The 125,008-nt window shown below is 34.7% G+C and overlaps 4 protein-coding genes and 1 long non-coding RNA gene across 11 annotated transcripts in view; 3 read left to right on the top strand and 2 right to left on the bottom strand.

Annotated features, from left to right (window-relative positions):
• Window positions 1-3,355: 3,355 nt before the first annotated feature.
• On the bottom strand, window positions 3,356-115,165 carry LanB1 (laminin subunit beta-1). 2 transcript variants are annotated; one of them, XM_076538226.1, is made up of 14 exons: window positions 114,871-115,159; window positions 112,704-112,829; window positions 102,775-102,819; window positions 85,539-85,764; window positions 48,129-48,428; window positions 46,785-47,347; window positions 45,101-45,280; window positions 41,222-41,547; window positions 39,302-39,712; window positions 26,728-26,923; window positions 18,435-18,881; window positions 17,657-18,164; window positions 6,841-7,924; window positions 3,356-5,603 (listed from the first exon to the last, which is right to left on the bottom strand). In XM_076538226.1, the coding sequence occupies exons 2-14, from the start codon at window positions 112,768-112,770 to the stop codon at window positions 4,632-4,634; spliced, it is 5,325 nt and encodes a 1,774-aa protein (XP_076394341.1). In that variant the 5' UTR covers window positions 112,771-112,829; window positions 114,871-115,159; the 3' UTR covers window positions 3,356-4,631. The 2 variants fall into 2 exon arrangements, with proteins under 2 accessions (XP_076394341.1, XP_076394342.1); XM_076538227.1 differs by lacking the exon at window positions 3,356-5,603 and adding an exon at window positions 6,379-6,754 and having other exon boundaries at window positions 114,871-115,165.
• On the top strand, window positions 74,252-75,763 carry LOC143265529 (uncharacterized). The gene is made up of 2 exons (XM_076538228.1): window positions 74,252-74,450; window positions 74,700-75,763. Exons 1-2 carry the CDS (start codon window positions 74,252-74,254, stop codon window positions 75,761-75,763), a joined length of 1,263 nt encoding a protein of 420 aa, XP_076394343.1.
• Window positions 81,590-85,519, top strand: LOC143265530 (uncharacterized). Its single transcript, XR_013040150.1, has 2 exons — window positions 81,590-83,086; window positions 85,248-85,519. It is a non-coding gene; the product is annotated as an uncharacterized LOC143265530 (long non-coding RNA).
• A 3,515-nt stretch (window positions 115,166-118,680) lies between the features above and the next one.
• Window positions 118,681-120,291, bottom strand: LOC100875650 (uncharacterized). Of its 5 annotated transcripts, none has more exons than XR_013040148.1 (4): window positions 120,139-120,291; window positions 119,612-119,845; window positions 118,993-119,143; window positions 118,681-118,844 (listed from the first exon to the last, which is right to left on the bottom strand). XR_013040148.1 is itself a non-coding variant. In XM_012293228.2 (4 exons), exons 1-3 carry the CDS (start codon window positions 120,289-120,291, stop codon window positions 118,993-118,995), a joined length of 528 nt encoding a protein of 175 aa, XP_012148618.1. In that variant the 3' UTR covers window positions 118,681-118,844. The 5 variants fall into 5 exon arrangements, 3 of the variants coding, with proteins under 3 accessions (XP_012148618.1, XP_012148619.1, XP_003706749.1); XR_013040149.1 differs by having other exon boundaries at window positions 118,681-118,840; XM_012293228.2 differs by having other exon boundaries at window positions 118,993-119,133.
• Window positions 120,292-121,288: 997 nt separating this feature from the next.
• Window positions 121,289-125,008, top strand: part of LOC100875763 (uncharacterized) — a 9,231-nt gene continuing 5,511 nt past the window's right edge. Inside the window, exons 1-9 of one of the 2 annotated variants that reach the window (XR_013040147.1) lie at window positions 121,289-121,373; window positions 121,737-121,798; window positions 121,903-122,003; window positions 122,137-122,435; window positions 122,546-122,755; window positions 122,846-123,149; window positions 123,252-123,568; window positions 123,699-124,001; window positions 124,079-125,008. The exon at window positions 124,079-125,008 is cut by the window's right edge and continues 550 nt beyond it. The gene's annotated coding sequence lies outside the window, so the exon portion shown is untranslated. Of the gene's footprint in view, window positions 121,374-121,736; window positions 121,799-121,902; window positions 122,436-122,545; window positions 122,756-122,845; window positions 123,150-123,251; window positions 123,569-123,698; window positions 124,002-124,078 lie in introns of both variants that reach the window. The other variant, XR_013040146.1, reaches the window with a different exon arrangement.

Here is a 125,008-nt window from a genome sequence, read left to right as displayed (position 1 = left end):
ATATTTCTTTATTTGTTGTTATTGTTATTTGTTAGTTTTATTTCTTTTTATCGAATAAATTTAATTGTTGAAAGATATTGATCTTTGGATTTCAATCCTTAACCGCGCACCACATGAATCCCACAATCTTAATTAGTAGAAATCGAGTCGTTTAGGGGTAAAAGCCGCTCTTTACCTTTCAGCGCTTGTAATAAACTGAACTTAGGTTCCAGGGTTGTTACACCTGCACATTCAGCAGTAATTTCTTTGTAATAAATATTTTGTCATATCTCTGTATTACATTCATCTGTAACTTTTTGTGATATACAGGGTGTTCGGCTACTGGTGGGCATAATTTTAGGGGGTGGTAGCTGGAGTGATTCTGAACAACTTTTTCCTTTACCAAAATGCTGGTTAAAGCTTAGTTTTTGAATTATTAATGAAAAACACTGACCAATGAGAGCGCGTATAGACCAGTCGCGCGACAGCGTGAGCGACAGCTTCGAATATGACGGCCGATCGTCGTCGTGAACAAATGTATCGATACTGTCGGTATAACGTCGGTATAACAGGAAGCTATTAGGCAAAAGTTAAATCGAATAATGAATTAACATGTTAAGAATAATATTAAATTCTTCGTAATTCGTGAATGAGAAATAAACCAATTAGTTGTTGTTTACAACAACCACACGAAATATATTGTATTTATTTTATGCCTTCAAAAAGGGAAAAGAATAAATTCACGAAAATTAATTTTGTCAACTATACTAATGAAGCAAACGAATAAATTCACGTTTCAAAACGAATGAGTACCTTGCCTATGAAATGAGATCGAACTGGAATAGAATATCTAATGCAGTACTTCATTGAAGTGAAATAAATCTATTGCTGCGTACGTTTAATTTTAAAAATACAGAAGTAACTTAAATAACACTTACTCATTGATTCATGGAAAAACTAGCTTCGATAAAAAATATTTGTGTCACCGGGTAGATCCACCGATCAGAGCATCAACAGCTGATGCCCTGGCAGGGTCAATGAACTCTCAATTTATTTCACTGTCTTTTTCTAATAATAATTGCACAACATAAGCACGACCGGTAAACGGACCGAATGAAAACGCGTGAACGATTATTCATAGATATGTATGTTTAACGATACACTATTCTAATTATAAGATATCCGAATTGAGGAATCGAAATTATATTATATTTTATAAGAAGACATTGTTAGACTGGCTACGGATCGCGGTTTTGTTCTCGATCGCGAGGCATACGTCGCTAACGGTTGCCATGCAACGATGATCTGTTGAACGACTGCGGCGTCGATCGACAGTCATCGTTTATTGTCGAAAGAAACGTGTCGAAATAAAATGTATCGTTGTTTTTAATCGAGAATTCCGTTTTCTTGCTTTCAAGATACTATAGTTTAAATCATTTATGAATTTTCGTTCACGTGTTTTCATTCGTCCTATTTACGTGTCGGACTGACAGTGAAAATTAGTGCAAATTAGTGAAAAATGAGAAAGAAAAGTGATAATGAAAACTCATAATGAAAGATGAAAGTGATAGGTGACAATGAAGTTTCTTGAGAGTTTTTTGAGAGTTTCTGTATGGTGATTGATTTATATTAACAGTAAGGACCGGTGGATCGGACCGGTGACAGAGACGCATTTTTATTGTGATTATTTGCGGTTTAATGGGTGAGCTACATTTAAATTTATTAATTACTGAATTCACATTTTTATTTGTTGAATAGAAAAGTTATTCAATTTTTTAAAAATGAGAATTTGTTCTTTTTCATCATTACAATATCTAACGAAAATAATTTTCCATATTTTAGCTATTATTTCTTTGCGATAACGAATAAACGTATTGAATAAATTCGATTTACTTTGATTACGTGAGTAGAGACTAATTTTGTTATTTCTTGTTCATGAATGAATGATAATTCAACAATAATCCAGATTTTTTTATTTATTATTCAATGTAACTTTCATCTAACAGCTTTCTATTATACCGACGTTATTCGGACGTTATACCGACGTTATACCGACGTTATACCGACAGTATCGATACATTTGTTCACGACGACGATCGGCCGTCATATTCGAAGCTGTCGCTCACGCTGTCGCGCGACCGGTCTATACGCGTTCTCATTGGTCGGTGTTTTTCATTAATAATTCAAAAACTAAGCTTTAACCAGCATTTTGGTAAAGGAAAAAGTTGTTCACAATCACTCCAGCTACCACCCCCTAAAATTATGCCCACCAGTAGCCGAACACCCTGTATAGTTTTTCATTCTTTTACGAGTTATGTATAATAACCATTTCCAAAATACGTATTCTTCAAATATATTTTGTAGAGTAATCATTTAGGTATATTTTTCTCTTTTTCAACTTTTCACCGTCTCAGAATTGATGCAAATATTTCAAAAGACAATATTAGTAATATACAGAAAAATTATTACAAGTACATTCCAAATTACTAGAGTTTTACGTGAAAGTAGATTTGCTTGATTTAAATTTCTTGCTCGTCTGCACAACCAATTTAAAGGCACAGCGTTTCGAATAAAGGTGCCAACAGAGATTGTCGTCTCTGGTTTACTCTGTGCACACAATACGTAAATTGACTGTGTTTGTGCACCAGGAAATTTGAAATAAATAATAATGTGTACTGTGTAAAAAGTACTTGTAATATTAAATAAAAATTATGAAATTGAAAAATACAAATAAGTATATGGGAATTACTACTTATTACTTGTGTAATAAGAAATTTTCGAAAAAAAAACACTCGCTTTAACAACTTCGTTGGAGGACTGCCGATGGGGGTGACTTCCCTGATTCGATTATTTCTTGCGTTCTTGACGAACAAGAAGGCCATTAAAGCCATTTAGTTTTTAAACGCTGTTTTTTTGCCAAACTGTAATAAATTATTTGTCATTAAGTCCTGGTTCCTGTGCTGCACGTGTAAATTTACAATACAACGATTTTCTAATTGTAAGATATACGAGCCCAAACAGACTGTTAGGCATTATTTTGATTATTTTCGGATTTTCGTTTATTTATCTTTCGTTAATACTAGAAAGGATTATGTAGATTCTTACTCCGTCAGAATCGAAATTAATTAAGTTCAATATAAAGTTTTGTTAATTCTCAATTAGAATCAGTCCTTAACCGACAATTATTATATTATATTCAAATATCGTTTTATTTAATTATAATTATAGTAAAAAATTTTATTATAATTTAATTATAATTATACTAAAAATCCATCTGTCGGATTGTGGAAATTTATGAATTCGAAATGTAGGAAATTGAGAATCTGAAAATTTGGAAATTCGAATGTTTAGGAATTTAGAAATGTAGTAACTTGAATATTTGGACATTTGTTTATTGTTCATACTAAAATGTTAACATTACTGGGTTAACAATTTTCATAACATGATTACAAAAATGTTTGTAAAATATTTTAAAATATTGGGAAGAGTATTATATTACAATAGTATATTATATTATTTTAATTGTCTCTTTCTCTCTCTTGTTATAAAATATATGTGTAGATAATTTATGTTTATTTCTTTAAAGAAATGTATTTAACAATTATCCAGTATCTTTCAAATTTTGTCCATTTATTATCTGTGATTAAGATAAATAAAAAAGGAAATAATAAATCAACAAATAGAAAGCTATAATTTGATGAATATGTCACTGAGAATATTATTTGGATACATAGGATTAAATGCATATTTTTATGGTATGTCGAATATAATATGTACAGCTTAAGAAAACATTTATCGCTCCATTTGTAATGTTTGTAAGCATAACATTTGGATACAAATTGTATTCTAACGTTTAAACGTGCTTTTCCTAGTATTATTAATCATTACATACTTAAATATCTACTAATCAATATACATTTAACTGATTGGTATTGAATATCTTTTTATCTTTTGAAAATTACTACTTCTTTGTTTTTATTAATTATTGATTGTTATTATTCAATTAAACAAAAAGTTTCCTTCTTATATTAACTTTCATACCTATTACAAATCATTTCTATTTTTGATTTTTACCGAGACTAGCTAACGTTATAGTAAAAATGTTGTAAATGATTAGTACTCTATGATTTTCTCTTATAGAATTAGCAAATGGTCCCTCTTCTTGCAAATATGGCACTAGAAAACTTATATTTTCTCGGAATTTTACAAGATGTATTTTTTAAATATCCAAAAATTTGAAATGTTCCATTTGATTTCTATTTGAAGTATTATATCATTTTAATTCTTGTGTTTTATATTACAACTCACCAATATATAGCATGGATAATAAACTCTTATTGGCTAAAAAATTATTAATTTTTTATTTTCAGTAAATGAATTCTTTTAAATTTCGACATTTTTAGTGAGCTTACGTATGAAATGAACATTTTATCAAACAATTATTTAGCATTTTAAACAAAGAAAATAAAAAATAACACAATTAAGGAAGACAAACTGGTTTAGCCTGATTATTTTATGCAGAAATACAAAACATCTAAGGAATTTTCTTTTGTCGAAATAAATAAAAAAAATATCATTAAATTTTCTTTTATCAAAATGATGCTTTTTAAAGATAAACAAAAAGAGGTTTTATTGACAGTTTTTTTAGACATTTAAGAAATACATTGCCTATATTGTTGCGCCTTCTGTTCAATCTCTGCTAAATGTTTTTCCATTTCTCCTGTCAATGAATCAACTTCAGACTTTAGATCAAATAGCATCCTCTCATTATCTGTGTAAACAATCTCCATACCATCAAGATCTTTAAATTTAGTCGATGTGTCCGCAGTCAATTCTGAAGCTCTCTGCAGGAGCTTCTTTGCTCTCTGAATGTTATCCTTGCTTTTATTCACTCTAAGACCTAGTGATTCGGCAGCTCGCTTGTATTCCTCAGAGAGCTTCCTCGTCTTTGTATCGACTTTCTGCGCTTCATCGGCCACTTTTCTTGCCTCAATACCGATCTCTTGATTCAGAACAAAATCGTTCCTCACAGACTGGGTCTGTAAGACCTTTAGACGGCCATCTAGAGCGTTCACAGTTTGCGTGGTACTGTTTGCCTGCATCTGAGCTCCTCTGGTCACTTCTGCGATTTCCTCTAGGTCCATTTCGGACCTCTTCACGTCCCGTTCAGCTTGATTGATTGCGACTTGTGCTAAATCTTGAGCTTTTTGAGCATCATTCAGCAAAACAACTACTTTATTGGCCAGTTCCTGTTTTTCTATCGCATCTTCCTCAGCTCTATTAGCATGATGCTTTAGCTGTTCTGCTCGATAAAGATCATCCTTCGTATCTGCAAGGATCTTCTCAGAATCGGTTAGTGAACCAACGATACTTTTTATGCGATCAGCCAATCTTTTGATCTCATCAGGTTTTAATTGGATGTTCTTAGCTAACACCTCATTAGCTAAGTCCCTGACCATAGCAGGCGTAGGCTGCTCTTCATCCAGCGTGCTACGTATTCTTTTGTTTATGTCAGAAAGATCTCTTGTTACGTTGTCAGATAAGTTGCGAGCTTTCCACGCAAAATTGAAAGCATCTTGAGCATTCGATCTAGCCGTGGTAGCGTCACGTTTCACTTGGATCATCTAGGAAAACGAACAGAAAAGTAATAGAATATTTTGATAATGAATTATTATGGTATAGCAGGTTTAAATGGAATAATACTATTTAATAATAATTGGTATAATTTAATGATAAGCATCAAATAATAAAAATTTAAATAATATGCGGTCGAAACAACGTCCAATACAGTGAAGATTCGACATAAGTGAAAATGATTTATATAATATAAACAGAAATGTTATTCCCACCAATAGAGGGAAGACCCCTTGAGAAAAGCTCGCTTGCTGAGAATGCTACATGATCCAAGTTGGAATACATGTATCTGTGAGACAATACGTACGCAAATATAAAACATTTTAATTTATTTTTTTTTTTTTTCATTTTCAAACTTTCAGCAATAAATTTATCAAATTTTTCTGATTGAAACACGACAAAACATGAAACATTTAAGCCACACAAAATGTAGAACTTATATATAAATATATAAAACATATAAAATATATAAAATATGTAAAGTATATATGAAATATATATATATTTAATAATATATAAACTATATATATTTCATATATTAAGAAGTTTTTTAAATTAATAAAAACTAAAAGGCATGTAATGTTTCAAGCTCTAGACTCTACGACTTGAAGTCAGTTTTCATCAATTTAAAAAGACTTTCAATATGAAGTAATTATCATTTCTATAACAAAGGTAACTATGAAAATATGAATAAATAGTACCGGAATTCTATTATTATTTTGAACCGCTCGAAATTTGCAGAAGACTTACGATTGAAAGATAAAATCAAATTAAACCGATATTTGTTGTAGTCTCAGAGAAAGCGATCAGTAGTATTTCATGCGATACACACTTTGCATAAACTATGATGAACAATACAATCTAGTTCCTGAGATCTTACAACATGAATTTGTTCTCTATTTTCCTCATTCCTTACTTTCGTAAATTCTACGATCACTATTTTTTATTTGTATCATTTTCGATTTTCTCCGTTTCTTATTTTTACTATTCCCAATTTTTCCCGTTTTCTAGTTTTCCTCAGACCTTATTTTTGCTATTCTTTATTTTTCGATCATATACTTTCTTCAATCTCTATTTGCACTATTCTTTACTTTATGTATTTTTCTATTAAACACTGCTTGCACCTAAAGCTGTTTATAAACTATAAACAGTGGAAAACTCTATTATATCAGATCTTAGCGCAGATATATTGATATTACTATAATATAAAAAAATACGAAAACATACATTACGAAGTAATTGTTCAGCCTCGTCCTTGTAACTCTTGATTTTAGCAGCCTGCTTCTTAGCTACATCCAAAGCTTGATTGGCTTTTGTCACCGCGCCTACATCACAAGATAAACCACCACAGAAGCCGCAGCCAGCGCCTCCGCATATGCTGCTACAATCTGTTACGTTATCTCCACACATTGCTAGATTCAATTCCGGCATGACTCTATTGAACGTCTTCAATTTATCGTTTATCTTGTTCAGAGATTCCTTGTTCCTTTCCTCTGCATCCTCGACAAAGGCACTATTTTTAATCAGCAAACTCTCCGTGTGTTTACGAAATCTTTCCGCGTCAGCTAAAACGTTGTTAGTATCGTTCGCCATTTTTTCTGCTTGTTTGGATTGTTCAGCCATTTGCTGCGTAACGTTCAAAGCGCCTTGCACATTTTCCTCTTGTAGCCTAGTTGCGTTCTCTTTTAGTTCCGCTGCAGCCTCGTGCAAATTGTTCGTTCTGTTCTTAAGGTTTTTGAGAGCAGCATCTCCTAGATTGACCCTATGACTGACATTCTCTAACAGATTGTTTACCTTCTCCAATTGCTTGCTTGACATAGATACATTATTATTTATGTCAATAGCGAGATCGTTCAGTTCATCTAAATCTTGGCTTCTGATGGAAGCGTTACTAATTAACGACTTTACTTGATTCAAAGTATCAACCATGTCATCGAATTCCTGGCTATAAACACCAGTCGTTCCAACCTTTTGAATTCTTGACGCTTCTTCGATAACGAGATTTGTCTTGTTTCTTAGGCCAGTTAAAGTAAGGTCCCAATTGTCGAAACATTCCCCGCATGGATTACATTGTGGTGCGGTTCCATAATAACCACGATAACACTGGTCACATTTCTCGCCACCAATTCCTTTATGACAAATGCACATCCCTGTTTCTCTGTCACATTGTTGACTAGCTGACCCAGTTAAATCGCAATTGCAAGGATAGCATTTGATACTTGGATTGCCCCAATGGTTAGTTTGACATTCATTGCAACGTCTTCCACCGAAACCGGGCACACATTCACAGGTGCCGTCAAATGGATTACATCTATGAAAAGAAACAATTCTTTATTAATATATATTATTGTGGTATCGTGTACTCTTTTATTAAAAATTCAATTGCTCCTGGTACTACTACTAACTACGTTAATTACTAACACCTAGTGGAATTTGCTAACATTTATGTTGTTAAAGTATAAAATTTATATGCCATATAGCTTCAGTTTTGAAGTAGAGCTATATGTATAACATCGAAAATTATGAATGCTACGTATCGAGTGAAACATTTTAAATGTTTGACATTAGAGACATCTGAATAACTTCTCTATATTTTAACATATCAAATGAATAACAAGTCAATTGTGTTTGACTTTAAGGAGAACAAAATTTAGTGTTAATAAGTTTTTGTAGCCAAAGATGTAAATGAAATGAGAAAATCAACTTCATGTATTCCAATAAAATAATATGTTTTTTCATTTACTATCCAACCAATCTCCTCAGATGTGTACAATTGATTAATGATGAAACTTTTCTAAAATCATGAGTGGACAATTACAATAATCTGTAGCACACCTAATGATGAACTATAAAATGCTTCTGATCGTTCTGAATGCAAATACAACGTAATATTGTTTGTTCACTTAATTACTCAGTTATGAATATAATGTATTCGTTTTCTTTTGCCGAATTAATTTTCTCAGAACTGATCAAATACGAAGAAAACTAAATTAGGTCAGACAAATCGCCACATATTATAATTAAATGAAAAAGCTGAGAAATAAACAGGACTTTTATAAAAATTTTAGAATATAACACATAAATTTAGGATTCAATAAAGAAATGTAGAAAGGAACCGTTTGCATACACATACATGAATACAACTTCTGAACAGAAGCCCAACGTGTACACTAGATAAATTTAACTGAAGCTTGAAATTACTGAAAAATACATCTCAAAAGCTATACGTCATGATAATAAAGATACAAAAGAAACTAGAAGCTAGAAGCAGACAGCGCTATATGGTAGAATATGTACCAAATGATTATAAATATATATTACAATTTATTATATTATATTACTATAATTATATTATAGTAATATTATAGTAATATAATTATATTATATTATATTATATTACTATAATTTGTAACGAGGCATATTTATATGCCTCGTTACGAGTGGCCACTAGGCCCGCCGGCCTCTCTCCTCCGCCCTGCCAACCCCTCGCGGCGGGGCGTATGCAAGGAGTGCGTGTTTTGTTGTAGTTCTCGTTTTTTTTTGTTATTCGCGCGCCCCTTTTCCCCCCGGCACCGGCACGAAGACCAGCGGCCCAGCGAAGAGGCATCCGCGGCCCCGGGCGCGGGGAAAACCCCAACCTGAGAGATGGAGGCGCGGGACGGGGTCCAAAGATCACCGCCGCCTGCTGACCGGTCGCCGAGCCACCCGTCCACCTCCGCGGGGGCGACCGGCAGCCAACACCGAGGGACGCCAGGCCTGGGGACGAGCCACCCCAGCTGCCACCCGAAGGGGCCCCAGGACCTGGCCGAAACACCACGTGGCCCATCCCTGGCGCCGAAATCCTCGGAGAGGGGGAACTCCGCGCACCTAGGACCCGAGCCGCGGATACGGAAGAGAGAAGCCAGCGAGCCATGGCGCGAACGTGATATCCTCCGTTTTCCGGATATATATTTTTTTTGAGTTCTTTTTATTGTGTGTGAGAGAGTGTGAGTCCGCTGACAGCCACGTACGCCGCCCAGGACAGGCTGAGAAAAGGTAGGATCTTTGCTTTTCTCTTTTTTTGTTTGTGAGATCCAGAAGCGTGTGTGCGAGCGTGTGTGCGTGTGGGTGGTTCCTGGCGATAGGACCACCAGCCCCGGCGACGAGGACCCTAGGGACCGTATTCGCGGAATATCTTTGTATTGAATTGTGTTTTCCGGTTCCGCGATTCTGGGCCGCTGACCCCAGTTCGGGTCACCATTTTCCCTTTTTCTTGTATTTTGCTTTTAGGTCCAGCGTTCCCTTTGTTGTCCACGACCCCCAAGAGGGCGTACTCCCTAAGGCGTACCACACTTTTCTTTTCTTTTTTTTTCGATTTTGTATCACTTGCGTGTACTGTGAGCCCTCGTGTCGCGATATCCTCACCACAATTAGCGAACGCGACCCTGTTCCTTTTCCGAACCACGAAGGGCTCATTCTCGTTGTTCTCGAAGGGCTAGCTTCGTCCCACAATAAAGCCAAATTTATAGTAGCTACTCGCGGATTCTCTACTTCTTTTCTGTCCCCCCGTGAGTACCGCTCCCGGAAGAGCTGCCGGAAGGGCGATTCCCCCGGACGCGTGCATTGCACTGGCGCCCCTTTAAAGAAATCGTCCGTGGGTGTGCGTATCGGGACGTGGAGGACCGCTTTCCCTGGCCGCCCTCCACCTCAGGGACTTTTCCTTTCGTCCCTCCCACCGATCCGTCACAAATTATATTATAGTAATATAATTATATTATATTATATTAATTATATTATATTATATTACTATAATATAATTACTATAATATATTATATATATTATATTACTATAATATAATTACTATAATATATTATATATATTATATTACTATAATATAATTATATACAGCATACTGATTGTCATAATTTGTTAAGTATTCCACTTGTTGGGTACAAAAGTGTTGATAACGAAAATTTGCCTGCGCAGTTCCAAAACAAATTCCAAACGTGAAGCTTGCAGAAAAAAGTTTTTCTACAAAATGTCAAAGTCATTCTGAGTATTTTAAATAACACCGTATCATTTTCCCATACTTTACAAAATTAACTCCCAACCAAGGTTTGAGAACGCGTACCAATTATTTCTCATCAGCTCGAACAAGAAGAGCAATAAAGTAAAAGCACTTTGACAAGAACAAGCCTTCCTGCATAACGTGCTTACGTTCCATTCAGTGTGACAAAATAGTGTATACAACTATTAAATAATGAATTATGAAATAAAAATATTTTGTAAAAATAAACAAAAGAAAAAAATAGATTGAGCGCAAAAATGGGGGGACCGAAAAATATTCAAACTTTCTTCAAAGAGCTCATTCACAGTTAGTTTGTGTCGTAGAAATAAAAGTTGTAAATTTTATTTTTCGGTCAAAAACTTTTTGTTGTACCAACGAGGAGACGTGTCAAGGCCAACAAAAAAAGAAACACACTTACTATAACGCAAGGCCTCACGCTGGAGAAATAACGCAGGAAATAATAAGGGAGCTTGGGTTTGAACTTTTACCTCATTCACCCTATTCACCAGATCTCGCATCGTCGGATTATCGCCTTTTTAGATCGTTAGAGCATACATTAAGAGGTAAAAAATTTACCTCCGTTGGAGACGAACGTTGGAGAAGTGAAAACGCACTAGTGTAACGTCCCTGGGGAAACCTTTTTTCTTTCTACCGGCATCATCGCGACAATCTTCTATCCATCGATTAGAATAGTCAATTATCGACCGTAGTTGCCAATTATCGACAGTACATTAGGTATCTATTACCATATCTATCAAATTCGACAGTCGGTAATCAATATATATATAAATGTATTATCATTTATATTAATTATCTTATAATTTTGATTTAGAGTAGGTAATATCTTCCATAAAAGTAATTGAATATTGAGTTAGAATAATTAAAACAAGATAATATATTATTTTATTTTATTTTTCTAATAAATAGTTTTGTATACGAAATTTCCGCTACGCTATGATGTGCCTACGTGCCGCGATACTCGCCCGAAATCCTTGAGATCAGCGCTAATCCTAGAGAAGGATAGCGATACTATTTCTATTTACGGCATTATCAAACAGTAAATTAATTAATTAAAATCAGTCATTACTAAACTATTCATGGCCGGAACCACAATTATTTTCTTCAATTAAAAAAGCTGTAAATCGGAAGAGATTCGACTCTCATAGAATTCGTACGCAGTTAATTAGAAAAGGATAGAAAATATATTTTTCGCTAAAACACCGTTATACTACTATTTTAATATCAAATTGTTAGCCAGAAATTAAAGAGCGACATTTAAATTATAACTAAACCGTTCGATTTTATAATTAATGTATAATAACGAAGTTATATGAAAATTTAGATATTCTGACGTCACAGAAATTCCAGGAATTCGGCGAACTTGCGAGTACAAAAGGGCGAGCGAAACCCGTCTAAAATCAGAACAGTTTTCGCAGTCGAGCACGATAGAAGTATTATTGATAAGAATAAGAACTCAGAACAATTTCCGCTGTTAAGAACCGCAACGAATCTTGATACTTGATTGGTCAAGCGAGTATACGCCATTTGGATACTTGGTCGTGGGTCGTTTTAGAAGCTGGCTAACGTAGAGCTCCCCATTCAAACGATCTCGTATCTGAAACTCCGTCAGGAGAGAGCTATACTTAGCACCCAGAAAGGCTAAGATATCGAAACGATAGCTCTCAGCTACTCATATTTGATTTTTGGTCGAATTGTCAACGCGCCATCAGATTCTCGGAGCTCGCTCTGGGTAGTTTAGCAGCCAGCGAATAGCAGGCTCCCCATTTGAGCGGCTTGGTCTCTGAAACCCGTGTCTTTTGGGTGGCAGTTCAGCAATTACGATTTTACAATTAGAGTCAATTGATTTGCTACCCTGTCGAACTTATATTGTTCACCTGATTCTGGTATCGTTGGGTCGTTTTAGTAGCTGGCTAACGCAGAGCTCCCCAATTAAGCGATCTGGTTTTGGGTGTCAGTGTGCGCTTTGACAAAAAGGGTCATGAACCATTTAGTTGTCGAGTCAAATCATAAGAGTAATTGTTCCGAATAAAAATTCAATTAGATTCAGATAAATTTTGGTCATTTGAATTAATAAAAGAATACTGTTCTCACTTAGCGTCATTTCCGTAATCGATTACACCGCGTTAGATAGTAGATAAATCTGTCTAATTTTTGCGAAAGCGTATTTAGGTGCGTTTAGAGAATCTCACTTAGGTCGAATTCCTCGCAGCGGTAGATTATAAAGCGCTAATATTAATTAATATCGTCAAAGAACATTTATACAAATTAATCGTACAAATTGAGATAAACTTTGTCATTGCGATACCTTCGAACACGAAAATCAAATATATATAAGGAATATCAAATTTAGTTAATATTACAAATGCGAAGTTAAATTAGATACGGTCCAACATAAAGTACTGACCAGCGAGTCTCATATTACATACTGTTTAATTTATCAATTTCTATTATAGTTTGTTAGTTTCATTTCTTATCGTTTATTGAATAAATCTAATTGTTGAAAGATTTTGACCTGTGGATTTCACTCCTTAACCGCACACCACACGAATCCCACAATCTTTACTTGCAAAATCGAGTCGTTAAGGGGTAAAAGCCGCTCTTTACCTTTTAGCGCTTGTAACTAACTAAACTTAGGTTCTAGGGACGTTACACTAGGACAAGTTTTTTGGTGAAAAATCGAAGAACATTTTTGAAAAGGGAATCGAACGATTGCCTTTACGCTGGCACAAAGCATTAGAAAGTGATGGAAATTATTTTGTTGATTAGCATTTAACACTTCTTTAATAGACAAATGTTTTTCACCAGCAAACAAAATTTTGATTACTTTTCGGTCCCCCTAATATTTAGGAACGACTTCACTTTTAGATCACACTGAACTTTCCATCATATATATCCTGAAACATATTGAGTATTCTCATCATAAAACAATTCTTGCAAGCAAGATGATGATATCTACCAGCATTTTAAATATGGAAGAAACCGATGAAATAAATTTTTTTATACTGTTTTGTAACGAGGCATATTTTCATTTAGTTGATTAGCCTATTTTTTGGTTATGCCTCCGCCGAAGCGGACCCCCTCGCCGCTGGGGCAAGTATGAGTGAGAGCGTGCCGTGTGAGTGTGTCTTTTTTTTTTCCTTTCTTTTCTTTCTTCGAGCGTTTTTCTTCTCGGTATTTCGGACCCCCCCCCCCCCCCCCCCCCCCCCCCGGATCCAGCCACCGTTATCCCCGGTCGCGGAGGAACCTCTCCCTGAGCGACGGAGGCGCGGAATGGGTCCACCGAAGAAGATACCGGCTGTCCGGTCGCGGCGCCACCCCGTCATCCTCCGCGGGGGCGACCGGCAGCCGACCACCAGGAAACGCCAGGCCTGGGGAAAAGCCACCTCAACTGCCACCTCGAGAGAGCCCCAGGACCTGGCCACCAAATGCCACCGTGGGATGGCCCATCCTCGACGCCGAAATCCTCGGGGTGGGGGAATACCGCGAACCGGGGAAGAAGATCACGGATCAAGAGAATCTAGTGAGCCGCCGCGAGACATAGAATCGGTTTTTCGCCAAAGCCACGCTAGATTTAAAGTCCGAATTGTCTTTCTTTTTGTTCTGTGCATTTTGCGTCTCAGTTTTTTTTTTCTACTAGTAGTGCGTTCCTTTTCTTCTGTACTGTGTGTGAGTGTGCCTGTGGATTTGTCGCCGCCGCCCCAGCGTGGAGTATTTTTGGAATACCACTGCGCAAAAGGTAGGAGTCATCTCCTTACCCATCTTTTTTTTTTGTTGTTCATTTGCGCGTGGGCGAGTGCGATAGGACCCCTGGCCCCAGTGACGAGGACCCTAGAGGCCGCGAACGGTCTACGACGATACCATTCCCCCCTAATTTTTTTTCCGTTCTGTATTTGGTATTTAGGACTAACGTCCCCTTGTTGTCCACGACCCCTAAGAGGGCGTGATCCCTGCGGACGAATCATTCGGCTTTTTTTTTTTGTACCTTCTATCTTTCTTTTGTACTCGCGCGTACCGTGTGCCCCCGCGCCGCGAAAGCCTCCCTCACAATTGGCGAGTCGATCCTTTTTCCTCGACCTTGCTTGTAACGCGTGGGGCCCACTATAGTTTTTCCGTTCTGTTCTGTTTACGTGGCCCACTTGGGGCCCGAATGAAAGCTCTTTTTTTGGTTGGATACGAACTCGCGGGTCTTTTACTCATTTTTTTTCTGACCCCCTCTGATTCCCGCTCCCGACAGAGCAGCTGGAAGGGCGATTACCGCGGACGTGTGCATTGGCACTGGCGCCCCGTGAAATAAATCGGCCGTGGGTGTGAGCATCGGCACGGGAAGGGCCGTTTTCCCGAACTGCCCCCATCCTAGGGAACCCCCTTCGGGCTTTCCCCCAACGATACGTCACAGTTTTTATTGGGAACTATGTCATACATTTATTATTACGTAAAAAATTATCAGGGAATATTATCCCAACGAATGTTCGACAACGAAAATACTTTTACTTTTTCCAATATTTTTTGAGTTTATGAATTATTCGACAATTTTCTGTTTTCGGTCCTTCTTTTGTTTTCAAAATAAAAACTTTCGTTACAATTTTGCGAAAAAGAACTATTCTTGGACGTCTAAATATTAACTGTTTAACTTGATATTTGAACATAAATAAAGTATGCTGCATTTGCAAAATTTTTACGTAATAACAAATCTGTAAACATAATTTTGTTCCTAATGTAAATGCTACACATTGAATCATCATAGTCGCATGTAGAGGCGAAGAGGTTAAAGAGTAGTGCATGTTTTCTTATCTCACTATACATATACAGGGTGTCCCAGTTTTTCCAGCCAACCTTGCTAGCGTGTTTTACTTGTAAAAGTAAGAAAAAATTTTTATATGAACATATGCTCTTAAATATTTTATTAAGGAGTTATAACTAATAATACAAAATTATAATGAACTGGCATTTTGTCGACACAACCTATGAACGTATTATGAATATCTCTATTTCTGTTTATATAAACTCTTATGTCTACTTGCTGTGGTAGTTGATATCCACATTTTTTATTAACGTTGTATTAATGAATTAACATTTCAAAATGACGTCCGTTATTACAAACACATACGCTGTGTGGACGAAATGCCAATTCATTATAATTTTGTATTATTAGTTATAACTCCTTAATAAAACATTTAAGAGCATATGTTCATATAACAATTTTTTCTTACTTTTGCGTGTAGAACACGCTGGCAAAGTTTGACCGGAAAAAACTGGGACACCCTGTATGTAACTACAATATGTACACTGCTCAAAAGAAATATGGCATAGAAAAATTTTAGGCAAAAATTAGCCAAATTTGACTGATGATAACTCCGTGAAAAATCATCGCAAAGTTATGCTCTTTTTTTTTAAATTAAAGCTTGAGATCTCTACTTTAAGACCCTGTAGTTTGATTTTAGATTTGATGCATCACTACCACAATAACACCGTAAATGTGAGGTCATGTTTGCTATATTGAAAATTACAAAGTTTGACGAAATGCATGGACTTGCCACATTTTTTTTTGGTGATACTGTTTACAGCAGCATAAAGTACAAACCTTCATCTTTAATTTCCAGTATGTGAAAAACCGCTACCATTTTTTCCCGCAAAGATACAGAACTTTAAAGAAACCCTTGCATTTATGGCATATATCGCCGGCATTAGCATTACCCGATATGCACCTCGGAGAGGTTGCTAGACAAATTTTGCACATCATATGGCTCTGACAAGAGCCTTTTTTTGTGTGTATTTATGTGTGAGTGTCTGTGTGTGTGTATGAATTATCGTCGAGAAACCTCGTTGAGAATCATTCTCGAATTTTGTAGTCCCAATTCAATTCGATTGTTTCCACATCCTGCAGTAAGTCCAGATTTGAACCCTACAGAAATTTAACAAGACAACCTACCAATCTATAAGACTTGTCGCAAGTCTTAACTCAATTTTGGAATGACATTCCACAAAAAGAAATTAGGGCTTGCATTAACATGAATAATAGGCTGCAAGGGATAATTCAACAACGCGGAGGAAACACGCGTTATTAGAATTCAAACATACACACACACAGATACTCACACACAAATATATGAAAAAATAGGTTCTTGTTAGAGTCATATGATGTGCAAAATCTGTCCAGCAACCTCTCCGAGATGCATATCGGGTAATGCTAATGCCGGTGGTATATGCCATAAATGCAAGGGTTTCTTTAAAGTTCTGTATCTTTGCGGGAAAAAATGGTAGCGGTTTTTCATATGCTGGAAATTAAAGATGAAGGTTTGTACTTTATGCTGCTGTAAACAGTATCACCAAAAAAAAATGTGGCAAGTCCATGCATTTCGTCAAACTTCGTAATTTTCAATATAGCAAACATGACCTCACATTTACGGTGTTATTGTGGTAGTGATGCATCAAATCTAAAATCAAACTACAGGGTCTTAAAGTAGAGATTTCAAGCTTTAATTTGAAAAAAAGAGCATAACTTTGCGATGATTTTTCACGGAGTTATCATCAGTCAAATTTGACCAATTTTTACCTAAAATTTTTCTATGCCATATTTCTTTTGAGCAGTGTATACAGGAATGATTAGAATGAAAATTTGATAATTTGTCATACTCTGTAAAACTGTGCAATGAAATTGTTAAAAATTTGTTATATAACATACATCTGCCATCGCAATACTTTTATTGTAAAAAAACTTCATCATTCAATTAAGACAAAAAATTCAAAATTTTGTTTTTGGTATTATTTTCAGTACACGATATTATTTTAAAATAATAATTTTTGCGAAAATTCCATTGTACAGTGTTATAGGATAAAAGGTGTTAAATATACATTCTAAAAATGTAATTTTTCATAAATTTTTCAAGATTTAGAGTCGTATATACCTGTATGATCTTAGATATAAGTATAAGATATTATAAAATTTGTGTTAAAGAAAAAATTCATATACAAACCCATCAGAGACACTTCCAACTGCATCGCATTCGCAAGGATCACATCCTTGTCCACTAGCAATCCTCCAGTGATTCTCTTCACATGAATCACAGTGCTGTCCAATAACATGAGGTAGGCAAGGACACTGTCCAGTTCGGTGATCACAAGGACCTGCATTTCTGTCGGTTCCCAGAACGTCACATTGACAATCCTGGCAATCTTGTGCAAGGGCATTGCCATAAAAGCCTGCTTTACAAATGTGACAATTAGTTCCATCGGTGTTGTAAAGACATTGCAAGCACCGTCCAGTTTGAGAATCGCAATTTCCACTTCGTTGCAAATCTGTATTATTATTGCAATTACAAAGCTCACAGCTACCACCCGGAATTTCAGGCTGGCCAAAGTAATTTTCAGTGCAACTTTCACAACGAGGACCCATGTAGCCATTGTAGCATTCGCAAATCACATCATGGGTTATTGGATCTAAGGAACAACTATCAGCGTAAGAGTGGCCAGAGTCCAAAGTTCCTGTAAATTAAGAAAATTTATAGTAAAGTGGTCATATAAAATTATTAGCTTAATTTCAATAACGAAATTGTATTCCATCTAAATTTTTGACACTAGTTTTTCTAAAAATTTGAGAATAACGTAGGACATTTATATCCCATTTATGATAAGAATTGTTTAACACAACACTTTTAGTATAATTATACCGAGCAAGATATAAAATATATTTATACAAAAAGCTGTTAAATCTCATTACTATCATTTTCCTAATCATTAATATCTTTCACCTACCTGGGCATGGACATGGTCTGCAAGAAATATCTACACCGATTCTAGGATCACCATAATACGTCTCAATACATCGGTCGCAATTGGGTCCAGTTGTATAATCACGACAATTTATGCAAGCCCCTGTTTTCAAGTCACAACTTTCCGCATGTCCGTTGCATTCGCATCGTTGACAATGTGGAAAATTCCAAAATCCAGGTTCGCACTGACCGCAAGTCCTGCCATAAGTATTCGGTCGGCATTTACAACGACCAGTCTCTACATCGCAGAAATTGTCCAAAGCACCCACGCCATCACAGTCACAAGGGATGCAACCTTCTGGACCAAATCTGTAAGTGCCAGGTGCACATCGATCGCATCGTCTTCCAACGACATTCGGTTTACAAGGACAAGTGCCTCCATAATTCTCGCAAAGCAAACTATGCGATCCTGTTGGATTACACTCGCAGGCTGAAATAGGTGATTCATAATATTGTTACGGTTACAGAAAAATTAAGAGAATGACAATATAAAAGAAAAGAATTAATGTAGTTCCCCAAAATAATATTTTTCTTGAAAAATCGTGATCGCATACTAATAATAACTTCACCTATAGTTTTCAAAAATTTCAAGGAAATTACATTTGCATGTAATATACATTTGTTTATTACATTTGCATTGACGATATTCATTTTCAAAATTTACTCTTTATATCTTCTTAGGTTTTGAGTAAAATAATATGATACAAAACTATATTAAGAACCTTGTGAAATAGGTTGAAGATATCTAGTGTTTTTAACCGACTTCGAAAAAGGAGGAGGTTACTCAATTCGATCAGTACATTTTTTTTTTTTTTTTTTTTTTTTTTTTTTCTATGTATGTTCGCCGATTACGCCTAGCTGGGTGGACCGATCGGAACGAAACCTTTTGCATCTGGTAGGTTCTGACTCCCCATTGGTACCATTATCAAAAAATTTTTCATTTTTTAATTGCAAAGTATTGTTATTGCAAAAAAACCGGCAACATTTGAAATAAAGTTTTCTCGATTTTAGTGCACTTTTAATATCTTATCGCGGACATGATTCTGAACAATTTTGTTCATATACAAATTTCGCGGAAAGGTTTAGTTTTCGAGATATTAGCGAAAAATTGTTGAAAAGTTTTGACATGAAAATTGTTGAAAAGTTATCAGGGACATGATTCTGAACAACTTTTTCCTTATCCACAATTAAGGGGAAGCTTTAGTTTTCGCGTTATTAGCGAAAAACTATTGTTACTAATATATTGAATTCTACGTATGCCTCCGTGTCTCTGGTGGTGTATGAGTCAACATGCAGTCGCCGATTTTTTACTGTTTCTACAAACACGTCTTGCCGGCCGATAAAAAGCGTGAAATAAAATAATTTTTAGAAAAAAAATACACCGACTTCGAAATGCACTGAAAAGTATAAAATAATTTCTATTTCCTAATAAAGTAATTTCTATTTCATTCAATCATACAATTACGTAACAGATATGAATGAAACCTATTTACTCGTTAGGTATTATATTAAATACATTTCAACCTTTTCGGAGGCGGCGCAAAATTAAAAGATTATTTTGAATATGTTATTTATAATTCAAATTAAGACCTGGCCCCTCAATGACCTCAAACTTTTCGAAGTAAACTATCCTCACTTCTTTGATTGAATTTCGGCTGCGCGTGAGTAATTCGAAACGGTAAATATTGACAAAAGAGGACCCAGCCCCACGTCACATTGACCTTGACATATGTTGTCAATGGGTCATTCCACGCCAAATCGATCACTTTTGGAAGTCACCATCTCCGATTTTGCTCTAATCGAAATATGTTGTAGTCCATGTGAAATTAGAGGGGGTTTAAGTCATCATTTTGCCGGTTTCGAATTTGTTAATGAATGACAAGCTGTCAAAGTTTGCAATTTTTGCCCATTTTGGGCAAATGGGGACCCCATTTGACGAAAATGGGGTCCACTTGGGAATTTTTTTCTCAGAAACCACTGAACCGATTTAGCTAAATTTTTTTTGTTTTATTCGTGAAGGTTTGGGCTATTTGAAAATATTTTTTTTAAAGTTGTCAATTTGTTATAAAATGTTGAAAAATTTAAACAAATTCTTTTTTTGCGTTTTTCTCTATGAGGGGCGTAAAGGGTTAAAATTTAAAAAAAATATGTTCATATTCTTTGAAGCTTCCCCTTTAAAATGAGCCCTTCAGAATGATGGAGCCTCGAAAATTGACGTCTCTACAAGCTGGAAAAGGACGCGGGGTACCCCGATTTCAGGTAGGTGAGTCGCGCGTTCCACTATTATGACCGGTTATTTTATATCGCTGATCCCAAAACAGTACGGGAAGACCTCATATACGACTTAATGACTCTGTTCGTACCTTGAAAAGTATATTAGCTACCACTCTTGGCCAATGACACATTTTTAGTTATGTTAGATTTGACCCTAAAGTACTATGAGTATGTTCTTTTTATTTCGTTATGGGTTTTAAAACAATAAGCTTGTAAAAGCTGTCGGATGCTAAGAAGTATGTCAGACATTTTTATGCGTTGCAAGAAACGGATAATCTGTTTATTACATAGCAACAAAAGGCCATTGGTAAGGTACCTTCTTTACAATTTTTAATGCCATTGAGAGTAGATATTCGTTCTAGGTGTCTTCTATTTTTTTGTCACTTTCCTTCTTCTGCCGACTCGATACAATCTGAACAATAAATAAGAGGTATGGTGGAATTTCCTATATATTCAGATATCTTTATGCCAAATGTTCAGTTACCGTGGCATTTTCGTACCGTACGGTTTTAAGAGCTAAAGAGTGCGTGAATTGTTTAAAATGGTGAATCGAAGGTGTTGCAATCCGTTTAAACGAACAGGGCATCAAAGCTTCACTAAAGGGCTTCGTAACATTACCGTAGGGATGCGGCAAGCATTTCCAGCTCTTCCCAGGGAAGGGCTAATTTGTAATACTTGCCGCTGTAAAATATATAAACATAGAAGAACACAAACGGAAATTTCGTTAGCTGAACCAGGGCTATCCGGATTATCGCAAGGAGAAATTCGCAATAGTAGCGATAGCTCGAATGTTTCCATGCCGATGGACCAGGAGTTCTTGTAAGTTCCACAAATATTTTAACATCCTCATTAGGTGATTCTCCCGTTACGTATAAGACCTTAAAATCAAGTAGACGCATTTCAGACAAGATAGATCGTATTTCTAATAGATTAAAGTCGCATTTAGTAAGTGAAAGTAATTCCTCTAATATCGCAGATAATGCAGAAGTAATTGAACAGTTAAAAATTAAATTTAATTCAGAATCTAGCGATAGTGAAAAAATTCGCATTTTGACAACTTTACCTAAATCGTGGAGTATACGTAGAATTTCTTTTGAATTTAAAGTAACTTATCACATGGCACGACAAGCAAAGCAATTGCAAGTCAGTCAAGGAATAATGGTGACTCCAAATCCAAAGCATGGTCGTTCATTATCAGAAAATGTGAAGTCATTAGTAGAAAATTTTTATCGTAGTGACGATGCAAGTAGAGTTATGCCGGGAAGAAAAGATGTTATTTCAGTAAAACTAAACGGACGTAGGGAACATTTACAACAAAGATTAGTTTTAGGCAATCTCAGAGAAATTTATACATTTTTTAAGGAGAAATATTCAACATATAAAGTAGGATTTAGTTCATTTGCAAATTTGCGACCAAAGGAATGTGTTTTAGCTGGTGCCAGTGGAACACATTCTGTTTGTGTGTGCGTAATACACCAAAATGTAAAATTAATGTTAATTGCTGTTAAAACGGCACTAGCTGCACGGTCCATAAATTCAAACGTTGTTTTAACCGATTATAAGTTGATTTTGAAATCTATAATGTGTGAGTTACCGACTCCATCGTGCCATTTACGAAAATGTAATTCTTGTCCGGGTTTAGTAATATCCGTTCCGAATTTGAAAATTTTTTTGACGATAATTATATTATTGAAATAACTTTTAAAATTTGGACCAACACCGACAGATCTTCCTTGGACACCCTTACATGTTCTGCTGATGACTTCATAGATCGTCTTGCAGAAAAAATTCCCATTTTGCAGACACACGATTATATTGCTAGAGCACAGAGTCTGTATTTAGAAAAAACAAAAGCATCGTTAAATCAGGGAGAATTTCTTATCATAAGTGATTTCTCCGAAAATTATAGTTTCGTCATTCAAGACGAAATACAGAATTACCACTGGAATAATAAACAAGTAACACTCCATCCGTTTGTTATATACATGAAAGATAATAACCACAATTTCGCGATACTTTCTGAAAGTTTAAAGCATAATGCAGCTGCCGTACATATTTTCCAAAAGAAGTTAATAGATTATCTCAAACATATATATCCCGAAAATATTAAAAAGATTATTTATTTTTCTGACGGGGCAGCTGCGCAGTACAAAAACAAAAAGAATTTCATTAATTTAGCGCACCATTTCAACGATTTTGGTGTATCTGCAGAATGGCATTTTTTTGCAACAGCCCATGGTAAGGGACCATGTGATGGAATTGGAGGCAGTATTAAAAGACTTGCAATGCGCACCAGCTTACAGAGGCCATTAGAAAACCAAATTCTTACACCTAAAGATTTATTCGAATGGGCAGAATCATCATTTGCAAACATAGCGTTTAATTATGTAACAGAAAACGAACAAATTCAACATGCTGACTGCTTACAAGCTCGCTTTGCAACAGCATTATCAATAACAGGCACTAGAAGTTTTCATAGCTTTATACTATTATCCAACAGAGAAATATTATGTAAGACATGTTCGTGCGATAATGATGGCTCTGTGTTCAGTATAATGAAATAGTTATCATTGTATTTTTTTTCACCATTCCTGAGTTTACCCTACACAATGATCCTCTCCAGACTTTCCACTACTACCCTCCCAAATCCCTTCCCGATGGAAGAAAACCACCACCTTCTCGCGGTTTCCATCGAGCAATGACGCCTTTAATGTAACAACAAATATTTATAAAAGAATAAAAAATGTGTCATTGGCCAAGAGTGGTAGCTAATATACTTCTCAAGGTACGAACAGAGTCATTAAGTCGTATATGAGGTCTTCCCGTACTGTTTTGGGATCAGCGATATAAAATAACCGGTCATAATAGTGGAACGCGCGACTCACCTACCTGAAATCGGGGTACCCCGCGTCCTTTTCCAGCTTGTAGAGACGTCAATTTTCGAGGCTCCATCATTCTGAAGGGCTCATTTTAAAGGGGAAGCTTCAAAGAATATGAACATATTTTTTTTAAATTTTAACCCTTTACGCCCCTCATTGAGAAAAACGCAAAAAAAGAATTTGTTTAAATTTTTCAACATTTTATAACAAATTGACAACTTTAAAAAAAATATTTTCAAGTAGCCCAAACCTTCACGAATAAAACAAAAAAAATTTAGCTAAATCGGTTCAGTGGTTTCTGAGAAAAAAATTCCCAAGTGGACCCCATTTTCGTCAAAATGGGCAAAAATTGCAAACTTTGACAGCTTGTCATTCATTAACAAATTCGAAACCGGCAAAATGATGACTTAAACCCCCTCTAATTTCACATGGCCTACAACATATTTCGATTAGAGCAAAATCGGAGATGGTGACTTCCAAAAGTGATCGATTTGGCGTGGAATGACCCCAATGACATATCTTGACAACGTATGTCAAGGTCAATATGACTTGGGGCTTTGACCCCTTTTGTCAATATTTACCTTCGAAACTAATAATTTTTACGGTTGATCGAACAGTTTAGTAAAAGAAGACAGAACATATACATTGAGTCTTTATTCAACCTTCCCTCAAATCCAATCCTACATGTGTAACATCCCTGAAGAATTTTCAAACTTTTATCCCGGTGTCATTTCTTCAATTATCGACTGTATTTCTCTCTTACCGACCACGACATTAGACAAATCGAGTATCATAAGAATTCAGTAAACTGTCGGTAATAAATGTATAGTTCTATACAGAAAATTCCGTAATGCTATGTGCCTACATGCCGCGATGCTCTCCCCGAATTTCCTAGTATTCTCGCGTAATCTTAGAGAAGCATAGGAATACATTTTACAATTAGGACATTATTAGTTATTAAAATTATTAGTTAAACAAACCAGTCAATACATATCGAGCCTACTGATATTATGTTATCCGGAACTAAAGTCAAGTGAAAATTTATTGCAGTATATATTGTAAATTATAATATTATTCAATGGAATGTTCTAGAAGCATCGTATGCTTATACATTTAGATTCGATCCGTATGAAAGTCGTGCGTAGTATATAGAAGAAGATAGAAAATGCAATTTTCATTAAAACAATACTAAATTACTACTTTTATATCAGGAACATAAACTATTATGTAGAATGCGATATTAATAATGTAATTGAATCGTTCGTTTGCACAATTAATGTCTAATTACGAATTTATATAAAAATTATATATTTCGACGTTATGGGGATTTTCCAAGAAATTGCCAGGCTGGCGAGTAAAAAAGGCCGAGCGAAACCCGCCTAAATCACAGAACAGTTTTTGAAGTCGAGCAAGCTAGAAGTCTTCAAATAAGTATAACCGGAACAGTTTTCGCTGTCAAGAGCCGCAACGATTCTTAATACTTGACTGGTAAAGCGGGTATACGCCATTTGGATACTTGATCGTGGGTCATTCTAGTAGCTAGCTAACGCAGGCTCCCCATTAAAACGGTCTCGTATCTGAAACTCGGAGAGTGTCATTTAGGAGAGTGCTATACTTAGCGCCAAGAAGGGCTAAGACATCGAAACGATAGCTCTCAGCTACTCATGTTTGATTTTTCATTGGATTGCTAACGCGCCGTCAGATTCTCGGAGTTCGCTCTGGGTAGTTTCGTAGCCAGCGAATAGCAGGCTCCCCATTTGAGCGGCTTGGTCTCTGACGCCCGTGTCTTTTGGGTGGCAGTTCAGCAATTACGATTTTATATTAGAATCAATTTTTATTTGCTACCCTGTTAGACTTATACTGTTCACCCTTTTCCTGTATCGTTGGGTCGTTCTAGTAGCCAGTGAACAACAAGCTCCCCAATTAAGCGATCTGGTCTTGGCTTTCAGTGTTCGTTTTAACAAAAAGGGTCATGGACAATTAGTTGTCGAGACAAATTAAGAAAAAGTAACTAGTTACTGTTCCGAGTAAAGTTCATTAGATTCAAACAAATTTTGGAATTTTGAATAAGTAAAAGAATATTGTTCTGTCATTAGCGTAATTTTCGTAGTCGACTACACCGCGTTAGATATCAGATGAAATCACTAATCTGTCTAACTTTGCGAAAGCGTAGTTAGGTACACTTAGAGAATCACACTTAGGTCGGATTCCTCGCTGCGGTAGACTATAACGCGCTAAATTATTAATTTCGTAAAAGATTAATTCATTATAAATTACAAACGTATTAATCCAGATAAATTTTGTCATTGCGATAGCGTTCGACACGAGAATCAAATAATATAGAATATCGAATTTAGTTAATCTCATAAAAGCGAAGTTAGCCTTATCCAAGATCAGATTTAAGTACGATGCAATATAAAGCATTAGCTAGCGAGTTCCATTTAGTTAGATTCACAATTATTCGAGTTCTATTATCTCTATTATTAATATTATATCAAAATCTATATAGTTTCTTTTGATCAAACCAGTATACTTTTCACATTTTGTTGTTATTTGTTAAATTCACCATTTTCATTATTTTATTGAATAAACCTAATTGTTGAAAGATATTGACCTGTGAATTTTACTCCTTAACCGTACACCACACGAATCCCACAATCTTTAGATTAGTTATTTGCGAAAACGAGTCGTTTAGTGGGTCTATCTGAACCTAAGTTCCAGAGTCGTTACACATGCATTAAAAATTGATAGTTCAAAGGACTCTAACGTTCTTTATTAAACTCTTTCTACTCTTTCAATTTATCTCTTCATATTTTTCTTTCTGAAGGAGTTATTAAATTTTTTAAAAGTAGCACTTCCAATAGCAGCAGATATGTACTGTTACCACACTATACATTAATACTAATAAATAATATTTATTAATTTACCCTCTAAATTTTCAATAGAGTTAAATATATTTCCGTTACAAAAAAAAAAAGTATTTTCCAAACGGAATATGATATTTGGAATCTTTAATATTTACTCATTGTCAGTTGATAGCAAAATATATCAGCCTGTAATAATGCTCGTATCTATATAGCGGAAACCGAATATAAACTGTTAATAAGTAAGGATATTACTCACAGTGTGCACCATCATAAACGTAGTAACCGATGCTGTTTTGATATTTCTTGCAAACTTCCGGAACGTGCGTCCACACAGCATTGATATCATTAAAAAATTCACTGCAGTGGTATCTTTCATATTCTTGACGACGTAATTCTCCGACTCCGGGTGTTTTGAAGAACGGTATGGCATCTATTCTCGGTCTCAGAACAATCTGAATGAAATTAAGTTCTAATGAATACATCAAACTTGTAATTTATAAAGATCTAAGAATAATATTAGTAATAAAATAATTTTCAGAAAAAAAATACACCGACTTCGAAATGCACTAAAAAGTATAAAATAATTTCTATTTCCTAATGAAGTAATTTCTATTTCTTTGAATCATACAATTACGTCACAGATATGAATTAAACCTATTTACTCGTTAGGTGGTATATTAAATACATTTCAACCTTTTCGAAGGCGGCGCAAAAATAAAAGATTTTCTTGAACATGTCAATCTTTGGACAGCCGAACATAGGCAATGCTTGTATAGCTATTTCTTTTCTATACATATAACTCGACAGCACGCCGCGAAGTAGGTGTTAATGCGTATAGAATGTAACTATGGTCTATCTAGCCCTTTGCGGACGGGACGGTTCGAAGTGAACCGTACCGTGGGGCCGAACTCCTGCCGCGATGGTCATTAAAAATTGCCAGCGCATATTTCTGCTTAATCGCGGTTTTCGTTCATAGCATTCCAAGTCAAATTCTGGATATATTGTATGTACATGCACAGATTTACGTGCATGCACACATGTACGCATTTCTCGGCTCTATCAGTTGTTTTCGCGGAACGCATAGTTAAGTTTCTCGGCCATAGCCACGCATTTACGTGGGACACATATATGCGTTTCTCAGCTCAATCAATTGTTTTCGCCAAACGCATATATGAGTTCTTCGGCCAATTTGATGATTTACGCAGAACGCATACAGGGTGTCTCACAACTCGTGTAGGTCCCTGAAATGGGGGGTAGCTGACGTGATTCTAAGCAACATTTTCCTTTGCAAAAATCGGGTTTGAAGCGTCGTTTTCGAGTTATTAACGAAAAACACGGACCAATCAGAGCGCCGGGATTACGCGCGCCGAGAAGCGGGAGCAAAAGCTTCGAGCCGGTCGCCGGAGTGCGAGCGCGATCAACTGAGTTTTCCTCGGAACTGTCTTAACGTCTAATATGAAGTCTTTACATCGAAACTCAGTTAAATAACGAACAGAATAATTAAAAGTAATGTTCATTTATTCATTTCTCATGAAGGAGGATCGGAATTAGTTATGTGTAATTAACATAAAGTATGCAAATGGAATTTATTGAATACTGCAATTCGTTATCGACAAGGAAGATGACATTAAATATCGAAATTTTTTTGTTTTATTTCCGACAATAATATTGGCCAACGAATTTACGTATTTTAATAGGAAATACTTATTCTGTTTGTGATAAAATAGAGTTTCAATGCGAGATCTAACAAATGTATTAACGTCTCTACTAATTTACAGAAAATTTATTAAAATAAGACTCACCCATTCTTTGAAAATAATCCTGTTTGTTAATAATCCGAGAGTGAAAGTGATGGGGTAATTGCCACTGGGTCGTCCTGCCGATGTTGACCTGTCGCAGACATTGGCACCTTATAACACAGCTGGTGGCACTCACAGGTCACTGCACTGTCTTTATTTCAAATCACTTTTGTTTTCACTTTCACTTTCTGGAGAATCCCAGGTAAAAGGTATTGTTCCTCCCGATGCCTCCGAGGGTGTCCGAAAGGGGCCGATTATTTTAATATTGTCCTGGACTGCTCCTGTGATTAATAATAATTCCCCAAGATCCATGTTGAAAACTGCAGGTGCTGTGAAAAGTCCTCAGAATTTAGATTATGCGGCCGTATAAACTTATACGGGTGCATCTCGTACTCTTGAAGAATTCGATGTACCGCGGAGCGATGCATACTGAAATAAAATACAGAAATGTATTAATAAATGGAGAAGGATACTTTAATATTAACGTTTTAATACTATTAACGTTACTTACCCGAAACGGCGAGCGACGTCTCCTATGCTTAGCGTTCCATCTTCATGGAACTCTTCGACTACCTCGCGTTCCTTTTGCACTCGACGTGAATATAAAAAATATAAAATTCTGCGTTAGTCCTTTGCAGGGACATTTCGATGGTTACTGTCCGGCAGCTCTCACGAAAATGCTCACGGGTCAAACATAGTTTTCTTTCCAAAACACACTTAGCCTTTCCCTACCCCATGGCTAGATATTTTAACAAAAGTGTGCATATTGTTTGAACAACTTCCCCGAGTCTAAATGCCATTTTTAACGTCCCCACGGGTTTTTCGAAACAATCAATTATACGACAGCCGATAGCTGCGAGACTCGAATTCACCTGGATTGCCCATTGTCCCATTTAGGCTTGACCGTGTAATAAATTGTGCGAAGGCGAACTAACGGAAAGCTAATTACCTTAGATGACCCTTTTTACCAGACATTAAACATTTTGGTATTGCACACGGTTTTCTGTCCACTGGTCACATACCGTTCGTCAATACCTGGCCAGATAGCACGAAAATACAAAGCAGTCGATACGAGAATTGGACTGTTTTACAGCTCCGAACGTTGTTTTGTAAAACGGCTGCTGCTACGTGCTATACCAAAATGTTTAATGTCTGGTAAAAAGGGTCATCTAAGGTAATTAGCTTTCCGTTAGTTCGCCTTCGCACAATTTATTACACGGTCAAGCCTAAATGGGACAATGGGCAATCCAGGTGAATTCGAGTCTCGCAGCTATCGGCTGTCGTATAATTGATTGTTTCGAAAAACCCGTGGGGACGTTAAAAATGGCATTTAGACTCGGGGAAGTTGTTCAAACAATATGCACACTTTTGTTAAAATATCTAGCCATGGGGTAGGGAAAGGCTAAGTGTGTTTTGGAAAGAAAACTATGTTTGACCCGTGAGCATTTTCGTGAGAGCTGCCGGACAGTAACCATCGAAATGTCCCTGCAAAGGACTAACGCAGAATTTTATATTTTTTATATTCACGTCGAGTGCAAAAGGAACGCGAGGTAGTCGAAGAGTTCCATGAAGATGGAACGCTAAGCATAGGAGACGTCGCTCGCCGTTTCGGGTAAGTAACGTTAATAGTATTAAAACGTTAATATTAAAGTATCCTTCTCCATTTATTAATACATTTCTGTATTTTATTTCAGTATGCATCGCTCCGCGGTACATCGAATTCTTCAAGAGTACGAGATGCACCCGTATAAGTTTATACGGCCGCATAATCTAAATTCTGAGGACTTTTCACAGCACCTGCAGTTTTCAACATGGATCTTGGGGAATTATTATTAATCACAGGAGCAGTCCAGGACAATATTAAAATAATCGGCCCCTTTCGGACACCCTCGGAGGCATCGGGAGGAACAATACCTTTTACCTGGGATTCTCCAGAAAGTGAAAGTGAAAACAAAAGTGATTTGAAATAAAGACAGTGCAGTGACCTGTGAGTGCCACCAGCTGTGTTATAAGGTGCCAATGTCTGCGACAGGTCAACATCGGCAGGACGACCCAGTGGCAATTACCCCATCACTTTCACTCTCGGATTATTAACAAACAGGATTATTTTCAAAGAATGGGTGAGTCTTATTTTAATAAATTTTCTGTAAATTAGTAGAGACGTTAATACATTTGTTAGATCTCGCATTGAAACTCTATTTTATCACAAACAGAATAAGTATTTCCTATTAAAATACGTAAATTCGTTGGCCAATATTATTGTCGGAAATAAAACAAAAAAATTTCGATATTTAATGTCATCTTCCTTGTCGATAACGAATTGCAGTATTCAATAAATTCCATTTGCATACTTTATGTTAATTACACATAACTAATTCCGATCCTCCTTCATGAGAAATGAATAAATGAACATTACTTTTAATTATTCTGTTCGTTATTTAACTGAGTTTCGATGTAAAGACTTCATATTAGACGTTAAGACAGTTCCGAGGAAAACTCAGTTGATCGCGCTCGCACTCCGGCGACCGGCTCGAAGCTTTTGCTCCCGCTTCTCGGCGCGCGTAATCCCGGCGCTCTGATTGGTCCGTGTTTTTCGTTAATAACTCGAAAACGACGCTTCAAACCCGATTTTTGCAAAGGAAAATGTTGCTTAGAATCACGTCAGCTACCCCCCATTTCAGGGACCTACACGAGTTGTGAGACACCCTGTATATGCGGCGGTAGTCCGCAAAGGGATAGATTCATAGAGTATGCGACGGAAAGACTCGATCGCCGCATATGCTATAAAGATAGAGCCCATCTGCCGCAAATTTGGTAATTCCCGCGTCGTGGGCTCTGTTTATAGGTTCTTAGATCCCTGGCTTCCACATGCGAACGAAGTCGATTCAATTTCATTTATATCAGAAACGTTGCGAAATGAAGATGCAGTCGTTACATTTACGTATATTACCAGATATATCCATAATGGTTCGTATTCTTTCTCAGGATTTATTAATTTCCAATACGCCATACCACAATCAACTGGTTATTGGCAGCAACGCTTAGTGAGGTATTTTTAATTTTGCGCCGCCTCCGAAAAGGTTGAAATGTATTTAATATACTACCTAACGAGTAAATAGGTTTCATTCATATCTGTTACGTAATTGTATGATTGAATGAAATAGAAATTACTTCATTAGGAAATAGAAATTATTTTATACTTTTTAGTGCATTTCGAAGTCGGTGTATTTTTTTTCTGAAAATTATTTTATTTCACGCTTTTTAGTGGAATGGGGAGAATTGTACAGGATACAGTGAGACAGTTCTTCCGGGCTTTTTTTTTGTCTGCGTAAATGCCATGAACATAATTAAGTAAAAGACAACATGGATATTCGTTTTTCAACTTCCTTTGCAACAATAATCCTTTGCAACTAAAAAATAAAAAAATTTTTGATAATGGTATCAATGGGGAGTTAGACTCCACAAGATGCGAAAGACTTTGTTCCGATCGGACCACCCACCTAGGAAAAACCGCCGAACATGCATAGAAAAAATAATCCTTTGCAACTAAAAAATAAAAAAAATGTTTGTTAGAACGGTAGGGAGACTATACCAAGCAATGGGAATAATACACCAACGTCAACGTGAACTCATCTTGCTGCATAAGTTGCGTGTCAAAGCGGCAAAGCTTAGTTAGTGTTTTGGTACAGTGCATTGTAATTGCCCTTTCTTGTCTTTCCCGTGCATAGCACGGGGCATTCCACTAATAATAATAACAATAGTTATTCGCTAATATCACGAAAACTAAAGTTTTCCGTCAATTATGCATAAGGAAAAACTCGTTTAGAATCATGCTTCTAATAACGTATTAGAAGGACATAAAAATCGTTCGAAGTTGGCTTCAAAAGTTAACAACAATTTCTGTAATATCTCGAAAACAAAAGCTTTCCGTCAATTTTGCAAGAGGAAAAAGTTGTCCAGAACCACGCCCCTAACAACATATTCAAAGGACATTAAAATCGTTCGAAGTTGATTTCAAAAGTTAATAACAATTCTTTTCGCTAATATCTCGGAAACTAAACATTTCCGCGAAATTTGTATATGAACAAAATTGTACAGAATCATGTCCGCGATAAGATATTGAAAGCGCACTAAAATCGAGAAAAGTTTATATTAAAAGTTGCCGGTTTTTCTGCAATAACAGCACTTTGCAATTAAAAAATGAAAAATTTTTTGATGATGGTACCAATGGGGAGTCAGCACCTACCATATGCAAAAGGTTTCATTCCGATCGGTCCATCCAGCTAGGCGCAATGCGCGAACATACATAGAAAAAAGAAAAAAGTTGCTGGTTTTTTTGCAATAACAACACTTTGCAATTAAAAAATGAAAAATTTTTTGATAGTGGTACCAATGGGGTGTCAGCACCTTCCATATGCAAAAGGTTTCATTCCGATCGGTCCACCCACTTAGGCGTAATCGGCGAACATACATAGAAAAAAAAAAAAAAAAAAAAAAAAAAAATACTGATCGAATTGAGTAACCTCCTCCTTTTTCGAAGTCGGTTAAAAATCTCAATGAATAAAGCTAAAGACTTCAATCGAAAACATTAAATCGACTATCAAGAAAACAAGATTTATCATTTATTAACCGACTTCGAAAAAGGAGGAGGTTACTCAATTCGATCAGTATATATATATATATATTTTTTTTTTTTTTCCTTTTTCCTTTCCATGTGTGCCCGCCGATTACGCCTAGCTGGATGGACCGATCGGAACGAAACCTTTTGCATCTGGTAGGTTCTGACTCCCCATTGGTACCATTATAAAAAAATTTTTCATTTTTCAATTGCAAAGTGTTGTTACTGCAAAAAAACCGGCAACTTTTGAAATAAACTTTTCTCGATTTTAGTGCGCTTTTAATATCTTATCACGGACATGATTCTGAACAATTTTGTTCATATAAAAATTTCGCGGAAAGCTTTAGTTTTCGAGATATTAGCGAAAAATTGTTGAAAAGTTTTGAAATCAACTTTGGACGATTTTCATGTCCTTTTAATATGTTATCAGGGACACGATTCTGAACAACTTTTTCCTTATCCACAATTAAGGGGAAGCTTTAGTTTTCGAGTTATTAGCGAAAAACTATTGTTATTAATATATTGAATTCAACGTATGCCTCCGTGTCTCTGGTGGTGTATGAGTCAACATGCAGTCGCCGATTTTCTACTGTTTCTACAAACACGTCTTGCCGGCCGATAAAAAGCGTGAAATAAAATAATTTTTAGAAAAAAAATACGCCGACTTCGAAATGCACTAAAAAGTATAAAATAATTTCTATTTCCTAATGAAGTAATTTCTATTTCATTCAATCATACAATTACGTAACAGATATGAATGAAACCTATTTACTCGTTAGGTATTATATTAAATACATTTCAACCTTTTCGGAGGCGGCGCAAGATTAAATAACATATTCAAAATAATCTTTTAATTTTGCGCCGCCTCCGAAAAGGTTAAAATGTATTTAATATAATACCTAACGAGTAAATAGGTTTCATTTATATCTGTTACGTAATTGTATGATTGAATGAAATAGAAATTACTTCATTAGGAAATAGAAATTATTTTACACTTTTTAGTGCATTTCGAAGTCGGCGTATTTTTTTTCTAAAAATTATTTTATATTCATCAAACTGAATATGTTTAACTTCTCACATTAGATGTTACGTAGTAAAATGTACTGTTTTGATACCCAATTTATAATTAGTAATGAAGAAATTTTTTATGCGAATGTTTGCGGTGATTAGTTTAAAATCATAGAAATTCGTAAATCTCAACATATTGGATACGTTATTTTGATTCCGCTTATTCAGGAATCTAACAATGCGACTGTTATCGGTGATTGACAAAGTATGTGGATAACAATTTTTGCGGAAAAAAACTGCATTTTATACTACATAACTGATGATTCAAGTGTATCGTTTAGTTTTTCATCTTCAATAAATTTCGTACTGGTCAATTCGAAGGGAATAACTGCATAAATGGATGCCCAAACCAAATTCAACCAATAATGTATCATTTCATAGCTTGTAAAAAAAATAACAATTTGTGCCAAGTTCCAATTTCGTAGCTCCACGTGTATGGAAACAAATTTACACAATATACACGATTTACACAAATATACACAATTTTCTCGAATATATAAGTTAAACATTCGAAGTATTGACATTGAGAAACGCAAAAGTACTGAAACATGACGATTTTGTAATGAATGAGTTGCGGTTCTATGTTCATGATTTTTGAGTAAATACATGCGAGTATTATTGAAACTATTATTATATATTAATAACCTTTAATTATTTATTTCTGATTTTTTTGTTACGAAATTTCTACCAACATATGACATAATTCAAAAGATATTTATTTATAATTTCATGTGTTGCATTTATACCGTGGATTCTAGTAAGTTATTACAAGAAAATATGTCTTGAATTATTTTAATCATAAAAAGGTCACAAATATATTGAGGCAAGATGTATAAAAAAAGTCGGAAAGTGAAGAAATTGCACCACATTAACATTGTAAACAATATAACAGGTTTTGGATCTTTTCTAACTACCACAATCAGGGCGGTCCTTCTTTTCCACTACCTATCGTTCTCCGCGTTCGAGACTTATGGTCGATTAAACCAGTAAATATAGTTTAAATTATATCGTGTTTGGTCTTAGCTTAATTAAAAAAATGTCAACAATCTGTTGAAAAAAGTTCAAAATATTTAAAATAAAAAACTTCTGTTTGCATTGGTATAGATTCACGAATATATCCGAATCCGAGTCACGTTACATTTTTCGACAAGTTTATTGGTATCTTAACCGTTTGACTGCTACGCGGCGCAAAAGCGCTGCGATCGTTTGTCTCGAAAACCGCGACGCAGCGCTTTTGCGCTGCGAGTTTCAATGTGTTTTTGGTGCTCCGTGGGAGTGAACGTAATCTAACCTCACGCGTAATTTGTAACGAGAGTGCATTCTTATACATTTTAAAATAACTTTTTACCGTTTTTATATATTATTTTAACTGTTTGAGTGCGGAGGAGTGCGATAGCGCTCCTCTGTTTATATGCCAAAAATGCGGGGAGCGCTATCGCGCTTCTCTTGTTTGATGTTAAAATTGCTCCAATGATCCCTCAATCGATCGCATGCACCCAATTTACCCAGGCCCAAACCATCAACAGGAACGATACCGTTGGCACGGAAACAAGTTTTTCTGTGAACTGCAGGTCCAAAATTGACTTTTAACTGTGAAAAAAATGAAAAAACAGCATGGGGTTGATTTTTGACAGCGTGTAGCGACCAAGGGGTTGGTGCAAACGCGACCAAACTTTTACCAGGTATAACTGAGGTTAAGAGGAAGCTTCGGTAAAAGTTTGAACAGATTCGAAAAAAGCGCCCCTTTGGGAGGGGCGAAAAAGTAGGGAGGGAGTTGCGGGTGCCGCAGGGGGTTGAGCCGGGCATTTTCGGAAAGGCCGTAACCTAAACAACCTCATTCTAGAAAAAAATTTCGGATGTTTTCTTTTTTTTTGTCGAATTTAGAGCCTTCTTTTCGGTTTTTCGATCTCCTAGCATTCAAGGGGTCGCTGATACCGCAAGGGGGTGGCAGGCAACAATGGCACTCCTGGAGCATTGAGATAACCCATGGGCCCACCTATTCTCAAAATTTCAAAGTCCTACCTCCAACAGAACGTAAAGAAAGAAACGGCTAAAGAAAGTGGTGCGTTAATTTTGGCCAGCAGTGTATACCCACTCATCCGCATTTTTGGCATATGCTCACAAAATTTGTGCCATAGTCAAACGGTTAAAGTGTTTAGTTCGCGAAAAATTTAATTTTTTCATTTATGTTGTGTTTATTATTTTCATTTCGATTTTTTTAGTCTTTTTGTTGTATTAGAGTAATTCACGTAGTAAACTATCATGTACATTATTCACACCGTTCAATGTTTCTACATACAGGTACATCAAACCAGAATAAAAATTAGAAAACTGTAATACGCTTTTTACGAAGTGCGAATTCAGCTATCAACGTTCTGTAGATTGTAGTAATCCGGCGATAGATCGGCAATCCGTGAATCGAGATGTTCGCGCAATGACGGTAACGTTCATAAGGCGGACGGTATTATTATACAGTATTCTCTCCGTAAATGTGAAAACTTCGGGTCTGGAGATTCACATTTATGGAATAGGTACTACATTCTTTGTAGTGTGCCGAACGTAGAAAGAGATAGCGACACAAAAAACAAAGAGGGACTGAGGTTCGAACGTTCGGCAAACATGAAAGACTTGTGTGAGTTCTGTCTTTTAAATTCAAAAATCAAAATTTTTTATTTTTGGTTTTTCGTCAATGGAACTTTTACCAGCGTATTTGACTCGTTTTTCTGATTAAAATATAATAGTACCAAACACGGTATAATTAAAATCATAATTACTTATATAGCAAGCCGTTAGAAGGAATTCGTATTTCTGCCGTAAATGTAAAATTTGCCGTAAGTGTGAAAGTTCGAAACTTTTATTGATTGATTTTTGTTGTTTGGGCCTCGACTGCTATGGTCATTGGCTCAATCGAAACTTTTATGGCTTGTTACATAAGTAATTACGATCGTAATTATATCATGTTTGGTGTCATTTTAACCAGGAAAACTAAACAAATACAACAGTAAAAGTTTCATGAAAAAATAGTAAGAAATAAGAAAAATAAAAAAAAAAAAAAATACGCCGACTTCGAAATGCACTAAAAAGTATAAAATAATTTCTATTTCCTAATGAAGTAATTTCTATTTCATTCAATCATACAATTACGTAACAGATATGAATGAAACCTATTTACTCGTTAGGTAGTATATTAAATACATTTCAAACTTTTCGGAGGCGGCGCAAAATTAAAAGATTTTCTTGAACATGTCAACCTTTGGACAGCCGAACATAGGCAAAGCTTGTATAGCTATTTTTTTTTCTATACATATAACTCAACAGCACGCCGCGAAGTAGGTGTTAGTGCGTATAGAATGTAACTATGGTCTATCTAGATTCATAGAGTATGCAACGGAAAGACTCGATCGCCGCATATACTATAAAGATAGAGCCCATCTGCCGCAAATTTGGTAATTCCCGCGTTGTGGGCTCCGTTTATAGGTTCTTAGATCCATGGCTTCCACATGCGAACGAAATCGATTCAATTTCATTTATATCAGAAACGTTGCAAAATGAAGATGCAGTCGTTACATTTACGTATATTACCAGATATATCTATAATGGTTCGTATTCTTTCTCAGGATTTATTAATTTCCAATACACCATACCACAATCAACTGGTTATTGGCAGCAACGCTTAGTGAGGTATTTTTAATTTTGCGCCGCCTCCGAAAAGGTTGAAATATATTTAATATACTACCTAACGAGTAAATAGGTTTCATTCATATCTGTTACGTAATTGTATGATTGAATGAAATAGAAATTACTTCATTAGCAAATAGAAATTATTTTATACTTTTTAGTGCATTTCGAAGTCGGCGTATTTTTTTTCTTAAAATTATTTTATATAAGATACGAAAAATCTATATTATTTATGTTGTCGTCCAGAAGTTATAATCAAAACAAGTGTGACAAAATGATAAGACATGTAGAAGAATAATAATGTGTGTATATTTCCTGTACATTTTCCTTTTTTCTATGACTTCTAATAATCTTTTTGGTAGGATTTTGTATCACTTTTTTATAAACTTTTTAGAAATTGAATTTCAATGTATAGTGATTTTTAATTCTTGCAGGGAATTACATTGGCATGGTGCCATGGTATACATGTATATAACGGATCAATTCACCCCATATACTCTCAATAATATTTAAAACAGATGATCTTGCTGGTCAACATAAAAGCTGAATATTATTTGTATCAAAATATGTTACGACAGTTTCAACAGGATGTACAGCTGCATTGTTGTTTTGAAATATGTATTCATCGCCATTTATGCGTTCTGCACGTGTCATGATTTCTTAATTTATTAGAACGACGTAATCTCTACTTTTCATTTTTCCATCTATAATGTATGGATGTCTTCCCTTTGTACTCAATTGTACCCCAAGTAAGTTTATCTCCTTTCATTCGTCGTCTCGTTTGATATTGTTGATCTTTCCTGAGGTAATAAAATAATACGACTAGCAATCAGGTCTGTCAATCTTTTCTCATTTGAGAATATAACTCTTTTCAACCTTTTCTTCTGTCTTAAGTGTTTTAGAGCAAATTGCATTTTATCTTTAAATTTTTGTAAAAGACGTTGTAAATTCTGCACATTTATAGATATGTCTGCTTCCTGTGCATATTAATGTGTTGTCAACGATGTGCTGCCATTTTTTTAAATTGACCTCTCGCTTTCTTTTTGCCATAAACTTCAGGATTTTTTAACAAATTATGAATAACATTTCGATTTCTATTTACTAATTTTGAAATTTTCGAAATACTTGAGCCTTTTTTAAATTTAAAATCATTTTTATCTGTTTCGTTCAATTTTTTTTCATGTCCCATTTTTGTGATTATCAACACAAGTTTTGTTACTAACTGCTGTAATGAATTATTTAATACAATTATGACTAATGCACAGTAATTACTCACAACGTTGTTCGAAATGAATCGATCAACTTTTCGTCAAATACTGACTTAAACATAAAATGTGTCCTAACATTTTATCGCGCTTGTTTTGAAACAACCAAATATAATTCTTGGAAGACATCGTAAACAGGAGATTCTTCGTTTGTTACAAAGACAGGGAGTACTATTATAGATGTATGTACTAAATGTGTGCAAACATCATTGAATTTGAGTAACACGAAAAGTCCAATTTGTTCTTCTTTACGCTCCAAGCGACGTCGTGCCAGTGGCATCCGCTATGAGCGGCGTGGCGTCAAACAAAGGGCGGTGCTCATTAGTAGTAAACTTCAATAATACGTATTCCTTACAGTTATAAATTTTTAAAGATATAGAAAACAAATCAAATAATTCTTACCGAATCAACTAAAATGGATGCTGAAGGTGTATCCACGTGGCTATTGAATTTGCGGAATTGCAATAATAAATTATATCGTTTTCCTGCTTCCAAGCAAACGGAAGGTTGCGCAACGATGCTCCTAGATCGTAGAGGTAACTGCGCCCATAACTGATCGTACTCCGGTCTCCAGTCAGCACAGGGACCATTTGGATCTACTGACCCGTCTCTTTCAATGATTATTTGCACATTGTCCCAGACTCCTTGTTGAATAGGTTCATAACGCACAATTATATCGTACCACAATGTTTTACGAATATCGTCGATCGTGAAATTCAACACTGAACCCTCCAATGCCTTCATAAATCCAGTTCCGGTCCAAGTACTGTTTCTTCCGTCGCGATAAGGTTCTCTAATCACCACTTGACAATTCTATTCAAATAAGAAAAGAAATTTTGTTTTTACTTAATGATATAAATTACTTTATTCAAATGATTATTTTATTCTGAATTCAGATTTTAACAAACGAAGAATATAATAATGTGTTTACTGGAAACCATAGAAAAAAGTATCGGGCAACAAATTGTAATAAAAAAAGATTAGCAAAGATCTGTCCATTTAACAAAAATTCAAAATTACTTTAACCGTTTTCTGTGAAATTACACTAATTTATTTAGATATTATTGAAATTTGTATTTGGACAATACAATTATCTTCAATACAAACCCATCTGAAATGTAATAAATGTCTTTGTTACCAGATACGAAAATCTTTAACTAAATTTTCCAATAACAGTCATTTCCATTCTTCGGTGAAAAAATTTATAACGATTTCCTTTTTTCTTTTGCTGGATAGAAAAGTTAACTGTAAATTCTAACTAGATTTCTGAATTTGATCTTATTTAAAGTTCACAGTATTGGTCATTGAATTTGCCTTGACATCAGATCACATGCTATTAAATTGAAAATACACTGTCATTTAAACAAAAATTAAGATAACTTTGACTTTTTTATGGATAAAACCAATTTAGCAATTTAGAGTATTGACAATTTTTCGTATTCGTAACTGAATTTCAAATTTTATTAACTTTTGTTAGACTATCGGAAATACTTGAAAAATCAGTTAAACTACAATATGTATTTCCCTACGGCATGAATGGCTGGAGATGGAACTGAAAATCACGAAGAATCCATGTCACATGTGCATTTTTCGCAAATTGTCCGCTTTCGTTCTTTTGGGGCACATTGTATAAGGACCTTAATAAATAGTCAGCGCGTGCGTGTGTGTGAACAATGTGTAGGAATAAATGGAATTCTCCATATTTTATCTAACAGCAAAATATCAAAGCTATACTATATATATATACCTACATTAAAATGTAATAAAATACACTAACAAATTAATGATAGCAAAATTCAGTATAAAATTTTTCTACAAAATATAGAAATATATATATATATATATATATTAACTCTTAAGTAACTAATTATGAATGAAAATGATTCGATATTTAAATGTATTATTACCTGCCCGAAGATTGGAATTAAGTAAATGTTTTTAATGTAATTATACTTTATATAAATTTTTTCTAGATCGTTTATAAAATAATTTTGCGTCAAAAACAACCAAATAACCGTAACTGTTCAAACATAAATCATCTTTGAAGTTTTACATTTTGTTCTCAAAATATAATTTTCAAGAAAACAGGATCTATTAATAAAAATGAGTTACAGATCAGTATTCAACGCGTCAAAATCTACAGAAGAAATTCAATAGACTGAAACTGAAATTCAATATATCAGTAGTTGAAATTCGCGTTAAACAATATTATTTCCAGTTAAACTTTACTTAGGGCATCAAAAGTTATAGAACATCTTTATATTTGATGATCCAAAATAAAACTTAATTTCGTTTTTAGTGATAAAATGAAAAGATAATTACATCAGAAGCTCCGGCTAATTCTCCTTCATAAATTAAGAAGTCCAGTGATCCAGTGTAATAACTCTGTTCAGGTTGATTACAGGTTCTGCCACTAATATGAGGTCTGCAACGGCACTGGCCAGTTCTAACATCGCAGGAATTCTCGTATGAACCACCAGGATCACAGTCGCAAGGTTTGCAACCATCCGGATCTTCCGAAAGGCCCCAATATTCCGGAAGACATTGGTTACAATCACGAGCAGTGACGTAGCGTTTGCAAGTACATTCACCGGTAACCATGTTACAGCCTCGATTGTCGATGGTACCCAAAGTATTACATGTGCAAGCTAAACAGAAGTACAAACCCATATGTAAATACTAGTTAGATTACTAGTCATTGTTTGGTTAAGAAATCAATTATTATGCAACAATTTAGTTATAACATGGCTTAAAAAATAATTTTTTTTTCTATATAAATACAAGTATGTATAAAAATTAGTCGATCAGGAGTACTTTCACGGATTTTTATAGCCTTGAAATAACTGTACTGACTTATTTAAACTCTGGAATTTAGTCTATAAGATGAATGCAAGGAGCTTGAGTTCAATTTATATATTATAGTATATTCAATTATATATATATATATATATAAGTTCAATTATATCAGTAAATCAGTAAATTTCTAAGCATTATATCTCGAAAACTAATAAAAATCGGGTAAATACATTAAAACTTAATGAATTCGTAATTCTAACAAAAAAGGTAAAAACGGTTTTTAAAACAAAGACTGCTTTAAAACATATTCAGTTAAATATAAAACAGCTAAATATAGAAAAATGACACAAATTGTAAAACTATATATTTCTTAATAACAGATCCAGCTATAAAAATGTATTTTCAAAACTGTATTTGTTTGAATAACATATTAAAAAATAAAGTTTTATTATTATCGTGTATCTTATGTGCGAAGTAATCCAAGATATGAATGTAATACTTGATTTTTTTTAGATTTTAATGCAAGAAATATCAAAAGCTGGTTTTCTTTCACTTTTTTGTTTGTTACTATTTGGTATCATTTTAATATTACTATCATTAAACTGGAAGTTAGGTTTGTAGACTTATGCAAATACCTTGCAAAAATGTAATGGCTGCACAGATGTATCGGATCAACCAGTGAAAGTGTTGTACGACTTTTTTATTTAAAACCTCAAGAACCATTACTTATTACTTTTTTTTCTTAAATATATGAAATAGTATACTTAATGTAAAAGAGTGTTAAAATAGAAAAGAAACGTACTTCAAATTTTGTTTATTCCTTTTCACTTTGCTATGAAATGTTCTGAAGGCCGAGATAAAACTTATTTTAATTCGAATTATTTACTATTTGTCCAAACGAATTTAGCTATATTCAATTATAAACTACGATAAAAATATTCTGTATGTTGAATTCTCGTTCGTTATACCTCTTTTTAACCGACTTCGAAAAAGGAGGAGGTTACTCAAATCGATCAGTATATATTTTTTTTTTTTTTTTTCCTATGTATGTTCGCGCATTACGCCTAGCTGGATGGACCGATCGGAATGAAACCTTTTGCATATGGTAGGTGCTGACTCCCCATTGGTACCATTATGAAAAAATTTTTCATTTTTTAATTGCAAAGTGTTGTTATTGCAAAAAAAACCGGCAACTTTTTTTTTCTATGTATGTTCGCGCATTACGCCTAGCTGGATGGACCGATCGGAACGAAACCTTTTGCATATGGTAGGTGCTGACTCCCCATTGGTACCATTATGAAAAAATTTTTCAGTTTTTAATTGCGAAGTGTTGTTATTGCAAAAAAAACCGGCAACTTTTGAAATAAACTTTTCTCAATTTTGGTGCGCTTTTAATATCTTATCACGGACATGATTCTGAACAATTTTGTTCATATACAAAGTTCGCGGAAAGCTCTTGTTTTCGAGATATTAGCGAAAAATTGTTATTAACTTTTGAAATCAACTTTGAACGATTTTAATGTCCTTCGAATATGTTGTTAGGGGCGTGGTTCTGGACAACTTTTTCCTCTTGCATAATTGACGGAAAACTCTAGTTTTCGTGATATTAGCGAAAAACTATTGTTATTAATATTAGTGGAACGCCCCGCGCTATGCACGGGAAAGACAAGAAAGGGCAATTACAATGCTCTGTACCAAAACACTAAACTAAGCTTTACCGCTCTGACACGCGACTTATACAGCAAGATGAGTTCACGTTGACGTTGGTGTATTATTCCCATTGCTTGGTACAGTCTCCGTATCGTTCTAAAAATGCATCAATTTGATTTGTTAGAAAATTTGTTGCGCAGGATCTGCTATTATTTTACGGATACTTTGACCCTTGCGCAGTCCTAAACCGTCAGATACACGTGCGCAGTAAATTTTTGCAAAGAAAGTTAACAAAGAACAAATGGATGAAGAACCCTCAATCATGATGTAATTAGTTTGTACTTGTCCCTGAAAGAGTGTCCCTTATTTTTTTTTCTATGCATGTTCGCCGGTTTTTTCCTAGGTGGGTGGTCCGATCGGAACAAAGCCTTTCGCATCTTGTAGAGTCTGACTCCTCATTGGTACCATTGCCAAAAATTTTTTCATTTTTTAGTTGCAAAGGATTATTGTTGCAAAAAACATTGAAAAACGAATATCCATGTTGTCTTTTACTTAATTATGCTCATGGCATTTACGCAGACAAAAAAAAAGCCCGGAAGAACTGTCTCACAGTATCCTATACAATTCTCCCCATTTCACTAAAAAGCGTGAAATAAAATAATTTTCAGAAAAAAAAATACATCGACTTCGAAATGCACTAAAAAGTATAAAATAATTTCTATTTCCTAATGAAGTAATTTCTATTTCATTCAATCATACAATTACGTAACAGATATGAATGAAACCTATTTACTCGTTAGGTAGTATATTAAATACATTTCAAACTTTTCGGAGGCGGCGCAAAATTAAAAGATTTTCTTGAACATGTCAACCTTTGGACAGCCGAACACAGGCAACGCTTGTATAGCTATTTTTTTTTTCTATACATATAACTCGACAGCACGCCGCGAAGTAGGTGTTAGTGCGTATAGAATGTAACTATGGTCTATCTGGATTCATAGAGTATGCGACGGAAAGACTCGATCGTCCCATATACATACTATAAAGATAGAGTCCATCTGCCGCAAATTTGGTAATTCCCGCGTCGTGGGCTCCGTTTATAGGTTCTTAGATCCATGGCTCCCACATGCGAACGAAGTCGATTTAATTTCATTTATATCAGCAACGTTGCGAAATGAAGATGCAGTCGTTACATTTACGTATATTACCAGATATATCTATAATGGTTCGTATTCTTTCTCAGGATTTATTAATTTCCAATACGCCATACCACAATCAACTGGTTATTGGCAGCAACGCTTAGTGAGGTATTTTTAATTTTGCGCCGCCTCCGAAAAGGTTGAAATGTATTTAATATACTACCTAACGAGTAAATAGGTTTCATTCATATCTGTTACGTAATTGTATGATTGAATGAAATAGAAATTACTTCATTAGGAAATAGAAATTATTTTATACTTTTTAGTGCATTTCGAAGTCGGTGTATTTTTTTTTCTGAAAATTATTTTATGCTCACAACTTTCGATAAGTCGAAAGTTCTATACATTGCAGGTTCGAATTCTAGATTAAAAGTCCGAGTTATCAAGATTGGACTGTAATTACGTAACTAAACTTTCAGTGTTGTATCTTATGGTTAAATAAATAGTTAAATATTTTATAAAATCCAATTCTAGTTATTATGGTACCCACTTTTAGTGATCACAAGTCGAAATGTTAGCGAGATTATTATAACACTGATATATTTGCAGCTGTTACCTTGACATCCTTCGGGATTTGCAGGATCAAAATTCCAATATCCATTTTTGCAGCGATCGCAACGACGACCTTCCACATTTGCTTTACAGCGACAACGACCAGATTCGCCTCCACTAAGGGGGTCAGTTCTCGAATCACATATACCGTCATCCAAGGAACCATTAAGATCGCAATCACAAGCTGTAAATGACATCAAAATGCTTAATATAATTATGAACGCCTACATACAGTAACTTCATGAAACAATTATACTATTATTCTATACTTGGCAAACAACCATCATCACTACACAAGTTCCCACTTGCTTGTTCAAGTTTTTTTTTCTTCTCACCATAGAACTATCGTTGGTACTTTTTTTACTCGTACATATACGTTTTTTGTGACATGTGCTTGAATAAAACATTTAAACATTTGTAAGCTCAAGACACATACCTTTGAAGTAAACAATCAATGTTGAAAACCTGAAACAATTGGTGAAAAGAAAGGAAACGTATCTCAGTCTTTCTCTCTGTATAAATCATCTATTAATCCGAATAATATACAAAATAGGAAGGAAAACTGAGAAAATTCTTTTCCTTTCAACCCGACATTGTATACAGCACCATTTGAATGCTTACTCCAAGATATGGTCATATATATAACCGTATTCAAAAAATATACATATGCTCCAAATCTCATGGCTACTCTAATAGTTAGCATTCGAGAGGCCCGAGGCATTGGCAAATAGTAAGACTTTATTGTTATAAACACATTTGTCTTAGAAGAATCAGGAATACCATTTGGTAAATACATGAAACCTTAACAAACTAATATCAACGTTATAACTGCTTCTTGAAAATACATGTATAGCATAAAAATTTTGAACTAATATTTAAACTGATTACAAGTAACAGAACAATCAATTCTGAATTAAAAGTACCAAGCATTTGACGTGAAATCCAACACTTTTTGGAGCATATCTAATTTTTTTCGAACTTAAATATGCGCATTTGCGACAGTATGCGATATGTCGTAAATATGCGACAGTATGTTTACTGTCTATAGGCATAATTGCAGGGTATGATAGTTGGGAACATGTTTTTCTTTACCACAATGTCCATTAAAGCTTAATTTTTAAATTATTAGTCACAAACACCGACCAAGAAGAATGCGTATAACGCGCAGACTCACCAACGATTGCCTATGCACCGATGTAGATCACGAACGCGACAAATTAATTAAAAGATTTCAACTCTTGATTTTTACTTAATCTTAACCCAAATTAGCTTTATTGGTAGATTTATGTTCATTATGCAAATTTCTCGATTAGCATCTTTCATTAGTAATTCAAAAACGAAATCTTAAGGAAGATTTCTATGAAGAAAAAACTAGTTCAGCACTACCTTAGCTACTATGCCCAGTTCAAACTATGCTCATATGATCATATATGCTCATTTACTTTACACTTGGTGTTATTTGAAAAGAATTTAAACGCGGTTATAAATCGTGTGTTATTGGTGGTTACCAAATCGAACCTACTGATGCTAATAATGATGGTAATATTATTAGCGAGTACATATTTATGCTGAACTGTTGCTCTGAATGATATCAAATGTAATGGACCCAACGTGTATCTATTGAACTATAATTCCACACAAATTTAACCATGTATGGATAAAAAGATATTAATAAAACATAAACGTACGCAAACACGCTTCAGGATGAGATATATCCTTAGTCACGTCGTGATAATAGAACAGTTTACACAGTTCGCAGTTTCGTCCTTCAGTATTATGTTGACAATTATTGCAAACGCCACCAGATACGCGTCCAGATTGTTCGTAAACAAGATCATCAAAGTGACATGAGGTGGAATGATTATTACAGTTACATGGTCTACATGCGTTCGTTTGTTTTCCAACGGCTGGCTTCCATGGTAAATCATTATAAAAATCTTGACATTTTTCGCAATTCAATCCTGTGGTGTTATGTGTGCACTCGCATCTACCGTGCACCATGTTCTCCTCGTCAGCGACACCAGGAAGAGGTAAACATCTTGAAGCATGACCATAGCAAGAACAAGAACCACGGATCACCATATTTTGAATCGCATAGTAGTATTTTTCCCGAATTTCGGCGCGATCGTCCAACAAATCATCTCCTAAAGTATGTAATCTGGTCATATTTATGCGAAGGTTCGTGATTTTTAAAAGATCTTGCACTTCTTTTGAATACGGATTGTCGATCTCAAGATTTCGAGGTAGAACTCTGAAAATGATAATAGTATTTAACATATATGCGGTTTCATTTATTAGAATAAATAAAATATGATTTTATAGTCTTTAAAGTGACAATTATTGTGATTCAAATATAACAACAAAATAATATAAAATGAAAAGATAAACGTACATATACAACTCAAGCTAGATATTCATAGTTTTAAAATTCTCATTTTTCGATAAAATTAAACAAAGTATACAATTCTATTATAAAATAAATAAATAATAAAAATCATTCTTTTTATATTCTTAAATAATTACTTACGCTATATCATTTACATTAAGCGTTGTTTAATACATTTATCTTATACAAGATAAATCTTATAACTTAACAACTTCAAATAAACCATAAATACTTACTATATGAAAAAATGTTTCAAACAAAAATTGTAGAAGTCCATTTTAAAGAAAGTATTTTGTAAAGGAATCCTATATATTTTTTTACATAATCTGATTGTTTGGAATATTTTGCGTGTAAATATATAACGGTAGAATTTAAACTCAATACTTTGTGATATTTCAAATGTTACTAACGATTTAACACTAAATCAAAGTACTTTTTTACATACAACGCCCCCAAAAATTTGATTAATGTAAAAAAATATACGGTTCTGTTTGAAAAATCGAAAATAGCAATGCAGTACAACATTTTGAAAATGACGTAAATTTGAAAATTGTTTGAAACGATTTTCATTCACTCCATATACTGAAGTTATTAGACATTGCCTTACTGTGCATTGAACTATCATTTTTTATCACTGTTTATCTACCTGAAGATAACGTCACCACCCGTCGATGGCGCCACGCCAGAATATCTCGTTTCACAGATGACATCGGTTAGTGTTTGCGGTTGCTCTGTAGATACTCCCGGGAAGTATTGTTCGCAATTATGGGCAAAGTATCGATATACCTTCCAGGTTTTTCCAAAATCGTAAGATCTTTCAATCAACATAGCTGCTGGTCGGAAGGTTTTAAAACGAATGATGATGTGGGTGAAATGAAACTCTGCTTCTAAATCGAAACGTATTGTTACATTTTCTACGCCATTTTCCGCTTGCCACCAGTTTTTGCTATTAAACAAGATTTATAATGTATTTAGAAAAAGTGTTTTCCAAATGCAGTTAATTTAAATTTAAGTTAATTAAATTTGTAGAATTAAATTTGTAGAATAAATATATACATAAACACATAAAAATACATAAATAAATACAATAAAGACATAGAAGGTACCTATTTTCAATTTAATAATAGTACACCGGAAATTATGTGCCTATTGAATGCAAGATTTACAGCCGTCTTGAAGCTATCTCTTTTAGGTTTGTGTGTGAATGGTTTTATCTCCAATGCATTGAAGATAAAAGTCTGAGACATTAAACATCAATGAATATGTCCGTTCGACAGATATCTAATAATTTACAGTAACGTTCTAAACAACTAAAGTGCAACTCTGGATGAGATACAGATTTTTGGCAGCACAGATTTATAAAATATAACAAACTTCGTTATGAATGGATATAATAACATAATTTCATTTGTAGACTATGTTATACTCTTTAATCAATTAACACCTATGCGACCGTACGAATGATTAGTACTAGATATGGCCGGCCAAAATTAGACAAACGTTCAGTTTTTTCTTTTAAACTTATAAGGGAACATGTCGAACCGGGACACACCGATTTCAAAGAAACTTGTGTGAAAGATAATTCTCAAGAAATTATTTGACACATATTTTTTTATATCGGCCATCATTCACATTGAGGGGGTGATAATAATCTTCAAAGTCAAGGGCTTCGGGAATATCTCCGGAATTAAAGGAGTTAATTGGAAGATTTTTTTTTTAATCGTGGATCTTTTAACAGAGAAAAAATAATATTTTGAAAATTTATAATTTTTGTTTAAATTTTAGTACTAAATGTTGATTTATTTTTTTGCAACTTTGCGTACGTAAACTTTTGTGGCCAATATTGTGTACATTGGCTTTTATGGCCAATATTGTTAAAAAATAATTTAATTTAATTTTTTTTCTTAATTTCTTAAACATCCCAAAGTTTCCAAAAGTTATAAATATTGCATTTCGACCGAAGATTTTACGGCCGTAAAAGTACAAAATCAGTATTGGCCATAAAAGTCTATATTCCTTGTCGTGATGATTATAATCGCGTCACGCTCATACCTGCGATGCTTACAATAACTATTGAGAAATCAATTAACGTCATGCGAAGAGGTATAAAATGTCCAGAATATTGTAAAAGATTGTAAAAATAATGATATTTTTAATAAAGATGCTGTTTGCCCCTCTTCACAGGAGGTGATTTTAAATTATACATATATTTAATAAACATTACTGTAAACGACAAATTCCAAAAACACGTATCCTCTGGACTCATTTTAGTCCATAGTTTACATACACAAAGTATACAAAAAAAATAGAACAACATTTAGTACAAAAATTTAAACAAAAATGATAAATTTTTTAAATATTATTTAAACAAATAAAGTTTATTAAAATTTTGTATGCAAAAAAATTTTCCATTAAAAGTCCCACAATTCAAAGAAACAGCTTTCAATTATTTCCTTTAATTCCGGAGATATTCCAAAAAATATGATTTTAGTCCTTAACTTTGAGGGCTATCACCCCCTTTAATGTGAACGATGGTCGACATAAAAAAATACGTGTCATATATTTTCATGAGAACTACTTTCAACAGAAGTTTCATTGAAATCGATGTGTGTCGGTTCGATATATTCCTTTGTTAGTTACGCACTTTTTCGAATAAAACCTTCTATTAAAGATAAAAACAAATTTTTATATATGTTTAATGTTGCACAATATGACATAATCAAGATAAAATTTTCCAAATTAACAGACTGACTGAAAAATAAAAAATTGTTAAATTTAGACATATAACGTTTATATGTTTTTAAGTTGATGTACCTAAATTTTATATTCAATTTTCAATAATTTTAATATGGCGTATCTTAAGATTTTAATCGGGATTCTTTCCTTGATTCTTTCAAAGTTCTTTCTTGTTAATTTTTAAGTAATTCAAGCACACTCCAACTTCAAATCATTTTTAATATTATTCGAATCCTGGTGGTCTTAGGGACTCAGAAGTGGAAAACACTATAATTAATACCGTTAGCGAGATACAGGTACTCTTATCGACATCGTTAATAAATTTGAATAATATAAGAATATTATTGATAAATCCATAGATTAAGAGTACGGTAAAGCGACCAGTAAAATAACCACAGTAAAAAATTGCATATAATTTTATAATTCAAATCTATAAATTTCTCTTTAAATTTCGAACAAGAATGTAACTTTGGTTAAGTTAAGTTAGATTTAAAAACTTAAAATAAGAGTAAGTTAAAATAAGTTAAAATAAGAGTAAATAATGTTTAGTGGTAAAATTAGACATTACATTTTATTTGAGTCATTTTCATCAGTCTTAACGATGTTGTAACACGATATTATCAATATGCATATTAATAAATGCGAATAAGATACCGATAATTCCCCAGTAACCGATAGCAGCATTTCTACCAGGAATTGGGTCGTCTAACAGGAATAGTTGCTCCTACTCATTTACGTTATCACAGTTCACATGCTTTATCGCAGTGACTTTAGTTGGTTAGTCCTTTGATCTGCATAGTATACATATAACATACAGAATTTCTTCTGATGGTTATGAATATGCAACACATTTTTCGCAATGGATCACAGTTTGTGAGATTAGATTTAAAAAAATAAATGTATTTTTTTCAATTACAAACAAATATGATGATATACTTATAACCGATTATCAATTTTTGTTCACACAAAAACAAAACTACTCATTTTAAAGCATTTTTCAAGTTATTATTAAGTTTATCTTAAGAAGTAAAAGTTTAATGAAAAGCAACATTGTATTATGTGATACAGCTAATCCTTTTCTCAAGAAAATTATTACAAATGGTTATAATATAATACGCAAATGTGCTTGTCAATAAAGTAAAAAGAAAAGGTAACACGATTGGAGATGTTCACTGCACTGTTTGTCACGGCGTTGAATTTATAAACGATATTGGTTTTGACTATTTTAAGTCTAAAAAAATTTTTTTAAATCCAAGGCCAGAGCCGACTATAAGAAGCTTGTGTTACACAGTGTGTCACGAAGAGAGGCCTCGTGACAGTGATAACAAACATGGTAAGATAAGCAGAACAAGCTTTCTCTGTTTAAATATTTTGTCTGTTCAGTGAATCGCATTCAAAGGGGATTCAAAGCGATGATATAATAATAAAATAATCAAAAGAATTAAAGGAACAGAAAAATTCCAGTAATTTTTAGGTCACATTCAAATTGCTTTGCGCTCGCTAAAAATCATTGTAGGAAAAAAGTAGAATAGTTATTTTGAAATTTCAGGTGTTTATAGTGTTCGATTCTTTATCTTCCAAATTTATTAATTTTTTTTTGCTCATGAAACAAACGAAAATCCGTGATGGAAAATTTTTTTTTAATTTCTACAAACGCAGGACAATTTTTTTAATTTGCACTTCGATGGGGTTCGTTTCGAATATTGATTGCGAAGTTATGAGCTACCAAAGTTAAAATGATGTCTTTTTTTATAGTCATTATATCGTGAACCCACCATCGAACAGAAATTGTAAGGGCGATTCTGGGAAGCTAATAGTACCCTCTAAGATAGGCAAATCAATTTTCGGTTCAATATTTTTCTTTGATGTGTGGTATCGATGTAAAAAAAAAAACGTCAAAAAATAGCGTTTCTTCCTTAAATTAAAAACATTACTATATCTTTGTAAATAGCCATCGCAAAGATTATGTCTAGAATTTCTTTTTAAGTTCATAGTGTCCACAAAAAGTGTGCAAAGTTTTAAATTGCTCTGATTCTTTGTATCCCATGGCCCGAATGATCAAACTTTGAAATTTGTGGGAAAAAATTAAAGGCACGTCATTATTGTCTCGAACTATGACTCCGTTTATTGGATAAAAAAGTTTATTACGCTACATTTATCGGTACTGTTACTGAATTTGTAAAAAAAGTTTTGGTTTGAAAAAAAAAAAGAAAAAATTTAGAAACGTATTTTGCGATCCACTATCTTTTCCACTATCAACTTGTAGCATTACAATTACTTAAAGCATATTCACAAACACATAAAGAAACTTAAATCCGACCGTGCAACTTCTATGTGATCCACTTTAGGTAATTCTAATGCTGATAATGGATCGCAAACAATTTTTTTGCATTTTGTTTTTCAATCCAAAACCTTTTTTACGAGTTTAGCAATAGTACCAGTAAATATAGAAGGACAAATAAGCAATGAAGACACATGACTACTCGAGGAATTTTGACCTCCAGAGTTATTTTACTTCTACCTTGTACTTATGTAAAATCAATTAAGCACAAATCAGGGATTTGCTTCTTTTCCCAACATAATAACGTCGAAAAAGAAGAGGGACAGCAAAAATGAAGCATAAGAAAGCACACTTATGCTGCTGCTGGTTTGAAATATTACAACTTATTGTTCAAGAATGTTTGGGCTAGTACTAATTTCGGCTTAATCCTCTGCAAATAATCTGGACCAATGACGGTACAAAGAAAATTTACATTTTCTTCGAATTTTTATTTATACTGTAAAAAATTAGCTTTAATGTGCTTCTCTCCTCGTGTCTAGATATGTACTAATCCCTTGCAAAGGTACAGCACTTCAAACTTCACCAATTTTTGCAAAAAGACACTGTCCCCTTTATTCTTTTGAGAAGTATTGTATATTAAACTATTAGATTGCGTTTTATTTCGAATAACTTCTTTTGGTGTAAACTTTTTCCTGCGCATACTAATGGTTTTAGTGATATTTGTAAAAAGCTGTTAAATAATTATACATCAAGGGGATTGCCTCACTGACTTCGTTGAAACTGAAATATGTAAAACTCTACGTTCTAAACAACTTTTCTGTTTTTATAAGCACATTGTAGAGACCCAAAAATAATTCTATAACATGCAAACATTTTAAAACTACCATAAAAATATAAAAAAAGGTCTAATTGAATAAGATAGTCAAAAACATTTCGAACTACGTTTCAACTCCTTATCTCATCGGAGCGAATAGTAAAAAAGAAAAATCGAAATTGCGGTTTTTGGTCTATTTTTCCTATTTAATTTTGTAAAAAAATTCTTTTTAGAATATTTGACCATAAATTGTGATCAACCCCCTATTTCATCCGTAATGGTAATAAAAGGGAGAAAATTAAATTCCGGTCTTTAGCCCATTTTGCAAATAGGCCTATATATGTCAATGGGGTAAAACTTTACAATTACTACGTCACCTCAAAAAAAATATTCGGGACATGTTTTCGATGTATTTTTGCCTCCTGAATACGAATATGATCATAAAAATCGGCGGTCGGACATATCTGAGCTGCTATTTTGGAAAACCAGCAGAAAATCGTGATTTCTTAGAGTTTTTTGCATTTATTTTGAAAAATTCTCATCTGATGAAAAAATGTTTCCAACAAAAAATGTAGAATGGAAAATTCTCTACAAGAAAGTTCTGATACATTTTTTTTGTAATTCTAACGGTAAGGCTGCAAATGAACGACGAATGTGTCAAAAATTACCTTATTTTTGCACGCTAAAGCGCACGCTCTACCGCCTTCTCCGCTCCGAGGGGCGGGCTCCGCGATTAGGAAGTAAATACAGTAAATATTCGATATGTGCACAAATGATCTGTACGATATGTGCACCAAAGTTATCCCCACCACTGGGGGGAAGATCCCTTCAGACGCCGAGAAGCTCGATCGTCGAGAAATGTAACATGATCCGGGTTCGGGTATATCCGTGAAGCAATGCATATACAAATATAAAACTTTTTTATTTTTGACTTTTTCGAAATCCAACTTTTATCAATAGATTCTTTACATTTTTCTGATTAAAATGAGACCAAACACGATATAATTTGGGCTATATTTACTGGTTTAATTGACGATGAAAGTTTTTCACGTCGAAGAGGATAGCGAGTCAAAAAGAAAGAGACACTACGATCGTGGCTGTCGGCAAAGATCAAAAGTCTGTTCAATTGTTCACAATCCTAATACGTTGCTAACTTTTTTATTTTTTATCAAATTTTTATAAAACTTTCTCTATCATGTTCGTGACATTTTCCTGATTAAAATGAGACTAAACACGACGTAATTCGAGTTATATTTACTTGCAATATCTTATTAGAGTAAAATCATCGATGTACGCGTAACACTTGAAATTACAAGTAAATATGTCTCGAAGTATGTCGTGTTTGGTCTCATTTTAACGACAAAAATGTTACAAATATGATGGAAAAAATTTCACAAAAAAAAAATAAAAAATAAAAAAGTTTTATTCTTGCATTAGGAGTGTCCTTCTGGTAGGTCACTGTTTGTTTACGTTCAGTCTCCTTCGCTCGAAATGTAGGAACTGTACGATATCTGCACCAGTTCGGTCCCGAGAATGGTGCACATATCGAATATGTACTATACATAGTCTAAATTATTTAGTGTTTAGTCTTATTTTAATCGGAAAAGTATGAAGAATACATTAGTAAAAGTTGGATAACGAAAAAATGGAAAATAAAGAAGTTTTACTCATTAGTATTATCCCTTAGTATGTTTCCGTTTGTTTACATTAGGTATCCTTCGCTCGCTGTCCTTTTCTACGTTCGGCAAAACATCAATCAACGTAGGAACTGTTCGATATCTGCACCAGTTCAGACCCGAGAATGGTGCACATATCGAATATTTACTGTACATTACTACATACTAGATGGAGAAATTTCGCTCATATTGTAATAAAAATAGTCTGTATATGCACTTGCCCCGTTTACGAACTTACTTCACCTTAATAATAATAAAAAAAAAATCCAACTATTTCATTCAAAGTGCAACGGCGATTGCAGCACTATGCCTAGAATAATAAGATATGCATGTGTAACGTCCCTGGGGGAAACTTTTTTTCTTTCTACCGGCATCATCGCGACAATCTTCTATCCACTGACTAGAATAGTCAATTATCGACCGTAGTTGCCAATTATCGACAGTACATTAGGTATCTATTACCATATCTATCAAATTCGACAGTCGGTAATCATAATATATATATATATTATCATTTACATTAATTATCTTATAATTTTGATTTAGAGTAGGTAATATTTTCCGCGAAAATAATTGAACATTAAGTTTGAATCATTAAAACAAGATTATGTATTATTTTATTTTATTTTCTAATAAATAGTTTGTACGAGAAATTTCCGTTACGCTATGATGTGCCTACGTGTCGCGATACTCGCCCGAAATCCTTGAGATCAGCGCTAATCCTAGAGAAGGATAGCGATACTATTTCTATTTTCGGCATTTTTGGACATTAAATTAATTAATTAACTGAATCAATTTATATACGTAAAATCAACCAGTGTTAAACTACTCATGGCCGGAACCAAAATTATTTCCTTAAACTAGAAAGCTGTAAATCGAAATAGATTCGCCTCTGATAGAGAAGGACAGAAAATGTATTTTTCGTTGAAACACCATTAGAGTACCATTTTAGTATCGAAACGATAGCTCTCAGCTACTCATAGTTGATTTTTGGTCGAATTGTTAACGCGCCATCAGATTCTCGGAGCTCGCTCTGGGTAGTTTAGTAGCCAGCGAATAGCAGGCTCCCCATTTGAGCGGCTTGGTCCCTGAAACCCGTGTCTTTTGGGTGGCAGTTCAGCAATTACGATTTTACAATTAGAGTCAATTGATTTGCTACCCTGTCGAACTTATATTGTTCACCTGATTCTGGTATCGTTGGGTCGTTTTAGTAGCTGGCTAACGCAGAGCTCCCCAATTAAGCGATCTGGTTTCGGATGTCAGTATTCGTTTTGGCTAAAAGGGTCATGAACCATTTAGTTGTCGAGTCAAATCATAAGAGTAATTGTTCCGAAGAGTAGTTCTCAGATTCAGATAAATTTTGGTTATTTGAATTAATGAAAGAATACTGTTCTCACTTAGCGTCATTTCCGTAATCGATTACACCGCGTTAGATAATAGATAAATCTGTCTAATTTTTGCGAAAGCGTATTTAGGTGCGTTTAGAGAATCTCACTTAGGTCGAATTCCTCGCAGCGGTAGATTATAAAGCGCTAGTATTAATTAATTTCGTCAAAGAACATTTATACAAATCGATCGTACAAATTGAGATAAACTTTGTCACTGCGATACCTTCGAACACGAAAATCGAATATATATAAGGAATATCAAATTTAGTTAATATTACAAATGCAAAGTTAAATTAGATACGGTCCAACATAAAGTACTGACCAGCGAGTCTCATATTACATACTGTTTAATTTATCAATTTCTATTATTTCTATTGTAAGGATGGCTTAAATAAAATTTCAGAATCGATGTAAACGTGTTTATTCGGGCAACCGTTAACGACTGACGACCGGCTCCCGGTCGTCCGCTCTCTCGTCCGTTAAAACAAGCGACGATCGGCAATAATTACTACAATGTACATGTATCTCGCATAGCGCACGCTTACACTATCATTATTATTATTTCAAGATCTATTTAGTTCTTTATACTAATCAATCATTTATAATTTATATACTTTCTTTATTTTGTTGTTATTGTTGTTTGTTAGTTTCATTTCTTATCGTTTATTGAATAAATCTAATTGTTGAAAGATTTTGACCTGTGGATTTCAATCCTTAACCGCACACCACACGAATCCCACAATCTATATTCGCGAAATCGAGTCGTTTAGAGGTAAAAGCCGCTCTTTACCTTTTAGCGCTTGTAACTAACTAAACTTAGGTTCTAGGGACGTTACACATGTACGAATGGATCGGAGGGATGGTCTAATTGAGAAATGGCTCGGCTTTTAGCAAATAATTAATTTAATATAAAGAATAATGAATTTAGAATAATAAATAATGAATCAAGAAGGAATTGCGTAATACGTCCGTACGGGAACGCGTCCGAAACATGTCTAATCCTGTCGTCGATTGCCTTTTTGGCCATGCACACTTCTTTTGTTATTTTCACGCATTCTTTTGCACACGCACACGTACTCACCCGCAATCATTCGTACTCTCTCTCTCTCACACACTTCCACGTATACTCTCTCGCACTCTTTCATTCGCACGTTCATCCATGTTCGCGTTCCCTCATACATAATAGTAAGTATACACTTATATAAGGCAATGTGGTGTTAAATATTAAGCACATAATGATAAGAGAATAGGTTTAACACGTTTCTTGCCGCGTGGGGCGTATATGCCCCACACTGAACTTTTCGTTCAATCCATGCAACTCGCTTAATAGAGTAATGTTCAGACAGGTATTTGTTAAACTAATTCTTCGAAAAATAAATTTATAGGTTTGTTATGTTATGCATCTTAAACTATACACCCTTTCCTTGATCATTATGATTTTTACACTATTTTAATATTTGTAAGGCATACGCCAGAAACAAAACAATAAATTGTAAAGCGTGAGGCGCATACGCGGCCTGAACGGAAAGTCTTCGAAAAATGGTCTGGCAATGAACGTGTTAATAAGCAAAATTATAGTACAATTCAATATTATGTCAAAGACAATTGTTTTTTACCTTCTATTTTTTTTATACATGAGGGAATGCGAGTACAGTATTCACTCCGTAAATGTTACTTTTGCCGGTCTCGATTGTAACATTTACGGTAGAGGTCCTACATTCTTTGTAGTGTGCCGAACGTAGAAAGAGACAGCCATACAAAAGACAAAAAGGAATAGAGTTTCGAGCGTTCGGCAAACATAAAAGACTCGTGCGTGTTCTTTTAAATTTAAAAATTAAAATTCTTTATTTTTGGTTTTTCGTCAATGGAACTTTTACCATCGTATTTGTCTCGTTTTTCTGATTAAAATGACACCAAACACGATATGATTACAATCGTAATTACTTATGTAACAAGCCATAAAAGTTTGGGATGTAACATTTACGGTAGAGGTGCGAATTCCTTCTAAAGGCTTGCTATACAAGTAATTATGATTTTAATTATACCGTGTTTGGTACCATTTTAATCAGAAAAACGAGACGAATACGATAATCAAAGCTTCATTGATGAAACCCCAAAAATAAAGAATTTTGATTTTTGAATTTAAAAGACAGAAGACGCACGAGTGTTTCATGTTTGCCGAATGCGTCAACCTTCTGCTTCTCTTTCTTTTCCATTCGCCGTCCTCTTTTATGTTAAAAACTTTAATCACTCGTTACACACACAATTGTTAACGTAATTATATCATGTTTGGTGTCATTTTAATCAGGAAATCTAGACAAATACAACAGTAAAAGTTTCATGAAAAAATAGTAAGAAATAAGAAAGTTATAATCTTTTCCTTTGCTTGCATTAGTATGTGTCTCACCGATATTCGATCCTCGTCGTTTCGGCGACTGATCGTGTTTCATTCATGACTGATTTCGAGGGGGATCCCTCCAGTAGTGGGGATACAATTTTAACATTTACGGTAGAGATCTTTTTAACATTTACGGAGTGAATACTGTACAGTAATTCTTCTCACAGTGCAACGGAGACCGGAATCAAAAATACTCACTGTGGGAATAGTGGACACGAAATTTGAAACCCGGCGGTTGTCCTTTGCTCGCCACGACTTGCCTTTGTCGGCAGCGGCAAAAGCGAGACCTCGCTGGCTCATCAATCTAACAAGAAAAGGCACGAAAGTGTCCCCCTCCGATTTTTATGAAACTTCGTACGTTTGTTAAGCAGGCAAAAATAAGGAACACGTATTTTTTTTTATCGGCTGAGACACGGGTTTAAAGGATGAAACGACCCTTTAAAGTTTCGATCCGCTTTGGCTATTTCGAAAACCATACGAAATATATTAAAATTTCTAATAGGAAAGTTGTATGGTTTTTTACGTATGATAACAGGATGTTAACGAATTCTGCAAAATATAATTTATTTATAACAAAAAAATTTGTCATAACCTTATTTTACAATTTATTCAAATTTGCATAATGACAAAAAGTGAAGAGAATTTTATTATAAATTCATTGCCGGTAAAACTTTACAATTACTACGTCACCTCAAAAAAAATATTCGGGACATGTTTTCGATGTATTTTTGCCTCCTGAATAGGAATATGATCATAAAAATCGGCGGTAAGGTATTAGTAAAAAGTTACAAAAATTGTTAAAAATTGACATATTTTGCAAATATTTTATAAAATATTAGAAATGTCAAAAAAAAAATAACTTCCTTGGACGGTTGGACATTGGGCTACGCTACCGACCGTGCCGCCCGACCCCCCTCCGCGGGGAATTTATCCTGGTTCAACTAGTTTTAATTACAGTAAATATTCGATATGTGCACCATTCTCGGGTCTGAACTGGTGCAGATATCGAACAGTTCCTACGTTGATTGATGTTTTGCCGAACGTAGAAAAGGACAGCGAGCGAAGGATACCGAATGTAAACAAACGGAAACATACTAAGGGATAATACTAATGAGTAAAACTTCTTTATTTTCCATTTTTTCGTTATCCAACTTTTACTAATGTATTCTTCATACTTTTCCGATTAAAATAAGACTAAACACTAAATAATTTAGACTATGTATAGTACATATTCGATATGTGCACCATTCTCGGGACCGAACTGGTGCAGATATCGTACAGTTCCTACATTTCGAGCGAAGGAGACTGAACGTAAACAAACAGTGACCTACCAGAAGGACACTCCTAATGCAAGAATAAAACTTTTTTATTTTTTATTTTTTTTTTGTGAAATTTTTTCCATCATATTTGTAACATTTTTGTCGTTAAAATGAGACCAAACACGACATACTTCGAGACATATTTACTTGTAATTTCAAGTGTTACGCGTACATCGATGATTTTACTCTAATAAGATATTGCAAGTAAATATAACTCGAATTACGTCGTGTTTAGTCTCATTTTAATCAGGAAAATGTCACGAACATGATAGAGAAAGTTTTATAAAAATTTGATAAAAAATAAAAAAGTTAGCAACGTATTAGGATTGTGAACAATTGAACAGACTTTTGATCTTTGCCGACAGCCACGATCGTAGTGTCTCTTTCTTTTTGACTCGCTATCCTCTTCGACGTGAAAAACTTTCATCGTCAATTAAACCAGTAAATATAGCCCAAATTATGTCGTGTTTGGTCTCATTTTAATCAGAAAAATGTAAAGAATCTATTGATAAAAGTTGGATTTCGAAAAAGTCAAAAATAAAAAAGTTTTATATTTGTATATGCATTGCTTCACGGATATACCCGAACCCGGATCATGTTACATTTCTCGGCGATCGAGCTTCTCGGCGTCTGAAGGGATCTTCCCCCCAGTGGTGGGGATAACTTTGGTGCACATATCGTACAGATCATTTGTGCACATATCGAATATTTACTGTACTACAAGTTGATGTGAGCTGTTCGTCATAGATGGCGCACAAAAATGCACGTATTTACCTCAAATATATCTGACATTTTATAGCAGATTTGTTAATAATTCTAATCTTGCCCCATTACATATGAAATAAAGTTTCAAAATATTTTTAATTTCAAGTTACGCTCTTATCTCATTTCCGGGGAAAGTGCAGAGTAGTTGACATTTTATACAATTTCCTATCAAAATCAAAATGTACAAGGAAAATTAAAGTCCTAGTTAATATCAATTAAATAGTAGTGATTGTGCAAAGCGTTCGATATCGACAGCGTTAAGTATTTACATAGCAGACTGAAAATACGTTTAAATACCAACTTCACAAAAACCAGTCTGCATTTACCCCATTTCACCTTAGTTTAGTCTTTATTAATGCATGTGATTCTAGACTAAAGTCAGTGTATATCGGATAGTCTGTTATAACGTGATCAATTTTTTCCTATCATTTGTTGCTGTATATTTTGTGACCCATTGGTTTTTTTTGTCAAAACTGTTAAATAATCAGAATTATGGAAAATAACAAAACTAATAATACACTTTTGAACACGAACAAATTATTTAATATAAAACACAAACAACAAACATTTTAACTTAAAGATTAACCATTTAAACAGGGATTACTTTTACTTCAAATAAAACATCACGAACGCTTACATTTTCATAACGACAAGACGGAAGTACAATATTCAATTATTCTGTTTCTAATATTCAATTATTCTGTTACTAACATCGCACATCATTTCTAATACTGTAAGATGTCGCTATATGCTAAATTTATTAATAATTTAACAAAAACATTCATTTTTAAGTAGGATTTAGTGCTTATTTCGTTTAGGTCTTTTATTTCTTCATATCTTGTGTTCTATGTAAAATTTCTTACTCTCCTTACATCATTTTTCTGTGTATTCTTTATTTTATTATTTCTAGTATTTTGACTTGTTACTGATTAATTTGTCTTTTTCGACGTCTTGAAATACTTCTCGATGACAATGATGTTCTACTGTAATTAAGAGTTATTCAGCTCCATTTGCTTCTGAGTTTCTCTCTAATTTGATCAATTAATTTGTAATGACATCATTTTTAAATCTCTACTGTTTCATTTCTATGACCTTTATTCAATAGTTTATTACTCGTTAGACCATTTCTAGGTCTAATTTTGTCCTGCTGGGCACCATGTAATTAGATGTACTCTTCAATGAGTTCAATGAGTTGTTCGATGAGTTGTTTTTTTTTTTTAAATGAATCCTTTAAAAAAAACATTTTCTGTTTCATCAAAGTATCGAGTCTTTAAATACCTGTTTGATATAGAAATGTAGTTAATGTTATTGAAACGTAGCTAATGTTATTGATTTGAATGTTTTAATTGCGGCGACCCAAGTTATGCATTTAGTGACAATTAGTGGTTTCCATAGCGGTCATGGATATGAAATGTTTCACTGTTAATGAAACAGTGCTTGCTTTTGTAATTGGAATACCCACATATGTGTAGCTCTTTGTGTATTGAACTACTCTCTCATTATAATATACTGTAAAGCGCTGACCGTTGTCGCTACTGCGTTGCAATAAAAAATGTTTTGATTTAAGATCGCGTCGTGTTTTGCTTTTAAAACTCAAACTTTTGTCAACAATAGTTCGGTTGCCTCGAACGTTGTAGATGTGTTCGCTCCTCATCATTGTAAACGTTTAATGATCAAGCAATCTTTTTCGAATGAGGACTCGTTGTCGTTCTAACTTCGAAAAACAATTCGAAATGTCCAGAGAGCATGTTGATTGGTGTTTCTTCGTAATACTAATTTTCTAATCAGCATGCTCTTTGACGATCATAACCTTTCTCTCTTGTACCTTTTTTCGTAAGAAAGTGGAACGAAACCGATGCATACATGAAGACTTCGAAGGTTGGCAACGCCGGGGTTTTTTCTTCCGGGTATGATGTACGATTTCCAAGAAGTACCGCTAACACGTTCCTGAATATTCTTCGGGAAGACTCTAAGAGCTTATGCGAAAGAAGATAAATTGGTACATTGCCGGCAATATCGATAATATGTTCCTCAAAAATAACCGTATGTCCCGGACCAATCATAAACGACCTAAGAAATTACCGCGTTTACTGTTCCATGGAACGGACGGAACATACACATTTCTGATATTGTTTTGCCTCTTTATTCTATAGCATTCGAAAATTTTTGTTCTTCTTTTATGTTGACTTCTTTTTCTTCACAATATTCGTGCTAATCTCATCATTACATAGTTTATACCACAGTTTTTTGGGCTAAATTGCTACGTATAATTTGCTCTTAGGCTTATGCAATGTCTATTATTCAATATTGTGGTGATCGTAAAATATAATTATAGTTTATTTTAAAATAAAAGAACATAAGTATAATTTACAGTAATTCTCATAGTGCAACCAAACCATACGAGTGTAACGTCCCCGGAACATCACATTGAATCCTGTCGATAAATAAAGAAACATGCTAATGCGAATATCTTTTTCTATTGTATTACCGACCGCAAATTACCGACTGCACCATAAAAATTCGCGTGGTAATGGGGTGGGGTAGATCATGCGTGCAGCATTGTTTAGAGTAGATCACCGATCGATGGCGCGCGCGTTAGTTAGAAAGAGACAGTAGGGTCATTCCACGCCAAATCGATCACTTTTGGAAGTCACCATCTCCGATTTTGCTCTAATCGAAATATGTTGTAGTTCATGTGAAATTAGGGGGGATTTAAGTCATCATTTTGCCGGTTTCGAATTTGTTAATGAATGACAGGTCGTCAAAGTTTGCAATTTTTGCCCGTTTTGGCGAAAATGGGGTCCACTTGGAAATTTTTTTCTCAGAAACTACTGAACCGATTTAGCTACATTTTTTTTTGTTTTATTCGTGAAGGTTTGGGCTATTTTAAAATTTTTTTTTAACTTTGTCAATTTATTATAAAATGTCGGAAAATTTAAACAAATTCTTTTTTTGCGTTTTTCTCAATGAGGGGCGTAAAGGGTTAAAATTTAAAAAAAATATGTTCATATTCTTTGAAGCTTCCCCTTTAAAATGAGCCCTTCAGAACGATGGAGCCTCGAGAATTGACGTCTCTACAAGCTGGAAAAGGACGCAGGGTACCCCTATTTCACATAGGCGAGTCGCGCGTTCAGCTATTATGATCGGTTGTTTTGTATCACTGGCCTCAAAACTATACAAGAAGACTTCGTACGCGATTAAATGATTCTGTTGGTACCTTGAAAAGTGTATTAGTAACCACTCTTGGTCAATGACACATTTTTTAATCGTAATTTGATTTATAGATAATATTTATAGAGGCTGCGAGCGCAGAACAATCTTTGAAGTACTACATGCCGGACCTCTTAGGAAGCGACTAACTGGAGCAGTTTTAACTGGTAACAGCCTACAAGATTCTTAGTTTTGACTGAACAGCGGGTATCAGCCATTTGGATACTCGATCGTTGGGTAGTTCTAGTAGCCAACTAACGCAGGCTCCCCGTTCAAACGGTCTTGTATCTGAAACTCCGTAAGGAGAGTGCTATGCTCAGCCCCAGAAAGGACTAAGACATCAAACGAGAGCTCTCCAGTCACTCACATATATATTTCTTATTTTTCTAAGTTATTAACACCGTCGGATTCTCGGAGTTCACTCTGGGTAGTTTAGTAGCCAACTAACGCAGGCTCCCCATTATTGAGCGGCTTGGTCTCTGAAGCCCGTGTCTTTTGGGTGGCGTTTCGGAAACTTCAATAAATAATTAAAGTCGAGTCATTTTTATTTGCAACCCTGTTGGTCACACGTCAGTCACTTGATTCTTGCATCGTTGGATAGTTCTAGTAGCCAGCTGACGCAGGCTCCCCAATTAAGCGATCAGGTTTTGGGTGCCGATTTGTGCTCTGACAAAGAGGGCCATGAAACTAATTAGTGTAGAGTCAAACAAGGAGTAACTGTTCTACGTCCAGTAACTGTTCTACGTCTAATACAAATTTTAGAGTTTTTGTAATTAACCAAATATTGTTCTGTCAGTTTTGTTAGGATCTAGATCCATTTTAAAATTGCGTTATATTTTTGCGTTGTGTATATCATTATAAAACCGCGTAATTGAAGTAGTTAGCTACCGTTCTGCGATTTGCGACAACAACAAGTCTATTATACTCCAATTTGCTTATAGAATTCAGTCATATATACATTTTTATATTCGCTAAAGAAATTGTTAATTATAACTCTCTTTCTCATCATTACTTGAATAAACCTAATTAATGAAAGGTATTAACCTGTAGATTTCACTTTTTAACCGCACGCCACCACGATCCCACATTCTTTTAGAATTAGTTATAGTAAAACGAGTCGCTTAATAGGCAAAAGCCGCTCTTTGCTTCATAAGTGCTGTAAAATATCTGAGCCTAGCACCAGGGTAAAATTTTTAACCCTTTCACCACTACGGGCGACTATAGTCGCTCTCCATAAAATGCCACTGACGCACTACGGGCGAACTATAGTCACTCTACATAAAATGCCACTCACATATCACGGGCGGCTGTAGCCGCTATGCATAAAATACCGCGTATTGTACATTGTATAATACATATGATGAACGATTAGAGTTACTTCAAATCGAGCACCGTGCACATTTTTGGCGCGGCGCGGCGGCACGTTCAGCGGGAATACCACGACGGAGAAGTAGCCCGTAGCGAAAGGGTTAATAGTTGTTTGTTGTACTAAAAGAACCTTCTGGAGTATTTGGAGCTGGAATACAACACACCATGTTCAAAGCGACGAATATTTATGTTTCCGCATCGAGATAAGGAAAACTTACAAAAGAACATTTTAAAACCTGGTTAAGAGAAGTTTATTTTCCAAATACAAACGTCCAAACAGCTCTATTATTAGATTCTTGGAACGGACATTGCCATCGCAGTGTTGACGAAGCTACTCCGATAAATAAACAAATAACGTTATTTACAATTCCACCTGGAACTACAAAATATTTACAACCATTGGACGTATACGGATTATTTTGGGTATGGAAAAATTTCGTTCGTCGCTTTTCGGACATGGACAGCATTCTAAAGCTACAATCACTTGTTCATAATTAGTTTTCTTCACCATGATTTGAAAACTTCATTAAGTATTCATGATATAAAAGTGGATACATATCGTTAAGATCGTCTCATTTTCAAAATTCCGTAGAATTTTACTATGCATAAGATAATGAACTACTATACCATATGCTTGGTATCGAAAACCGTTGTGTTTGAAACATTTCTTTGAGGAATACTATTATTGCCGCGATTATGTTTCCTAACTTATTTAAACTATTCGTTACCTAATAAAATTGACATATATTTACTTACTATGAACTTTAACAATAAGTGTTTTGTAATACAAATTTAATAAAATTAACAATTATATTGTGACGTCGTGCGACGACGTTTGATCTAGTTGCTTAAGGACTATTTGTCTAAGGATATATGTATACCATATATATATTGCGTTTCTGACATAATTAGTTATAAGACACAGTCCCGCGCGCGTTATAAATAAGATAGCATAAGTTTCACATTCCTTTACTCCTAGGTCCTCAAGTTCACCCTTTATCTTAACCTAAACATCCTGCTATGTACATTCCTATCTAATTCCGCGAACCTTTATTTACATCACGCAATCTCCAGACAATAACAGATCATAACTAATCTCTCTTTATCTTCTCTTCTGACACCACCGAGCAATATAAAAAGCCCAGTTCGAGTAGCCTCGCGAGCAGTAGCAGTCCGACTAGTCATAGGTGTTCGGCCACGAACCGAAGCCTTTGTCGCGATTAAGGAATTTACAACAGGGTTCAAGTGGTTCGGCGCGCGGACCGCCGTGAGTAGTTTATACCTCGAAATACGGGTCACCGAGGACCCTTTTGTCTCTCAAATCCTGTTCGAACCAGTCGTACTGTAAACACGTGCGTGCCATAAATCAGCTAAGAGCTGTACCTCTCTTTTTAAACAGTTTTAACGAATGAAAGCATAGAGTGTTTCTTAACTGTCGCCTTCGGAAACACGAGGGTATTTAGGCGATTTTTCGTACAAAGAAGAGGCAGTCGAACGTTGAAGCTTGCACGGTTCGGATCGAGAGTCGAAAAAGTCAATCGTGAGTTAGAAGGTTCCGTGTAACGCAACGTAGCATAATCAATGCAGAGCGGTTCGGAAAGCATTCACAACACCATTCGAGCGGGACCCTGCACTCCTCAAATGGGCCACGGTAGGGTGGTTAAATCGTACACATACTGTTCGGGTGAGTCCTACACTTCTCGAATGGGCCACGGTAGGGTGGTTAAATCATACATTACATACTGTCCGGGTGAGTCCTACACTCCTCGAACAGGCCACGGTAAGGTGGTAAGATCGTACATTGCAACACTATTCGAGTGAGTCCTACACTCCTCGAATAGATCATCGTGAATAATCTCACGCAACGTGAATTATCACGCAAATCGAACAACATTGAATGAGACCCTGTTCTCCTCAAATCAAACAGCACCGAGCGAGACCCTGTTCTCCTCAAACCGAACAACATTGAGCGAGACCTTGTTCTCCTCAAATCAATCCACAAACAACTTAACCATACACATAACGTACACATACTCGTACACATTTTCACCGTAGAATCGTTAACGAATACATATTTTTGTAAGGGGTTTTTTACGCCGCAAGGCTTTTTCCCCTAATTCGAATCATTCGAGCCAATAAACTATCATGATTTTTCAGGCTCAATTATGTCTAAACAATTTTTATTTACCCTCTTCCTCAATCGAATTCATCTATTCTTTGAAACACGAAATTCCTCCATGTTGGAAAGGTTTCGACGATACAATAGGGTTCGACCCCCTCGTGCTGGATTTTGCTAGTTCCCATCCTAATTCCACCCATTTCCTACCAACTCCAAACTACGCGTTTCATTTATATTACAATTCATTTTATATTTACATACATTTTATATTTAGTTATATTCGCCTTTAATCATTTCCTATAAACCCGAGATCTCTTTAAGAGCTTTTGATTATTTAAAATACGTATACTCGATTACCCTGAATCTGGTGGTGCGAGATCCATTATATTGCGAAGTTGAGATAGGAAATCCACATCGCCACGGTGCGGTGGTGCGAGACATAGCCGCACGGTGCGCATATGATGTGTTTGATGCCTTTGCATCTTTAGTCAGCTCATGGGAAGACAAAGACGAGGAGGTCGTAGATACCAATTACGTAAGATCCTACGCACCCTATACCTACCCTGTCTAGCCCCTACTCCACGACCAGTTATCCGCGAAGTTAAGTATCAGTTATTGCCTATTGATATACCTGTGAAGAAGATCACAGCGAAGGATCTACTACCTAAGGATCCGAGATGAGAAATCTATTGTAAAGGTTAAGGAGGAAGCTTCGGGTAAGTACTGTGTCATACTTGTACACCCTGGGATCCCTGACATACGACGGGCGCACGTACCGCGTGGTCTAAAAGATTGTCAATTCAAGAGCGATTCCGGACCTTCATATTGATATCAGCAAAGGTACCATCCGGGACGTAACAATGTATAACGCAAATATAATTGTTCCATATAATTGTTCCATTTTAATTGGAAAATACCTCACGAATATGTTAAAAAAGTTTACAGTAAAAAAAAATGTAAAAATTCAAAAATTATATAACTATATTAGAAACTGAAAATCTGTTAGATCGTATCAAAGGAACCGCGATGAGTTTCGTATTACATTTGGACTGGTCCGAGCAAGAGTAACATAGGCACAGATATGACGCACGTATGGGCTCAAGAAGAGACATTTTGCACTGTGGGAGAGAAGCAAGTGTTGCACTGTGGGAGGATTTACTGCATGTGTAATGTGCAAATGAGAGAGTGCAGAAAGAGAAAAAGAGAGTACGAACGAGTGTAGATGAGTGCGTGTGCGTGCAAAAGAATTGGGGGCAAAGACGAAAGGAAACCAAATGTAGGAGAGTCAATCAAAAAGCGATCAGCAACGAGTTTAGACATGTTTCGACGCGTTCCTGCATGCTGTAATTTTCCTCATTATTACAAACTTTCCTATTATATTATATTATATTATATTATATTGAATATTTTTAAAAGCCAAAGTCTTATAAGCCTCTTATTTTTATAAATCCCTCCGATCCAATCCTACATACGTATAGTTACTCACTTTAATATTCGGACACTATAATACTTTTAAGTATAATGTTTTACATCTTCCTGAATTATTAAAATATTTATTCCCTAGTTTTTTACCATGTGAATATATTTATTATAAACAACAGAAACACAAAAAATTATTTTGTAACTGCCACATGTTATTACATACTGAAGAATAAACCAAACGATGCCTATTTTACGCGTTACAAAAATATTTGGACACAATAAACGATTATTTCTAAGAAGCGATCTAATCCGTTGTATACGCCTAAAATGTAAACATAATAGTAGCGTTACTGCCCTCCGTTAGTCTAAGTCAGTCTAGGTTAAGGAAGTTAAGGGGGGAAATACCTTTAGAATCTTAAAAAATTGAAAATTTTTTTTTTTCCATAAAATGTTAGTGCAACATCTTAAAAATATTGTCTCAAAATTTTAAAGTGAAATACGGAGCCCTTTTGAAGTTATGGCCGATTAGCACCGCGGGTATACACGCGTTCAGTGCGGAGGATCGAAACTTTAAACGCGTTTTTCTCAAAACTACATTTTTACAATTGGTGTGACTGATAACTCAAAAACTAGTTTATCAATCGCGCTCAAATTTTTTGCACATATCTGTTAGCGTCAACGTATTTTGGAGGGTCGTCGAGGGCAATTAGCCTGTGCTATTTTGCCTTTGAACGATTTATGATAGGGATGGACTATGTGAGGTCTATGCGAGAGGTTGTTTATGAGAGTCTAAGTGAGGCGACAGATGATGGCTATTGACTTGGAGTCAAGTGGTCATCAGATGTCGCAGAACTGTGTTCTTTGTCAGTTTGTTATTGCTTTACCTAAATGTATAGGAACGTTGTTCCTAAAGGATCTGGCCACGGAGTGGGGAAGGCATCCTTGCCTTTGGTAAGAGGACTGAGTTTGACCTCTCGGCACTTACCCCAGAACCTTGAGTTGAATCGGTCTTTGCCTTTGCCTTTTTGCCTAGCAGAATATTTTTATAGTTCCATCTATTTCTAACATATCCATGACAATAATATCTAACATATGAACCTAAATTATGAAATAAATTGAACATTAAAGTCCTTTTTTATTGCAAAATATTGCAAAAATTTTTAGTAAAATTCAAAGTTTTTCTTTAAAAGTGCGCCATTTCTTTAATTTTACACATTTTGCACATTTCTGAGGTTCATCTACTAACTGTGAATGTTAGTTTTCGAAACATTGTCTGCAAACTTGCTTCAGACCAATATATCTAAAGCTAGAACCCACACCGATTCACGAGACGCGCCAAACACTTCCAGGAAGGACTGTTATAATTCCGCCATTTTTAAATGTATTTAAAAACAAAAAATATTGTGTAATAGACAATAGTTATAATAAATTATACCTGAAATTTCAAAAACGCAAAACAAAGATATCCTATACAAAAAAATTCACAAAAATCAGCCTATTTTCATCGGTCTAAAGGTACATATTTCCCCCCTTAAGCAAAAAACATCACATACTCAAAATGCCACTCGTTAACTCGTGATATTTAATTACAAAAAAGGCAAAAGCTATCGTCAAATAGCAAATTTATTGGATATAAAGAGAAGTACTGTTGCAGATATTGTTACACGATACAAAAAAGAAGATCGGATTGAACTGAAATCTCAAAAGGGCGTTCACGCCTTCTCGATCCCAGAGATAGGAGAATAATTATAAGGAAAATCCACAATTAAGGGGGGATCCTGCTTTAGGAGCCCTAAAAAGAGCGTTTTGTAGGGAATTTTTTTAGGACAGAAAAAAAAAGGTGACCGTAGTGAATTTTTTAGATTATTTTACTACATGTTTGAACAAGAAAAAAACAATTTTTGTACAGAAAAATATTCAAACGCAGCCGATTTTTATGAACATCTGTGCAACGCCTTTCAATTGCAGTCTTCAATCGGCGGGAAAGATGCAGTTCGTAATTTTCGTCTAAAATTAAAAAACCAAAAAGAATTCTAATTTTTATAGTCTTTCCTTCTATTTGAACTAAGAAATTGTAAAATTTTCTCAGGTTTGAAGAAAATTTTCCTTTTTTTGAAAAAAAAAAAAAAAAAAAAAAAAAAATTGTTTCTACTTGCTAAAAAAGTTGTTTAAAAATATTTTTCGTGAATTTTTTTAGTTCAAATAGAAGAGTATATAAAACTGAAGCTAACAAGCCTTGGTTTGTTCAGATTGGTTGTCTAGTTTTTTTGCAATCACGCCCGCCAGTTTAAAAAACTCGTAAAAACAAAAACCCGGGAAAACGCGTTTAAAGTTTGCGGTCTGAAAAAATGTTAATTTTCAATTACTTACAGTAACAATACGCTAATCAGCTATTCCTGCGCCATAATTATGATCTACAATAACTTATAGTACACAGTCCTTCTACTATTATTTCGACTGACTGTTGAACCTTTGCAGGTACATAGTTCGGAGTTATTTGGCCGAGAGAAGGAGCGCGCGCTCTAGCTGCGCTCGTATACCTGTTCGAAACCCAACTCCGTTTAGTGCTGTATCTTTAAAACTATTGTGAATTAACCTCTATAACTTTGAATACATATTCTTAGATATATTAGGAACAGATTTAAGCAATAAAAAAAAAATCGATTTTTTGAGCCTTCTAAAGCAGGATCCCCCCTTAATTGCACCGTAATTAACATCGGAATTATACCAGGAAACTGGAAAGAGTGTAAACCCACAAACTGTTCGACGGGCACTTAAAGAAAGTGGTTACAATGGACGAATTGCACGAAGGAAGCCGTACATGAATAAAATAAACGAAAGAAAGCGATTAAACTTTGCAAAAGAATATCTGTCGACGGAAAAAGAATGGTGGTTGGACGTTATTTTTTGCCGAGGACAGTAAATACAATATTTTTGGTTCAGATGGAACGGCTATAGTGTGGAGGAGAATCAATGAAGAATGAAAACCAAAAAATCTAAGACCAACCGTAAAGCACGGGTCAGAGACTGTGATAGTGTGAGGCTGCATATCAAGCGTTGGAGTTGGCGAATTAGTGTTTATTGGCGAAATCCTAGATAAAAATAAATATTTAAAGACTCTAAGGAAAAATTTATTAAAAAGTGCTGAGAAAATGGGAATCCGCAATCGTTTTAAGTTTTATCAAGACAATGATCCTAGGCACAAATCGCGAATTGTGCAGGAGCACTTATTATATAATTGTCCAAAAGTGCTGCATCCACTTCCCCGGTCTCCAGACCTTAACGCCATTTGACATTTTCTCATTTTCGAGAATTTGTGGAACGAACTAGAACGACGAACTAGGAAAACTGCAATACACTCAAAAAATGAATTAAAAATTTGAGTACAAGAAGAATGGAACGATATTACTAGTGAATATTAAAAAAAAATCATTTCAAACATGGCTAAGCGTTTAAGTTATTCGTCATAAGGGATATCTAACAAAATACTGATTTTTTTTTTAATCTCAGGTAAAATGTATGTACATAATGTAGATTTTTATAGTGGCCGAATATTTTTGTAACGCGTAAAATAGACATCGTTTATCCTTCATTACGTAATGACATGTTGCAAAAACAAAATAATTTTTTATGTTTCTGTTGTCTATAATAAATAAGTTAACATGGTAAAAAAAATTGCAGATAAACAGTTTAATAACTTAGGAAGATGTAAAACATTATACTTAAAAGTATTATAGTGTCCGAATATTAAAGTGAGTAACTGTATATAAAATCTATATTCTATTTTGTAATTCATTTATTGATCAAGATTTTAATGGACGAAAACTTAACACAAGAACAACAAATAAATAAAAGATAAATAAGTATGTACGATATATCAGCAGAGATTCTAAAATCTAAAAGTTTTTTCATTTTAGCAAAAGGAATACTTTATTATCCTCGACGGACTATTTAAAAAAATACATATATTACTACTTTCAAATTTTACGTTTTCGTTACATGTATGTATTATAGTACGTTTTAAGGATGCATCATTATACTTGTATATATGTTACACTACAGATCTTATAAATGCTTATAATGAAAGACTGACATCGAACAATTGCGACAAATTCAAATTTCGTTGAGTTTAAGGAGCAATCTAATAAATACAAATGCGGATTGATCAAATTGTAAGTAATATCAATCATAGTGATACCGATTTGTATTACGCGCGCGAATTGCCGTAAGCCGAGCGAACTACCATCGGTAATAAGCCGAACGATTACCGGAAAGGGCCAGTCGCGAGAGAGCCACGAACGTGCAAGTAGTCTTTATATATATGTTCCATTGTAATAATAAAGTATTTCATCTAAATTTAGTAAGAAAGTTTATTGTGATTATAACAAAATTCAGAAGTGGAATTTATCATTCATTATCTATTATCTATTATTCGCGTGTGAAAGCAAATACGCGAAAAGGAGTAAAAAGGTGTTCAGACGGACGGAGTCGAACACGTGAACGAGCACGATCGGCAAAATTGAAAGTATAAGTACGATAGCGTACATTTTGAAGCGACTCGACTGCAAATTAAATAGACGCGGATAGAGCGATTATTTAAAATAGCGAAATAGAATGATAGAAAGTGTTCCGTTGAGAGTGTAATGAACACGAGAAGCAAGGCAACGGATACGAAATTTGAAGAGCTACCGTTACACGCACCGAAGAAAAAGTTGAAGGATAAAGGTGAGCAAGAAGAGACAACAAATAACAACGAAAGACAGATAGAGACAGCAACAACATATACACAGGAAGAACCTTGTGGTAGAAGCGAGACAGAGAGTACACAAGGCGAAGATAGTCACACTGCTAACGATAAGTGTAGCAAAACAGTCAGCGTTAAGGACATCATGGACGAAACTAATAACGCAGGTACGCACCATTTTAAAGATATTCATGAAATTTTACCGCCATTTGATCCCGTGAAGCCTGACACAGATATACAAAGGTGGTTGCACAAAATTGAGGAATATGCTATTTTGTATTCATAGTCTAGTGCCGCGAAAAAGCACTACGCATTATTAAAACTCGACGGCGTAGCTAAAAAGTGGAGAGACAGCCTCCCGCCTCAAAAACGCACGTGGGATCAGTGGAAGAGTTTGTTAATAGAGGCATTTCCCTGCGAAGTAAGTTGCGTAAGTAAACGATTAGCAGCTCAAAATTATTCAAAGAAAGCGAATCAAAACATTACGGAATATTACTACGAAAAATTAGCATTATGTAATCAGGCTAATATGGATGATAGAGAGACAAATGAATGGATAGTTCAAGGATTGCACAACATGCGGATTCGTGAATATTTAGGTCCCTTGGCAAAATACAAAAAGCCCGGTGAGTTATTAAGAGACCTGATGGGCACTGATTCACTTTTTCAAGAACGACCATCACATAGAAGTATTAAGGATACGAAAGGTCGATCGGAAGAAAAATCAGGTAAGACTTGTTTTAATTGCAAGGGAGAAGGTCATACAGCGAGGACCTGCGAAAAACCGAAACGAAATACATGTTTCTTGTGTGACGAGGTCGGTCATTATGCAAAATACTGTAAAAATAAAAAGGGAGCTCGTAAGTCTAATAAGAATGGTGTGAGTAATGTTGTTTTGCACACACAAACGGGGCGAAGTCACGACAAATATTTTAAGGAAGCATTTATTAATGGAAAACATGTGAAATGTTATATAGATCTTGGCAGTTCTTCTATCACCCTGCGCAAAGATGTGGCCGACGAGATGGGATTTACATACCTTGAAGGAAGTTTTGAACGGTTGATAGGCTACGGAAATGGCATTGTAAATCCGGTCGGAAAGATGACGGGCAATCTTCGCATAAACAACATAGAGGCCAAGGTCACGATACACATAGTACCATCTGATTGTCAAGTAATTCCACTTATAGTTGGTCATCCATTTACCGAGCAGTCACATGTGGAAATTGTTAGTCGACCGAGCCAATTGATTATCAAAGAATTAGATGATTTGCATAACGTAACACCTGACGACGTACAGAAGAAGACTGTTTTATGGGCGAAGGAAGCCGTTGTGATACCAAATAATTATTTGGGATATATTGCGGTTCACACGGAATTTCGGAAACAAGATTTGTGCATCGAGGGGGGACTGAAGGAGAGTGGACAGCTAATACCCAGATGTGTAATTTGTACCGATGACAAGGGAGAATCCATTTTACCTGTTCTCAATGTATCCGGAGGAGATGTAAAAATAAAGGAAGGAGCGACGTTGACTAGAGGGGAGGCAGTCGTTCATAACCAAGAAGATAGTAAACGTGAAGTTAACACAGAGCCAGTGACGATGGAAGAAATAAATACTGAACTTCCGGAAGACGAGGCTCAATCGATTGTGAGTATTTTAAACAATTTCACTGATCTAATAGCACGAAATATTCGACAGGTTGGATGTACAGATAAAGCCGAAATGAATATCACATTGATGGATGGTAACCCGATAGTCTATAGACCTTATCGAGTATCGCGATGCGAGCAGGATAAAATCGACGCCATCGTGGAGGAACTTAAGGAAGCGAATATAATAGAGGACAGCGATTCGCCGTTTGCAAGTCCAGTTCTACTAGTGAAGAAGAAGACGGGAGACGTAAGAATGTGCATAGATTACCGAGCTTTAAATCGTAAAACGATAAAACAACAGTATCCTATGCCGCGAATTGATGATAATTTAGACGGACTACGAAGTATGACGTATTTCACTACCTTAGATCTTAGTAGCGGGTAGTATCAAGTACCCATGGCAGAAGAGTCTAATAAATTTACGGCGTTTAGTACTACGAGCGGGCACTATCAGTTTAAGAGAATGCCATTTGGTTTATGTAACGCTCCGGTGATTTTTCAGAGGTTAATAAATAGAGTGTTAGGGTCATTGCGATATACGACAGCGTTAGCGTATTTAGATGATATTATCATTCCATCAAAAGATATAGATGAAGGAAAATGTAAACTTATATCTGTATTACAAGCCCTGCGGAATGCCAATTTAACGCTCCGATTAGTCAAATGTTATTTTATGATGAAAAAAATAGAATATTTAGGATTTGAAATTAGCCATGATGGGATAGCACCGGGAAAGAGAAAATTGGAAAGTGTATTGCAGTGTCCAATACCGACAGATGTAAGAGAAGTACGTAGATTTGTTGGCCTGTGTAGTTATTTCAGGCGTTTTGTTAGAAATTTTGCTCTGATAGCCAAACCACTCAAAGATTTACTTTCGAAAAACGCGAAATTCGAATGGAATGAAGTACATGATCGAGCATTACATAGATTGAAAATGTGTTTTGCGAGTGAGCCGGTTTTGAAAATATATAACCCCGAAGCCAGAACAGTTGTTCATACAGATGCATGCGCGAAAGGGATAGACGGTGTCTTGTTGCAGAAAAATCAGGATGGACAGCTACATCCAGTATCTTATTTTAGCCGTAAAACTTCTAAAGATGAAGCTAAATATCATTCGTACGAGCTAGAAGCTCTTGCGATTGTTTGTACATTAGAACGGTTTCGAGTATATCTTTTAGGGATTTCATTTACCATTGTAACGGATTGCAACAGCCTTAAGCTATTCGCGTCGAAAAAGGATCTAAATCCAAGGATAGGTCGATGGTTCGTTAAACTGAGTGAATTTAATTATAGTATAGAGTATCAGCAAGGTACGAGTAATATAGTCGCGGATGCGTTAAGTCGAAATCCTGTCGAGGACGCGAAGGAAGTTGAATTAACCGGATTACCCGTGTTAGGAATAAAAATTTCGACGGATTGGGTTGCGGCGATGCAACGTAGTAGTAAGGAAATTATGAATGTTCGCGATAGATTAGAAGAAGGGTGCTCCAAAACTCATGAGAAGTTTTCACTGAGGAATGCTCGAGTTTATCGAATTACGAAGGGACGGTGGCGTTTATATGTCCCAGAAGAACTGCGACACGAAATTGTATCGGAAACACATAAAAATTTGTGCCACGTAGGTATTGATAAAACGTTAGCCGCGATTAAAGAAGCATATTATTTTCCACAAATGCGGAAAGTTGTGACTGAGTACGTAAATCGATGTATTAGTTGTTTGTATCGTAAAAATCAATCAGGTAAGCCTCAAGGGTTTTTGTTTCCGATAGATAAGGGTAACGCGCCTTTTGTTGATGTTCATATGGATCACTTAGGTCCTTTTATAAAAACCGAGTGTGATAATGTCTATGTAATTCCGGTAATATGCGGATATAGTAAATATTGCGTTTTGAAAGCAGTGCCAAATACAAGCGCCCAAAATGCTGTTTTGTTTGTTCAAGAATTTATATCTCATTACGGAAAACCGAAACGTATAATTGCAGATAGAGGCACAGCGTTTACAGCGAAAGAGTTCGAATCCTTTTGTACAGAATACGATATTGAACATGTAAAGATAGCTACTGCGACACCGAGAGCAAACGGTCAGATAGAAAGACTGAACCGATTAATTTTAACTTGCTTATCTATCGTGTGTAACAGCGATGGGAATGATTGGGATATTTACGTTAATCAAGCACAGTGGTCAATTAATAATACTCAACATAGTATTACAAAGCGTACACCATACGAAATTATATTTCATAAGCGAGGAATAGGTATTCATACCGATCAATTGACACGTGAAATTCTAGAACTCAACGAAATTTTAGACATTGTTGATGAAAGAAAACCCGTTTCGGAATTATTAGCAGATAATCGTATAAAACAGAAGGAATACTTTGATAAACGGCGTAGACAGGCTGAGTCGTACGGAAAAGGCGACCTCGTGATGGTTCGCAGCGAACAATCTGCGACAGGACAGAGCAGAAAACTAGAGAGCAAATATAAAGGTCCGTACGAGATCGTTAAAGCGTTAGGGAATGACCGATATCTTGTTCAGAATATAGAAGGAGAACAACAGAGTGGTCGATTCTACAAGGCAGTAATTGCAGCCGATAAAATTAAATTAGTTGCGAAAGCACCGTAAATATTAAAATTTGAATGTTTGTTGAAATTAGAATGTAAGCTAAAATTTGAATGTAAGTTAAAATTTGAATGTAAGCTAAAATACGTGTTAAAAGACATCTGCTTGATAGCGGGGACGCTATCCGATTGTCAGGAAAGGCCGAATTGATACCGATTTGTATTACGCGCGCGAATTGCCGTAAGCCGAGCGAACTACCATCGGTAATAAGCCGAACGATTACCGGAAAGGACCAGTCGCGAGAGAGCCACGAACGTGCAAGTAGTCTTTATATATTATGTTCCATTGTAATAATAAAGTATTTCATCTAAATTTAGTAAGAAAGTTTATTGTGATTATAACAATAGCTTCACCAGCCTGTATATATCCTTAACAACACTCAAAACCGTGACTTTTATTTGAACTCTATTTTCGCTTCTCTCGTTATGCACTTTCAGCTTTCTTATCATTAAAAGTTTTTATAATTATTTCTTTATTTATTTTATTAAACCCTGTGTCATTTTATGAAGAATAATATAAAGTTATAAAATAAAGAGTTTTCGGGTATTTATGATTTTCATCGTGAATCATATGTTAATTTCTTTTTCCAGTTAAATTCTTTTCTTTGGACAAAATAATAATATGATTATTATTTATGCAAACGAAACTATAAAATTCAACACCTAGTAGTGCATAAAAGTGTAGGAAAAAATAATGGAACAATCTTCTTAAAACAAGAAATATTATCTAATAAGCCAATTTTTTATCTTTTTCATAAAAGGATTCAAGTCGCTTTACCATATTTAAAAAAAATATTAGCTACTACTAAATTGTATATTACTGTTGCATCGCCTTAGAGTGCGATGCAGCTATCTTTTCACAGTTTACAAGGCAATAGACCGAGGATCTCGAACTGACCGTACCGGCAATAAGTTTATAAAGCCATTGACCATTTTTCGGTAGATAAAATTACTTTCGCGTCGGCAACCCAAGTTTATTGCTTGGGACCAGCATGTTTAATTTCAAATTCCGTTATTTTCAACCATCGTCGCCAGGGTCAGAGTGCTTTTTCACTTTATTACCTGTTACCACCTTATTACCTTGGTCGCGGCTACTTCCAGAGGTGACCATTTCTTGTACGAGGGCGGTAACTTCTTCAAAATCAACGACCAATGAACATACACACCCCCTTCCAAATTACCGATTCCGAAATAACGTCGACAGCTACTTTTGCGGAAGACGGCAGAACACGATAATATCTCCTATAACACATATCTAAATCACGAAGAGAACACAGTAATATCTCATACAACACATTTTAAATCACGAACCGAACGCTTTTATACATCCAATAATAAACACTTTAAAAAACGAACCGAATCGACTAATATCTTGAGCAACGTATCTATAACGCAAACTAATCGGACATCATATCACGAACTATCAATTGGAATCAGGCTCAGAGCTCATTAAGTTGTGACTGAGCCAGAATAATGTCGGGTGCACGAATCCGCACTGTTCACGCAACAATTACTATGAAAAACTCACTTCACAATTTTCACTGTGAAAAACTCTGCAATTTAATTAAAATAATTCTATAGTTATACGAGGTGTGACACAAAAGTAACGAGACTAAGTCTGTAGCTTGAAAAAAACAATGGAATTGGCAGCAATTGTGTTTGTGGCATTATCCCAAATACCTCCTCTATCCATGTTGCCAATTTCGATTGAATTGGTCATACCATTTGGAAGTATTGCGTTATTTAGTGAACACGTGCAACTGCATTCTGCCGGAAAATGTCTAACGTAAAAACCGAACAGCGAATAAACATCAAGTTTCTTGTAAAATTTGTTAAAATTTTTTGTAACATGTGATGAGACATGAATTTTTACCTATGACCCAGAAAGTAAGCGCCAGTCAATGGAGTGGAAGTCTCCAGGATCTCCAAAACTCAAAAAAGCACGCATGTCAAAATCAAAATTCGACATTAATGGAATTGTAATGATTGAGTGGTTTCCCAGTGGTCAGACTGTTAACTAACACTATTACATTGAACTACTAAAAAGACTTCGTGAAAAAATTAGGAAAAAAAGGCCACAGTTGTGAAGGGATGGATGGCTGTTGCACCAGGACAATGCACCCGGTCACACGGCACTGTCTGCCAAGCAGTTTCTGACCAGTAAAAATGTTACTGTAATAGGGCATCTTCCTTATTCACCTGATTTGGCTCCATGCGACTTTTTTTTATTTCTTAAAGTTAAATTTTGCTTAATGGGAACCCATTTCACCTCAGTTAAAGAGGTTCAGGCAGAAACGGAGAATTTCCCGAAGGGACTTCCAAAAACCTCGTTCCAGAACTGTTACCAGCAATGGCAGCACCGAATGCAAAAGTGTGTGAATGCTGAAGGGGACTACTTTGAAGGTGATAACGTCACGGAGAACTGATTCTGCAGGTACAGTGATTTATTGGACTAGTTTCGTTACTTTTGTGTCACACCTCGTAAAGTAGGGCACATGAAGTAAATGTGTTAGCAATGAACACTTTGCACGTCAGGTACCGAAAAGAAAAATCAGAGGAGTTGGAACTGTTCCAGAGTAACGAAGACGATAGGTTATTGTTACAGCTATTTAGTCTTTTCACTTATTCTTAAGGCTATTGTCTTCATGTCTCTCAACAGAAAATATTTATTAGCAATTTCAGAAAATGGTTGTTATTTGTTTAGTGATAAAAACTCATCTGTTTGTATCTATCTTCTTTTTAACCGACTTCGAAGAAGGAGGAGGTTACTCAATTCGATCAGTTTTTTCTCTCTCCCCCCCCCCCCCCCCCCCCCCCCCTCTATGTGTGCCCGCCGATTACGCCTAGCTGGATGGACCCATCGGAATGAAACCTTTTGCATCTGGTAGGTTCTGATTCCCCATTGGTACCATTATCAAAAAATTTTTCAGTTTTTAATTGCAAAAAAACCGGCAACTTTTGAAATAAACTTTTCTCGATTTTAGTGCGCTTTTAATATCTTATCACGGACATGATTCTGAACAATTTTGTTCATATACAAATTTCGCGGAAAGCTTTAGTTTTCGAGATATTAGCGAAAAATTGTTGAAAAGTTTTGAAATCAACTTTGGACGATTTTAATGTCCTTTTAATATTTTATCAGGGGCACGATTCTGAACAACTTTTTCCTTATCCGCAATTAAGGGGAAGCTTTAGTTTTCGAGTTATTAGCGAAAAACTATTGTTACTAATATATTGAATTCTGCGTATGCCTTCGTGTCTCTGCTGGTGTATGAGTCAACATGCAGTCGCCGATTTTCTACTGTTTCTACAAACACGTCTTGTCGGTCGAAAATCAGTATACATGTATAATAACTATTGTTATTGCAAAATCCTATTCTTTGGTATTGTTATGTAAAAAATGTCTCACAGTAACCTATACAATTCTCCCCATTCCACTAAAAAGCGTGAAATAAAATAATTTTAAGAAAAAAAATACGCCGACTTCGAAATGCACTAAAAAGTATAAAATAATTTCCATTTCATTCAATCATGCAATTACGTAACAGATATGAATGAAACCTATTTACTCGTTAGGTAGTTTATTAAATACATTTCAACCTTTTCGGAGGCGGCGCAAAATTAAAAAGAAAACATGGATATTCGTTTTTCAATGTTTTTTGCAACAATAATCCTTTGCAACTAAAAAATGAAAAAATTTTTGGTAATGGTACCAATGGGGAGTCAGACTCTACAAGATGCGAAAGGCTTTGTTCCGATCGGACCACCCACCTAGGAAAAAACCGGCGAACATGCATAGAAAAAAAAATAAGGGACACTCTTTCAGGGACAAGTACAAACTAATTACATCATGATTGAGGGTTCTTCATCCATTTGTTCTTTGTTAACTTTCTTTGCAAAAATTTACTGCGCATGTGTATCTGACGGTTTAGGACTGCGCAAGGGTCAAAGTATCCGTAAAATAATAGCAGATCCTGCGCAACAAATTTTCTAACAAATCAAATTGATGCATTTTTAGAACGATACGGAGACTGTACCAAGCAATGGGAATAATACACCAACGTCAACGTGAACTCATCTTGCTGTATAAGTCGCGTGTCAGAGCGGTAAAGCTTAGTTTAGTGTTTTGGTACAGAGCATTGTAATTGCCCTTTTTCTTGTCTTTCCCGTGCATAGCGCGGGGCGTTCCACTAATATTAATAACAATAGTTTTTCGCTAATATCACGATAACTAGAGTTTTCCGTCAATTATGCATAAGGAAAAACTCGTTCAGAATCATGCCACTAATAACGTATTAGAAGGACATTAAAATCGTTCGAAGTTGGTTTCAAAAGTTAACAACAATTTTTGCTAATATCTCGAAAACAAAAGCTTTCCGTCAATTATGCAAGAGGAAAAAGTTGTCCAGAACCACGCCCCTAACAACATATTCCAAGGACATTAAAATCGTTCAAAGTTGATTTCAAAAGTTAATAACAATTTTTCGCTAATATCTCGAAAACAAGAGCTTTCCGCGAACTTTGTATATGAACAAAATTGTTCAGAATCATGTCCGTGATAAGATATTAAAAGCGCACCAAAATTGAGAAAAGTTTATTTCAAAAGTTGCCGGTTTTTTTTGCAATAACAACACTTCGCAATTAAAAACTGAAAAATTTTTTCATAATGGTACCAATGGGGAGTCAGCACCTACCATATGCAAAAGGTTTCGTTCCGATCGGTCCATCCAGCTAGGCGTAATGCGCGAACATACATAGAAAAAAAAAATATATGTATATACTGATCGATTTGAGTAACCTCCTCCTTTTTCGAAGTCGGTTAAAAATATAAACAGCCCTTCGAGCGAATTCGTTGCCGGCGAGCGTGCCGTCCCGTATGTGCGTGCGTTTATGAGTGAGAGAGAGAGAGAGAGAATGAGTAACGCGCCGAACGTTAGGAAACGATCGCGAGGCTTCGAACAACCGAAGATTCGCGAATTGTTCGAACGCCGAAAATCGAGAATGTTCGGTCACCGCGTTAATATAAGGGTGTGTCCGCGGTGCGAGCGTGAGAATAGAAAGTAACGAGATACGAGCGAGTGTGCAAGTATGATTACGATTACGGTTACGATTTACGGTTACGATTTACAGTTCACGATTACGGTTACGATTTACGTTCATGGTTTACGAATTACGGTTTTTGGACTTTTGTACTTTTGTTTCTCGTGCGTGCGTGTGTATTTTTGTAATTTTTCGTGTAATTTTGACTACTGTTTCGTCGTGTGCTATAATAAAGGCTTAGTTTAGAAAATACTAATCCTACAATTCTAACAACAATTACAATAGTATTTATTTAGACTTCAATTAAGTTCCAATATAATATTGTAATGTCCACTATTAACCAGTTAAGTGTGTTTGACGACTATATGATGATAATATCCATCATGGAGATGTGGCAGAATTTTGAGTCATGACGACTATATCCGTCATGCGTAAAATTTTGTTACAATTTGATATTTAAATTGTAATTTTGGCGAAAACTAAATTATATTCGTAAATTGTAATATGTTTAAAATGTTTAGAGGTCAACACGAAATGAAATAAACAAACAAAAAGTGTAAATGATTCGAGATGGATTCATAAATTCTTGAGAGCTAATTCGTCATCGCTTGATTATCGCGACACACACTGGTGCGCGCTTTGCAAAAAGATCGCCACAGTTAACTGGTTAATACAGTAAAGTAAGCCAATTACTAGTTTTTCAATTTTGGGGCGAGGAATATCTAGAAGAAAAGTTAGCGCATGATACAAATGCATCTAACAAAGAAACATATCGAACCCCGACACACCGATTTTAATGAAACTTATGTGAAAGATAGTTCTCAAAAAAATATTTGACACGTATTTTTTTTTATCGGCAATCGTTCACATTGAAGGGGTGAAAATAGCCCTCGAAGTTGGGGGTTGAAACCATGTTTTTGGGAATATCTCCGGAACAAAAGAAGATAATTGAATTCTTTTTTTTGTAAATTGTTCGTCTTTAGATAGGAAATTTTTATGCGTAAAAAAATTTCAAGAAACTTTATTTGTTTAAATAATATTTTAAAAATTCATCATTTTTGTTTAAATTTTTGCACTAAATGTTGATCTACTTTTTTGCAACTTCGTGTACGTAAACTATGGACAAAAATAGAGGATACGTGTTTTTGGAATTTGTTGTTTGTTGCAATGTTTATTAGATATATAATTTAACATCACCTCCTGTGAAGAGGGGCAATCATCATTTTTATTAAAAATATCATTATTTTTACAATCTTTTACATTATTTTAGCGATTTTATACCTCTTCATATGCCGTTAATTGATTTCTCAATAATTATTGTAAGCATCACAGGTATGAGCGTGTCGCGGTTATGATTAACGCCGCGTCATAAGGAACATAGGCTTTTATGGCCAATACTGCTTTTATACTTTTACAGGCGTAAAGACTTCATTCTAAATAAAATATTTAGAACTTTTGGAAACATTGGGATTTTTTAAGAAACTCAGAAAATAAAAATAAATTAAATTATTTTTTAACAATATTGGCCATAAAAGCCTATGTTCCTTACGGCGATGATTGTAACCGCGTCACGCTCATACCTGTGACGCTTACAATAATTGTTCAGAAATCAATTAACGGCATATGAAGAAGTATAAAATCGCTAAAATAATGTAAAAGATTGTAAAAATAATGATATTTTTAATAAAAATGATGATTGCCCCTCTTCACAGGAGGTGATGTTAAATTATATATCTAATAAACATTGCAACAAACAACAAATTCCAAAAACACGTATCCTCTATTTTTGTCCATAGTTTACGTACACTAAGTTGCAAAAAAGTAGATCAACATTTAGTGCAAAAATTTAAACAAAAATGATGAATTTTTTAAATATTATTTAAACAAATAAAGTTTCTTGAAATTTTTTTACGCACAAAAATTTCCTATCTAAAGACGAACAATTTACAAAAAAAAGAATTCAATTATCTTCTTTTGTTCCGGAGATATTCCCAAAAACATGGTTTCAACCCCCAACTTTGAGGGCTATTTTCACCCCTTCAATGTGAACGATTGCCGATAAAAAAAAATACGTGTCAAATATTTTTTTGAGAACTATCTTTCACATAAGTTTCATTAAAATCGGTGTGTCGCGGTTCGATATGTTTCCTTGTAAGTATCTTGAGTACACATTATAACTCTAAAATCAAAAAACCGTGAAATGACAGATGCAATGGAGAAGCAGACCAATGAATTATCCTTGGGTTCATCATGCGACAAAATTAAGAAACGCCAAGAATCAATGGTTCTCTTATATCGTTTTACAAAGAAGATACCAGGCCAGCAACAATTTACTAATGCAAGATTTTGATACACGGAAATAATGTTTTTTAGTACTTTCGTTTCCTAAACATTCCTCATACGATTGTAATTTGATACTTAAAACTTTACATGGCTGATATATTTGGCAAATAAATTGAATATTGTATTTTATTTAAAACTTTTCAGTTATTACTCACTCAGTAACAATATTTTCGATATTATGTTGCTGCTTTGGTAAAGAAGCGTCGCAGAAGAAGCACTTTTTTCGGTCCTTCAAATGCGAAACAATACAGTATCTTTCTGGCCCGTTAAGACCACAAGTCGAAGATGCATTCAATCGATTTTTTCTTCCAATTAATAAATTTCCAGTGGCAGGATAGCACGAACTTTGTTCGCATGGATGTTTCCTTTTTACCTGAGAACCTGGAAAGAATAACAATATATGAAAAACTTCATTACAAATTAAATGTAGTTAACCATAATTTTAATTACTTCCATATTCTACAATATAACATTGAAATCACACTCTAGATTATATGAAAAGCCCAAATTCAGTAGCGTATAAAGAAAAAAAAAAAGTCTAGTATGCATGTCTAGTATTTTGCCTGTCCGTTTCCTTTATTACTAGAATATATTGACTTCCTCCTGTTCACTTGATTTGGTGTGCACGTTATTTCATCCCCGCTCACAACAATATTATTACAAAAGTAAAAAAAAAAAAAATTAAAAACATAACATGGAAAAAAGCCAAGTTCTGCGGGCACGGATCTACGACAAAAAAAGGATGCAGAGATAACGAGGCAGGACTCCTAACCTCTAAGCCAATTCTTCGCTTAAAGGAGTGTCTTACGTTCCGATATATGTATAACCGACTACGACGTAAAATTAATTAATAAATGAATTTTATTTCTTTAACTAATATAGTATTTGTATTAATTATGAATGTGAATCTATTTCAAATTACTAAATACAGTGTTTATTCTATATACGCAAAAATGTCCTTTCCGATATAAGCAAAAATGTTATCCCCACCACTGGGGGGAAGACCCCTCGAGACGACCGAGGTTCGCTCGCCGAGAAATGTAACGTGACCCGGGTATTAGTGTATCCGTGAGACAACACCAATGCAAATATAAAACTTTTTTATTTTTAACTTTTTCGTTATCAAATTTTTACCAATTAATTTTTGACATTTTTCCGATTAAAATGAGACCAAACACGATATAATTTGGATTAATTTGGATTGTATTTATTACTGGTTTAATTGACGATAAAAGTTTCAGACACTGCGGTGGTGGCAGTCGGCGAAGATCAAAAGTCTGTTCGATTGTTTGCAATGTTTAAGCATTGCTAATTTTGTTATTTTTCATCCATTTTTTTATATAACTTTCTTCATCATATTCGTGACATTTTCCTGACTAAAATGAGACCAAACACAACATAATTTAAGTTATATTTACTTGCAATATCTTATTAGAGTAGTCATCGATGTACGAAGTAACACTTGAAATTACAAGTAAATATGTCCCGAAGTATGTCGTGTTTGGTCTCATTTTAATGAGAAAAATGTTACAAATATGATGGAAAAAATTTCAAAAAAAAAATCGAAAATAAAAAAGTTTTATTCTTGCATTAGGAGTGTCCTTCTAGTAGGTCACTGTTTGTTTACGTTCGGTCTCCTTCGCTCGAAATGTAGTACCTTTACGATATACGCAAACGGCCACCGTGTTATTTTATACGTTCGGCAAGACATCAATCAATTGTAGGACCTGTACGATATACGCAAAACCTCAGACCCGAAAGATTTGCATATATAGAATATCCACTGTATATATACTGACAACAGAATGCATGCAAATTCAAAGCGGAAAGTACAATTTTAAAAGAATATATCGGTTTTTGATTTTTTTAACTACGGCGCACCTCACCGAAAAATCTGAAAAAATTAGGGAATATTAGTTAATATTAAGGGAATATTAAGTATTAGTACTAATATGTAGCTACCACATTAATATAAAAGTAGTGTCTCGATATCTTCACTAAAAAATCGCATTTTTCGGATTTTTTTTCGGTTTTTGATTTTTTACAACTACAATTTGCGATAAAAAAGTCTGTAAAAATTCTATAATATGCACTACGAGGACCTTAATGCCTCAGAATTTTTTCAAAATTTTGTCACAAAATTAAATAGGCAAAATATACCAAAAACCGGTATTTAGTTTTTGAGGGGTTCAAACTTGGTGTGAGATGACATTTGACTATCTTATCCAGCTAGACCCTTTTACTAATGTTAGTATTGTGTATTATACATATACATTTACATATATTAAAGTGCATTGAATGAAAAAATAAAAAGGGAAGATTAATTCTTTCACAAATCAAGTAATGTATTTATTATAATACACTAACGGTGATAGAGAAAATGACAATGTCTAGTATTGCGCAATGTAATAAACGGTTATTAAAAATATAAAGTTTTCATTCCCTAATTTAATTTTTTATTTACTATTTTATGTCACTGATTTAATATTACGGACATTCGAAGATATTTTTTTTGTATTTCCTTCAAATAATTGTGATACTTTAATTTGACATATTGAGAACATAGGTTTATATTTGCAAAACACTATTCTGGAATTTCTTCTAAACTCAATGAATTTGTAACAGTTTACAGTTTTTGGGTAAATAGCAAATAATGTGTCCTATGAATTATTTTTAGATTCTAAGAACTCCATTACAGGTTCTCCTTCAACAGTAATGACTGTAAGATTGACTTATTTTATGCATATTTGATTAACCAATACTTTTGCGTCTTGTAAGGGTAATATCGCATATCTAAAATTTTTACTTACAAATTACTAAATAATTTATTAAAGGTATTTATTTTTAAGGTTATTTTTAAAGGTATCAGTTTTTATTAATAACATGAGTAACATGCAGCATTTATTATTGTATGACTAACTATGATTTCTACTGTCACGTTTCGGAATTTTCAAAAATTAGATGATTTAAACACAGAATCATACACCTTCGTTCATTAAAGTATTTTCTCTGGAAACGTAAAAGTGTGTGTGTATAGTGTGCAGAAATATAAGTTTATTAAAAGAATACTGTACAGGATTTTGTGGGCATAAATAATTTTAATGCAAAATTACACAAATATAACCAATTTTATTTGGCAGAAGTATTGAATAAGGAACGCAAGCGTCTATTTATTTACTCGGTCGCCGGGAAAAGACTGAATACCTGCTCCGCGCTCGCGGACCCGACGGAGCGATAACGCGATACCGATTGTTGACGAACGCTACCGATAACGTCCGAAAATGCTTCGCCCTTCATAGACGCGAAACCTTGCTTCTTACTAGCATTTCTATCGAATTTTCTTATAAATTCGAATAATTACTTATTAAAAAGTCAACTCTGCCGGTTTCGCCGGTAGCTTAGCGGCCCCGTGCACGCGTGGACCTTCATAACGGTAGATGCCTACCCAATTGAGGTCTATAGCGGCCTCGGAAAGATTCTCATCTTCCCGAGCACGTGGGGAGCTTGACGGCCACAGAAAACCCTTTAGTTTTCCGCGCACGCTGGGCTACACCGTTGAGAGTTGACACAATCAGACTTTTCCGATTTTAATGACAACATATGCCCTTTATAGCTAATATTCCCGCATCTATGATTACAATGTTGCGAATCGGTGCATCAATCGCTTATAAAATAAACATATAATAATTGAAACAAATGCGCTTCTTTGCTTAGCGTTAAAGAAACTTAACATTAACAAACATTGGATATTAAACATTACAAATAAATTGTCCATTACAATACATTAAATAAACTTAAACTAAATCTATACTATACAAATACTGTATAATAATGTTGTCACTCCAAACCTTTTGCCCTTTTTTCTTTTTCCTCTCTGTCTTACATTTGTTCAGTCACACATTTTTATTTAATCATACGCTTTCATACACTGTTCGTTCAGTCCTATCAGTCACGCATTCTCATTTCCACAAAAACTGTAACTCAACTCACACCTTTCTTGTCACAAGCAATTTCTCGTATTTTACTCCTGTTGACCATTCCTCCACCAACCTAGCACTTATCCTTATTATATTTGGCTGATAAACCTTGTAAATCAGATCACTTTTTCCTTTTGCGTCTAAATTTATCCCCCGGACCTTATTTTTTAAATGCTCGTGGTTACCTCGAGAGGTGTTCGAGTTTGCTAGGCGTTTTGCACGCATATGCCGACAAAAAACTAAGGATTGTATCGAAGAACCACCTGAATACTCTGGAAAAATTCTAACATATTTCATTTCTTACAAATTCTATATATCACAATGGTTGACTATGAATGGTTTTCTACAAGTTACTAAGATGTTCTAAAATGTACTGTGTGATACAATGGTTTGTTAAAATGATTGTATGTGAATGCGAATTTTTTTTTGTTTATTGTATAGTCTCGGTTTCGTTCTTTTTTTGGCCCCGGGAAGCCACCACCCGAGCGACGGAGGCACGAGATGGGCCCACCGGTTGACCGATCGCCGCGCCATCCGTCAATCTTCGCGGGGTTGATCGGCAGCAAACCGCCGAGGGATGCAGGTCTGTCGACCAGCCACCACTCACAGGGGGCCGCAGACCTGACCACCAGCAAGAACGTGATGGCCCATCCCTGACGCCGAAATCCTCGGGGATGGGGCACCGCGCGCAACGGGAAGACGAGCCGCGGATTCCAGGAAGAGAAAAGCAAGCAAGCCGCGAAATCGGTATCACGCAGCGAGCGCCCCATACATGTTCCCAAGTTTTTTTTTTCGTTCTTTTACTCTACCATTTTCTGTTATTTTATTTTACTTTTTTTTTGTATTTTCTCTTGGTCTTTTGTGGTTTGTGAGTATGTTTGGAAGTGAAGGGCGACAACGATACCCTCCACAAGTTGGACCGTCAATATCAAAGAAAAAGAGGTGGGATTTTTGCCTCCTGGCGTGCCTCATATTTAATTTTTGCGTGTGCGAGCGTGTGTGTATGTGGGTGGCACCTGGCGACAGGGCTACCAGCCCCGGCGTCGGGGACAATGGAGGCCGTATACCCCGGATTTGTTTTGTACCGTTTCCTGCGCTTCCGCGGCGCCGCGAATCCCGGTACGGATTGTCGGTCCCTTTCTTTTCCGTTGACATATTTTGTCCATGACTCCTAAGAGAGCGTGTTCCCGTCTGCGCTACCGATTTGTATTTCTTTTTTGTATTTATCGCTTGTACCGTGAATCCCCGCGCCGCGAAAACCTCCTTCGCAACTGACAAGCGCGATCTTTTTCCCGGCCGTACTCTGTACCGCGTGAGGCTCCACTTCGTTTCGTTTAAGCAGCCTACTTCGGCCCACATTAAAGGTTTTCTTTGGTTAGATACTCGCGGGTCACCTATTTATTTCTTGACCCCCTCTGATTTCCGATCCCGAACGAGCAGCCGGAAGGGCGATTCCCCCGGACGCGTACATTTGCACTGACGTCCTAAAGTAGAAATCATCCGTGAGTGTGAGCACAGTGGCGAAAAACGGCGAAAACATGGACAAAAGTCAAAAAATGAAAATCGCAATTCTTGAAATCTGTCTAGTGGAACTAGTTTATCAGGAATATGTGCATAATGTTCCCGCACTTTAAATGATTTTATTAGTACCATTTCGAAGATATAAGCCTCCAAAGTTGAACATTTTTTAAAGTGAATTTTTCCGGGCAAAGTTTAACATAATGTTGTTCATTATTTTTTAAATATTATGTTCATCCAATATTATTAGCTTTTTATATGATACTTTAGTATTATAATTATGTAAGTTGCACAACAAAATGCTTATTTTTAACACTGATATGGAAAGAGATATAAACCATAGACATATTTAATGTTTATTAAAGGTAAAAGTTGTGATTTTCACCTCGGTTCACCTACCAAATAGGCTTAAATGAAAGCTGGAAGCTTTCCGAATAAGAATCTGTAACGTTATCTTGCAGTAATTTGCGATTTTCTAAGTTATTCACATTTTTGTTCACACGCGCGCCTTAGTATCATATGCGACAACAGCGGTTTCGGATGTTTTTCAAATATGTCGTTACTGACCTTTGGAAAAGGTCTTGTTTTGTAGGTAAGATTTAAATATCCTCATCCATATATAATATATATATATATATATATATATATATATATATATATATATATATATATATATATATATATATAAAAATCTGAGGAATTGTAGTAGGCAATATCGTGTATATATACCAATGGATTTGTAATAAAATTCTCTACACTTTTTGTCATTATACAAATTTGAATAAATTGTAAAATAAGGTTATGAAAAATTTGTTTGTTATAAACAAATTGTATTTTGCAAAATTTGTTAACATCCTGTTATTATACGCAAGAAACCATACAACTTTTCTATTAGAAGTTTTAATGTATCTCGTATGATTTTCGAGATAGCCAAAAGGGGTCGAAACTTTAAGGACTCGTTTCACCCCTTAAACTCGCGTCTCAGCCGATAAAAAAAATACGTGTCCCTTATTTTTGCCTGCTTAACAAATCTACGAAGTTTCATCAAAATCGGAGGGGGACACTTGCGTGTCTTTCCTTGTAAGAAAATATCCCATGAAATCCATGAAGAAGCAACATAACTGCAAGTTTTATTCTCCACAATTGTAATAGCTATAAAAAATGTTCTAATTATGTAACACACTCTTTACAACTAATTTATTAGTATGTAATTGTTATCAAAAATATTTTTGAAAAAAAAAAAACGGCATAAAGGAGGGTTGTTGATTGGAGACCTCGGCGAAAGAAGGGCGTTTAGAAATTAGGCGGATTAAAGTCGTAAAAGTCGTTTCAAAAGGTCTGTGTTTTTTTAAAATAGTGTTTAAGTAAAGTTTGTTTCTTTAGTAGTTGTTGTTAGTGTTACAGTTTTTTCAAAAGTGTTGAAGATCTTTGTTAAATAATAAAGAAGAGCCTTGCACAAATCAAATTTAAACAGTGCAATACCATTCTTTTCATCTTTATTTCTACGTTATAAGTGAATAATTTTTTATTATAGTTATGAATAAGCGTTACATTAAAAAATGAAAGTAGTTTTTATACAATTCAAACTGTTACGGATAGAACTGGCCAATTGAGGCATTTCAGAGCATGGGATGAGAATTTAAAGATAAACATAAGATTTAATGAATTTAGCGGGGTTTTCGGGGACGACTGGTCAAAAGCAGCAGGCATGGCGAGTTTCCATGCCTCGAAGCCCTACGTGCACGGGGAAACCTGTGGCCGTATTCGTCGAACACCATGAGTGTCTCGGCATGAAAAACACCATCGTAGCACCGGGGGTAACCAATCCGCCCGGGAGTGGTGGTGCTCACCAAAACACCGAGGGCCACTCCGCTCGGGAGAGGTGAGAACCCGGGCGGGGGCGAGCTTGCTTGCCCTGCGCTCCGGCTAGCTGTCTGCGGGATCGGTCGCACTCGAAGACGATAGATAATTAATTTTTCTAAGAAATGTACACGTGCGTGGTGCACGTGGCAATGGCACGTGGCAAAAGTGGCACGTGGCACATGCTCTGAAATTCCGAGAAAAATGCCAATTAATAAGTATTTGATCCACCGCGAAATGCCGGCGAACCCAGGTGCGTACTTCGGCAGAAAAGAAAGACACTCCTCGGCGACGTCTCCTGATGCGTAATTTTCGAGAAACGAGTACAAAGGCGCGGACCGCTCCGTTTGACGGCGGGTACTGGCAAGTGCCGGCGCGACATCGGTATCGGCGCGCGGCGTGGCGGCGCGGCGGCTCGGCCGCAAAGGGCGGGCGGCATCGCAAGGATCGGTCGTAGAGGGATGACCGCGAAGCCAAGGTCGACGGAGGGCACGTGGCAGATTTCGAAGAAATCGGGTGGTTGCTAGGAGACGTCGTAGGGGAGTAAAACGTATAAAATAAGCGAGGGCATCGGGCCCGCACTTCACATTCCTTCATTCTCTTATATTTGTTGCTACGCGTTTCATTCTTTATATTTGTTGTTACGAGGCTTCACTTATAACTTGTCACTACGGGACATACTTGTTGTCATTACGGACTTTACTTGTATTTTGCAAAGACTTTCGTTGCGGGATCAAGTATTTCGGCTTTGATTGTAATATTGATGTCACTCGCAGACTAAATTATAATACGTGTGTTATATAATAATTGAAATAAACTGTGCGTATTCACCGTCGAAAAATTGAGTTGTTCTGATACACAAACAAAACGCTATTATATTACAGATCTAGTCGAAGAATTTCCAGGAATAATGCAAGAAAATGTTATTTACACTTAACGGAAAAACAATTGAACAAAATGAAATCGTTCAAAGGAATGCAAGACCGCTCGTGAGGTAAAAGAACGACTTCTAATTAATTAAGCGATTCGCATCTAACTTTACAATGGAGATACAAAGGAATTGTATTGTGTGTGATTAAAGAGGTATTTTTTAACAAAGATATTTATTCAACTAAATATAAGAAGAAATAGGATTATAATTAACAATTGTTTTTAAGAATATGAAAAGTATAGATGTATAATATTAAATTATTGTGAATTCACAAAATTCAGTTGTATAATAGTAACACGAGATAGCAATGAGTCGACGTTTAAAAATTATATCGTGAGATAATTAGAGAATGAGAAATACAGTAATGTCTACACTATTGTCCCTATTACCGGTATCCTCACATTATCCCTACTGATGTGCTTACGCTTATGCATTTATTATTTTTATATCTATGTTTTCTAAATCCAGGTCAGTCAAGGGTGCAGTGTTATTCTGTGAATTAAATTTTCATAGAAGACCTATTTTGTAATTCCTATGATTAATTGATCAAAAAGCGGTTCCTTTCGATACATAGACAGGAGCGATGTAGCAATCACCATCCTATCTGATTTATTTTTCTCTGATAGTATGTACGGGATCCATACACCTAACTTGCATACCTTTGCTAGCTTCTCTAAGTAATGACAAACGGCAGATTGAGACGTGTCCATTTTATCTACCAATTCTCTGGTCATTTGCCGTTGGTTCTATTAGAACAATATCTATTCACAACACCTTTAGAGCATGGTCATTGACAACAGTTGATTGTTCATGTTTAGGTTGACCTTGAAGGCTGGTATCTCCAAAATGAAATTTAGCAAATCGATTTCGCAACGTACGTTCTAACACCGCACCGCCACCGATAACGTCACATTATTACTATTTTAGAACCCCCTTAAAATTACATGCCAAATATGTTGTTTTGACTTCTCTATTTCAACTATTCAGAAAATTCAAATTATAATCAATTTGCATTCACTAGCTGTTGCTTTTAGATTGTTTAAGTCTCAAAAATAAAGGACCTAGTATGGTGACAAAGGATGGCAGGTTATTCGGAATTTCCGAAAAGCTTATGATCCAATACGTGGAACACTAATTACTTATGACTCAACCCACAAACAAGAACTCCAATGTCGGAAACTACATCATACACGATAGTGTTCGACAATTAGAAAAAATTATATTTGAACACTAGCGATATTCGGTAATCGACAAACATTATAAAACGATAATACGTCTGACAAATAATAGAAATGTCATACACTTAACATTCAATATACGGAAATCTCTCAGGTCTAAACGTCTGCGTATATCGTAAAGGTCCTGCTTGAGTAATGAAGGTTTACTTTTATACCTTTAAAAGAAAAATTATACATTTATTTGCCTTCCATTACAACCGTATACATCAAGTACGGTAAACAGACGAATACTTTTACAGCTGACTGTATTTACGTATAATAACTTATCTGTGTAAAGGCCTCCATATGAGCGAAATATTTGGAATTACATATAAATATGAACAGAATTACGTCGTGTTTGGTCTCACTTTAGTGGGAGTAATATCACTAATATGATGGACAATGTTAAATAAAATATTAATTAAAAATAAAATGCATTTTAAAATTAACAAAAAAGAATAGGTTTGTGTATAATCTTCGATGATACATATTCCGAAAAAACTTATTATTAATTCTCCATTTCATTAAATTTATAAAATAAATGAACCCAAAAACATTTTTTATAATGCACATGTATTTATGTAAAACTACCATCCTTTACTTACTGAAAGCTAACCGCATTTTATATTCAATTTAGATACTTGTAAATGTCATTCTATTAATTTCAGCAGCTTACTCTGAAACACACATTGCACAACTAAAACGAAGATGCTCTAATTTTCAACAAAAATGAAAAAAAGGTCTACTAATTATTTAATATATTATTAAAAAAAAGCACAGATTAAGTGTACTGTAGTTACCATGTATAAAACCCACTTTATACTTTATTTGTAAAGTAGTAGGAGAATGGATGTATTGTCAACCGAGTCTCGTTCTAACCTGGTCCTGAAACACTCTGAAAGACTCCTTTAATTTATAGTGCCCCTAAATCAATTCTGACCATTGTCCGCTCGCTCTTACATTTTACTTAATTTGTCCTGTGGTAGCGTGCAGAAGTAGCATATAGTCATTTTCCCGTCATTTAACACTAAACCTACCGGCATACAATGCGTACTTAATTTGAAATTAAAAATGAAGTTAAAAATTAAATAAACAAACGATGAAACATAAATTAGTACACACATTTATTCTTTATCTTGATGAAAATCAATTCTGATTTCAAGAAATGTACTTCAACAAAATGTATACCTTTTAAGAAGAAACTTGTGGAGCGGTCATTTGACCGGCTTGGTAGTTTTAGTGTTAACGCTCTATATTTTATACGCAAGGTAAGTTAATTTAGCTGAAATCGTTTTTTCATAAGAATAGTACAATATTTTTTATGCAGTTCACAGCATAAATGATTTTCAAACGATTACAAATTGAAACCTAATACAGTAGTCATTCTATATGTAGAATGATTACTGTAGAAAGTTTTAAACACTATTAACGTTATAATAATAATTCAAAATAACGAAGTATTACATAAAATATTATTTCCTAATACTAATAATAACTGTTCGGCCGCGAACCGAAACCTATGCCGCGACTAAGCAATTTATTGCAGGGCCCAAGCGGTCGGCGCGTAGGCCACCGTCAATAGTTTTTACTTCGGAGTACGGGTCACCGAGTACCCTATTGTCTATCAGATCCGGTCCGAACGAATCTTACCGTAGACATGTACATACCATAAATCAGCTAACAGCTGAGTTTTTCGTTTTTAAAAACAGTTTTGGGCAAACAAAAGCATAGAGTTCTTCCTAACCGCGTTACCTTCGGAAACGCGAGGGTATTTAGGCGATTTTTCGTACAACGAAAGTCTCAGTCGAACGTTGAAGCTTACACGGTTCGGATCGAGAGTCGAAGAAGTTAATCGCGAGTTAGAAGTTCCGCGTAACGCAACATAATATAACCAATGCAGGGTGGTTCGAAAATCATTCACGACGCCATTCGAGCGAGACCCTGCACTCCTCGAATGGGCCACGGTAGGGTGGTTAAGTCACACACTGTACATTGTTCGAGCGAGACCTACACCCTCGAACAGGCCACGGTAGGGTGGTTGAACGTACATACACTGTACACTGTTCGGGCGAGACCTACACCCTCGAACGGGCCACGGTAGGGTGGTTAAACGTACACATCAACATGATCCGAGTGAGTCCTACATTCTCAACTCGATCATCGTGAATAATCTCACGCAACGTGAATTATCACTCAAATCGAACAACACTGAGCGAGACCTTGTTCTCCTCAAATCGAACCACATTGAGCGAGACCTTGTTCTCCTCATTCAATACGCAATCAACACAACGTACACATACTCGTACACATTTTCATCGTAGAATTATTAACGAATACGTAATTTTGTAAGGGGTTTTTTATGCCGCAAGGCTTTTTCCCCTAATTCGAATCATTCGAGCCAATAAACGATCATGATTTTTAAGGCTCAATTACGACTAAACAAACTTTATTTACCCTCTTCCTCAATCGAATTCATCTATTCCTTGAAACACGAAATTTCTCCATGTTGGAAAGATTTCGACGATACAATAACTCATACTGTTATGTACTTTACATTAGACATGGTTACTTGTTCTATCGCAACTAATGTGTTAATAACACAATGACACACTGTACAACAAATGTTAAGGGTCAACATTTTCGTGATATACATATATGAGTCTTTTACGAAAAAGGAATGAATTTAAAATAGGGCAACATTGTCATGTTAGTTTTAACTGTTTAATAAGACTGTAATGATGTATTTATAATTTATTCTTCCATCATCTCCATGGGTAACATATCACCTCCCTGGATAGACCGTATAATACCCTCGTACTAACATCGTATTGCTAATTCGTATTTAACTTCGTACAGAGTATCCATGTAACTGAAACAGACTGCATCTCTTAAATGGCTGAGAATAGCAGGAGATGTTAGAAATAAAAGTTTATTTTTATAAGGCTGTGCATGATGTGCAACAAATTTTACGCACTTATGTGTGTATAAAAGTCTTAATATTAATTTTATTCGATAGGAAGTTATCGCAGCAAAATGTTCTTTGAAAATTTGTTCACCCGGTGAGTGTTCTAGAATACATTATGTACCATTGTGATGTTTATAAACATGAAGCGACTGCTAATCCTAATCATTGTAAGATTAAAACAAAACGATGCTCCAGCACACAATTCTCAGATAGTTGACAGATGTTTAAATACAACTTATGAAACGAAATGGATTGATACTCGAGGGTAGATCTTATGGCCACCATGATCACTGGACCTCACAGTCTTCGACTTTTTTTATGGGGATGTCTAAAAGATAAAGTGTATTCACACCCCATTACTTATGTTAAGGAGCTTAAGCAACGCATTCGACAAGAAATGTCCAAAACTACGGAACGGGACATAAATAATGTGTTGTGCAACATGAAAAAGCGTTATAACGTAAGTACTGTCGAACACTTGGCAAGTGACCGAAATAATTCGGAGAACGAATAAATCTAGGACATAAGTATGTTAATACTTTTATGTAGGGCACAAAAAATTGTATCGATTTGTACGGTCAAAAATATAGAAGTCGATTTAAAAAAAAAATGCAGTTGCATTTTTCTGATGCACCGTTGCACATTATATGTACATACCATTTAACTTTTATTTATAAAATCTTTTATTCCCAGCCGTTTAATAGGTAGAGTCTGTTCCAGTTGCGTGGGACACTCTATATGTATAGTCGTAATAACATTAAACCAGGAACGTATATCAAAGTAAAACAAAATATAATAATATTTCTTTAACTATCTCTTTTTTTTGCCAAATTAACTATCTATACCAGTTTTTACAAATGACATGAAGTAGATTCTCGCTGATGCAATGTGGCTCAGTATTACATTCTGGAAATTAGGGAAATGTTTGTAAATTTTATTCTGTAGCGGTTTCACTCCCACGCTCATCGCCACTACACGGCGCATAGGATCGAGACAACTGACTTTCTCGCTAGTACTCAAAGAGCCTTCCTATTCATATTGTATATACAATAGTTCCTGTCCATCCCTTCTTTACATCCCCACGTCTAAGGCAAGGGTCTGCTAGAACGCCTTACTGATGAGTCCACTAGCAGGTCCCGGACGAAACGTTCTCCCTCTCCTTTACTTTTCCTAGCTCCCTCCCTTAGCTAGCTTTAACCGCCAAATGCCATTTAGAACAGAACATGTTTTAACAATTGCGCATAAAATAACCTGAATTATTTTGAAAAATTAGAAAGACTAGTTTACTAGAGGTAGATTTGAAAAAAATTGCAACTGGTTGTAACAGTAAAGGAAAGCGAAGATCATTTTTCAGCAACTTTATTTTCTTTAAAGCTACAATGAAAATTCCAAAAGTATCTTTTGTATATGTAAAAAGACCATTAATATTGAAAATTTCGTCCCAACTTAGTAACACGGCCATAAATTACAGATACTTAAAAATAATGAAAATTACAGTTTTTCATAGGTTACGACCGTGCTTTCGAAAGTATAATATCCATAACTGTAATAAACCTAAAAAATTATATATATATGTATGGCCATTGTGTGTTTATACATCAACAAATTTTTTACGTTATTTTCAACATATACATATATAACTAAATTAAGTATGCAACAGCTATTTCTTCAATTTGCATTACAAATTCGAATAAAATGTTCTGAAAAATGGTATGCATTTTTCCTCTCATTACTTTAATCAGTAGTAACGTTTTTTTATTTAAGAAACTCAGTTGCCATAACTTCTATTCCAGTATAGTGTGGTTGCAATTAAAATTCATAAAAGGTAGCCTCAAGCAACATCGCCTTGTTAGATCCACAAATAATACTCGCATATAATAAATTTATCAGTGCAGACGATGTTTAGGACATTACAAGCGAATGTTTGTAGGAACAGCTCATTTATCGACCCTCATTATTACATCAATTAATATGGTACTTTATAGGGATTGTGCAATGATGATTTGTTATGAAATAAAATAATTTTAAGAAAAAAAATACGCCGACTTCGAAATGCACTAAAAAGTGTAAAATAATTTCTATTTACTAATGAAGTAATTTCTATTTCATTCAATCATACAATTACGTAACAGATATGAATGAAACCTATTTACTCGTTAGGTAGTTTATTAAATACATTTCAACCTTTTCGGAGGCGGCGAAAAATTAAAAGATTTTCTTGAACATGTCAACTTTTGGACAGCCGAACATACGCAAAGCTTGTATAGCTATTTTTTTTCTATACATATAATTCGACAGCACACCGCGAAGTAGGTGTTAGTGCATATAGAATGTAATTATGGTCTATCTAGATTCATAGAGTATGCAACGGAAAGACTCGATCGCCGCATATTCTATAAAGATAGAGCCCATCTGCCACAAATTTGGTAATTCCCGCGTCGTGGGCTCCGTTTATAGGTTCTTAGATCCATGGCTTCCACATGCGAACGAAGTCGATTTAATTTCATTTATATCAGAAACGTTGCGAAATGAAGATGCAGTCGTTACATTTATGTATATTACCAGATATATCTATAATGGTTCGTATTCTTCCTCAGGATTTATTAATTTCCAATACACCATACCACAATCAACTGGTTATTGGCAGCGACGTTTACTGAGGTATTTTTAATTTTGCGCCGCCTCCAAAACGGTTGAAATGTATTTAATATACTACCTAACGAGTAAATAGGTTTCATTCATATCTGTGACGTAATTGTATGATTAAATGAAATAGAAATTACTTCATTAGCAAATAGAAATTATTTTATATTTTTTAGTGCATTTCGAAGTCGGCGTATTTTTTTTCTTAAAATTATTTTATTTCACGCTTTTTAGTGGAATGGGGAGAATTGTATAGGATACTGCGAGACATTTCTTACATAACAATACTAAAGAATAGGATTTTGCAATAATAATAGTTATTATACATGTATACTGATTTTCGGCCGACAAGACGTGTTTGTAGAAACAGTAGAAAATCGGCGACTGCATGTTGACTCATACACCACCAGAGGCACGGAGGCATACGTAGAATTCAATACATATATTAGTAACAATAGTTTTTCGCTAATAACTCGAAAACTAAAACTTCCCCTTAATTGCGGATAAGGAAAAAGTTGTTCAGAATCGTGCCCCTGATAACATATTAAAAGGACATTAAAATCGTCCAAAGTTGATTTCAAAACTTTTCAACAATTTTTCGCTAATATCTAATATAATTAATTTTTTCGGCAAGAAAATAATCCGGTATGATTTAATGTAATAATAATACTTGTTTTAAATGCTGGAACGACGCAGCGGCCGCTATACTTTAATTTCAAGTCTAGAAATAACGCTACAATTGGTCGTGAACAGCTAATTCGTCGCACTGGCCCACTGTGCGGCACGGCGATTCGGCTGCAGAGGGCTAGCAGCATCATAAGATTTGGCGGTTTGACCGTAGAGGGGTGGCTGCGAAACAAAGATTGGCAGAGGGCGCACCGCCGATTTTTGAAGAAATCGGTTTGATTGCTAGGAGACATCGTAGGAGAATGCATAATACAATAAAATGAGCGAGGACTTCAAGGCCCGCACTTCGTTTTTTCGATTCGTACAGGCCACTTCGTTTTTACGACTTGTACGGTCATCTTCGTTAAAATTTTGCACTTCGTTTTTACGGCTTGTGCAGTTAACTTTGTTTTTGCGACCTGTGCAGTGAACTTGGCTAAGATTTTGCACTTCGTTATACGCTCATCTTCGTTTTCCCGATTGTATTGTTCAATCTAATGAAAATCAAACACTACCGAAATGCGACTTTAATCGTAGAGTTCGTCGCGATACAGTCAGTCTTTAAATTTTCACAACATTGCAGAAGTTTATCCGGCACGAATGTGCGAAAAGTAAATTACAACTTGAATCATCCACTTTTTATTACTTCAACTGACTTCGTTTAAGTCGGTGTCAAATAGCTGAAACTCTAACTTGAAGTGCGAATCGTAGTACTGTCTCATTATAAAAACTTCTCAATACTTTACAAATATTAAATATAACTCAAGCAAAGAAATTGTATTGCAAAAGACACTTTTACTAGTATATTTTGTTATGTTTTTTGAAGCAAAATTATTTAATTACACATTTTATCATTATTAGTTTATTTCGTAATTTAGATTATTTAGATTGTTAACGTTATTTGTTTTAACGAATAAAGATATTAAAGATGCGTGATAAGCAAATTACAGGAGGATGCAGAAGTAAAAACGGTTTAACCCTTTCGCGCCGAGCGCCGCATATATGCGGCATCCACTCGACGACCTGTGGGTAAGGCCGCCGCATATACGCGGCATCCACGCCACGACTTTTGGGTATGAGCGTTCTGTTCAGTGACGGTACTTCGGCGGACAGGCCTGCCGTAGCGAAAGGGTTAAAGACATACAGTTAAGCGTTTTACTCCTCCCAAGCAAAGTTCTTGAAACTGCTACTATGTATAAGTAATGTTTTACATTGTGAGTAATAATTCATTCTTTGAACACTGACTTAAGAAAACTTATCCAAATAGAAAAAATGAATAGTTCTGTAACAGTTTTGGATTAATTTTGATAATCTAATAAGATCTTCAAAAGTTACAATTCTTCAATAGTGTCCAGGTGTTGGTAAACTAATGAAATCGAAAGTCTCGAGTTTATTTACACGAATTTTCAAATAATGTGTCATTGAAACATTGAATTTAAATGTATAAAAATAGTTTAAATATTAGCAGCCATTTTCAACAATTACAATACACTATATGTATACATGTACTATCTTTTATATGAAAATATTTCTATTGAAATTTTAAAGTAATGATTAACTGCCATTAGCCGTTGAAAGTATTCATAATTTAATGACTAAGGAAACGGAACTTACCTCTGATCGGTAACCTTTCCCTAGCATATTGTGGATCTGCAACACCTGGAAAAAATATAAAATTTTATTGAAAATTTTATCGAATCGCGAATGAAAGGCATCCAACTGAGTATCGCATTTATGTTAGTTTAAAATACGACCGTTTTTACCATAATGAAAGCTTTTCATCAATTTCGCATCATTCCTAGTACGTCAATAATGTGTTGCATTTTTGAAGCACGGTCGCTAAAGTATAATTGCGAGCACAATATAACTAGCAAGGAAACATATCGAACCGGGACACATAACTTATGTGAAAGATAGTTCAAGAAAATATTTGACAGGTTTATTTTTTTATCAGCCATCGTTCACATTGAAGGGGTGAAAAGAGCCCTCAAAATTAAGGGCTGAATTCATATTTTTAGGAATATCTCCGGAATTAAAGGAGATAATTGGATGCTTTGTAAATTGTTGGTCTACAAATAGAGAATTTTTACGCGTAAAAAAATTTTAATAAACCTTGTTTAAATAATATTTTGAAAACTTATAATTGTTATACTAAATGTTGATCTATTTTTTTGCAACTTCGTGTACGTAAACTATGGACAAAAATAGAGGATACGTGTTTTTGGAATTTGTTGTTTGTGGCAATCTTTATTAGATATATAATTTAAAATCACCTGTGAAGAGGGATAAACAAAATTTTTATTAAAAATATCATTATTTTTACAATCTTTTACAATATTCTGGAAATTTTATACCTCTTCATATGCCGTTTATTGATTTCTCAATAATTATTGTAAATGTCACGGGTATGAGCGTGACGCGATTATAATCATCGCTGCAAGAAACATAGGCTTTTATGGCCAATATTGTTAAAAGATAATTTAATTTAATTCTATTTTCTTAGTTTCTTAAAAAATCCCAATATTTCCAAAAGTTCTAAATATTTTATTTAGATTGAAGACTACGTCTGTAAAAGTATAAAGGCAGTATTGGCCATAAAAGCCTATGTTTCTTGCAGCGATGATTATAATCGCGTCACGCTACACTACGGTGCATAATTATAGCACCATCCACTTTTCTTGGTTGTTTTGTAATTCAGAGTTAAAATGTAAAAAATCAATTGCAGGAGATGAAATGGTATGGGTCGCAATAAATTTTACATTAAGCCTCATTGAAGTTGCTCTTCTATTAGAAACGATATAATCGAAAATGTGATTTAATCTTGTTGCGCAACTATAGCACCAATGTTATTAACCCCTTGCACTACTTTGACGAGTCTAACTCGTGATGAAAATTTTGTGCCAAACATGAATATCACAAATCTGACTCGTGATCGACATTTCATGCCAAACATAAATATCACGAGTCTGACTCGTTACCGACATTTCATGCCAAACATAAATATCACGAGTCTGACTCGTGACCTTAATCTCGGGTCTTAATCCCATTCAAACCAAGTCATACCATACCATTACATGCCATGATCATACCATACAAAAAGTTTCGGTCGTACTTCAGTTTGTACGATTCCGTTCTACGAGGAGTATACGTGTCAAACAGCCTTCTTCGCAAAACATCCTATTCTGCATTATTTGTAATTTTGCCAACCCCATCATAATGTATAACAAAAGAAGCAAAAGTGGTAAAAAAGCACGTGGTTCGCGTCGAAGTGAGAGCAGTAAAAAAGTAGAAGAACGAGTCATCATAAGTGATGAAAATTCTGATGACAACAGCGTGATTGCGCCAGTGGTGAATCTTGCATGAAGATTCATTATATCTGATACTGATGAAGAGGAGATTCCTAGACCCGGCTCAAGTGTTGACTGGAATTGGAAAAAAAGTGTCAACACTAAACAAATTTGGAAATATTCCGAATTGCATGGTGCAACAGATATGTTTTAGACCAATTAAATACACGTAACGGATTATTAGATTTATTTTTTATACTTTTCGACGACAATTTCTGGGACATTGTAGTTACGCAGACGAATCTTTATGCCGAACAAATAATGGGCACTGGCAGAAGGAGAAAAGTGGATGACAATTGGTTTCCAGTCACCAAGAATGAGATGTTGGCGTACTATGCTTTGTGTATTTTGATGACACAAGTCAAAAAACCGAATATCCAAATGTATTGGACTAAGCGGGAAGTGATAGAAACTCCTATATTTGGCAAAGTAATGCCGTTGAAAAGATTCACACAAATCTCACGATTCTTGCATTTCGCAAATAATGAAGCGGGCCAAAGCAACGACCGCCTTCATAAGATCAAATCAATTATTAATTATTGGAACGAGAAATTTAGTAGAATTTATACACTAGACGAACATGTAAGTATCGATGAATCATTGATGCGATATAAGGGTCGCATAGCATACAAACAATTTAATCCATCCAAACGAGCCAGGTTTGGCATAAAAAGGCAATCGTATGTGAACTACAGAATTGATGTAGCCGAGGCACTTTTAAAATATGTTGAGCCTGACTATACAAGGCGCACGACATCTGCAGGATAAGATACACCAATGCGCTTACAGGCACAATATTGGGCTCATTTTCCAAAACATATTCCTCCAACTCCTGCAAAACAACATCCGACTAAGACGTGTAAAGTGTGTTACAAACACAAACGACGCAGTGAAACGACGTGGGAGTGCTCAAAATGTAAGGTGGCCTTGCATGTACCGGACTGTTTTATAACATAGCATACCAAGCAAGATTACTAATTTCAAACTCGTAAGTATTTTTTAAGTTAATTGTTTGTTGATATTTAATTGTGTAGGATTTGATGTTTCGCCGGTCTCGGTGAAACTTTGTAGCCGATTCCGAGGTCAAGTTCTTGGAATCGGCATAGGGGTGACACGTGCAGATTTTGGTGGCGCGTGGCAGTCGGTGGCACGTGGCAATCGGTGGCACGTGCCGATTTCGCTGGCGCGTGGCAAGATTTGCGTACGGAAAAACCCCGATCAAGACAAAAGAGCATTAGGGTAATATATATTTGCGGCGATCGGGCGTTCGCGGAGAGAGTTGAAGCTACGACGAGCACACTTTATATTTAAATTTACTTTAATAAATTTATTTTTTACTTTTTTTATTTTTAATTGTTTATTTATATTTTGTTTTTCATTTTTAGATCTGATGTGAATGGCACTGATTTCATTTAAACTATTACTACCGCGTTTATTATTACCTACTATTATTATACATATTATATTAAAATTTATTTTTTATGATGTGCAATAATTAAAGTATTTTTACAAGTTTTTTATTCAAATTCATTTGAATTTTCAAAGATTTTCATCGCATAACGTAAATACGAGCGTAGGACTATGTAACTCAGTCGTAAGGTATTGTTTTTCAAATTGTACCACTTGACCTTCGCCGCTCGGCACCTCCCGTGACTATTTCGACGACCGTGTTTGGCACGGCTTTTTCGGAGGTTCGCGGTAGTGCAAGGGGTTAAATCGTTGTCGGCCTCTGATTGATTTTTCTTACCCCTTAACCCGGAATAGTCTACAGTTTCAGAAGTGGGATAAAGGACTTGTATTTTATTTGAATTTAGAACTTGTTTTTTTTTGTGTGTTCGGATTAAAGAACTCGTATTTTTCCGTGGTTAAGACATTGTGTGGACAATTGTATTGGTGAACATTGTTTGGCTTATTGTGTAATAATTGTTTGTTTGTCGTGGTGCAACGTGGTTAGCACATTGTTTAGTGAGAGATTCAGCGTGTTGGCGCATATTGTGGAAAACTCGAGCGACGCTAATCACCGGTAACATGGCAAAGAATTACACGCTCAGCGAATTGAGGGAGTTCCTCCGCGTACGGAATTTACCTGTGTCGGGCTCAAAATCAGAGTTGATCCTGAGATTGGAGGAGTTCGACGAGGGCATTTGGAACGTACTTGCGGCAGGAAAGGATAGGATACAGGAGGAAGGTGAACAACCACGGGAGGAGGCCGAAGAGGAAGAAGCGACAAGCAGTCCACCTGTTCACGCTTGCGACGGGAACGGGATCTCCTGCAGCGGGAAGTTGAGCTTCTGCGCCGCGAACAGGCTGGAGGACGTAGCACGTTAAATGCTAGCCCGGGATTGATCACCGACGACTTTTACTTATCCTGGACCTCGCACCCGTCCTGGGTCACACTGTCCCTTGACCACCTTCCCTACCTCAACCTATCTCCAGCAATAAAACCTCGCAATATTCAGAACGGTTCAGAAAGAGTCTAGTACTTATTGTTAATCGACCTAATAAAGTTGTTCGAGTTTTCGTAAAATAAAGTGTGTTGTCAATTCTGCTGGAATCCAACAAAATGTTCGTGTTTAACTAATGCGAATTAATTCTTCTAAATTGTCCGTGGACATACTATCCTTTGTAGAATCATGCAAATGAGCCAGAAGATCAACTGAAAATTATTACGCTTATGGTTTCAATTTCAATTTTCCTACCAAGTCATACAGCTTATTATCGCCTTTCAAAGCGATTAGTGAAATATATCTAGAAATAAAACCACTTGAAAAAAGAACGAATCAACAATACTACGTCTTGGCTGATGTGGAAAGCTATTGATAAAATTGTAATTATTATATCATATATTTATTAATGATTTGTAAAAATAAAAATTATTAACAGTGCAAGGAAATTTATAATCACCAATGGATCTAGACAAACAGGGTGTCCAGCGTAAGTGTGACAGCGCGATATCTCATGAACTATTGATGACACGAAAAAGTGTTTACATGAGAATTGCAGGATAAAAGCGGCTCTATGTTTTGGTGTAAATAAAATTTTATTAACGTTATTAATGTAAAAATTATGATGGTGAAGTTTCGTTTTTTAAATGGAATTATATATTTTCTTTTTCGATCACGCGATAATGGTTTTCAAGACGAATTCATTAAGATTTAATGTATTTAATCGATTTTTATTAGTTTTCGAGATATAACACTTACAAATTTACTGATTTTCAGCAGAGACGTCTCGATTTGAGTAGTAAGTCATAAAAATGGTCTTATTTTTGCGGTAAGTGCTGCATGTTTGACTCTACCTACCTGTATACAGTAAAGACTGAATAACTGCAACAAAATCGGGACCCAAGCGTTGCAGTTATCGAGTCGAGGTGTCGATTCCTTGTTTACATTTGGCTCGCGTCGACCGCTAAACGTAGGAAAGGACAGAGAGCGAACGAGTGAGACTGTTTAAAATTAAATTTTTAGAGAAGTCTGACGAGTAATAGTCTTTTGGTTCCATACAAAATCGCGCCTCCATACATTCGAAAAAACAAACAATATTGCTACATAAACAAATGTTGTGCAAATTATGCCGTGTTTGGTCTTATTTTGATCAGGAGAATCTCACAATTACATTGGTAAAAGTAATATTTAGCAAAACCAAAAAATAAAAAAGTTTTACTGTTGCATTAGTGTTGTCACATCGATACGCCGGTTCGGATTACATTACATACGCTGCTCGCTCGTCAAGTGTCAAAATTCAAGGGGGATCCCCCTAAGTGGTGGGGATAGTAACGTTGCAGTTATCCAGTCCATCGTTTGTCGCAGTTATCCAGTCTTTACTGTATCTAGAACAGTAGTGAGGATATAGAAGGCAGTTACTCAGAAATCGGCCATAAATGTGCAAGTAATTCCGAGCACTGCTCTATACAGCAATCATTCTATACAGGGTGTTACCTGTAACGCTACTCACGATTTTTCTCCCACTTGCAGCCACCTTACGAAAAAATGTTTAGCACAATATTAGCAGGCTATGAAGTGCACAATAGATATTAGTAAAGCAAATTTTTAAAACAGTTTGTTCTCTTGGCAAGGTCAAGGTCACCTTGTGTTTTTTAAATAGGAACATACATTTTTTTTTTATTCATAGCTTTAGAGGACATCGAGACGAATTCAAAACATATATTACATGATATTTTTACTAACATATTACTCGATTTACAGAAGTGGAAATGTGAAGTAAAAGACCGAAATATTACGTAATGGAAGACGGCATACATTTTGAACATATAATTAAAGTGTATTTTTCTTACATTCTAGTCGCGTGTTTACATTCAGTAATCTCTTTGGAACCAAATAATGGTTACACTACCAAAGTCAAAAGCTAAGTACTTAACATTTCCACTTCTGTAAATCGAGTAATATGTAAATAAAAATATCATGTAATATATGTTTTGAATTCGTCTCGATGTCCTCTAAAGCTATGAATAAAAAAAAATGTATGTTCCTATTTAAAAAACCCAAGGTGACCTTGACTTTGCCAAGAGAACAAACTGTTTTAAAAATTTGCTTTACTTATATCTATTGTGCACTTCACACCCTGCAAATATTGTCCTAAACATTTTTTCGTCAAGTGGCTGCAAGTGGGAGAAAAATCGTGAGTAGCGTTATAGGTAACACCCTGTATAAGCAAATCTTTTAGGTCTGAAGTTTTGCGTTGAATCGTACAGGTTCTACGAAGGAGACCGAACGTAAACAAACAGTGGCATATCGGTGGGATAATCGTAATGCAAGAATTAGACTTTTTTATTTTTAATTTTTTTCTTTTTTTTTATGAAACTTTTACCAACATATTTGTAACATTTTTCTGACTAAAATGAGACCAAACACGGCGTAATTTGAGTTATATTTACTTGCAATATCTTCTTGGAGTAAAGTCATCGATGTACATACGCGTAACACTTGGAATTACAAGTAAATATGTCCTGAAGTACATCGTGTTTGGTCTCATTTTAATGAGAAAAATGTTACAAATATGATGGAAAAAATTTCGACAAAAAAAAGTCAAAAATAAAAAAGTTTTATTCTTGCATTAGGAGTGTCCTACCGATAGATCACTGTTTGTTTACGTTCAGTCTCCTTCGCACGAAATGTAGGACCTGTACGATAGACGTAAAACCTCAGACCCGAAAGATTTGCGTATATATTGTAGAATATTTACTGTACTCCACGGCTATTCTAACTTGTAGTGACGTCAGTTTTTGAGTCTCCATCGTTCTGAAGAGCTCATTTTAAAAAAAAAGTTTCAAAGAATATGACCACTTTTTTTATTTAAACTCTTTACGTCCCTTATTGAAAAAAAAGACCCAAAACAAAATTTGTTTAGATTTCGCAACATTTGTAAAATGTTGGTCTTTAAATAGGGAATTTTTGTACGTAAAAAAATTTCAATAAACTTTTTTTGTTTAAATAATATTTTGAAAATTTATAATTTTTGTTTAAATTTTTGAACTAAATGTTGATCTATTTTGTTGCAACTTCGTGTACGTAAACTATGAACAAAAATAGAGGATACGTGTTTTTGGAATTTGTTGTTTGTTGCAACGTTTATTAGATATATAATTTAAAATTACCTCCTGTGAAAAGGGGCAATCGGCATTTTTATTAAAAATATCATTATTTTTACAATCTTTTACTATATTTTAGACATTTTATACCTCTTCATATGCCGTTAATTGATTTCTGAATTATTGTAAGCGTCGCAGATATGAGCGTGACGCGGTTATAATCACCGTCGCAACGAACATAGGTTTTTATGGCCAATATTGCTTTTATACTTTTACAAACGTAAAGTCTTCAATCTAAATAAAATATTTAGAATTTTTGGATGTATGTTATTTACGGCGTTGATTATAACCGCGTCACGCTCATATCTGCGACGCTTACAATAATTATTCAGAAATCAATTAACGGCATATGAAGAGGTATAAAATGTCTAAAATATAGTAAAAGATTGTAAAAATAATGATATTTTTAATAAAAATGCCGATTGCCCCTCTTCACAGGAGGTAATTTTAAATTATATATCTAATAAACGTTGCAACAAACAACAAATTCCAAAAACACGTATCCTCTATTTTTGTCCATAGTTTACGTACACGAAGTTGCAACAAAATAGATCAACATTTAGTCCAAAAATTTAAACAAAAATTATAAATTTCCAAAATATTATTTAAACAAATAAAGTTTATTGACATTTTTTTACGCACAAAAATTCCCTATTTAAAGACCAACATTTTACAAAAGAAAGCATCCAATTATCTCCTTTAATTCCGGAGATATTCCCAAAAATATGATTTCAGCCCTCAACTTTGGGGGCTATTTTCACCCCTTCAATATGCACGATTGGCGATAAAAAAAAATTACGTGTCAATAATTTTTTTGAGAACTATATCTCACATAAGTTTCATCAAAATTGGCGTGTCTGGGTTGGATATGTTCCCTTGTGAGTGATGATTCTACATGAAAAGTAAGTCAGAAAAAAGGGCAACATCTTTCGGTAATTGTCTTTGGTTTTGAACAAATTGAATTACAAAATTCTTCAAAATAGTTATACAAAAATATTTTGTGGCAATGATGATGGCGATTTCATTACTGTTATTTTATTAATTCAATAACTAATACATGTCATAATGATTATAATAAATTAATAAATATAATCATTAATAAAATTTTTATTAATCAGCGTTGTTACGAATATTATTTTAACTGAATTCATAATAGTATAATATGTATAGTAGTATATCAACCATACCATAGAGAATAATAACTGATTGTTTATTTCAACGGTTTTAATATTTAAACTTTTTAATTTTTATATCATACATTAATTATTAAATTAACGCAAAAATTCTTGAAATTACCATTTTTCATGTTACAAATAACTTTATCACAAATATATTTAAGAATTTTTGACATTAAATTTTTCAAAAATTAAGCCAAATGTAAAAAAACGTTATTTTTTTATTTGACTTATTCTTTAATATAAAATCTCCGCCTAGTCGCTTGTTCTATGATTTTTAAGACACTCTGTACACTCTAAATGTATAAATATTCATTGATATTAAAAACACAATGTAAAATACGAAACATTTATTTGTTTGTGTAATATTATATATTAAATAATTTTAACTCCTTAATAATTATTATAACTAAATTTTGCAATTACAGTAATTTTTTATGAAAAATTATAACCGGGTATTATCAACTTATTTTTACTGCAACTTACTTTTACTACTTATACAGGTGTAACTAAGGAACGCTGTTATCTTATACTGTTACTACAGTTACTGTTTCAAAATAATGTTTATGTATCGTTAACAAATAAAACTGAATATAACAAGTATTACTGGTAATAGTGATATATTTCGATATTAGCGGTTATGGCTGAAATGAATAGTTTTGCAATCCCTTGTCTTATTTTGCAAATTCTCAGATTTATTCTTTATTATGCTATTTTTTGTTACTTTTAATAGTATTAAAAAATTTATCTTTTAATTGTACTAGGATAACAAAAAATTTGCTCAAAATTACAAATACTCATTATTTCTTCGTTTTGGAATAGTTAAAAATAAATACTGCTACAAAATAATTAAAAATTTACTTGAATAAGAAATTGTGTTATGAAAATGGTTAAAGATGTTATAAATAATGCTAAATAACTTCTGATTTTGATATCTTAAATTTCTAAGATGTTCAAATTTTTCAAACTGATATAAACTAGAGGAATTTAGAAGGAAGCCAGGTTAAGAGGTCAAATCACTATCTAATCATGGTGGATAAAATGTATTCTCATAAAAGCAATGAATGAAAAGTATGTTCTGATTATGAATAGATGAATTATAATAATTTTGTTATAATACAATTTTTATATTATGATACAAGCAATAAGAGTTAGCAAAACATATTGCAGAAGATATTTTTTAACTTTTCATAGCATTTTACATAACTTAAAGAGACATCTAATACTATAGGTATAAAAAAACACTTATAGAGATACAAATATTCTGTTTAAATTGTTATATATAATACGCATAATATTAGCTACAACTTTAATTTAGTCTAGAATAATAGTTGGCTATGTGTTTTTAAATAATAAGATTGCTAATTTTAACAAATACACACAAAATGAAGGACTATAATAAATATTACTTACTTGATATGATAGTCGTTGCAAATAATAATATTGCAAGCACTGTTTGATAAGAATATATTTGAATCATTTTCTCTCCTTCTCTATTGTTCAAGTTTCCAAATCTAAACCACGAACAACATATTTCATCTGAAAACGGATATAGCAAACTGTAAATTTCTTTACAACTATAAGCTAAGACACATAAATAAAATGTTTTAGATATAACCAAATTTTAAACATATTAAATTCATCACTATAATATAATATAAATTTTATTTATATCTCAATTTTAACTTAAATAATGCATTCCTGTTGAAATTTAATTAATCATTAAATGCATTCCAAGTTGAATCTTTTTAATTCTATGAAATATAATATTTTCTGAGTTCAAAGAATTATTAATTAATAAACCAATATTTGTAAATTAAAATTCAATCTAGTATTCGAGATAAATAAATTTTCGTGAAACTTCAATGAATGACTGAGTCAATGCTACATAGGGTCACCCAATTATTACTATTCAACACACAAAGCAAACTGCTTTTGAAATACTAAATACATATGGAATGAAAACATTTTATACGTGTCATTATTTTAAGAAAAATTGAAAGTTCAACAATTTTCTCAATAAATCAACTATTAATATGACTAAATATTAACTAAAATAAATAAAATCACAGTTAAAATATTACCAGACAATATTCTGCATGACACTGTCAAAATACAAATGTATAGCATGATAAATTTAATTTGAGGCATGTTAAATAGACGTGAAAATAAGCGACATCACAGATAGTATTAATAAATTATTAATTTAATTAGCAGTAGGTTTATAATAATTTCATAAACGCTGTTTAATTACGTGTATTAGACATGTATAACACATAATAGTGAACAAATTGCTGAAATTATTACGTTTCTTACTATAATCGAATTTTCTCAAAAATAATAAGGAACATATTCAATTTCAATTTTTCCAAAATACGAGTTGCATATAACAAAACATTATTGTATATTTTTGATTTATTTTGTCAAAAGGGAACTCCTTTCCAATTATACCAAGATTAGAGCAATTATATACTTGCAGACTTTTTATTAACCAAGAGTTTAATCGGTTTGAGTAAACCTTTTTACTTTCATAATTTTTATCTCTTGAACTCTTACTATCATAAATATGATATACTTAAGATCTTATGTATATATTTATTTAACAAATGAAAAGAAATTAGTTATTGCACACTAAAGTTATCGATCAATAAAAGATCTGCAGTAAGCAATTATTCTTTCCATAACACTTTATATACCGCAATTTTATTCCCATTAAATGTTTCAATTATAGAAGTTACCAATTCAAAAAATTATTTACGATGACCTAATAGATTCGAATTAAAACTTTAAAGCTCTTTTAAAGCAAAACAACATTACTAATTCCATACACTTTTTTAATACTTTGAATGTATGAAAAAATTATGAGTGTACTGTTCAATAAATATAATATTTATATGAATTAGATAGAAATACAAACATATTATAAATGCTCCATATTTAAGGAGGCAATATAACAAGTATGTAAAATAAACAACCTGCTATTTAAAATGAATCAAAGATCTTAAAATTTGCAACACATATTTTGCATCCATTAATAATGTATTTTCAATTCAAGGAAGCATAAGATTTTAAAAAAATTATATTTATCATGGAAACCTTAACACATTTAACTTCAAGTTCTTCTTGAAGTTAAATTCTACTTCACTTAAAAAAAAAAAATTGAACACGTAAAAATGCAAGTTATTTCATACTAAATGGCTCAAATATATTTTATGTAAGAAGAGTTTACACAGCATTTTCTACTCATATATATTAATGACTCATTAAATTCATATATTTTTAAAGAAAAAATGCATTTAAAATATTTGTGTTACGACTTATACAATAATATACAATACATAATTTCCAAATCAAACTTTAAGCAGTACCTCTAATCGAATATTATGTATTTACCTAAAGTACTATTGTTTTCATGGTACTTAAAGAAAAAAAGATTGCGCCAAATCTAAATCGTAAATTTTTATTTACATTAAACAATTTTTCATTCTACAATAATACAAGAAACGAAAACGTCTCCGTATCGAGCTTAAACATCAAATAAAGAAAAAATGAAAAGAAGAAATAACTGGAAATATCTTACCTAACTTGGCGTGTATCTCTTGTAAAATATCTTGGTTTGAGACTGTGCTCGCGACTCTGCTTAAAAAAATGGATGTAAAGAAAAATTGGCACTGAAAAAACGATTAATCAAACAACCCACAAGATCAGATGGCACAAAAAAAGCAAAAACTATATCACAAGCCCAGAAAAGGACGAGAGGCAACGCCACACTATGTACGCCTGACGACGCGTTTCTCGCACAGTCTTTGTTTAAAAACTTCTGATAGCAGCCAGTGCTGTTCGTAAAATGAGATCCTTTTCTCGCCAGTACTCTTCGAACGAAGTGACGGTGCTAGTGGTGGCTAAGGGGAATGGTAGAACTCACAGAATGAAGAGTAGGGGAATATACATATCCAAGGGAAGCTCTAAGAAGAACATATGTATACAGGGTGTTACCTGTAACGCTACTCACGATTTTTCTCCCATTTGCAGCCACTTTACGAAAAAAAGTTTAGAACAATATTTGTAAGGAATAAAGTGCACAATAGATATTAGTAAAGCAAATTTTGAAAACAGTTTGTTCTCTTGGCAAAGTCAAGGTCACCTTGGGTTTTTTAAATAGGAACATACATTTTTTTTATTCATATCATTAGAGGACATCGAGACGAATTCAAAACATATATTACATGATATTTTTATTAACATATTACTCGATTTACAGAAGTGGAAATGTGAAGTAAAAGACCGGAATATTACGTGATGGGAGCGGTATACATTTTGAACGTGTAATTAAATAAAGTGTATTTTCTTACATTCTAGTCGCGTGTTTACATTGAGTAATCTTTTCGGAATCAAATAATGGTTACATTACCAAAGTCAAAAGCTAAGTACTTCACATTTCCACTCCAAACCAGTTAGTATTCACACGTGCAGAACACTTGTACTTAATTTCTTTTGCTTCTCTTCAAGTATCACTGATAGCTAGCGAGTCAAACTGTTAGGACTAGCCATTGCATCAATCTTTAATTATAATTGAATATTATTTTTACAAATGCTGAAAAAATATAACAAAATTGTAATCACTCGTATGTAATTAAGAAGTATCGTACAATTTTTCATTTCTTTTTATTTGATTTGTACGGCCGTACAATAATTTCTTCTTTTTCAAAAACAAAGTTTAACTTCCTTGTTTGAAAAAATAAAAAAATAAAACCAGTCTAACATATCAACATCGAATGACTTCAATGACTAAGTTTCCATCGAGGGTTCAAATCGGGTCAGAGTCGGGTTAGAGTCGGGTTGAGGTGAGCGCGAACTTGACAAGAGTCGAGTTCGTGTTGCCAACATAACAAATCCAAATTGCATTATGTATCACGTGTTGTATTAATTGGTGTAGAAGAGGTTATTATTACTTTTTGTCGGTGATCTTGTAATCTGAGAAATAATTTTTGTATGTTATTTTGATATTGTAAAATTAATATTGCTCTCCTTTACATGTCAGAATATGGTAGTTGACTTTGTGCAGTTGGTAATGTTCAACCCTGCCGCAACTCCAACCCGCGACTCAAACCCGACTCTAACCCGACTCTGATCCGATTTAAACCTTCGATGGAAACTTAGTTAAAGCTCCTCAAACATGTTACAGAACCGTGATTCTAAACAACTTTCGTCTTACATACAATTGACAGACAATTTTAGTTTCGGAGATATTCGTGAGAAACAATTACTACTTCTACATTAATTTCGTCGTATGCTTATGTGTATTTGGTGGTGTATGCACTTTAGTGTAATAGTTACTTTTCTACTGTTTTTATAAACGTATCGCCAAAAATTAATTGCATTGCGAGTGAAATTAAAAATGAAACAATTGATTTCAACGATTTTAAATATTGGCTTAATTAATTTGTGGCAGAACGCATTAAATTCAGTTTAGGTTAGGTTAAATAGATCATTATCCCAGGCCAATGTTCAAAATTATCGAAATCAAATTTAATTTTTAAGGTCACCCGTTATACATTCGACTATAGCGATATTGTAAAAACAGTAGAATAGCGACAAATGCGTGCTGAGTGCTAAAGCATACACTATCATAGACAACGAAAGTATATAAATGCAGAGTTCAGTGTAGTAGCAACAATAGTTTTTCACAGGTATTCTAGAAACTAAAGCTTTTTCGCTGATTATCCGCAAGGAAAAAGTTGTTGTGGAATCATATTCCTGATAATATAGTAACAGAACATTGAAATCATTCTATATTGGTATATTAGAAATGCTCTAAAAGTATTTTTAAAGAACATAAGGTTTGAATAATTCTGATTAACCACTTTTAGTAAAAGATTTTACTAAGTTATTATTAATTGAAAGTTTTTGATCTAAGTTTGAGAAACTTAATTTTTAAATACTTCAAAAATACAGTAGAAAAACAAAAACTGCATTTTAAAACAACGCTATTATTAAATGTTTCTCATCTTTAAGCTATCGGTGAAAAAAGCGCAGTATTAGTAACAATAAAGGCAATAAAGAATTGAAACTCGTGCACACGAAACGTAAGAAGCAAATATGATCATCAAAAAGGAAGGAAGGGAAGCGTGGGAAGTTTTATCATTAGAACATATCCTGGTTATGATAGTAAAATATCATTGGTTTTTCGTTACTCGCTGGTTGTTTCTTTATCATTCCTTTTTTCTCTGTTCTTTTGATCTAGAATGAAATGTACATATCGTATATACTATTCAATCAATTATGCGTTGCTATAACGAAACATTTTACACATAACAAAATTGTAATATTATATTTATACTATGTATTTGCACTTGTATGTTGTGAAATACATTCAATATCAAAAACCTACATGAGCGGCGCAGGGATAGGTCGTCATACTTTCAACTTATTGCGATGCACTATAAAACAGCGTCAAAATATTCAAAAATACAAATTGTTTAAGCAGTTCCAAGAAATTCTATACGAACATCTCAAAAAGATATTGTTTTTGTTTGTTGAATTAACATTTTCAACATTAGTATTCATAAATTTAAAATTCTTAACCAATAAAGAAGGATCATGAGATGTTTGAGTCACGATCAGGAATGAAAGTTTCGCGGACATTTGTATAGTCTAAATGTGACCATATGTAAGTATTTATTTATTTAACGAATGGCACAAAAGACAGACGCTTCCTTACCAATCACCAAAATAAGAGTTTAACTGGTCAGAAAATTCATCCCTGTTAGTATTCCTTCAAGCAATGTTTAAAAAGCTTTTTTCGCTAAAAGATTACATTTTCAAAGTCATACGTACGAACGACAGACATTTCTCCAGGCGACCTCCAATAATCTTCAAACACTAATGAGCATACTTTCGTATATTATATTGTTACTTGTATTATCATTCATATTGTTCTAAACACGTATATTTTTGTGCGGTTCCTGCGTCGAATTTCATTTAATTTTTTAATACAGTGCACTTTGAATTATTTGTTTAACATTTCACTGGCGCATAAACAGTGCATTTGAAGAAAATAATTACATATTTTTTCAATTATTCAATTCAAATTATATAAATACTACAACTGCATATGTTTGTGTATTTATGTAGAATATTAGAGCATATAAAAAATACGTGAATTAGATGGTACATATAAAAAAATAATGAAATTAGTTATTTAAAATATTCAGAATATACAAAGTATCCATGGTCTAATTGTAACTGTCTGATACATGTTATTGTAACAAATGCAAGAATAAGAAGATATGAATTATTTCATACATATAAACAGCTGATAAAGTAGTTTTAATAACTGTTTATTGTTTTTGTAGTTTTGGGATAAAGTTATAAAAAGTTATAATAAAAATATATGAAAATATACACATTTTATTGTAATTACACTGTGGTTTTACTAAGTAAATCTATGTAGGCTTCTGATATCAAATCTTGAATTTTTACACCCAACTTATTCATTAAATCTTGTGCAATTTTTTCACCCTTATATTCATCGTCTTCTTTGGTCAGAACTACCTAAACAATAATAATGCATCATTTTTGAAGAAGTAACATGTTCACTCGCATATTTGTATTCTTTGCAGATAGAGCAAAAATTGAAACTCTTTATTATTATCAATAACATATTATTTTAAAACTACAGATGTTTATTGTGCAAACATACCTAATTCTTCTTTTGTGCAATTTTAAAATAACACAGGTTAACCCATTCGAGACTGATTGCACACCGTGTATGCAATAACAGTACTGTGCAATTATCAGTTATTCTGAGTAAACTAGTCATCGAAATAAGATTTTTCTGGAACTAATGAAATCTGTAAAGTACAGGAAAACAAAATTTGGCATTGGTTTTACTGTGTACCAAAAAATCTAAAAATTATCTGAAGCCTTTCTTACATGTAAAATACAAAGAAAAAAAAATTTCACTCCTGGGGACCATGTTCGAAAAAAATCGTTGTCTCGAATGGGTTAAGAAACAAGCACAATTCTATTTTTACTACTATTGTTATTTACCATGACTTAACACATTTAGAATGGTGCATATTTTAAAACTTTTTATTTGAATTTAGTTCTACTAAAAGGGATATTTTAAAAATAATCTTTTTTTTAAATGATGCATATGTATGAATCAAATTTGAATTTTGTGGAATATCCTTCATTGTTAGAAACCAATGTTAAAGTTTCTTATTTATAATTATCACATTCTTAATTTACACGTTGTTTAATGACTCCAATATGGTATAAATTCATAAACATTTATAGTTTATCTATCATTTACATACCTCTAATTCTAAAAAGTTTCCTAAGCCTTCAACGTCATCAACATGTATACGAGTCTGTCCAACCATGTACAATTGCCTTGTTTTTTCCACAGTACCTATGCAGCCATTTGATGCACTCAAAATATTTTTAATTTCGACACAAGCATTAGCTTCTAATGCTGCTTTTTCATAATTACAAAGTTTTGGGCCCAATATATTAGATCTTTTATAATAAATTAACTCTCCTGAACCATTCTAAACAAAAATAATTTCCTATTATATTGCAGGGTATAGAAAATACTACTGACATACATGATTTTTGTTAAATACCTATACCGTCAAAAATGTCTAAAATTTTTTGTTATAAAAATGGATAAATATATATAATACATAGAATAGTTCCTAAAAGAATTTAAACTTTATAGATTTATAAAATTTATGTTTATACTAGATACCATTAATTTGAAATTGAAGTATTTCATTATACAAATTTATAAACGATGTAAAGCATAAATTGGAAAAAAATAGATGTGTAATGTATTTTTTACTTCAAATCTTCGTAATTTTAATCTTCCTTCAGCTACTTTGAAGAATGTATCATGTTGCTTTATAACAGTACAATAAGTATCAGTTAACTGCTTAATTCGGGAAACTGTATATGACAGATTGGTAATTTTTGCTTTTATTTCAATATTGCGCATTGTTACTTTTTACCAATATTTTCCTTTTGTAGCAATGAATTTTTAGACCCAAGAATAAATCTGGTTTCCCTAGAGAAAATGGTGGCCGAGAGGAAACAATCCCTACCGCCCGACATTGTTGTGTGCTGTCATTCGTTGCCAACTTAATTCTGTATGAACTGTTGCGTTTGCCGTCCGCGGTCTAGGGATTTTGGCTCGCGGTGTGTAGAAATGATTCGGACTAAGTCCAACTATTTATTTAGAAAATTATCAAAGTACTTTTTATAAAGCGAACTGGTGCGTAAGGAATACAAAATTAGTCTGATCGTTCTGCGCTTGGCGGAGGAGATCTTCGGGTGATGCGGATCGATGCCCCTTCCTCGCTGGATCCTGGATCCTCCCTCAGGATCATCCCTTGTCCAATGGTGGAGGAGTCCACCCCCGTCCGATGTGGGCCCCTTCTCCTGGCTGTGGTCCACCCTCAGCCGCGTGGTCCCGCCAAGACGCGGGAACGTAACATTGAACATGTGCTTAGAGAAAGCGTGGGACCCAGAGAAACGCGAAAACAAAATCCTTGTACTGGGCGAAAATTTACGACCCTCTTCGAGTGCATGAAAAGACAGGATATTCGTAGGAGATCTTGAAACTTTCAAGAACTGTACGCGACTTAGTCGAAAACAACGAATTCGATACGGTCCCTAATAAATTAATCCCTACAAACATTCAAAGTGAAGCTACGTTTATTCTCTGGATTCCCAAACTTTCCCAAGCATGAACACCCACGTCGAGTGGCTTTAACAATATAAGCTTTGTCTATTGTACATGATTGCACGCTCAGATAGTTTAAATTTCGCTCTTAATTTATGGTCATCGATATAACAAAGTACAGACGCGCTCTGTAAATATTCTCACGGTCGTGTCGCCATACTTCACTGACTATATTCAGGATGATAACAAGTACTTACGCTCGCGTTACACCTCCCCCCTTATTTAAAAAGGTGTTTTCATAAAACAACTTTTCTATATCCATACGCCTTAATAGTAGTTGCATATACAATATTAACATTATGTGGTGCTTTTCTCATACAAGGTTCATACAAAAGGTGAGCAAACAGTTAAGTCTATTTAACATCCAAGGTATCTTATTACATACGTGTCACAAATACGAGCAACGAGATGCTTAACAGTCTCCAATTATCATACAAGTTGCAACGAACATAACCATACTAGTTTAAGCAGATCCGTGTACATAGTGACAGAGTCTAGAGTCTAGACTATATTTAGCAGTATTTCAATTACGCGAATACAATATGAGCACATGTGTACAAAGATATGAACGGAGTAGCAAACTTTATTAATTTAATCTGAATTTCCGTCAGTGATAACCTCTGGTCTAATATGCGCTAATTTGAGTTTGTTTGCATGAACAATCTTAAATTTATTTTTCCCTATTTCTAATTCCATAGTTAAATCATCAAACTTCCGATTTATTTTGTAAGGACCAAGCCAATCACAGTCAAATTTTGAGGTTCGAGGTTCTTTGAGTAGATATACAAGATCGTTTATTTCGAACGTGCGCGGATTAAGCGTTTGGTCATAATAAGCTTTGCTTCTCTGTTTTGCTTTTTCCAGATTTTGTGCAGCGATGGTCTGTGTGGTGGTGATTCTGGCGAGAAGATCATCAAAATATTGTACGAATGTTCGAGATGCTGGTCTCGTGGCAAATTCCGAGGGTATGTTGGCCTTGGTGCCAAAGACTAATTCGTGTGGAGAGAACCCAGTGGCTTCATGCACTGAGGTGTTATACGAAAAGATGCAGAACCTCACCCAGTCATCCCAGTCTGTTTTCATGCAATATATCTTTAGGTAATTAATAAGACTGCGGTGTGCCCTTTCGAGCGAACCTAATGATTGGGGATGAAACGCTGTGGAAGTTATAGTTTGGATTTTAAAGATTTTACAGAAGTGTTTCATTATTCGACTAACAAAGTTTCTTCCCTGATCTGTGTGTATGACTCTCGGGCAACCAAATCTACTGATAAATTGCTCAGCAAGTGCAAGGGCAATCGTTACTGCATCCATGGATTTTATGGGAATTGCATCTGAATATTTCGTAAGGTTGTCCTGTATAGTAAGCAGATATTGATTTCCTTTGGAAGTTCTGGGTAAGGGTCCTACAATATCCATCTGCACCTTCTCAAAGGCTCTTTGTGGTGTATCAGCGATTTGCATAGGTTGTCAGGTTTTTGCACAATAATTTTTATTTCTTTGGCAGGTTGAACAGGATCGGACAAATTCCATGATTTCTTTTGCCATGCCTAGCCAATAAAATCGTTGCCGGAGGAGCTGGAGTAATTTAAAGATACCTCTGTGGCCTCCAACCACAGATTCATGGTATTCTTGGATAATACGAAGACGACTCGACTCAGGTGGGATAATAACTTCTTCGGTGCACACGGTGATTCTATATTTCGGGTCAGCAAAGGTTTGTTTCAGTAGGTTTATTACGCTATTTCGCTCGGAGCCATTGAATCTATCCGGGTCTAATAAGAGACTAAAAGTTTCTGAATTCAAGGTGGCAAGAAGGGATTTGAGGGACTTCAATGAAGATTCGACGTGTCCAAGATCAAATTCGCTTTGGGATTCACTCTTGTAAAATAAGAGGAAGACAGAGTATCTATCATGAGGAAAGGCCATGGCGTTACTGACTTCAATTTGGTACTGTTGGATCTGTTCGGGGGAACATTCGATTCTGCTTAGCAAGCCTTTGGTGGTTTGGGAATTATCGTCACCGGTTAATGGGATAAAATGGGCGAGATTATCTCGTCGCACGAAAAGATTCTCATCTACACAAACTACAGCGGGTGGAGCAGGGAAAGGTACTATATGTCCGTCTGTTGTTTCATCTACACTATTAATCAAAAGTCTGGTCTCGTTAATTCCATCACTGTTAACATCTATTGTTACTCTTTTCTCTACAGGTATTTCTGTCAGGGTTATTCCTCTACAAGGTTTCCTTGCACAAATCAGATCGCCAGCCACAACATTCACACTCTCAATACAACTCAACTCTTCCACGTGCCCACCTGACTTTACCGTCCGAGGTGGTAGTTTCACGTGTCCACTCGAATCTCCTGTTCGCAGTGGTCTCATCGGCAGTTCACCCAACAACGCAGGACGGGGTGACGCCGGCATCGCACACTCACCCGAATCCCCTGTTTGGTGTGACGGCGGAACCATACACTCCATGGGATCACTATTCATTCGTGGCGACCTTGATTGCGCCTCAGACACACAGGTATCTGAGTCGGAAAATCCTTGAACAACATCAATTAATTCGGTTTCTGCTTTCCCGCGCGCCAGGAATGCAGAAGCCACCATTACTTCATTCCTAAAGCATAATGTCTCATTCTTTTCGTCCGTCTCAGGGTTTGCAATAGGAGTCTCAACCATGCAGGTGAGCACCTCCTCTAGATGTTCCGGGTTGTGATTGGGTTTTATGGTACGCTGTACAGGTCGTAGATAAGGAATAGGATTTTCAGCGGGGTCAACGGGATTCCGCGAAAGAGCATTGGCATTAGCGTTTACTCTCCCTGGTTTATTACTACATTGTAATCATATTTGTTCAATTTAATACGCCACCTAAGCAGTTTGGATGTGGGATCTTTGATACTGTGCAACCATACTAGGGGCCTGTGGTCAGTAACCAATGTAAACTGTCGGCCATACAGGTAAGGTCGAAAATGTTGTACATCGTATAGGACAGCTAAGAGTTCCTTCTCAATCGTTGAATAATTTATTTCTGCAGGGTTTAAAGCCTTCGAAGCATATGCAATTGGGAGATCTGTACCGATGGTTCCCTGACTTAGGATAGCACCTACAGCGTAATCTGAGGCATCAGTGGTAACAATAAAAGGCTGTGAAAAATTAGGGAACTGTAACAAGGGTTCAGTGCACACGATGTCTCTTAAAGTTTCAAATGCGTGTTGAACGTTCGGGGTCCAAAAGAAGGGTACGTTTTGCTTTAAGAGCTGGGTTAAGGGTTTGGCAATCTTAGCCATGTTGGGAATAAACCTATGATAATAACCTACGAGTCCTAGGAATTGCTTAATATTTTTCTTGTCTTTGGGAATGGGGAAGTTTCTTACTGCTTTGATTTTCCCTGGATCAGGTTTTACGCCCTCGCTGGTAATTACGTGACCTAAATAAGCGATTTCCTTCTGCAAAAAGCGACATTTCTCAGGTTGAAGAGTTAATCCAGCACCTTGCAACCGGGCTAGAAGAGATTTTAGTTTTCGCGCATGTTCTTTGAGGGAAACAGCATAAACAACAATGTCATCCATATAGACGAGGAGCTCAGCACCCTGAAGACCCGATAGTACAACGTCCATAACTCTTTGAAAAGTTGCCGGAGCATTTTTAAGACCAAATGGCATTCGATTAAATTCATAATGCCCATGGGGAGTAGGGAAGTCTTGGATTTAGATGTTGGGTCCATGGGGATCTGGTGAAAACCTGAGGCGAGATCCAAGGTGCTAAAGTATTTGGCACCTCCTAACTGGTCTAATATTTCAGTAATATTCGGGAGAGGGTATGCATCTGATACTGTCATTTCGTTCAATTTCCGATAGTCAATAACCATTCTCCACCTCGGCCTTCCGGAAGAATCAGGTTTTTTGGGCACTACCCAAAGAGGTGAATTGTAAGGTGATGCAGATGGCTGAATAATGTCGTCGCG

The sequence above is a fragment of the Megachile rotundata genome, chromosome 12 (assembly GCF_050947335.1).
Source record: "Megachile rotundata isolate GNS110a chromosome 12, iyMegRotu1, whole genome shotgun sequence".
In the NCBI taxonomy this organism is placed as follows: Eukaryota; Metazoa; Arthropoda; class Insecta; order Hymenoptera; family Megachilidae; genus Megachile; species Megachile rotundata.
The sequence above is the reverse complement of the archived record's forward strand: the minus strand, read 5'-3'. Positions and strand labels throughout refer to the sequence as shown.

Bases quoted from the DNA above. Each gene is read 5' to 3' on its own strand.
- LOC100875650 (XM_012293228.2), bottom strand. From the start codon at position 120,291: ATGCGCAATATTGAAATAAAAGCAAAAATTACCAATCTGTCATATACA. The intron at 119,846-120,138 runs GTAAAAAATACA...ATTTTTGTTTAG, and splicing joins TAAAATTACGAAGATTTGAA to AATGGTTCAGGAGAGTTAAT. The intron at 119,134-119,611 runs GTATGTAAATGA...AGATTTCATTAG, and splicing joins GAAACTTTTTAGAATTAGAG to TTCCAGAAAAATCTTATTTC.
- LOC143265529 (XM_076538228.1), top strand. From the start codon at position 74,252: ATGGATGATAGAGAGACAAATGAATGGATAGTTCAAGGATTGCACAAC. The intron at 74,451-74,699 runs GTAAGACTTGTT...AATGTTATATAG, and splicing joins TCGATCGGAAGAAAAATCAG to ATCTTGGCAGTTCTTCTATC.
- LanB1 (XM_076538226.1), bottom strand. From the start codon at position 112,770: ATGATTCAAATATATTCTTATCAAACAGTGCTTGCAATATTATTATTT. The intron at 18,165-18,434 runs GTAGGTGAAAGA...CTTAATTTACAG, and splicing joins CAGACCATGTCCATGCCCAG to GAACTTTGGACTCTGGCCAC. The intron at 5,604-6,840 runs GTATGTTTTCGT...TCGTTTTCCTAG, and splicing joins CTGAACAATTACTTCGTAAT to ATGATCCAAGTGAAACGTGA.